General features: G+C 40.6%; 2 protein-coding genes and 1 non-coding gene across 5 annotated transcripts; 2 read left to right on the top strand and 1 right to left on the bottom strand.

Annotated features, from left to right (window-relative positions):
* Window positions 1-14,067: 14,067 nt before the first annotated feature.
* On the top strand, window positions 14,068-30,925 carry FCRL1 (Fc receptor like 1). Of its 3 annotated transcripts, XM_069545018.1 has the most exons (11): window positions 14,068-14,218; window positions 18,548-18,568; window positions 21,242-21,511; window positions 23,809-24,096; window positions 24,240-24,518; window positions 24,858-24,974; window positions 26,465-26,492; window positions 27,734-27,816; window positions 28,024-28,095; window positions 28,840-28,871; window positions 29,836-30,925. In XM_069545018.1, exons 1-11 carry the CDS (start codon window positions 14,125-14,127, stop codon window positions 29,905-29,907), a joined length of 1,356 nt encoding a protein of 451 aa, XP_069401119.1. In that variant the 5' UTR covers window positions 14,068-14,124; the 3' UTR covers window positions 29,908-30,925. The 3 variants fall into 3 exon arrangements, with proteins under 3 accessions (XP_069401119.1, XP_069401125.1, XP_069401108.1); XM_069545024.1 differs by lacking the exon at window positions 18,548-18,568; XM_069545007.1 differs by lacking the exon at window positions 14,068-14,218 and having other exon boundaries at window positions 18,295-18,568.
* A 14,035-nt stretch (window positions 30,926-44,960) lies between these two features.
* Window positions 44,961-45,032, bottom strand: TRNAC-ACA (transfer RNA cysteine (anticodon ACA)). The gene has a single exon. It is a non-coding gene; the product is annotated as a tRNA-Cys (tRNA).
* A 10,393-nt stretch (window positions 45,033-55,425) lies between these two features.
* LOC138416192 (Fc receptor-like protein 3) lies at window positions 55,426-105,836 on the top strand. Its single transcript, XM_069544997.1, is given in 16 exon segments — window positions 55,426-55,545; window positions 56,925-57,058; window positions 67,542-67,562; window positions 68,622-68,864; window positions 69,329-69,571; window positions 69,810-70,094; window positions 70,926-71,130; window positions 71,132-71,211; window positions 71,744-72,019; window positions 85,344-85,622; window positions 85,993-86,112; window positions 97,782-97,809; window positions 99,993-100,090; window positions 100,302-100,370; window positions 105,176-105,207; window positions 105,297-105,836. Coding segments are annotated over 15 exon segments (2,220 nt in total). The 5' UTR covers window positions 55,426-55,545; window positions 56,925-56,961; the 3' UTR covers window positions 105,441-105,836.
* The last annotated feature ends 8,192 nt before the right edge of the window (window positions 105,837-114,028 follow it).

Here is a 114,028-nt window from a genome sequence, read left to right as displayed (position 1 = left end):
AGCTGTTGGAGGAGGCCAAGTGATCTAAAAAAGCCAGAAGACAAGGCATGACAGAAGCCTAAAAGGTAGTCTTAGAGGTCTAATAAGAATGTGTCATTAAAGAGGAAATTGAGAAGCTGAAGGACAAGGTTGACACTAGCCTGCTAGCACAGTGCAGAAGAAAAGTGTCCCCTGGCCCGAGAATATGGCTGTTTATCTTGATTTCCGAATGCACATGTGTAAAAATAGTGTATCAGAGCCTGAAGAAATTAGCATAGTGACAGCGACTGAGTGCTCACGAACATTCATGTGTGTTTCTTCTTCCTGGACATGCCGCAAGTCTATCCCAGGTTTGTCTTACTAGATGGTACCCCAGCCAGATTCCTGCCCTTGCCCTGGCAAGGCAGTGGAGTAAAGTGGAGCTCTGCATTCAATGAAAATGTTACCCCTTTAGTATTTTAGGAGTTGCCAGTTAGCATATGCGTTATTCCCAAAGAACCTGTCCTGTAACTGGCATCTCCTGACCCTTGCCCCGTTCCAGATTCTAGCAACTCCCAAACTGCTCAGCACGCACATGCTCACTACACATTCCTACAGGAGTCCTGGGCAGCTGTGGGCCTCCAGACCTGTGGAGCTGGAGCCAAACACCAAGGCACCTACATAATCTCCAGTAGGGAGGGAGACACTTTTCTCCTGGACTGGAAATTTACCCTGAGGCTGCAGCTGCAAATTGGCCCCACTCAGTCCCCATCAGGACTTGTTTCCTTGTGGTCCCAGGCTTCTCCAGCCACCAGGGATGCCTCCTTTTGTCTAGGTGGGGCAGACAATGGAATATTAGTACTAAAAAGAAATAAGCGATCAAGAAACATAAATAGATAGCACTAAGTGAAAAATCAATCTGAGAAGCATATATACTGTACAATTCCAATGACATAATTTTGTCCATTGTCTCACAGTGGAAAGGATGCCACTTCACATCAAGGCAGTTAACAACAGTATGCCTTCTCCATGCTGTTTCTCTTCCTAACTGACTTGTTAGCGAAGACCCCAAGGTTCTAGGGAAGGGCCTACTGAGAAGATTAAAAGGAGCCTGGATCTTTGAATGATCATGTGAATCTCTGAATAGTCATACTCTGCTGACTGTGTTATGAATAAAAAATAGACTTTATTTGTATTAAGTCAGTGAGATGTTGGGGTGGTTTTTACAACAGTTTAGTCTGAATAATAAAGACATAAACAGTATTTAAAAATATCTGTTGCATTCCTTTAAAGTTCACCAGAAAAAATTTTTTTTCTTAATATCATGCATTTTATTTTAATTAATTTTTAGTCGAGTATAGTTGCTTTATAATGTTGTTAGTCTCTGCTGTACCGCAAAGTGAATCAGCTATATGTATACATATATCCCATTTTTTGGATTTCCTTCCCATTTGGGTCACCACAGTGCACTGAGTAGAGTTCCCTGTGCTTACAGTAGTTTCTCATTAGCCATCTGTTTTATACATAGTACTGTATATATGTCAATTTCAATCTCTCAATTCATCCCATCCCCTTGTTCTTCCCTTGGTGTCTATATGTTTGTTCTTTACACCTGTGTCTCTATTTCTGCTTTTCAAATAACTTTATCTGTACCATTTTTCTCGATTCCACATGTAAGCAACTATTATATGATATTTGTTTTTCTCTTTCTGACTTGCTTCACTCTGTGTGACAGTCTCTAGGCCCTTCAATGTCTCTGTAATGGCAAAATTTCATTCTCCCCTACCCCAAATTTCTAATGGTCATTTGGTTTCCTCAAAGCCTCTAGATATCTAGTATCCCATGCTAATTAGGAAACATGAAATTTGGCCCACTCATTTTATTTTTACTATAAATTAACTATAATTAATTAATGTATTTTTATTTTGGTGGTCTTCTGAGTCCCCCTTTTTTCTAGAAACTATGCAAGGTGCTCATGGAGAATTCTTTGCCAACATTTTAAAGTATATATCTTAAGACTTTATTTTTTTTTTTAAGAACAATTTTGGGATCACAACAAAACAGAATGGGAGGTACAAAGATTTCCCATACACCTGTTGCCCTCACACATGAATAACTTATCCCATTCTCTGCATTCCCAATAGAGTAGTATATTTGTTAAAAACAGTGAAGCTACAGTGAAATATCATTATCACCGAAATTCCATCCTTTGCATTAAGATTCACTTTTGATGTTGTTCTATGGGTTTTGGTACATTTATAAACATGTATTTCCCAATATAGTATCATACTGAACAGTTTCAATACCTAAAAATCCTCATTTATCCCTCACTCTCTTCCCACCCCTAGCAAACACTGATCCTTTTACTGAAAAGCTTTAACTTTTCAAGAAAGTAATATCATTGGAATTGTACAGTATATATGCTTCTCAGGTTGATTTTTCACTTAGTGCTATCTATTTATGTTTCTTGATCGCTTATTTCTTTTTAGTACTAATATTCCATTGTCTGCATGTGCCACAGTTTTGTATCCATTTATCTACTGAATCCCATGTTGGTGCTTCCAAGTTTTGACAGTTGTGAATATAGCTGCTATAAACATCTATGTGCAGATTTTTGTGTGGCCATAACTTAAGCGCAGGCGGCGGTGAGCCGGTGCACTTAAGTGCGGCGGAGAGGAGCTACCCCACGTCTGAGGTCAGGGGTGGCCGGGAGGAGCCACCCCACGTCCGAGGTCAGGGGCTGTCGGGAGAAGCCGCCTCGCACCCGAGGCCAGGGGCGGTGACCCTGAGGAGCCACCCCGAGCCTGAGGTCAGGGGCGGCAGCTGGGAAGAGGCACCCACGCCCAAGGCCAGGGCCAGTGGCTGGGAGGAGCAACCCAAGGAGCGGTGGCTTTGCAGGCACAGGAGGGCCTAGAGGAGCTATCCTACGTTGAAGGTCAGGAACGGTAGCAGTAAGGAGATACCCCTCGTCCAAGGTAGGAGCAGTGGCTGTGCCTTGCTGGAGTAGCCGTGAAGAGATACCCCATGCCCCAGGTAAGAGACCCCTGGTAAGATGGTAGGTGTTGCAAGAGGGCATCAGAGGGCAGACATACTGAAACCATACTCACAGAAAACTAGTCATCTAATCACACTAGGACCACAGCCTTGTCTAACTCAATGAAACCAAGCCATGCCTGTGGGTCATGGTGGAGAGGTCTGACAGAATGTGGTCCACTGGAGAAGGGAAAGGCAAACCACTTCAGTATTCTTGCCTTGAGAACACCATGAACAGTATGAAAAGGCAAAATGATAGGATACCAAAAGAGGAACTCCCCAAGTCATTAGATGCCCAATATGCTACTGGAGATCAGTGGAGAAATACCTCCAGAAATAACGAAGGGATGGAGCCAAAGCAAAAACAATACCCAGTTGTGGATGTGACTGGTGATAGAAGCAAGATCCGATGCTGTAAAGAGCAATATTGCATAGGAACCTGGAATGTCAGTTCAGTGAATCAAAGCAAATTGGAAGTGGTCAAACAAGAGATGGCAAGAGTGAACGTCGACACTCTAGAAATCAGCGAACTAAAATGGACTGGAATGGGTGAATTTAACTCAGATGACCATTATATCTACTACTGTGGGCAGGAATCCCTCAGAAGAAATGGAGTAGCCATCATGGTTAACAAAAGAGTCCGAAATGCAGTACTTGGATGCAGTCTCAAAAACAACAAAATGATCTCTGTTTGTCCCCAAGGCAAACCATTCAATATCACAGTTATCCAAGTCTATGTCCCAACCAGTAACGCTGAAGAAGCTGAAGTTGAACGGTTTTATGAAGACCTACAAGACCTATTAGCACTAACACCCAAAAAGATGTCCTTTCCATTATAGGGGACTGGAATGCAAAAGTAGGAAGTCAAGAAACACCTGGAGTAACAGGTAAATTTGGCCTTGAAATGTGGAATGAAGCAAGGCAAAGACTAATAGAGTTTTGTCAAGAAAATGCACTGGGCATAGCAAACACCCTCTTCCAACAACACAAGAGAAGACTCTACACATGGACATCACCAGATGGTCAACACTGAAATCAGATTGATTATATTCTTTGCAGCCAAAGATGGAGAAGCTCTATACAGTCAATGAAACAAGACCAGGAGCTGACTGTGGCTCAGATCATGAACTCCTTATTACCAAGTTCAGACTCAAAATGAAGAAAGTAGGAAAAACCACTAGACCATTCAGGTATGACTTAAATCAAATCCCTTATGATTATACAGTGGAAGTGAGAAATAGATTTAAGGGCCTAGATCTGATAGATAGAGTGCCTGATGAACTATGGACTGAGGTTCGTGACATTGTACAGGAGACAGGGATCAAGACCATCCCCATGGAAAAGAAATGCAAAAAAACAAAATGGCTGTCTGGGGAGGCCTTACAAATAGCTGTGAAAAGAAGAGAGGTGAAAAGCAAAGGAGAAAAGGAAAGATATAAACATCTGAATGCAGAGTTCCAAAGAATAGCAAGAAGCAATAAGAAAGCCTTTCTCAGAGATCAATGCAAAGAAATAGAGGAAAACAACAGAATGGGAAAGACTAGAGATCTCTTCAAGAAAATTAGAGATACCAAAGGAACATATCATGCAAAGATGGGCTCAATAAAGGACAGAAGTAGTCTGGACCTGAGAGAAGCAGAAGGTATTAAGAAGAGGTGGCAAGAATACACGGAAGAACTATACAAAAAAGATCTTCACGACCCAGAAAATCATGATGATGTGATCACTAATATAGAGCCAGACATCTTGGAATGTGAAGTCAAGTGGGCCTTAGAAAGCATCACTACGAACAAAGCTAGTGGAGGTGATGGCATTCCAGTTGAGCTGTTTCAAGTCCTGAAAGATGATGCTGTGAAAGTGCTGCACTCAGTATGCCAGCAAATTTGGAAAACTTGGCAGTGGCCACAGGACTGGAAAAGGTCAGTTTTCATTCCAATCCCAAAGAAAGGCAATGCCAAAGAAGGCTCAAACTACCGCACAATTGTACTCATTTCACATGCTAGTAAAGTAATGCTCAAAATTCTCCAAGCCAGGCTTCAGCAATACGTGAACCATGAACTTCCTGATGTTCAAGCGGGTTTTAGAAAGGGCTGAGAAACCAGGGATCAAATATCCAACATCTGCTGAATCATGGAAAAAGCAAGAGAGTTCCAGAAAAATATCTATTTCTACTTTATTGACTATGCCAAAGGCTTTACCTGTGTGGGTCACAAGAAACTGTGGAAAATTCTGAGAGAAATGGGAATACCAGACCACCTGACCTGCCTCTTGAGAAATCTGTATACAGGTCAGGACTGATGCTGGGAGGGATTGGGGGCAGGAAGAGAAGGGGATGACTGAGGATGAGATGGCTGGATGGCATCACGGACTCGATGGACGTGAGTCTGAGTGAACTCTGGGAGTTGGTGATGGACAGGGAGGCCTGGCGTGCTGCGATTCATGGGGTTGCAAAGAGTCGGACACGACTGAGTGAATGAACTGAACTGAACTAAAGTTTTAAACTCTTTCTGGTACATACTGTGAGCATTTTACAACAATATAAGCATGATCTCTGTTTGTTTCCAAGGCAAACCATTCAATGTCACAGTAATCCATGTCTATGCCTGCCGGGAGCCAGCATGGGAAACCCCACCCATGACAAAGGTCATGTGGAAGAGACCTGACAGGCAAGGTGAATCAGGAATTGAAGGACCCCCTGGACCTGCTCGAGCATCTACCCCAAAACCAGAGTCTGTCTGTCTTACTATTCTCTGTCTTTCACTAACTCCTCTGATACCAGTGGGGGGCTATCCCTAAGCACCTTTCTTTGAAGGAAATCAACTTAGAGCTCTAGTGAATAAGTCTCCTGGGCATAATGGGTGTGTTTCAATTCAAACCCCTCTAATGGCTCTCTAACTTACCTGACAGGTTTATCCAGAGTTTTACAACTACGCTTGTGATGATTTACAGCCTCCCAACTGCGAGAGGCATGGGAAGCTCAAATAAAGCCTTTTGAGGAGTTAAAATTATTAGAATGGTACTGGTGAAGGGTCTCATTGTTGAGCCAATGTTTGCTGCCGAATTTTCATATTGTGTGCATTAATTAACATAGTTGATACATAGAAATATAAATAGTGGCCTTGATATTAACAACACTAAACCTTGAGTTAATAAATTCTTTCCCTGTTATAGCCCACAGCACCTTTGCCTTATAGGAATGCAACTTTACCTAGTGTTTTTGGAGAATGGTGAATGACTTTAGAAAAAACACTTTTAGAAAAAATAAGCTTTCTGGTTTACTAAGCTTTATCAGAAGAAAGAGTCGTAAAATGTTAGCAGGCCTCCTGGCCAAAGGATGATGTAAATCACCTAAGGCCTGTGTATACAGATAGGTATACAGAAAGAACGCCTGGTTCTGATAAGGGTCAGGGCTGCTGACCCTGTATGACTCTGCATCTTCCATTATTCTCTATGTGCAACTTAAGGTATAAGAGGTCTCTGTGAAAATAAAGTTGCGGGCCTTGCTCACTGAAGCTTGGTCACCCCGTGTTGTTCTCTTTTCTCTCTCTTTCTCTTTCCTTTTCAGGTTGACTCCCTGGAGCGCAGGGTCCCTCTGAGTTCACTTTCCTGCCCGGGCTTCTAAGGCTCTCTCGAGAAGGTGCCCAAGGTGGGGTGCATTCACTGCACCGAGAAGGCACCTGTGGCCTATGTGAACAGAGCAAGTCCTGTGCAGGGGCTTTATTGGCTCTCTGCATAAACCAAGGAATATCAACCTCTTTCTCTCCTCTATTTTCTTAACAGCAACATTCATTCTTTCTTTCTCCCACTCCCTCACTGACGCCATCACCCTGAGGATATCCCTGGACCCGACTGGGGCTGGACCTCGGTATATGCCCTAACCAGTAATGGTGAAGAAGCTGAAATTGGATGGTTCTATGAAGACCTACACAAAGCTAGTGGAGGTGATGGAACTCCAGTTAAACTATTTAAACTGGTCCCATCACTTCATGAGAAATAGATGGGGAAACAGTGGAAACAGTGTCAGACTTTATTTTTTGGGGCTCCAAAATCACTGCAGATGGTGATTGCAGTCATGAAATTAAGACGCTTACTCCTTGGAAGAGAAGTTATGACCAACCTAGATAACATGTTGAAAAGCAGAGACACTACTTTGCTGACTAAGGTCCGTCTAGTCAAGGCTATGGTTTTCCCATTGGTCATGTATGGATGTGAGAGTTGGACTGTGAAGAAAGCTGAGAGCTGAAGAATTGATGCTTTTGAACTGTGGTGTTGGAGAAGACTCTTGAGAGTCCCTTGGACTGCAAGGACATCTAGCCAGTCCATTCTAAAGGAGATCAGTCCCGGGTGTTCATTGGAAGGACAGATGATAAAGCTAAAACTCTAATACTTTGGCCACCTTGTGCAAAGAGTCGACTCATTGGAAAAGAGTCTGATGCAGGGAGGGATTGGGGGCAGGAGGAAAAGGGGATGACAGAGGATGAGATGGCTGGATAGCATCACTGACTCAATGGAAATGAATTTAAGTGAACTCCGGAAGTTGGTGATGGACAAGGAGGCCTGGTGTGCTGCAATTCATGGGGTCGCAAAGAGTTGGACACGACTGAGTGACTGAACTGAACTGAACTGAAGCTTTCAATTCCAATATGTAATTTATACTCACAGTGGATCTCAGTTTGGACTAAGTATATTTCAAATGCTCAAAAGACATTCGTAGTTAGTTTCTGCTCTGTTTGATAGCAGGTGTAGACTCTCCGCTGTTTCCTCCATACCTGTGACTATTTCAGTCATCACTAGTCACACTTCACTGTGTTTTGTTTATATATCTCTCTTCTCTTATTATACTGTGGCTTCCTGACACTTATGAAACACGCCTTAAAAAAATTTTCTGTAAACCAGCATGCTGTATGGTTCATGGCACATGTTGCCATTTTCAGAGACCAATAAGTAACACCCCTTTTTTTACTCACTCGTTTGAAACAAACTGAGAGTAGCAGGAGTCATGTAGAGGGGAATCAAACTTCAGCTTTCTAAACAATAAAAATTATCTGGATGGAGTGGCTTCAATTATGTGACCTTAGTGGGTTCTCTGATAACTCACTACTGTACTAGGTAAGTTTACCTCCAAGCCACAGGCAGTCTGGACAGCCATGGGCCTCTGCAACAGGGACAGACTCCTTTTGTATGGATGGTTGCAGATTAGAGCATGATGAAGCCTTCTAACTCAAAGAGAAAGCCCAGGTGGCACCAGGGCAGGCATGCGCAATAGTTTCTCCTAAATTTGTCAATCAAATATTAATAAGTCACATCTCCTTGATACTATTCTTCTTGAAGTATGAAGAGAAAATCTCTCCTTTTTATGAAAACAGAGGAATAGAGGAGAGAGCAGAGATGGGATCTCTGTCCAGAGCAGCGATCCAATAAATAAATGAGTAATATTAATTTGAAGACATAGTCAAAGTAATAGTGCATATTTGTAGTACCTGGCCACAAATCTGTTGTGTGACTGTATTAGCTTTTACTATGCTAATAAACCATATCAGTATCTCACGACTTACAGTGTAAACTTTTATTTCTTGCCCTGACTGAGGGTTTCCCTTATAGTTCAGTTGGTAAAGAATCTGCCTGCAATGCAGGAGACCCCAGTTTGATTCCTGGGTTGGGAAGATCCCCTGGAGAAGGGAAAGGCTACCCACCCACTCCAGTATTCTGGCCTGGAAAATTCCATGGGCTGTATAGTCCATGGGGTTGCAAAGAGATGGACATGACTGAGTGGCTTGCACTTTCAGACTAACTGAAGGTTGCAGGCAGTTGTGTTTTGCTGTGTTCCTCTGCCCTCAGCATGGTTTGTTTTGGTTATGGGCTGGATTCAGGTTTCCTCTGTCATCTCATTTTAGGAAATAGGTTGAAGGAGCAGTCAAGCCAAACCATGAAACTGCAATTAAGTATCTGGATGCAGCAAATACCTTGTACATTTAAGTCCTTTTGGCCAATGCATGTCCCATAGCCAAGCCCAAAGCCAGTGAATTAAGGACATCCATTTCTCCCAAAGGATACTTGAGCAAATCACCTGACAATAAGAAAGCATATACAATTCTCTTATGGGTAGGGAGCCAATGGTGGCAGTACTCCAGTCTACTACAGTGACTTGTAACAAGTTCCTTCTCCTCTATAGGCCACATTTTCTTCATCCATAATATATAGGAATGAAATTTCCTTTTTTTGACTGCATATCTGGGCCCCATAGCTCAGCCAAATTGGTTAAAATTAACCAACACAGCTTCCTCTGCAGAAACTGGTGTTTGTTAGATATGACTCATGAGAACTGCAGACATCTACTCTGCATGGTGGTGTGGTACTTCACTCTCTAAATTCTTGCATTTGAGTTCACATCACCTCTGTGCCCTCATGACTGCTCCATGCAGCAAAAGTGCTGATTTTCCAATAGAAGCATCCTTTTGCGTAAATTCTTATTCTGCTGTTGGAGACCCAGTGACAGCATTCATTTTCATATTCCTCTCCTTTCTTAGTGGTGCACCCAGTGCCTCCTTAATCTGCTCATATCCCCATTGACCTCATTAGAATCTTTGTGGGTGGGCTCATGGTTTTTCATTTCGTATAGTATTACATAACTTAAATGTGTGTTCCACTTCTTAGTAGATATGTATGGGTTAATGTTATAAAAATAAACATGTTAGAACTTAATAAATAATGCCATTTTTAAACTCATGGAGAAGAAAGGGACAGATATTTTCATCTGAAGAAAATGTAAAGGCACACATATGAGCACAGGAAAGAGGTGTGAAACAACACAGAGTATGCAGAAACATAGCCTTATGCTCTGAGTTCAAAGGGCTTCACATTGCTCATTGATCTTTATGCCTTGTCCTGAAACTTTAAACTAGGCGAATTCATCCCTACACAGGCTTTCCTAAATCAATAAACAAAGCTGTGGCACACTTGTTTTGTTTGTGGCAATTTCCTGGGGATCTTTAGTCTAGTCCCAACATTGCTCCCTCTTCCTTCCAGATTTGCACATCATTGACCATTTGTTTCTTTCCTTTTCTGTCAGGAACTTCTGTCCATGGGATTCTCCAGGCAAGAATACTGGAGTGAGTTGCCATGCCCTTCTCAAGGGGACCTTCCCAACCCAGGGATTTAACCTAGTCTCCTGCATTGCAGGCAGATTCTTTACCATCTGAGCCACCAGGGAAGCCCAAATATATGCCTACTCTTTTACAAATTCATTTCTTATTTAGGTTATTATTAGACCATTTGTTTCTTTTCTTAATCTTCCTCTTTGCACTAGATACCTGGACTTGGATGTCATTACTGAAAAGCATCTTCCCATATCCCCTAACACCTTAGCTTCCACACATTCTTACTCCTACATACTCAAAGACTCAAGAAATGTTGAAAATTATCAAGACCATTCCCATGGAAAAGAAATGCAAAAAAGCCAAATGGCTGTCTAGGGAGGCCTTACAAATAGCTGTGAAAAGAAGAGAAGTGAAAAGCAAAAGAGAAAAGGAAAGATATAAGCATCTGAATGCAGAATTCCAAAGAATAGCAAGAAGAGATAAGAAAGCCTTCTTCAGCGATCAATGCAAAGAAATAGAGGAAAACAACAGAATGGGGAAGACTAGAGGTCTCTTCAAGAAAATTAGAGATACCAAGGGAACATTTCATGCAAAGATGGGCTCAATAAAGGACAACAATGGTATGGACCTAACAGAAGAAGAAGATATTAAGAAGAGGTGGCAAGAATACACAGAGGAACTGTACAAAAAAGATCTTCATGACCCGGATAATCACGATGGTATGGTCACTCACCTAGAGCCAGACATCCTGGAATGTGAAGTCAAGTGGGCCTTAGAAAGCATCACTACGAACAAAGCTACTGGAAGTGATGGGATCCCAGTTGAGCTATTTCAAATCCTGAAAGATAATGCTGTCAAAGTGCTGCACTCAGTGTGCCAGCAAATTTGGAAAACTTGGCAGTGGCCACAGGACTGGAAAAGGTCAGTTTTCATTCCAATCCCAAAGAAAGGCAATGCCAAAGAAGGCTCAAACTACTGCACAGTTGCACTCATCTCACATGCTAGTAAAGTAATGCTCAAAATTCTCCAAGCCAGGCTTCAGCAATACGTGAACCGTGAACTCCCTGTTGTTCAAGCTGGTTTCAGAAAAGACAGAGGAACCAGAGATCAAATTGCCAACATCTGCTGGATCATGGAAAAAGCAAGAGAGTTCCAGAAAAACATTTATTTCTGCTTTATTGACTATGCCAAAGGCTTTACCTGTGTGGATCACAAGAAACTGTGGAAAATTCTGAAAGAGATGGGAACAACAGACCACCTGACTTGCCTTTTGAGAAATCTGTATGCAGGTCAGGAAGCAACCATTAGAACTGGACATGGAACAACAGACTGACTCCAAATAACAAAAGGAGTACCTCAAGGCTGTATATTGTCACCCTGCTTATTTAATTTATATGCAGAGTACATCATGAGAAACACTGGACTGGAAGAAACACAAGCTGGAATCAAGATTGCTGGGAGAAATATCAATAACTTCAGATATGCAGATGACACCGCCCTTACGGCAGAAAGTGAAGAGGAACTCAAAAGCCTCTTGATGAAAGTGAAAGAGGAGAGTGAAAAAGTTGGCTTAAAGCTCAACATTCAGCAAATGAAGATCATGGCATCTGGTCCCATCACTTCATGGGAAATAGATGGGGAAACAGTGGAAGCAGTGTCAGACTTTATTTTGGGGGACTCCAAAATCACTGAAGATGGTAACTGCAGCCATGAAATTAAAGGATGCTTACTCCTTGGAAGAAAAGTTATGACTAACCTAGATAGCATATTCAAAATCAGAGACATTACTTTTCTGACTGAAGTCCACCTAGTCAAAGCTATGGTTTTTCCAGTGGTCATGTATGGATGTGAGAGTTGGACTGTGAAGAAGGCTGAGCGCCGAAGAATTGATGAGTTTGAACTGTGGTGTTGGAGAAGACTCTTGGAGAGTCCCTTGGATTGCAAGGGGATTCAACCAGTTCATTCTGAAGGAGATCAGCCCTGGGATTTCTTTGGAAGGAATGATGCTAAAGCTGAAACTCCAGTACTTTGGCCATGTCATGCGAAGAGTTGACTCATTGGAAAAGACTCTGATGCACGGAGGGATTTGGGGCAGGAGGAGAAGGGGACGACAGAGGGTGAGATGGCTGGATGGCATCACTAACCCGATGGAGGTGAGTCTGAGTGAACTCCAGGAGTTGGTGATGGACAGAGAGGCCTGGCGTGCTGCGATTCATGGGGTCACAAAGAGTCGGACACGACTGAATGACTGAACTGAACTGAACTGATTCCCTTCTAATGCACAGTCTGAGTTACATACAGGCTTCACGTGTGGAGAACTGGTAGCCCCAAGGTGTGAAAGGAAGAAATGGGAGAGATTACAAATATCCTAATTTTAGGTGAGGGGAGGAACAGTGTTACAAATGCCAGGGTTAGTGATAATGGTGAACTTACCTCAAATGCCCAAAAGATAATTTGCATATGCATATTTCCTGTATTTCACTTATAAATGTTTCCTAGTTTGTAATTTCCCATGATTTTATTTTTCAGTTGTTTCATGCCTGCTTATTGGTACACTGTAAAAGTTTAAATACAGAAGCTAGTATCTTATAAACTGTTGTTGTTGTTCAGTTGCTCAGTCATGTCTGACTCTTTACGACTCCATGGACTGCAGCACACAAGGCTTCCCTGACCTTCATCTCCCAGAGTCTGTTCAAACTCATATCCTTTGAGTCAGTGGTGCCATCCAACCATCTCATCCTCTGTCATCCCCTTCTCTTCTTGCCTTCAATCTTTCCCAGCATCAGGGTCTTTCCAATGAGCCATCTCTTCACATCAGGTGGTCACAGCTTTGGAGCTTCAGCTTCAGCATCAGTCCTTGTGGTGAATACTCAGGGTTGATTCCCTTTAGGGTTGACTGGTTTGATCTCCTTGCCCTCCAAGGGACTCTCAAGAGTCTTCCAGCACCATAGTTTGAAGGCATCGATTCTTTAGGGCCCAGCCTTTCTATTGTCCAGCTCTTACATCCATACATGACTACTGACATTTGACAACTGTACATGCTAAGCTGCTTCAGTCATGTCCAACTCTGTGCAACCCCATGGACTATAGCCTACCTGGATCCTATCTCCATAGGGTTCTCCATGTAAGAACACTGGAGTGGGTTGCCATACCCTTTTCCTGACCCAGGGATTGAACCCATGTCTCTTACATCTCTTGAATTGTCAGGCAGGTTCTTTACCACTAGCACCACCAGGGAAACCAGAGCTTTGACTATATGGACTTTTGTAGGCAAAGTGATTTATAAGCTATCTTATATATATAGGTTGACCCTACAAACCACTGGTCTTCCCAGGTGGCTCAGTGGTAAAGAGCTCGCCTGTAATGCAAGAGAAGCTGGTTTGATCCCTGGGTCAGGAAGATTCCCCTGGAGGAGGGCATGGAAGCCCACTTCAGTATTCTTGCCTGAAAAATTCCAAGGACAGAGGAGCCTGGCAGGCTATAGTCCATAGAATCACAAAGTGCTGGACACAACTGATGAGACTGAGCTGCGTGCACAAATCATCACGTGCAACGACTGTCACACATTACCCACAACCTGGGTGACAGCCCATTCGTCCCTGCCTTAGTGATACTTGTGTGTGTAGGGTGACTATAGTTGAGGCTGCTGCAAGGCAAAAGGATGTGCTGATTAGATATGGTTGAGAAGACACACTTACCAAAGATGATAAACATGCCATTTGAATTTCATCAGGACTACTGCCTGAGGAGATGCCCATCAAAGTCAGAATCTGCCTTTGGGAAATTTACTTTGAGTTACCTGAGTTCTTAAAGAAGGCGCTGATGTATTAATATGCACTGTCTTCAAAATTTGGAAATAGAACCAAACTATAAACAGGAGTGTATTTAATCTTCTTGACCTCCAGAGCAGAGGAAATACAGTGGCTCTCAGGAGACGCTTGTTCCTTCTATTTCTGTACACATACGCTTCCGATCATGTGACTTCTGATCCTGACTTCCTCAAACTTGTGACAAGCCACAGCCTCTTGACTCTAAGATGAATTCTTTTTTTGATGAGAGAGTCCCTTCAGTTCCATGTCCACTCCCCAACCTGGTCCTCATGTTGCTGAGGCTCCTGCTGTTGATCTGTGGTGAGTAGGACAACTCAGAGAAGGGTATGGGATTCTGTCCCCTATCACCCTGCCTTCTGAAGCTTTGGGGTTTCTCAGGACTGAGTTTCTGCCCAGTGGTGGTCAGGTGTGCTCAGATCTTTACTCCCCACTGAGGGCTTGGAGCTGGGCAGAAAATCATAGATACTGGAGAGCCAGATTTTAGAAGAAAACTGCCATTTTATTTTTTATCTCATAGCAAGTGTTCACTTTCTGTCTTTCTTTCCTCTATTGATTCTGACTTTGTTCTTGGTGGTTTTGATAGCCACAAAGATAATTCATACAACAAATTGGCCTCTTAGTCCCTTTCCCTTCTTATCATCAAAATGATTTCCCTATTTTCTTCCTTGTGTTGTGTGTTAGTCGCTCAGTTGTCTCTGACTCTTTGAAATCCCGTGGACTGTAGCCTGCTAGGCTCCTCTGTCCATGGAATTCTTTCTCTGGGCAAGAATACTGGAGTGGGTAATTACTCCCTTCTCCAGGGGATCTTCCTGATCCAGGGATCACCTGGGTCTCCCACGTTGCAGGGAGATTCTTTACTGTCTGAGCCACCAGGGAAGCCCCCATCCTTCCTTGGCTTCCCCTATTTCTACCATCAAACCCCAGAACTTGTGATTACCAACAACTGTCCCACTTCCAAAGTCTTTGATTTCAGCATCCACCTTCCCATCCAATTACAGCATATTTCCAGCTCACTTTGTCTAATGCTCCATATTCAACATGCCTTCCACTCCCCAGTCTTACTTTTTCATTGTCAATTACTACACTCTGTGTCCTCACTTCTCAGATTTCATCACAATACTCTCAGGTACATCATCACCTCTCTTCCCCATAGCGCTCTTCTGACTAATATTCTTTTCTGCATGGTTTACACCTGTGCCTGAGCAACTGAATGTGACCCAAAACAAAAGGCACAATCCTGCTGCCTTTCTTTCTTTCTAAACGTAGTACACCAATCTCAGGTGGCTATCAGAGCTGCCACACAATCCTCCTATTCTTTTGGAGTCAATGCTCTTCCGTTCTTGATGACCACTTCCTCATAGTCCCTCCTTTCTCCTCAAACTTTTCTCTTGTTGTTCTTAATTTAGAACACTGAGGAAAATAAAAGCAATCAAAAGAAAATTTCTTCATCTTTCCACTGCTGTATCTCTGCCCACCTCTGTATTTACATACTGTGCCTTTTCTCCCCCTATTATGGATACATTTTTCCCTCATCTTATTGAAGGCAGGACTCTCCACTTGTGCATTGGGCCCAGAATCCCTGGCTCCATCATCAAAATGTTTCTCCATCCTGGGCTCTTCCTATAAATATACAAATATGCTATAATACCTTCTATTTTAAAATCATAGAAATGTGACCTCCTTTTGCTTCACCATTCAATGTATCCCTTTATAGTTTTCAGTGAGTTGCTATCTTTACCTGGCATCCTCCCATCCTTTCTTTTTAAAATTGTTAATTTTCTTTGTAGTAAGATTCACTTTTTGATGCATTTTGATTTTTGACAAAGGTCTGGAGTCATGTGACTACCACCACAATCAAAATACAGAACATTTCTATCACATAAAAAATTCCCTCAAGTCCTCAATCCCTTTAGAGTCAACTCTTCCTAACCCTTGGATATTGTTAAACAGTTTTAGGTCCTTATAGTTCTTCCTTATCCTTTCTTGATTCCACTTCAATCAATCTTTGCCTTTACCACTCCACTAAAACTGCTCTGATTAATATCATCAACCACCTCTATGTTACTTCACTCAGGATTCAATTTTTACTTCTCATTTGATTCAACATCTCAGATCATAGTTGACCATTCCAACTTCTGGAAATATTTTCCCACTCGGCTTCTTAATATTATATTCTGTTGGTTTTCTTTCTAACTTAATACCGGATGCTTTACTGGTCTCAAAATGTTTGACTTTCCCAAGATTGGCATATAGACTTTTCTCTATCCATACTCATTTCCCCAAGTTATATACTTTAGTCATTTTATGCGCCATTTTAAAGACCTTTAAATCAAGTTACTTGTTCAACTTGATCTCACTTTTGAACACCTTGCATATATTCAACTACTATCCAACTGTCTAATATGTATCTTAATCTCAACATGTCCAAACAGATCCTTTGATTTACATGAACCATCACCACCACCACCATGGAACTTAATCTATTTCTCCCTACCATTCCTCCATTTTTGTAAACATCACCACCATTCTTCCTAGTATACTCCTAGATACACTTCAGTTCAGTTCAGTTCAGTCGCTCAGTCTTGTCCGACTCTTTGTGACCCCATGAATCGCAGCACGCCAGGCCTCCCTGTTCATCACTATCTCCCGGAGTTCACTCAGACTCACGTCCATCGTGTTCGTGATGCCATCCAGCCATCTCATCCTCGGTCATCCCCTTCTCCTCCTGCACCCAATCCCTCCCAGCATTAGAGTCTTTTCCAATGAGTCAACTCTTCGCATGAGGTGGCCAAAGTACTGGAGTTTCAGCTTTAGCAGATACACTTAATTCCTCTCTTTCCTCTATACTTTATATTCAATCCACAAGTAATTCCTATTGATTCTACCTCCAAACTTATACTGAAATTTGTCCCCATCACAGCACCAGTACTGCCTAACCCGAGCCATCATCCTCACTCTTCCAGACTAAATTCCCACTGATTTTCTCCCTGCTTTTCTTGCAAATCTGTAGTTCTTTCCACAGTGGAACAGTGATTTTACAAGTGTATGTCAAGTCAGAACTGTCCATGGTCCCCAATTACATAATGAATGAAATCAAAGCTAGACCAAGTCCACCAAGCCTTCTGTGACTGGCCCCTTCTTACTTCTCACACAAAAATATCAACCACTCTCCCCCTCAGCTAGATAGTTCGAGGTGCACCTGCCTTCTCATTCTGTCTTGGACAAGCGCATTTCCTCTCGAGGTCTTTGTGTTTACTGTTTCTCTGCCAGGAATTTTTTTTCCCAAATATTCAGAAGGCTTGGTCTCTAATTTCATTCATGTTTTTACTCAACTGACATCTATCTAAATAGTCAAAACCATCCCAAGATACTCTGAAACTTATTTTTCTGTTTTATTTTTCATATAGCACTGACCATTCTCTGAGATCATGTTGCATATTTATTTACTTTTTTATCGAAGGATAATTGCTTTATGGAATTTTGTTGTTTCTGTCAAACTTCAACATTAATCAGCCCATACTTATTTTATAATTGAATCTCTTCCACTATAATATAAATTCCTTTATGGAAAAGATTGTCATTCAAGGTCACTCCTGCAACCTAAGTGCAATGTACAAGGCCTGACACGCAGTAAGCACTCAAAATTATTTGTTGTATGGATGAGTAAATAAAATGTAATTTTTATGCCAGCCCTCATCGATTCCCTTCTTGTACCTGAGGAACTAATTATTCAAATAAACATTTAATCTAAAACTGTAGGCAACTCAGACTAAACTGGGCTAAAATCTATAATAATAGTGAGATAAAGTTTACTGAATGCTAGATGAATTCCAGTCATCCTTTTAAGCATTTTGTGGATATCAACTCATTTACCCTTCACAAAACTCTGTGAGATAGGTTTATTATTATCTCCATTTTACAGGAAACTAAAGCACAGAGAGGTAAAGTGTTTTTCCCAGAGTCACACAGCTCATAAGAGGAAGAGTCAGGATTCAAATCAACATCGTCTAGCTACAAAGCCTACATTTCCCCCAGAATTTTCCATTTTTAACCATATGCTATAATATTATGGTAAATTCTTGAGTGATAAAAGAATCTCTGGAGAAATCTGAATTCTTTCTCTGGTCCTAAGCCTCCTCTGTTCTGAAGTTGTCAAATAAAGGGGCATCATGTCTTGGGTATGACCCTGTCCACTCTCCTTACTGATGAGTCAGCAAGTCTTTAGATCTGGGTCATCAGACTTTTGAGAGACGAGGTGAGGATGATGTACTTGAGGATGGAAGTCACTAAGTAGTTACAGAACAAAGACACCATCTCATAATCACAGATGAGAGAAATACTGGAAATTTTTATCACAAAACAGAACTGTGTGTCATTTTGTAGGCAGGTGATTGAAGTGGAATAAGGGAAAAGGAATAGAGAGAAAGGAGAAAGGAAGCAGGGCAGGGAAGGGATAGAAAAATAAAGTGATAATGAGGGAAACAGAGAAGGACAGAGAGAAAAAGGAGAGAGGAAGGGCACAAGGAAAGGAAGGTGAGCTGTTGGGCAAATCCTTGCGGGAGTTAAACTTTAGGTATGTTTGGGATTTGCCACCTCGTACTGACGGATCTCTGCTGAATTCTCTCCCAGCTCCACTCTGCGAATCAACTGGTGAGTCTCACTTCCTTTTTCTTTTCCATGATCTGTGGGTTACTTGAACTAGTGCAAAACGTCTGTGGATGGTTGTCTTGTACCTGGTATACAGATGACAGCAGCTCCCTTGGGCCCAGATCGTTTGTGTTTGCACAAGTCTCCGCATGTGACATGCACGTACTCAGCTGATAGAGCAGGTCTTCTTTAGACAGTCTTTTTTACTGGGACATCTCAGTTTAGGGAGGGTGATGCTGTTTGCACAAGGAAGTCAGGGAGTGCTGAAGACTGACATCACAAGAATCTCTGCTCTCTACTGAAAGAGCTCCAAAGCCTCTGTGTATTCCCTAGTAGGGTGCACCACTAGAGGACTGAAGAAAATGCCAAAGTCATACCACCACAGAGAACGACATTATAGCCAATGCTCAAGGCACATACAAATTGTAGACTGCTGCCTTCTTCCTATTTCCAGTCGTCCTCTGCAGCCATAACTGTTATCTCAGTGCAATTTCTCTCTCAGACTCTGGTTTATGCAAGCTTATTTCATTACTTTGCTCCCAATTCAGTCTTACTTTTACCAGGCAAGGAGGGAAGGAAATTTCCCCGCAGAAGAAATCTTCCACTAAAGTATGAAGCTGAAGTTCCAATCCTTTGACCACCTGATGTGAATAGCTGATTCATTGGAAAAGACCCTGATGCTGGGAAAGATTGAAGGCAGAAGGAGAAGAGGGTGACAGAGGATGAGATGGTTGGATGGCATCACCGATTCAATGGATGTGAACTTGGGCAAATTCCAGCAGATGGTGAGGGACAGGGAAGCCTGGCATGCTGCAGCCCAGGGGATACAAAGAGGTGGACTTGAGTTGGCGACTGAACAACAACAACAACAGGTTTAAAATAAGTTATCCTGCTACTCCAACACAGGCTTCATGTGCAACTAGGAAACACAGGACTTCCTATGCCCAGAAATACTCAGTTACTCACCTGATGTTTGTCCAAGACTAACTCACACCTTGTGTTAATGCCATGATGCCTTGCGCCTGGCTCTACTTTTACTCCACAAGTGTGTGTGACTCATTGTAGCCTCAGAGGAAATTTAAAGCCACATCCAGGATAAAGAATCAATGCTTTGGCCACCAGGAATTTGCCAGGTAGTCTCTGTGACTGAGAATTTTCTGAAACAAACTGAACTGCAAGACTGACCTTTGGACCTGTGCAAACTGCCCTGTCAGTGTTCTACTCCATCTTTACCCCAGACACATTCAAAAGAGTGGGTTACAGTTGCCTTTTTTTTTTTTAATTTTTATTTTTACTTTATTTTACTTTACAATACAGTTGCCTTTTAAAATTCCCTTTCCTGCCCGTTCCTCTTCCCAAGACTGTGTTGCTCCTCAGTCCTCTGGGGACTACAATTTTCCAAGGAGAGAAAATGATTAAATGCACAGGGTATTCCATGCCTCAGCACAGGCAAACATTTTGGTACCATGAAAATGAAAGTGAAAGTTGCTCAGTCATGACTGACCCTTTGTGACCCCATGGACTATCTAGTCCATGGAATTCTCCAGGTCCGAATACTGGAGAGGGTAGCCTATCCCTTCTTCAGCGGATCTTCCCAACCCAAGAATTGAACTGGGGTCTCCTGCATTGCAGGCGAATTCTTTACCAACAGAGCTATCATGGTACCATGGTTGAATTGAACTGTTAAAAGTCCAAGGGTAAAGCATTCTGATAGGAAGGCTTGGAGATTATAGACACTGGACCAGGAATCACCCCTCAGTGATCTAGAACACTTAGCATTTTTACCTGATAAGGAGACAAAGAGGCTTTTCTTAGGAATATTCTTAAAACTTCTTAAAGAACAGAGTCTCTGAAGGTTGGATAAACAAATGCCTATGAGCAAATGCTATCAGGGCTTTTGATATTTCATGAATTGTTGCAAAGTGCATAGATAAGGATGTAAGATGAAAGCAGAATACAACTTTATCCATCTTTAGTTCATCCAGAAAAGAGCCCCTATGGCCAAAAAAAGGATACATGGCTTCTGTAGGGGTTTGTATAGAGGTCCCAGAGCAAGGGGTCTGGGCCACAAGGACGTGTGGGTGCAGACTCTTTCTTGGCAAGCGCATGCTTGTTCCTTCCATTAGGAATAGCAATAAAAGGGGCAGGAAAGACTAGTAAAGAAATCAAGTTCATCTGAGTATTTCCCAAACTGACTGATCTTCCATGTGTCATATTCTACCTCTGAAAGCGATAATGTGGGTCTGAGACATCAGGGAAAGGGGAACAGAAGAAAATGACAAGTACGGCTTATCACAAGGATAAATGAAATATATTTCCCTAAAACTTCAAGCTTCGCCTTCTCCAATGCCAACTCTAGTGACAGTCATCAGTATCCCTGCATTGTCTCCAAGAGTGTTTTCAGTTCATGGATAGAAACTTCAAAGAATAAGACCCAGGTCAAAGGGAAGGGTTTGCCTTGTGGAAGGAAGTGACACTGTGTAGGGGCAGGATGTGAACAGCTGTGTGTGAGCAGTTGAAAGCCCATGGCCCATGTCCAGGTGGGGTGGTAATGTGAGAAGTGATCTGTGTGTCCAATGAGCTGGTTCTTTGAGTCTTGCTGAGAACACAAAGTGCCTCTGATCAGGATCTCTGAGCTCCATTGCCCTAGAATATGTTTTTATTTCTTCCCTCTAGAACTGTTTCTGATAGTCAGCCCCTCTCGGCCCATAGAGGGGAACACAATGACCCTGACTTGTAAGACCCGGCCCCCTCCACAGAATTTGGATGCCAAGCTCCAGTTCCTCTTCTACAAAGATGGTCGGGTCCTAGGGCTGGCCCGGGATAGCCTCCCTGAATTCCGGATTCCTGCCGTGCGGAAGGAAGACTCGGGGTCCTACTGGTGTCAAGCAAAGATAACATCTATCAAAGTCAAATTTAGCCACAGAGTCCAGATAGAAGTTCACAGTGAGTGCCAGTGGGGACCTCTGCTGGGGTGGGCTGAGACGGGCAGAGACATGAGTCTGGTCTTCCCTGACTATTGTGCTCTGCTTCTGCATGCATGGATGCTGTTTGAGGCACATACCTAAACTTCTCTTTATCAGAGTCATTAAAAAAATTTTTTTAAGTTGATAATTTCTTAAACTATTGGCTACATCCCATAGCATGTAGTACCTTAGCTCCCTAACAAAGGATTGAACTCATACCCTCTGCACTGAAAGGCAGAGTCTTAACCACTGGATCCCCAGGGACGTCTCTTTAACTTTTTTAAATAACAGTTTTATTGAGATATAATTCACATAGTGCAAAATCCACCCATTTGAAGTGCACAATTAGTTTTTAGGACATTCACAGTTAGGCAGCCTTCATCGTGATCAGCTTTAGACCATTTCCATCATCCCCAAAACAAATCCCTTATTCATTATCAGTCAGTCTCCACTTCCCCCTCCTTTCTCCCTAGCTCTATGCAGCCACCTATGTACTTTCTATCTCCATGGATTTTCCTATTCTGAACATGTCATATAAATGGAATCATATAACATGTTGTCCTTTGTCACTGGCTATTTTCACGTAGGCAATATTTTCAAAGATTCCTTGATGTTTAGATATATCAATATTTCATTCCCTTTTATAGCTGAATAACATTTCATCGTATGAATATACTGCATTTCATTTATCAGTTTATCAGTTGATGGACATTTGGGCTATTTCCACTTTTGACTATTATGGATAATCTGCTGTGAACACTCATGCACAAAGTTTTGTATAGGTATATGCTTTCAGTTCTCTTAGGTGTAGAACTAGGAGTGGAAGTGCTGAGTTATATGGTAACCAAACTGCCAGACTGACTTCCAAAGTGGCTGAATCATTCACTCCACCAGAACTATATGAGAATCTTAATTTTTCCACATCATAAGGGATATTTTAATAGATGGCACCATAAATGTCAAAGTGAGACATGTGAAGTTACAGTTATCTCTTAATTTACTGGCAATAAACTCAAATAACTTTCAACTTTTAAGACTTGATTGATTCAACCTAAAAGAATAGTATTTAAAATAGATGTTTAGAAAACATCTTAATATTTATTTTATCAGAGTTCTTTTTTTCCGCCAATTTCTTTATTTTTAAATAGAGTTTATTTTTTAGAGTGGTTTTAGGTCCACAGTAAAATTAAGTGGAAAGTACACAGATTTTCTATAAACCTCCCACCCCTACATATGCACAACCTTCAGTCTTCCCTTATTCCTGCTATTCCTGTTTAAGCAAACAAAAGAATGTTTAGAAAGACCTTACTGTATTTCATCATTGTGTTGGAGGGTGTGGAGGAGAAAGCTGCATAATACATAGTTCCTGACTGTGAGAAGCTGACACTCGGCTGGCGTCCGAAACAATTAGGTGGTCATGCTGTACAGGTTGACTATTGATAGAGACTGTAGAGAAGGGATAAATCTGACTGAGGTGGTTAGGGGAGGCTTTGAGAAAAAGGATAAGGGGGAAGGGCTTATGGAAGAGAAGTTGAGGTCTGATTTTGAAAGATAAAAGGGAATCGAAGGTGTTTTGTGATTCTGAACCATGTTATCCCATATCAGGGTTGACATTTCTGACATCCTCTCCCACTCTCAAACAAAGAGGTATCCTAGCTACCATAAGCAAATGTTAATACCTCCCGAAAGCTGAGCTTTCCCAAACTTGCTCAAAACTGAACACTGTGGACCTGGATCTCTACAGAAGCCACTGGATAGTTCATATGCCACAGGCCCTGTTCTGGTGCTTCCCACATGTTGTTTAATTAAACCCTGCAACTGTAGGAGGTAGCTACCACTATCTTCTCCATTTTACAGGTAGAAAATTGAGTCTCAGAGAACTTAAGTAATTCAAACAAGCAAGCACACACAAGAAGAGTTGGAACCAACATTCCAACCCAGGCAGTTTGCTTTGTAACCTAGACTTTTAACCATTATACTTCTGTGCCTTGAAAAATGGGAGTTTGCAAGATCAGGGTTCTGGTAATCACACCATTCTAGGCAGGGAGAAGACACTGCATCCTCCATAGGAATATTATGGTGTCTTTCTTACCTTGCCATCATCAACCCAACCAGTGCCAATTCCAAATAGGCAGGACTCCTTACCTGTCCCTCATCACACCTTTGCATAAATTTTTGACTTGACCAGAGGCCTTTGCTTCCAGGATTGTCACAAGTACCCTGTCCCTGAAACCTTCCCTACTCAGGGCCTTCCTGTGTCATCTTGTATTCATGTAGGAGTCCCCGTCGGTAACGTGAGCTTGGAGATACAACCTCCAGGTGGACACCTGATGGAGGGAGAGAAGCTGGTTCTTGTGTGTTTGGTCACTGGGGGCACAGGAGATATCATCTTCTTCTGGTTCAGAGGAGCTCGGGGTTTAAGTCTGAAAACGAAGACCCAGCATTCACTGATGGCAACGTTTGAGATCCCTGCAGTGAGAGAGAGTGACTCTGACCAGTATTACTGTGCAGCTGACAATGGCTATGGCCCCAGCCTCAGTGAGCTGGTGAGCATCACTGTCAGAAGTAAGTTCCACTGCCCTTCAGCTAGGCCAGCATGTTCCTCTGGGGCACCCTGAGAAAGTTCACTGGGGTTGAGCCTCTGGGGGCAGGGCTTGGGAGTGTGTCATCATCAGAGGCCCCCTGTGACAGTCTACTGTCTCTCTCAGTTCCAGTGTCTCACCCTGTCCTCACCCTCAGGGCTCCTGAGGCCCAGCTGGTGGTGGGGCACATAGTGGAACTTCACTGTGAAGCCGAGAGAGGCTCTCCCCCGATCCTGTACCAGTTTTATCATGAAGATGTTGCCCTGGGAAACAGCTCAGCTCCCTTTGGAGGAGGAGTATCCTTCAACCTCTCTCTGACTGCAGAAGATTCTGGAAACTACTACTGTGAGGCCAACAATGGCCAGGTGGCCCAGCGCAGTGAGGTGGTACCACTCAACATCACAGGTATAGCTTGAGTTGTGGAGCTGTCTTGGTCAATGTTTCTTCTCAACATCCTGGAAGAGTTTTGCTGACCCTACAATGTCTCTGGTGGGTATGCTACCAAAGATGAGGCTTTGCAGGTAGTCCTGTCCTGGGAGATGTATCCAAGGGGCCATGAGGACATCAAGGCTGGTTCCTCTCTTCTCCTCTCATCAATGTGACAAGCTGCAAGTCCCTAGGTGCATAAATAAATCCCACCTGCCCCAGGAAGAGCAGGAATGGCCTCAATCCATGCTCAAAATATCTTCATCCCAAACCCAAGCCCTTCTCCTTGGCAGCTCATGTACAGGTCTCTTCCTTTAGTGCCTATGGAACACAGAAATGAAGTTCTTACTTCAAGAGTCATTGAGTTGCTGCTTGGCATCCTTGCTCCCACCACTTTGGCCCTATTATTTTGCTGCTGGCTCAAGAGAAAAATAGGTTAGTATTTATAGAGTTTGGTATTTTGTTACTGTGATCTTTGTTTTCACTGAAGTAAGGCTAGATTTGTGACATCTATACTATTAAGGATGAATATATTCCATTAGATACCTTGTCTACAGATCTGCTCACAGGCTCTCCCCTCAACTTTCCAGCACACAGGTCAGTATCTATTAAAGTAGTGAAAGTTTTTAGTAAAACCCTTCAACCCCACATGTTATCAGTTGAGGTTAAGCTGATACCTTGAACTTCAGTGGTTTAATGTTTATACAAAAATGTAACTATTTAAAATAACCAGCCACTGGAAGAGAAATACAATGAACAGTTCCAGTTATGTTATCTCCCAGTTGAAGTCAATGCACTGATTCTTATTTGCTGTAGAATACTGTCACATGTTTTTTTTTTCTTCCCTGACATGCTCACCCACGCATTCACACAGTCTGTTCATTGCTGTCTTTGTCACTTTTCAGTTTAAATCTCATTTTCTCCAAGAGGCTTCATCTGGCCACACAGCCTACAATTCTCTTCTAGGTGGCTCAGCTGGTAAAGAATCTGCTTACAATTCAGGAGACCTGGATTCAATCTCTGGGTTGGGAAGATCCTCGGGAGGAGGGCATGGCAACCCACTCCAGTATTCTTGCCTGGAGAATCCCCATCGACAGAAGAGCCTGAAAGGCCACAGTCCATGAGGTCACAAAGAGTCGTACACAACTGAGTAGTAAATCATAGCACACGTTCTTAATCAGAGTACCAATAGCTTCACATTTCATTTCAACTGACAATTACATATTTATTTGTATGTTTAATCTCAGCTTTCCTGTTATTCATAGAGCCAGCTGGAGATGGGGCAAGAGAGGATGTGAGATTCTCACTTAAATCCCAAGATTTTCAGGCATATTTGGAGACCTCACCCCAACTATAATGTGTCTATGGTAGTGCATTTTGTTATGATAGGACTAGGTTGAAAAGTGAGTGTTAGTTGCTCAGTTGTATCCAACTCTTTGCAACCTCATGGACTATAGCCCACCAGACTCCTCTGTCCCTATAGAATTCTCCAGGCAAGAATACTGGAGTGGGTAGTCATTCTCTTCTTCAGGAGATCTTCCCAATACAGGGATTGAACTTGGGTCTCTTGCATTGCAGACAGATTCTTTACTGTCTGAGCCACCAGGGGAGCACTTTCAGGATTAGATTGTATGGTTGTAAAGCCAAAACCAAAAAGTGTTATAGGTGTGGGTACAGAGCCTTGGGCTCAAGTCCAAAGTCGATATTAACTGCCTTTGGGCAACTCATTTGACGATTCTGGACCTAAAGCTCTTCAACTGCAGTATGAAGGATCTGCCCAAATAATTGCCAGGATGTACTCTGGGCACAAAAGAGCACCTTGCAATGGGCATGCTAGAATAAGACACAGTCCCTGCACAAGGCCTGTATGAAAACACTGAGAGAGTTTCTCCACTGACATGCATGTTCATTTGTTTGACTTGCAGGAAGACGTACAGCCAAAGATGTAGTCAGGTGAGACCTCTGTTTGCTCTGTGTGCACTGATAAAATATAGATAAATCTATTAAAAAGTTTTTGAATTGTTCTCTCTTGTGAGCTTATCTCCATGTTTTATCATACCTAAAACTGCCACTCCACAGCTCTTCCACTGGTAACTTCATTTGCTATTCCTCTTCTTTTATATGTTAACTAATTAATATAAATCCTTTCATCATTCATCCTAACTTATCTCTTTCACTAAATCTGCAGAATAAGAAAACTACTATATTGACCAGTTTCATACATTTATTCGATCAATTAACCGATATCTGAGAGTATGTAAATCATTTTTTTGAGTTCTAGAAATCATGAACACATGGAAAGATTTTGAGAGCTTTGAAGTATTTTAGAGTAGTTAAGATATACACACATCTCCAGAATACAGGCCAGAGAATAATAAACATACTGTAAAACGATTGATGACATTTCTTAGAAGATTAAAGGAGGAAGATATTTTTTAAAATTTACTTTTGATTTTATTCTATTGAAGTATAGTTGATTTGTGTCACTTTCAGGTGTATAGCACAATTATTCAGCTCTGTTAATATATTCTTTTTCAGATTCTTTCCCTTTATACACTATTATAAAACACTGAATATATTTCCCTGTGCTATACAGTAGGCCCTTGTTGATATAGAGATTTTTAAAATACTTTCATTGGGAAATATCAGTATTTAGTAGGTACATTTTTATAGCATGTTATTATTTTTGCCAGTAAAAACTAGATTTTTTTCCCACATCAAAATAGCTGAAATTACTAATTTCATCTATTTGTAATTCTAATTACAAATCAGATTAACTGAAAATTTTCAGTAATACATGCATATGCAAGACCATTATCTTTTCCTTCCTCAAGCTGCTTGTTCTATGTAGCAACTGGTTTCCATCTGGAGTAAATAACTATTCTTTCATTCAATATTTACTGAGAACCTATGATGCAAATAGCACTATTCTGGGTGTGGGCGATACCACAGAGAGCTGTTAGATAAGGACCTTACACTCCTGGAATATGTACTCTAGGGATGCTCTGCAATTCTCTGCTCACTGCAAGCATAGAGCTGTGGCTTGTACCAGACAGCTGTGCTGATGGCTGATTTCACATAAATTAGCATTCTCTCAGGACATTTCCTCCTTCAGGCTTCTCTCCTTCACTGTTTATGTCTGGAACATCTGGGATTCTATCCCAGACAGATAACATATGTTTCTGTGTTTGTAGGAGCATTCCCAGCCCTGTACCCCAAGAATCCACCTACTTCAACTCACAAGCCCCAGAGCAACCACATCTTGACTATGAAAATGGTGAGGCTTCCCAAATGACCTGGGCCAAAGTAGGCAGAGGGGGTTGGTGATGTCTATGAACCGAACCTGACTCTGCTGTGTCCCTGCCACCTCTACAAATCAGTGACTCCTCTGTCCTCATGGCTGTGATAGGTGGTAGGTACAGAGTGAATTAAATGTCAAAAAGGGACTGTGTCATATAATGATGCTTCCTTCTTTCTCTTTCAGTGAATATTGTAAGTGGGGATGAGGTTTATTCTTTGGTGTACTGTGTGCAACAGGAACAGCCATCAGCAGCAGGTGAGACATGAGAGAGTGAATTTGTCTCTGATTTTGCCTTTCCTGGAGCCAGAAGGATAATCAATGACTGTGTATGGCAACATGGCAGCTGGCACTGCTGCTTCTATCCTTGGAGTTGAATATGAGCATTGTTACGTCTATCTGAAGATTGGCCTGTGGACTGGAAGCTGCCTTGAGTAGGTCCCAGTAATGATGCCAACTTGTATATCTCACTCCCTGTCTGATGGCAGCCTTGGAAATGGCACCAACTCTTTATTCTCTATAGCACCCCAAAACTGTTGCCTAGTTGTGGCTGTAGTCCCATCCTGTGCTTGATACACACAGAAATACTAAGAGGTATTGATGCCAGGAGGGCTTCCCTGGTGCTCAGTGGTAAAGAATCCACCTGCCAATGCAGGAGCTGCAGGTTCAACCCCTGGGTCAGGAAGATCCCCTGGAAGAGAAAATGACCATCCACTCCAGTGTTCTTGCCTGGAAAATCCCATGCACAGAGGAGCCTGATGGGCTACAGTCCATAGGGTTACAAAAGAATCAGACACAACTTAGCAATTAAACAGCAACAACAAATGCTAGGAGGGACCATCTGGCCCTCACACTCACATTTGCCAATTTTCCTAGCCATATTTGTGATGGCAAAAAAGTAAGACAGAAAATGTTAATGGATACAAGTTACAGGAAACAGGAGAGGAAGAAGTCTTTATTAACATTAATTTAAGGAAGGACTCTTAAATTTTCTCTTCACAGAAGAACCCCTGGGGACACATCCTGGGGATAAGGTGAGTTAGAATCCTTGTTCTTTCTTCCTTGTTCTTTCACTCCTTCTCCTGGGGACTGGGTCTCAAACTTCTAAAACTATGGCCACTTGGGAAAAACAAAAGATCTCATCATCTATCTCCTATTTTATCTCCCCACACAATGGGGATAAAAACATCCAATTATAACAGTAAAGTGTCTTTTAACAAGATAATTCTAGAGGCTCTCATATGCATATTTTAAGCAATGGATGTATGAAGGTTTGTAGCTAAACTGTAGTGCATGCTTAGTCTAAAAGTTCTATTGGTTTGAAAATCTTTATTCTGAAATACTGTTGAACCATGCATACATCACTTTGTGCTGTAAGGCTAGACAAACAACACGTCAAAAACTAAACTGATATTGGATAAGATGAAACTAAGAGTGATTTTTGTCATTGAAAAATTGGTAATTTCTAAACTTTGATCAATTCAAGACTTCACTAATAATACAAAATTGTTTTCAGAAAATTGTAGAAACTCCAACTTTGCATGTGTGCAAATAGAGGAGGTGCTTTGTAATTTTGTCTAGTGTGGTATGGCAGCCAGTTGTCTCAGAACAGAATTCAAGTCCTTGATAAACTCTAGTGACAGGCTAAATTTAGTTTATGAATACAAAATTCTGATGCCCTTAAAAAATTATAACCTATGGAATGACCTAATAAAGGCCCATAAAAATGAAGGAAGGTTTTGCATAGGTAGTTCAGTTTACAGCTCATCAGGACCATATCTGTAGCCTAACAATGGGACGCAAGCCCTTTGAAAATGCCTAGGGCCACAGTCCCAGAAAGCTCTGTGTTCTGTCTTGAGTGGTGCACCATGGTAGGGTGTATCCAGGCTGATCAGAAAGAGAACCTGAAGAAGATATGTTCTATTTGTTTTCCCTGCTCAAGTTCTATCCATGTTCTATTCATGTTCTATCCTGCTCAAGTTCTACCTTTGCTTCTAGGACTCCTCAGCCATATATTCCAGGCTGAAGAAGGCAGATCTTACAGATATAGACTACGACGATGTTATGTAGAGTTACAGAAGATTTAGCTCTTGGATAACCATCCATGACTTCAAACCTCAGAACTGTTATGTCCTTCAGAGATCCTGGGAGAATTAGCATTCCAGTACACCTCATCTGGGTGCTTTCCTCCATAAAACTATTTCTGCATCAACTGTGAAGTGTAGTTTGCTCAAGCTTTGAAGAGATCATCTAGAAGAACCCACCTGAACTCAGGAGTGGGAAAAACTTTGTTATTAGAATTTGATTCCTATTAGTTCTTTCAGGTACAGGTCAAACTCTGCTCTAAATTCTTTTTATAAGTGGAAACATGATGGGAATAAAAGAACTTGAGATCTTGGAGGTAGTGAGACAGTGAAGCCTAGAGCGCATGAACCCAGGGTTAGTGATTTTGTGGGACTGCTCCATACAGAGAGCTGCATCCATGTATTTTTTTGGCAAGTGCTTTCTCTGAGCAGACAGTACAGAGCTCTAGCCATGTTTCTTACATTGATCATCCTGTTCCTCCATAAAATATGTGACTCAATGAATTTTGGAGTCACTATTACCAAACTAGAATTAAATCAAAGTTACATAAAATTCTGTTGTGGTTGCATTCAGTTTTAATGACATATTTTATATGCACAAACTAATCTATATGCTGCTGTATTTATAATGAGATATAATGTTTGCAAGTTTCACTACATCCATGGTTCTGTATTTGTTGCAGCTTCTAGAAGTTTTAGGAATATGTTTTCTTCCTTAATTCACACATTTTGTGAAAATGTGATAATATGGTTTGAAGTCCATATTTTAATTTTAAAACAAGCATAAGCTAACACATAAACTAAAACATTTAAAAATTATACAATGTGAAAGTTAAAGTCTTCCCTATAAGCTAACACCACAGTGGTACCCATTGTTAAAAGCTTACATTGTTAAGATCTTAACTCTGCAGATATTTTTCTATGTTTTGTAGAAACACTTCTACATACATGTGAATATATTTAGAAGTACATATATTTAATAAAATGTCATGAAATATTTTAAAGTCTGTACTATTTTAAAAGGCTGTGTAGTATCCTATGATATGATAAATCATATTTTTCTTTTTTATTTTAGTAAAATATAAATAACATGAAATTTACCATTTTAATCATTTTTGAGCTACCATTATTTTGAGCTACCATTTATTTTCCATTTGTCAAATCCTTTATTTTTTCTCCTTTGTGTTTCTTCTATTTTTCTTTTTTTATTGAGATAACGTTGGTTTATAATATTGTATACATTTTATATGTATATTTATAATTTGACTTACATTTATACTACAGTGTGCTGACCATCAAGAGTTTAGTTTCAATCTATTACCATATAACTAGTTCCCTTACCCACTTTGCTATCTTCACCCCCCCCCCTTCACCTTTGGTAACTGCTAATTTGTTCTTTGTATCTATGTGATTTTTTTTTGTTTTGTTTTGCAAACAGTGTAAAATAGGAGTCCAGTTTCATTATTTTGAATATGAATATCCAGCTTTCCCAACATCATTTATTGAAGAAACTGTCCCTTCTTCACTGAGTATTCTTCATTCTGCTGTAAACTATTAGTTGACCATACATGCACGTGTATTTATGGGCTCTCAATTCTGTTTCGTTTGTCCATGTATCTGTTTTTATGTCAATACCCTACTGTTTTTATTACAATAGCTTTGCAATATAGTTTAAAACCTGGATATGTGATGTCTTCAGCTTTGTTCTTCTTTCTCAATATTGCTTTGGTTATTTGATGACTCTTGTAGCGCCATATACATTTTAGAATTCTTTGTTATATTTCTGTGAAATGAGTGTCATTAGGATATTGATAGGGATTACATTAAATTCAGAGATGGCTTTGGGTAGTTAACAATATTAATGCTTTCAATCTATGAACAAAGGATATATTCACATTTATTTGTGTCTTCTGTGTCTTACATCAAGGTTGTACAGTTTTAAATATATAGATCTTTCATCACTTTGGTTAAATTTATTCTTAAATATTTCACTGTTTTTAATGCTATTCTTTTCAGATAATTTGTAATTAATACATAGAAATGCAACTGAATTTTGTCTTTATTTTTTATTTTGAAACTTAACTGTATTTTATTATTTCTAGCAATTTTTTTGGTGGAGTTTCAGGGTTTTCTATATATAAATCAAGTTATCTGCAAACAAAAATTTACTTATTTTCTGATTTGGATGCCTTTTATTTATTTTTTGTTTTCTAATTGCTTTGGCTAGGACTTCTAATATTAAGCAGAATAGGAGTGATAGGAGTGGGCACTCTTGCTTGTTCCTGGTGTTAGAGGAAAAGTTTCAACCTTTCACATTTAAGTATGATATTAGCTGTGAATTTGTCATTTATGGCCTTTATTATATGGAAGTACATTCCTTCTATATATAATTTTGAAAGTTGTTATGAAGCATTTTGTCAAATGCCTTTTCTGTGTCTATTGAGATAATTTTATAGTTTTAATTTTTCATCTATTGTTGACATCCTTTAATGGACCGGAACCTGGTGGTTCAGAGTCAATGATAAGACAGTAAAAGAGAGAGAGAAAGAGGCTGATATTCTTTGGTTTATGCAGAAAGCCAATAAATCCTTTGACACAAGGCTTGCACTGCTCCATGTAGGCACCAGGCGCCCTCTCAAGGGGGTGAAGGCACAGTGCTCCTTCACCAGAGGGTCTTAGAAGCCCGGGCAAGAAAGTGAGCTCAGTGAGCCTCTGTGCTCCAGAGAATTAGCGAGAGAGAGAGAGAGAGAGAGAGAGAGAGAGAGAGAGAGAGAGAGAGAGAGAGAGAGAGAGGGAAGGAGGGAGGGAGGGAGGGAGGGAGGGAGGGAGAGGGAGAGAGAGAGACACGGGGACCCAAGCTCTGATGGAGCAAAGGTATTTTATTCAACATTGTGTGGGTATTTATACTATCTTACAAGGTAGCTATTTTCAGCAGAGATAAAAATCAAAAGTCCAGATTTACAAATCATCATAAGGCAATACATATCAAAGGGAGAGAGGGTTGTAAATAATCACTTTTACCATATAGTTCATAAAAACAAAGAGGGTTGTAAATAGTTACTTATCACCGTTTGGAAAAACTAATGAAGGAAATGCATTCATTCCTAAACCCCTGGGAGTAGTTTGCTACTCCACTTAATTCATGAATATTCAGGAATTAATAAGGGACAGAGGATTCATGACAGATCCAAAATAGCACACAGGAAGCCTCCTGTTAAATGCTTCCTGACAATCTATTAAATTAATATGTTGCTGCACCACACCAGGCTTCCCTGTCCTCCACTATCTAGCAGAATTTGTTCATGTCCATTGAGTCAGAAATGCTGTCTAACCATCTCATCCTCTGCCACCCCCTTCTCCTTCTGCCTTCAATCTTTCCCAGCATCAGAGTCTTTTCCAATGAATCCACTCTTCACATCAGGTGGCCAAAATATTGGAGCTTCAGCTTTAGTATCAGTCCTTCCAATGAATATTCAGGGTTGATTTCCTTTAAGATTGATTGGTTTGATCTCCTTGCAGTCCAAGGAGCTCTCAAGAGTCTTCTCTAGCACCACGATTTGAAAGTATTCATTCAAATGCATGTTTCTAGGAATCTATTAATTATTTTCTTATGTTGTCCAATTTGTTGTAATATAATTTGTTTATAGTAGTTTCCTACGATCCCTTGTATTTCTGTGGTAATGTCTCTTTTTTTCACTTACAATTTTATTTACTTGAATCCTCTTTTTCTTGTTTAATAGATTTGTCAATTTTGTTTACCTGTTCAAAGAACCTGGTTTCTTATCGTCTTCTACTGTTTTCCTATTCTCTATTTTATTTATTTTTGCATGATCTTTATTATTTCCTTACTTCCACTAACTTTGAACTTAATTTGTTCTTGTTTTTCTAGTTCTTTGAGGTATAATGTTAGGATGTTCAATAAGGTCTTTCTTTCCTTTCTTTCTTTTTTTTTTAAATTTAGGCATTTATAGCCATAACCTTTCCTCATTAAACTGTTTTTTGTTGCATTCCCAAGTAATGATGTGTTATGTTTTTATTTTATTTTGCCTAAAGATTTTTTTTTTACTTCCATTTTGTTTTCTTCTTTGCTCCATTGGTTGTTCATAAGTGTGTTGTTTAATTTTCATGTATTTGTAAAATTTCAGCTTTCCCCCTGTGATTGATTTCTAGTTTCCTATCATTACAGCAGGCAAGAAAGAACTTGATATAATTTATTTCTCTTAAAATTTGTTGAGAACTTGTATTGTGGCCTAACATATTATCTAGCTTAGAAAATGTTCCATGTGTACTTGAAAATGGTGGGTATTCTTTTGCTGTTGGATGGAATATTCTATATATGTCTGTGAGGTCTATTAAGTCTATAATCTTGTTCCAGTTTGCTCTTTCCTTATTGATTCTCTGCATGGTCTATTCATTGTAGACCCTGGGTAGTTAAGTCCCCAAATATTATTGCATTGGTGTTTATTTCTCCTTTAGTTCTGTTTATATTTGGTTTATGTATTTATGCTGGGTACATAAATATTTATAATTGTTATATCTTCTTGGTAAATTGATGCAGAAGGCAATGGCACCCCAGTCTAGTACTCTCGCCTGGAAAATCCCATGGACAGAGGAGCCTAGTAGGCTACAGTCCATGGGGTTGAGAAGAGTCAGACACGACTGAGCGACTTCACTTTCACTTTTCACTTTCATGCATTGGAGAAGGAAATGGCAACCCACTCCAGTGTTCTTGCTTGGAGGATCCCAGGGATGGGGGAGCCTGGTGGGCTGCCGTCTATGGGGTTGCACAGAGTTGGACACGAATGAAGTGACTTAGCAGTAGCAGCAGCAGATTATACAATGACCCTCTTTGTCTCTCAGTTCATCCCACCCTTTCCGTCCCCCACTGTGTCCAAAAGTTATAGCTTTTGACTTAAAGTCTATTTTGTCTGCTATAAATATAGCTTCTTTCTTTTGGTTTCATTTACTCAGAATTTGTTTTTTCACCCCTTCATTTTGTTCTGTGTGATATCTTTATAGTTAGTGTGTCTCTCTTCTGAGCAGCGTATAGTTAAGCCTTGTTTTATTATCCATTCAGCCACTTGATTGAAGAATTGAATTTAAATTTAAATAATTACAGATGTGTAAGAACTTACAAATGCCATCCCCTGTGGCTCATGGACAGACATCCTGATGGATTCTGTGATGCAGTTAGTGACATTTATCTCCCTTTGGTCCCCTCTGAGAGTCCTTTCTGACACTTTCTGAGTTGCTCCCTACCACTGTCATACCACACATTTAAATATTCCCCTTCAGTCTGTCCAACATTGGAGTTTTTGCTCCAGTAGTGTGTTGAAAACTCTCTGCTGGACTCCTGGATTTCCACAAGGCTCTCTTGTTCTTTGGTGATTGTCTAAGTTGGTTGTATTAAAGGAAATACAGAAGAAAATTCTTATTCTGCTATGATGATAATATCACTCTGGTCCAGTTTCTTTCTGCATGAATTTTTACTTTCTAGTTCTTTTTGCTACAGTCTGTGAGTTCATTTGTCCAAAAGGTACAAATGCAGAACTGTGAGGTGAATGAACTGAGAGCCTGTGATAGATAGTGAAGAAAGTCAGAAAGAGAAAAACAAATAGCTTATATTAACACATACATATAATCTAGAAAAATGGTATTGATGAACTTATATGCAGGTAGGAATGGAGACACAGATGTAAAGAACAAGGTTTTGTCTCCTAATTCAATATGGACTTTAAGCCCATAAAAATTATTTAGTGTAATATTTTCTCCCCCACTCCTTCCCAGGGGAACAGTAATGTAATTTACATGTTTAACACTCTGTTTTCACTTCCTTTTAAAAATCTATAATACGGGAATTTCCCTTCTTACCTGTTTGGCTATGCATTTTAAAAATTAGGTAAAATTTTTCCATCCCTGAGTGAATGTACGAATGCTTTTTCTGACTGGGGGTTATACCTATGTGAACTGGGAAACAGTTGCTAGGAGAGCATGTTAGAAGAGTGAGCAAAAACCTCTAAAGGGAAATCGAGACTGAAAGCCAGGATATAATTTAGATCTTAGTGCTTATTTATTTTTCTGTCACAAACTGATGTTTAGCTGCCAGGAAGATACCCAAAGAAAGCTGCTGTAGGTGATGCTATTAAGGGATGGGATAGTCAATGACCCATGGTCCACAGTTCTCAGTAATTGTCCTTCCCACATGGAAAGTCATAACCCATTCATCTCCTGGAAAATCCATGAACATACAATTAAAATAGAAAGCAGAAAGCTTCAGATTGAATTGTCTGATTCTTGGGGGCCCCTCTGCACCTGCCATCCCCAGGGAGTCTAGGCCACTTACCAGATGGTGTTTTTACACATGGAGGAAGGGCAGCTCCCTGTTGTAGATGCTACTCAGATATCTGTCAAGAGCCTCAGTAAGTCATCCTGTGCCTCTGTCTCCCCTCAGACTCCAAGATTAGGCTTACCTCTACTCCCCACCACAAAAATGGCAATGCCTTCTGTAGAAGGGGTTTATAGCAACTTTTACCAATACTGAGGAAACTGGTACTCTTTGTGAAGACGAAAAATTTGAGCTCTGTAAAACTTCAGTCTCTTAAAACAATCATTATCTGAAGCCAAAACTTACTTCTGCCCTTCTCTAATTGAGCAAATATGGGGATAACTCTTTTAGAAGCTGGATCTCTGGAGCATCCTTTTTTTTTTCTTTTAAGTATTTGGTTGTGCTAAGTCTTAGTTGTGGTACACAGGATCTTTATTTGCAGCATGTAGGGTCTAGTTCCCTGACCAGGGATTTGAATCCAGGCCCTCTACATTGGGAGTGCTGAGTCTTACCCACCAGACCATCAGTGGGAAAATCCCTGGAGTATCTCCATCTTTACATCTGCCAAGGAGGTAAGGGAGAACAACTTCGAGGCATTCTTAGTCTGAAATCTGTGTCATGCTAATTAGCCTATATAGGACGCCAGTAGATCTCTTGAAATTAATTAATTGAATTGTAGAGAATCTGCTGGGCAGAGGGGTCTGTTTCTGCCTAAATAACATCTGTCTGTATAGACAACATCCCTATTTCCACTAGCCAATTCTTTTCCAGAAATTCTCCAACAAACATTACCTCTGTGCATGCATGCGAAGTAGCTTCAGTCATGTCCGACTCTTTGCGATCTTATGGACTATAGCCTGCCAGGCTCGTCTGTCCATGGGATTCTCCAGGTAAGAATACTGGAGTGGGTTGTCATTTCCTTACCATTTCCATACCTATCAAGAGAGACTTATCATGTTGTTCAAAATAATTATCACTTAGTTCAGTTCAGTCGCTCAGTCGTGTCCAACTCTTTGTGACCCCATGAATTGCAGCACACCAGGCCTCCCTGTCCATCACCAACCCCCAGAGTTCACTCAGATTCACATCCATCGAGTCAGTGATGCCATCCAGCCATCTCATCCTCTGTCGTCCCCTTCTTCTCCTGCCCCCAATCCCTCCCAGCATCAAAATCTTTTCCAATGAGTCAACACTTCACATGTGGTGGCCAAAGTACTGAAGTTTCAGCTTCAGCATCATTCCCTCCAAAGAAATCCCAGGGCTGATCTCTTTCAGAATGGACTGGTTGGATCTCCTTGCAGTCCAAAGGACTCTCAGGAGTCTTCTCCAAAACCACAGTTCAGAAGCATCAATTCTTCGGGACTCAGCCTTCTTCACAGTCCAAATCTCACATCCATACATGACTACTGGAAAAACCATAGCCTTGACTAGATGGACCTTAGTCGGCAAAGTAGTGTCTCTGCTTTTAAATATGCTGTCTAGGTTGGTCATAAATTTTCTTCCAAGGAGTAAACGTCTTTTAATCTCATGGCTGCAGTCACCATCTGCAGTGATTTTGGAGCCCCCCAAAATAAAGTCTGACACTGTTTCCACTGTTTCCCCATCTATTTCCTGTGAAGTGATGGGACCGGATGCCATGATCTTCATTTTCTGAATGTTGAGCTTTAAGCCAACTTTTTCACTCTCCTCTTTCACTTTCATCAAGAGGCTTTCGAGTTCCTCTTCAATTTCTCCCATAAGGGTGGTGTCATCTGCATATCTGAGGTTATTGATATTTCTCCTGGCAAGCTTGATTCCAGCTTCTGCTTCCTCTAGCCCAGCGCTTCTCATGATGCACTCTGCATATAAGTTAAATAAGCAGGGTGACAATATACAGCCTTGATGTACTCCTTTTCCTATTTGGAACCAGTCTGTTGTTCCATGTCCAGTTCTAACTGTTGCTTCCTGGCCTGTATACAGATTTCTCAAGAGGCAGGTCAGGTGGTCTGGTATTCTCATCTTTTTCAGAATTTTCCACAGTTTCTTGTGATCCACACAGTCAAAGACTTTGGCATAGTCAATAAAGCAGAAATAGATGTTTTTCTGGATCTCTCTTGCTTTTTCTATGATCCAGTGGATGTTGGCAATTTGATCTCTGGTTCCTCTGCCTTTTCTAAAACCAGCTTGAAATAATTATAGTAACTATTAAAATTACTACCACAACTACTACCACACAATGATGATGACCTTCCCAATGACTACTTCTATACCTATGTGTACTGCATATATATAATATATATATAATGACATTTAATCTGTCAGAGTGACCTTGGAACCCCACATTCAACCAGATACATCCAGAGATCGCTGAAGTTTACCAGCCTAGAGAAGTTTACCTTTTCTATCCTAACTATCCTAGTAGTCAACTTCCTCAAATAGGAGATGCTATGTTTTTCCCTTCTTAGTTGTATTTCATGACAGCACTCTTGGTTTCAATTCTGACATACTGGTTTGGCACTGTACTTTGTGTCCTATTCAAGATATTGAAGAGAATTTGCAGAGATTACTTTTGCTCTGCATCTTAGAAAATATCTTTCTGTACATTACCACCTGCGGAATCTCCAAGTCAAGCATCTACGTGGTTGCACCAAGAAACTTTTCTATCTATGCATAAATCTGCTTTCCTCTGCTACCTGTGACTCCATCTTGCTTGTGGCTAATTATCTCTGCACAAGGGATTTTTAAAAATCTCTCACTTTGGTTCGGAGAAGGCAATGGCAACCCACTCCAGTACTCTTGCTTGTAGAATCCCAGGGACGGGGGAGCCTGGTGGGCTGCAGTCTGTGGGGTCACACAGAGTCAGACATGACTGAAGTGACTTAGCAGCAGCAGCAGCAGCAGCAGCAGCAGCAGCAGCAGCTCACTTTGGTTAACCTTCCCCCTCTCCCCCCCACACAATTTCACTTTTGCTGTTACAGTCTTAAACATTAAGTTACCCTTTCTTCCACTGTACTAGTAGCTTCCTAATCTGGCTGCAGTCCCTAGTGTGCTTCCAATTTTCGGTGTGCTTTCAGTCTGCGTCTTTCCACAGGCAAATGCCTGCCATCTGTCAGACACAAAACAGCATCCAGGAACTTCCTTGATGGCCCAGTGACTAAGTCTCCACACTCCCTATGCAGGGGGCCTAGGTTTGGTCCTTAGTTGGGGAATTAAATCCCACATGCTGCAACTAAGAGTTCACAAGCCACAACTAAAATATTCTGCATGCTGCAACTAAGATCTGATGCAGCCACATAAATAAATACTTATTTTAAAAAATCAGCACCCAGATGGAGCATGTCAATCATCTCAGAGGACTTGTTGCCACTATTGTGGTCCATCCACCTCACTATGACAATGATTGTCTCTAACAACTCAGTATTTCTCCTTTCCACCTACAGTACTCACCTTCATACAAACCGTGAAATTTATCCCACACCATTTATGGTAGTACCTTAGGAAATATTAATTTCCAACCAAACAGGCTACATTTCTGTATAGGACATATTGGAATTAATGAAAGATTATGAATATTTTGAAAAACTTCCTCAAATGTTGATGAAAACATACCTACCACTAACTCCTCCACCATCTTTTACTTTCTCCTCTCTCTACTCTCTTCTCTAATTTGCTTCCACCCATCAAAATTCTATGACTTTCTTGCTGACCAAGAAGAGGAGGAATTATAGGCCAACTAGGAATACTTCTAGCAGGTAAGGACTTGATGATCGGTTCTGGTCTCAGGGAAAGAAAACTTACCCTGTTCGAAACACTTAAACCATTTATGCAGATAGTTAAAGTAGCATTGGATGGCTTCTCTGATAGCTCACTTGGTAAAGAATCCACCTGCAATGCAGGAGACTCAGATTTGATCCCTGGGTTGGGAAGATCCCCTGGAGAAGGGAAAGGTTACCCACTCCAGTATTCTGGCCTAAAGAATTCCATGGACTCTGTGGTCCATGGGGTCGCAAAGAGTCGGATATGACTGAGCAACTTTCACTTTCCCCTTAGCAATATATCACAAACATCTTTTATTCCTATAAAATATTCTTCTGAAGAGTCATTTTAATGGCAGCTTGGTAGTCTGTGTATAATTTATTTTCAAACTGCCTTTGTTGGGTGTTTTTAGCATTTTCTTTTAACATGATTATAATGGTTCATAACATCACCTATATACATCAGCATTTCCCAAAATAAAACTACATTTATAGCGAATGATATTAAGTGTTCACCTGAACAGATAACATTGAGTCTATGATTATTATCTAACTATCAGTCAGTCTCCAGGTTACAAACATCTATGATTTTGTGATTTAAAGTTTCATGTTGCATAAGGTCCAAAAACACGACTTGCATCTGCCTGGACACCCTAGCAGTCTGTTCTATATAACATTTATGAGGACTACATATTATCAGGATGAGAATGACAGTAGGCTTTAATATGATGCATGCTTTGTAGGGTATAGCCATATTAAGACCAGTCTGTGGTACAAAAAGCAGTATGGTTTAGAAATAGGGGAGGGGACAATGTTTGCAATGATATAGAGCAAGTGCTTTGAATCTTGGTGAAAATCTCATTCTACAAACTTAGAAAAATCTCACCTAAGACTTAGGAAAATCTCACCTAAGAAACCTGAGCCATTTTAACAATGGCCCTTCTATCTTAAGGGAAGATTAGAGACAATACTTCATAGTAACACATCAAAGTGTTTAAAAGGCAGGCTATGGAACTGAACTGCCTGGGTTTGACTCCAAGTTGTTACTACTAGAAATTGACCATGTTGATCTTGATGGCTTTTTTTTCTGGTTTGCCTCAGTTACTTCAATTGCATGAAAGGTAGAGCTCGGATTTTACAAGTTTACTGAGTATTAAAAATAACTTTGTGAACATAAAGCTCTTTGAATGTATTCAGCTTATTAATAACCATATATAAGCATAAGCTATCATCAGCGTTAAGATGTGGAATTTCTCTGCCATTGAGAGGATCATCTTTAATTTTCTTGGCATCTACAGAAAAGAAGATAGTGGTGAGACATTGAAGAGCTCTTCTACTTCCTTTTTTGCTAATTGTGCAAAACTTACTTTGAAAAGTAGTTTCATTTCCTGATCATGGAATTCAGCAGGTGGTTGTGAGAACATCTCAGCTAGCTGAACCAGGCCTTCACACTGTTATGGTCATTGCTGATAATCTTGGGGAGCTAACATGAATTTAGAACTGATGTGGAAGCAGGATGAGATCTCCAGCTCCTGAAAGAGCTAAGGATTTCTCAGAGCCCAGGGACCAATAGAAATGCTTGGGTCGCTGCTTCCAGCTTAGATTTCAAAGGCAGATGCAAAACAGTGGCCCTGGGAAAATCTTGTTGCAATACATCCTAATTCTAAATGTTCAGGGCAGGCCCCTTTACCATTTATTGACCATGAATGCAGTGAATGAATGAATCTGTTTTATCTTAGATCTCAGAGAGTAATATGTTCTCATAAATAAAAATTTCATAATTTCAAAATTTCATAATGCTTAATACCTCTCCTTGAAAAGTATTTAGATAGTTATCAACAAGATTTTGGCTTAAAAGATGTATTGGGACCTGTAGCTAATGTTCCTTTGCTTAATCATGGGCAATGAGGGAGAAGAGGGCTGCTGCTGAGAAGCAAGATTCCTTTTTTCTACATTCAGTAGGCACTAAATTCGGTAAGTCCCTTACATATGAACCTTCAAGCTGTAAACTTTCAAAGGTGTGAATGTGTTAGGGGAAGCACACTGATTGAAACCGCCCACCCTGGCCAGGCACCAGAGTAACCATTTGCATGAGCTGTTTTATGACAAGAGATCCTAATAAGGAATATGGAACAAATAAGCCACCACCAACCGGAAGAGTTCGGGCAAGGTTGAAAGGAGACACCACGTGTCCATCCACTTCCCAGAATCCCTCTCGCTAGCGTACATCTTGGCTGAGCGATGCGTGTGCCACCAGGAAAGACTGAATTAGAATGATTGGCCAATGACTACCCGGAAACTAATCCCATCACCATAAAACCCGAGACTGTGAGCCACGCGGCAGAGCAATTCTCCTGGGTTCCCTTACCCTACTGCTCTCCAACCGGCTGCCCTTCCCAATAAAATCTCTTGCTTTGTAAGCATGTGTCTCCTCGGACAATTCTTTTCCGAGTGTTAGACAGGAGCTCAGTGTTGGGCCCTGGAAGGGGTCCCCTTTCCTGCAAAAATGTGCTTGCCCTCCATCTCCTATTGCTGATAATTCTTCAGAATGACCATGTGTCTATCATTGCTTCTTTTACTCTCTATCAGGAGTCAGCAAACTTTCTCTGTAAAAGACCAGAGAGTAAATAGTTTAGGCTTTTCAGGTCTCTGTTGTAACTTAGTAAACTCTGTCATAGCAGAAAAGCCACTATGGACCATCTGTAAATGAACAGGCACAACTTTGTCTCAATTACACTTGATTTACCAGAACACGCAGCTGATCAGCTCACAAGGCACTGTCTGCTAGTTTTGACTCTAGGCCATTATGCAATTCTGAATTTCTTCATATGTGTGATTCTTTTCTAACATTGCATGAATAAAGATAATTTCATCTTACAGCTTGATTTAGAACTGTGCTAAACAAAAGAGGTAAATGAAGACAATGTTTTATTCTATACACAGAAAATCCACACGAGCCAAGACTAAATCTGAGGAGCTGGAGAATTGTTCCCTTGCTTATCCAATGATAACCACCAAGTGGGAGGGTCTTTGTGGGCTCTAAGGAATTGTACTTGGATAAACAGATCCCTGTCTCACCTTTAACTGTGAGACATTAGGGGAACAGGAATGTATAGGGACACTTACAGGAGTTTTAGCTTTCAGCTTCCTCAGGAGCAAGACTCATCTCTTGCATTCACTCTATCCTTTGAATAATTCTTAGTGACCGACTCAAAGTTTCAGTTAGTCAACTATACCCCAAGCCTGTGAAGTTGCTCATTATGAGCCCTTTCAATAGCATTTCAAACCATGACTTAGAATATTTCTTTCCTATCTTGGAAAGCATTATCCCTGGGAATTTTTTCCAGATTCTAGGTGAAGACTCTAGTAATGGTTTAAAGATTGGCTTCATTGTAAGTCTCAGGGCCAAGTCCCCATGGGATCTAGTCTCCATCTATAAAGGAGAGCAAAATTCTTGAATTAACCTATTGTTACTGCAATGCACCTTTTCTGCTCTTCTAATTTTATTGAACAACAGATTGTCCCTCAATATTCAACAAGTAAGTCTAGTTTTCCACCTGTATTAGTCAGTAACAAACCTCACGTTTTTCTCAAAAATTAAAATTCTAGATTCCATAAGTTTCTTGTGGCATTTGGCTCTGGATTTACAGTGATACTTCAGGAAGTATGACATCTCTTTTATGACTGACCTTTCCTTCCTTACACTATACATCCAAATTCTGGTAATCATGGTGTAATTGGACAGTGGTAGGGAGAATATTTTCATTTGAGATATAGCTTAGTTCCTCACCTTGGGATCAAAATCCTCAACTATAATCCTAAAATATAATGCAGATGTGACAAACACAAAACGTAGTTTGGTACCATAAATAAGTGAAGACATAAGGTGGAAATTAGATAATCCATGACCAATCTAAAAAGAGCAGCCCTCGGGGAGGATGTTTGTATTTGGTAATGAAATTTTTTTTCACAATTATCAGTCACGTAAGAACTAAACCTTGGATTTAAACTCATATCTTCCTCATTATAGATTCAATGAATGGACAAAAACATTTTGGAAGCATTTAAGAAGAAAGTTCTGAGAACTGAAATTACTGGATCTTATTCTAGTAACCAGCTTATTCTGCAGTTATCCAGGCCACTTTGTGGTTTCACCTAGCTAGTTAAGAAGAAGGAACAGAATATGAATTTATTATATGGCATAGAGCCTTAAAAGATGGGAAGAAAGCATGAGCTATGGGAAAGCAAATGCCCACTAAGGACAATGGTCCCCTGTGTGATGTCACCAATGGAGAAAGCTAAGAAGTAGGAGCTTTAGCAGAATACTTTTTATCCATATAAAAAGTTATTCCCTGCAATGGACTGACTGTTTTAGTCAGTTACCCATTCATGTGTTAAAACCATCTTCCCAAAATGATAGTATTTGGAGGTAGGATTTTTGTGAGGTAAGGATAGAGTCTTCATGAATGGGATTAGTGCCCTTATAAGAAGAGGTCAAAACTGGTTAGTTTTCTTCCTGCTGTGTGAGAAAACAAGTCAGCAGTCTGCAACTTGGAAAAGGGGCCTCGGCAGAACTAGACCATGCTGGCAGCAAGATAGGGCTTTCAGGCTCTAAAACTGTGAGAAATATTTGTGTTACTGATAGGCACCCCCCCCCCCCCGGGTTTATGATGGGGGTTTCCCTGATCTGAAGTTAAGGCTATTTAATATGGCAACTTGGTGGCTCAGAAAGTAAAGAATCCGCCTGCAATGCAGGAGACCTGGGTTCGAACCATGGGTTGGGAAGATTCCCTGGAGAAGGGAATGGCAAACCACTCCAGTATTGTGGTTTATGATGTTTTGTTAAGTTCTAAGTGAAGTCGCTCAGGTGTGTCTGACTCTTTGCGACCCCATGGACTGTAGCCTACCAGTATCCTCTGTCTATGCAATTTTCCAGGCAAGAATACTGGAGCGGGTTGCCATTTCCTTCTCCAGGAGATATTCCCAACCCAGGGATTGAACCCGGGTCTCCTGCATTGTAGGCAGATGCTTTACCATCTGAGCCACCAGGGAAGTCAGACCAATTGACTAAGATATTCCCTCTGGAAAAATAAGATGCACGTCTGTCTGCCTAATGGGTTGCAACTACCATTTTGTCTAAAGGTGAAGAGATTCTCCCCAGTACCATCTCAATGCCTAAGAGTAAGGGAGCAGGTTAGACATTAGATTCTCTGCAGAAATGAGAAGTCCAGTTCCCACCTCTCCCCTCTCTTTCAGACTGTCTCACCTTCTTGGCTCCTTCTTCTTTGAATGAAACAGTGTGATTCTGGTACTCCAGAGAGAAAAGGCCTGGAAAACAAAGACTGCAACTTATGACAAAACTGGAAAAGAGTTTTGATTTCCACAAACTAAAGAAAAGAGGTATTTTGTGAATAACTCACAAGAGTTATCTTGTGAAAGGAGTTATTTTTCACAAATGAAGTCTTAAACTTTCCTGTCCAAAATTGGCAGTTGTGAGTGACAGTGGCAAATATTACTGTACTGTTACTGGGAGAAAATTATAAAGAAATAAATAGTAAAAAAATAGTAAGGGGACTTCCCTGGCAGTCCAGTGGTTAAGAGTATGAGTTCCCAATTCAGGGGGTCCAGGTTTGATTCCTGATCAGGGTACTAGATGCCACAAACCTCAACTAAGAGTTCACATGCTGTAACAAAGGTTGAAGATCTCGTTGCATGCCACAACTCAGACCTGGCACAACCAAAATAATAATAATAATAATAACAAAGATTACTGTCTTTGGAAAAATCATCACTCCTGTGGAAGCTGGGCTGGACAGGAGACAGTGGTAGCAGAGCAGGTGAGAGCCTCCTAGTGGAAACCTAACCATACATCAAATACAAATTGAAGTCCTTGTGGTGTGACCATACAAGGGAGACATGGTAGATGATATATGTCTTGTTATGAATGTCCTCTTTGCTGGGTTTGCTTTTCACTAGGTCCTTTCCAGCAGGAACTGTAAGTCACGCTGTTTTGAAAACCATTGTGATCCCTCTTTTCAGAGCTGTTTCCATGTCTTAGGCTGACATTTAGCTCCTCTGGGCCCACTGACAGGTGCCCAGTGACCCTGACCTCTCTTGAGAGACCTAGTCCTTTTTGAAGAGCCCAGATGCCCAACTCTAATTTGCTTCTTAAGAGCCAGCAGGACCCTGGGGTCAGACTAGAGCAGCTCCTCAGAGCTCCAGATATACAACAGAATGAAGACTCAGGATCTTACTGGTGGCAGGGAGAGACAGTGATTCACAGTGTCAGAAATCGAAGCCTCCAATCCTAAATTCATGAGCAGAATAAGTATTAGTGGAGCTGAGCATGGGGGATAATGTGAACACTGTAGCTTCAGCATAGATTGCTAGTCTTCTGTTTCTTTGTGCAATTCCTGTCCTTGTGGAAAGTAGGAGTTGGACTAGAGACATTCTGCAAATTTCTGTTGGCATTTCATAAGAATAACGAATGCACTAAGCTCCTTATAATCTTTCTCTTTTTCATGAAAGTAATATCGTCAATCAAATCTTCATTGATCACTCATTGTGTGCTCTGGCATTTAGCAGTGGGCTGGGGACTTTAATTGTGATTCACACAGTCAGGTCAGGAAGCAACAGTTTGAACTGGATGTGGAACAACAGACTGGTTCCAAATAGGAAAAGGAGTACATCAAGGCTGTATACTGTCACCCTGTTTATTTAACTTATATGCAGAGTACATCATGAGAAACGCTGGGCTAGATGAAGCACAAGCTGGAATCAAGATTGCCAGGAGAAATATCAATAACCTCAGATATGCAGATGACACCACCCTTATGGCAGAAAGTGAAGAGGAACTCAAAAGCCTCTTGATGAAAGTGAAAGAGGAGAGTGGAAAAGTTGGCTTAAAGCTCACATTCAGAAAACGAAGATCATGGCATCCCTTCCCATCACTTCATGGGAACTAGATGGAAACACTGTCAGACTTTATTTTTTTGGCTCCAAAATCACTGCAGATGGTGATTGCAGCCGTGAAATTAAAAGACGCTTACTCCTTGGTAGAAAAGTTATGACCAAACTAGATAGCATACTCAAAAGCAGAGACATTACTTTGCCGACTAAGGTCTATCTAGTCAAGGCTATGGTTTTTCCAGTGGTCATGTATGGATGTGAGAGTTGGACTGTGAAGAAGGCTGAGCACCGAAGAATTGATGCTTTTGAACTGTGGTGTTGGAGAAGACTCTTGAGAGTCCCTTGGACTGTAAGGAGATCCAACCAGTCCATTCTGAAGGAGATCAGCCCTGGGATTTCTTTGAAGGAATGATGCTAAAGCTGAAACTCCAATACTTTGGCCACCTCATGTGAAGAGTTGACTCATTGGAAAAGACTGATGCTGGGAGGGGTTGGGGGCAGGAGGAGAAGAGGACGACAAAGGATGAGATGGCTGGATGGCATCACTGACTCGACAGACATGAGTTTGGGTGAACCCCGGGAGTTGGTGATGGACAGGGAGGCCTGGCATGCTGCAATTCATGGGGTCGAAAAGAGTCAGACAGGACTGAGTGACTGAACTGAACTGAACTGGGGACTTTAAAAGGCAAGGCTCCTACTCTCCAAATGGCTCCATGTGCTGAACTGCAACACATATTTAGCTAAATGAAGTATTAGAGAAAGGAGAAATCAAAGTGAACAGGAGTGGTCAGAGGAGGGGTGACGATTTGTGTTGTCCCTTAGAACTGGGAATAATAGAGGAAGTGTTATTATTATTAGGAACAGTGTCTTTTTCAAAGTAGAATTGAGGCTACCAGTGACCCTCTTCATTCTATGTGAAAAGTGTGTCTGCACAGTGACTCATCTAAAAAAATGTTTCTTCTCTCATGGAGTGGATTCATCACAGTTATTTAATAATTGCACCCCAAGAAATTAGCTAAGTCTCGGTCAGGTCATGCAAGCATCAGTATCCACATACTTCAAGGATAATTACCATGGATTCCATACCATTGTGTACTTATTATATGTTACATAGACAATACCCATATTATGTCTTCTTGCATTAGAGAGTGAAATAAGTCAACCTTCTGGTCGCAGAGTTTTTCATAGTCAAGGTTCTCACATGTCATCTTCTATTCAGATAAAAGTCCCAATCTGTGACGTAAGCTAAGATACTCAGGTCCCTAAAGGACAAGAGATTAGAGGAGATCTCATTCTGTTCTGCTCAGGGGCTGAAGGTATAGGAAACATCACATTTTCCTAGCACTGAGGGGCCACTGGAACCCATTCTCCATCAGCAGACCTGGAGATCCCAGCTGTGAAGGGCCACCATGCTGGCCAGTACGACTCTGGAGCTGACAATGGCCACAGTCCCATCCAGAGCAAGGTGATGAATATCCCTGTAAGAAGGAAGTTTCACACTCATTCATCTCAGACAGAAATCCCCAAACCAACAGCCAGAAATCATGAGGAAATCCCAGGAGATCCCAGCAATCAGTGCTGTGGAGAACCAACAACAATTTGAGGATGGATTTCCTTTACAAGTTAAACTGCTGACATCTTTCTTTCTTTTCTTTTTTTTTTTTTCATGGAAGAAAACACAAAGGGGGCTGACTTGGCATTAGAAACAAATAAGATGAGAAGGACAAATGATCATGTCTCTAGAAAATACACAGAATTATATTTCCCCAAATTTATAAAGATACTATTGAGGAAACAACCTCTGATAACGTTAGTGGGGATGAGGGAATGGAAGGAATACACAATGACCAAGAGCCAGGCTCTTTGCTGAGATCCTGGTATGGGAATTTGTGAGTCTAATGGGCATCACCAGTCCTCTCTGATAGCCCCACTTTGAGTCTATTAATCCAGTGTCTTGTCCTGTCCTCACCCTCAGGTTTCCCAGGACCCAGACTGTCCTGGGGGATGTGGTGGAACTTTGCTGTAAGGTTTGAAGCTGCTCCCACATCCTTCCAGTCCTGTACTGGCTTTATCATGAGGGCATCAATCTGGGGAACAACTTAGCACCCTCTGGATGAGGAGCATTTCTCAACCTCTCCCTGACCACCAAACATTCTGGAAACTACTATAAGGCCGACGGAAGCCTGGGGGTCCAGCTCAGTGACCTGGTGCCACTCTTTGTCTCAGGTGGGTTGACGGTCCCTGGATACAGAAAACGAAAGTGAAAGTCGCTCAGTTGTGTCTGACTCTTTGCGACCCCACGGACTATACAGTCAATGGAATTCTCCAGGCCAGAATTCTGGAGTGGGTAGCCTTTCCTTTCTCCAGGGGACCTTCCCAACCCAGGGATGGAACCCAGGTCTCCCACATTGCAGGCAGATTCTTTATCAGCTGAGCCACAAGGGAAGCCCAAGAATACTGGAGTGGATAGCCTACTCTTCTCCAGTGGATCCTCCCAACCCAGGAATCGAACCAGGGTCTCCTGCATTGCAAGTGGATTCTTTACCAACTGAGCTATCAGGGAATCCCCAGATACAGGGATAGTATTATAATCAATGACTTTTTATTGGTAACACATGGGGAATTTAAGAAAAGCGGTGGAAGTATCTAGGTGATGTTGGCCAAGTGGGAGGAGTAGGAGAAAATGAGCTCATTCCAAGTTTGACTGCTTTTGTTCTCTCTGCACTAACCTGAAAAGTACACACAATATTTAGATAAAATTACATGAATTTATATTTACCATTCCTGCATAGTATCGGTAAGGATTCCAGGGCCCATTACTGATATAGATTGGATTTGGAAAAAAAAGAGAGAAAAGAAAAAAGAAAACCTTCAAAAATTTGCTCAATTATTTTTATGGTTTACAATTTTCTAAGGTTCCATGCAGTGGGCAATGTTTCCCTATTACTAATCTTGCAATATGTCATTTTCCCCTGCATGTAGTCACTTGAGACTAAAATCATTAACACATTCTTCCATGCTTGACTTTTAAATAAAAAGTCCAATTATTAAATGTAATTTAACAATTTCAATAGACAAAATTAGTTTATACTCAATGGAGTAGGATATAATAATGTTATATTTAAATAAATTAAAACAACTTAGTATAATATTTTCTCTTTTACTTATCCATTTCTTTTCAGTTACCCTTCTCATTACAAAAACAGAGACTCCTTTATGAATTCATGAATTTATTTTACAGATCATAAGTGGCCATCTACACCTACATGTCTGGTGGTTGATACTGGGTATGGGTTGGGACCTCAACCAGAACAGTCAATTAGAGAGTGAATGTAAATGTGATCTGGATTCTCGGGAAGTGTGGTGGCCTCAGGGTAGGCCTCAGGGTAGGCCTTTTTACATATTGGCTTCAGTTCAGTTCAGTTCAGTTCAGTCGCTTAGTCGTGTCAGACTCTTTGCGACCCCATGAATTGCAGCACACCAGGCCTCCCTGTCCATCACCAACTCCTGGAGTTCACTCAGACTCACGTCCATCAAGTCAGAGATGCCATCCAGCCATCTCATCCTCTGTCATCCCCTTCTCCTCCTGCCCCCAATCCCTCCCAGCATCAAAGTCTTTTCCAATGAGTCAACTCTTCACATGAGGTGGCCAAAGTACTGGAGTTTCAGCTTTAGCACCATTCCTTCCAAAGAAATCCCAGGGCTGATCTCCTTCAGAATGGACTGGTTGGATCTCCTTACAGTCCAAGGGACTCTCAAGAGTCTTCTCCAACACCACAGTTCAAAAGCATCAATTCTTCGGTGCTCAGCCTTCTTCACAGTCCAACTCTCACATCCATACATGGCCACAGGAAAAACCATAGCCGGCAAAGTAATGTCTCTGCTTTTGAATATGCGATCTAGGTTGGTGATAACTTTTCTACCAAGGAGTAAGTGTCTTTGAATTTCATGGCTGCAGTCACCATCTGCAGTGATTTTGGAGCCCCCCAAAATAAAGTCTGACACTGATTCCACTATTTCCCCATCTATTTCCCACAAAGTGATGGGACCAGATGCCATGATCTTAGTTTTCTGAATGTAGAGCTTTAAGCCAACTTTTTCACTCTCCTCTTTCACTTTCATCAACAGGCTTTCGAGTTCCTCTTCACTTTCTCCCATAAGGGTGGTGTCATCTGCATATCTGAGGTTATTGATATTTCTTCCGGCAATCTTGATTCCAGCTTGTGTTTATTCCAGTCTAACGTTTCTCATGATGTACTCTGCATATAAGTTAAATAAGCAGGGTGACAATATACAGCCTTGACATACTCCTTTTTCTATTTGGAACTAGTCTGTTGTTCCATGTCCAGTTCTAACTGTTGCTTCCTGACCTGCATACAGATTTTTCAAGAGGCAGGTCAGGTGGTTTGGTATCCCCATCTCTCTCAGAATTTTCCACAATTTCTTGTGATCCACACAGTCAAAGGCTTTGGCATAGTCAATAAAGCAGAAATAGATGTTTTTCTGGAACTCTCTTGCTTTTTTTGATGATCCAGCAGATGTTGGTAATTTGATCTCTGGCTCCTCTGCCTTTTCTAAAACCAGCTTGAACATCACAGAGTTCATGATTCACATTTTGCTGAAGCCTGGCTTGGAGAATTTTGAGCATTACTTTACTAGCATGTGAGATGAGTGCAACTGTGTGGTAGTTTGAGCATTCTTTGGCATTGCCTTTCTTTGGGATTGGAATGAAAACTGACCTTTTCCAGTCCTGTGGCCACTGCTGAGTTTTCCAAATTTGCTGGCATATTGAGTGCAGCAATTTGACAGCATCATTTTTCAGGATTTGAAATAGCTCAACTGGAATTCCATCACCTCCACTAGCTTTGTTCGTAGTGATGCTTTCTAAGGCATCCATGTTGGCTTAGGTTTCCAAGAAAAAAAAAAAAAGTGTGATAGTGAATCTACAACATCTCATCAACTAATTTAAAAATTACCAGTATCACTTCCACCACAATTTCACTGGAAATACAGGAGATACCAATTTGATCTCTGGGTGGGGAGGATGCCCTGGAGGAGGACATGGCAACCCACAACAGTCTTCTTGCCTGGAAAATACTATGGACAGAGAAGCCTGGTGGGCTACAGTCCATGGGGTTGAAAGAATTGGACACAACTTACTGATTAAGCAATAACAACAACAGTGTCCAACAAACTTGTCTGGATGCAAAGAGAGGGAGTATAGACTCTACTTCTAAATAAAGGAACTGTCAAAAATTTTACAAACATATGTATTTTTTTAATTGAAGTATAGTTGGCTTACAATATTGCATTAATTTCAGGTGTACAACACAGTGATTTGTTTTTGTTTTGTAGGTTATATTCCATTATAAATTATTGTCAGATATTGAATATAATTTCTGTACTATACAGTAAATTCTTATTGTTTAACTATTTCATGTATAATAGTTTGTATATGTTAATCCCATACTCCTAATTTACCCCTCCCTCCCTCTCTTTCTTGTTTGGTATAGATCACTTTGTATTGTTTTTTCAACTAGATGTATAAGTGATATAAATTGTCTTGATCAGACATTTCACTAAGTGTAGTATTCTCCAGATCCAACCATGTCACTGCAAATGGCAGTGTTTTATTCCTTTTTATATTACATCCATATTTTAAACATCTCCACACACTCACCAACATGAATTCCAATCCATGCCTCCCAACTTCACAGCTGAGTCACGCAGTTGTGTCTGACTCTTTGTGACCCCAAGGACTGCAGCACACCAGCCTTCCCTATCCATCACCAACTCCTGGAGCTTGCTCAAACTCATGTCCATCAAGTCGGTAATGCCATCCAATCATCTCATTCTGTGTCATTCCCTACTCCTCCTGCCTTCAATCTTTCCCAGCATCAGGGTCTTTTCTAATGAGTCAGTTCTCTGCATCAGGTGGCCAAAGTATTTGAGTTTCAGCTTCAGCATCAGTCTTTCCAATGAATATTCAGGACTGATTTCCTTTAGAATGGACTGGTTTGATTTCCTTGCAGTCCAAGGGACTCTCAAGAATCTTCTGCAACATCACATTTCAAAAGCATCAATTCTTCAGCACTCAGCTTTCTTTGTGATCCAACTTTCACATCCATACATGACTACTGGAAAAACCATAGCTTTGACTAGATGGACCTTTGTTGGCAAAGTAATGTCTTTGCTTTTTCACATGCTGCCTAGGTTGGTCATAGCTTTTCTCCCAAGGATCAAGCATCTTTTAATTTCATGGCTGCAGTCACCATCTGCAGTGATTTTGGAGCCCAAGAAAAAAAAGTTTGTCACTGTTTCCATTGTTTCCCCATCTATTTGCCATGAAGTGATGGGGCCAGATGACATGATCTTCATTTTTTGAATGTTGAGTTTTAAGCCAGCTTTTTTACTCTTCTCTTTCACACTTATCAAGAGGCTCTTTAGTTCCTCTTTGCTTTCTACCATAAGGGTGGTATCATCTGCATATCTGAGGTTAATGATATTTCTCTCAGCAATCTTGATTCCAGCTTGTGATTCACCAAGCCCAGCATTTCAACGATGTACTCAACATATAAGTTAAATAAGCAGGATGACAATATACAGCCTTGACATACTCCTTTCCTTGTTTGGAACCAGTCCAGTGTTCCAGGTTGTAACTGTTGCTTCTTGACCTGCTTACTAGAAGTATAAAAACACGCACCTTTCATTAACCAACACTTTTATAAAGGTGTTGTGTTTTTAGCATTTTCAGCATAACTATATCTCTTTGTAGTGTATTAGTTGTAAGTCTAAGAATCTAAAGAATTTCTCCAAATGATATATCATACTGATCCTCACTCATACTCTACTAGCCAAAAATTATTGCCAGTGACCAAGTTCTAGAGCCCTGCTGCATAACTGTTGCATCCATTGTCAAAACCAATGTGTCATATAATCAAAAATTCATTAAGAAGATAGACACCATGTAAAGTGTTCCTTCTATAACAGAAAAAGAAAGGAAGGGAGGAAGAAAGGAAGGAGGAAAGAAGAGAAGGCAAGAAGAAAATAAAGAAAGCATGATGGAGAACACACCAGACTCTTTTCAGCTCCTGTGATACTCTAGTTTAAGGAGAGAAAGGAACATCATACATGTTGAGTCCTGCCCCAGGCCACAGGCGAGATGCCTTGCAAGACCACAGAAGCAGAGCCCAGGGTCATTTCTGAAGCTGACTGAGACCCACTGTAACCATTGTCAAAAGCTCTTGATTATCAGTAGTAAGGTTCCTGACTCCTAGTTAGGCAAAGATGTCCATTCCAGGAAACACCCTATAGTTTCCCAATCAATCACCTAATGCTAACCTTCCAGCAGGAATTTTCTTTGTCTTGAGGCCATAAGAATTAGCTATTAACCCACAAAAACTGTCTATTCTCCCTGGTCTGTCAGGAGGTCAGCCACTGTGCTCACAGTGCCCACTTTATCTCTGCTCTTTATTCGTAATAAACTTACTCCTTTCTGCAGTACTTTGTGCCTGGAAATTCTTTTCCAACCTGTGCTTGGACTGCCTCAACAATGCAATCACATAAATACATACAGAAAAACAAAATTTCATAAGTGTCATGGGGGGAAAGAATAGAAAGACATTTGTCTAAAGAGGACTTCTTTCTTTTGTAGCCTCAGGATGGCCTCCTCAAAGAAGGGAAACTTCATCAGAGATTTCTCTGTTTCTAATATAAAAATGTCTTTGAATGGTCATAACTTTCTATCCTACTGAGAATGGTCTGTCTCTATGTGTAGAGTATGCTTTCCCAGCAGAGGTGATATCAACCTCAAAGCAGCAAAAATTGGTCCTTGTAGAGGTGGAAAAAATTTTATTTTTTATGTATAAAGCATATATAATAAATACATAAAGATATATAGCATATCTGTGCTATTGCTTCATACAGTAGGGAGGTGGTTAAAAAAAAAAAATCTAAACAGGCCCTTTGGGATGTACTAATGAAATAAATGTCAATAAATCCTGGTCTAGAGTTTTTCATAGTTTCTTTAAAAAATAATTATTAAATGCCTCCCTGCAAGAGAGAATTGGTAGAGGCACAGGGGATAAGCACGGGCCCTTAAATGTTAGCTGAGGAAAAGACATAAAAGCAAGCAAGAAAACAGAGGAAATAATTACAAATTATGATAAATGCTGTGGAAAAAGGGTACAGAGGCCTGAGATAGAAAATAAGCAGCTGAGACCTCTTTGATTGAAAGGTTAGGGCTCTGGCTTTAAAAACAGAAGTTCTGCAGAATGAGGCCTAACACTGGTCTTTCCTTTGTAAGGCAAAAGCCTAACTTATGCTTTGTTTGCTGAGGCATCCACTTCAAAGAACTACTTTGAATAAATATGTTTCCAGCCAGTGGATAAGAAAGCAGCATGAAAGCCCATCCCCCAATCCCAGACTTCTTAGTTTTAGAGACATTGGTTGATTTTCATTACTGACAATCTGGGCTTTTTTTTTTTTCCCCTCTCACTTCTTGTGCTTTAAATTCTGGCTTTTGGGTGTTAAATTCACCAATAAAGGCTGAGCCCTCAGAAACACTAGGCTCTCCCCTCCCCGTCAATAAAAGCAGAACCCCAGGCCTTTGACCTCATAGTGTAGCCTCAGGCGAGCCATTTGCTTTCCCGGATCTGTGAGTAATAAACTTTTCTTTTTCAAACTTTCTACCTGCTTATTGCTGAGGGTTGTCAACTGCAAACTTGCACTTGCCATCTACCTCTATGAGGATCAAATCGTGTACTGCTGTGGCTGCCAATTTTCAACACCCTCTAAAAGGAGTTCAGGGTGGAGATCAGAAATGAGGCACTCTGTGCTCAATGGGGGTGGGACCGGCTGGACAGGTCTTCAGATAGATATTTTTAGGAGCCAATTTTGTGAGCCTAATTCTCGTATCTGCTCATATCTAGAAAAGCACATGATGATAACTATTCCTTACGACTAGCAGAAAGATTCACGTGACTAGTAGAACCCTTCTGTGAAAATATATGCTTGATTGCAGATATCCCCCCTTCACCAAAATCACATATTTACTGACCTTTCCCCACTGCCTCTTTGGAGAAGTTTCTCAGAGCTCTCTGACATACTGACTCCTGGGCTGCAGTCCTTATTTTGCCCCCCAGTAGAGCTTAACTCACAATTTTCACACTGTGCTTTTCTCTTTTTTAAGTCGACAGGGTGTCTTGAGATCATGATCAGAACCACAAGGTTCTGCGCAACCACACCACTGGTTATATAGGCTGCGTGTGCGAGTGCTAAGTCCCTTCAGTTGTGTCTGACCCTTTGAGACCCTATGGACTGCAGCCATCAGGCTCCTCTGTCCATGGGATTCTCCACTCCATGGAGTGGGTTGTCATGCCCTCCTCCAGGAGATCTTCCTGACAGAGGGACTGAACTGGTGTCTCTTATGTCTCCTGCATTGGCAGGCGTGTTTTTTACAACCAGCTCCAATTGGGAAGCCCAGTTATAGGCTGAGGTGGGCACAAAACCATTTCTTATTTAATGCTTATTCATTTACCTCTTAATTTGCCCAAATCTGGGAGGAATTTAGGGACAGACCCTTTAGCTAGTCTGTGAATTTTTAAAAAAGTCCTCTTCAAAAACTTCATGCCAATGTGTATTAGGACAAAAGGTTTTCATGTCTGCTTTGACACTTTGATTCCTTGTGACTCACACTACAAATCATAGTGAGACACCACAGTCTATATTAGGAGCCTCATGCAGAACCAAAAGTTATATGAATTCAAGGTAATGAAGGGTTTTCCATTTTAAAAAATGGAAAAAAAAAAGTGATTTAAATACTAGCAAATCCATAGCATGACCAAAGGACCCAGCACAACGTTGGAGACAATTCTCCTAAGAGAGCTGAGCTGTTGAAAGATGACTGTCAACATCTGAAAATGCACAACTGCAGAGGTTGAAATACAAACAACATTTTAAAAGGTAGCTATGTTACTGTTTCAGAACCCAAGGTGAAATATGATTCTTTCACTTCCCCTTTTCTGATTCTTGCAGATCTCCTCTGAGTACCTCCCTTCTGTCTTCTTTGTGGATGGGAAATAAGCCCAGCTTTGGTGAGACAAATTTGCCCTGCCCTCAGCCACGCCAGTTCCCCATGCTTCTGTGGCTGCTGCTGCTGCTGATCCTGGGTGAGTAGATGGGTTGGACTGGACAGTGGCCTCTGTTCCTAATACCAGCCAGGGAAAAACCAAGGAGCTTCTGCCTCTGCTTCCACTCAGGGTTCAGAGACATATAGCTAGTGTCAATCAAAAGAAAAATGTACAATGTAAATGTGAATTAAGGTTTATTCGGGAACCTAACTGAGGACCATCAACCAGGAGACAGCCTCTCAGCTAGATCTGAGGAACTGCTCTGAAGAAGTAAGGCAGAAGCCAGGATATATATCAACTTTTTTACTGGGAAAAACATGTAGTCAAACATCAAAAGATCACTGCTAATCACAAAGAATGGGAATCTCAAGTTAGCAATTTAAATGCTTTTCGATGTATGGGAAGATGAAAAAGCTGAGTCATTTGAATTTTTTTTTCTTAGTATGCATCTTAACTATCTAAGGATGAGTAAATCCAAAGCACAGAATGTTTTCTGTTTGTTTTTGTTTTTGCTTTTTCATCCTGAATTGTCCTTGGAGCCTACTGCCAGTGGGCAACCGCAGCAGCTAATGGCTTGATCCTTGTAGAACTGGAATAGCAAGCAACAGTTTTTTCCTTACAGTACCCTTTAGAAGGCGTTTCATGATAGATTTATCCCATGGTGCTAAGAACACTTATTCCTATCTAAGGCAAAGATCTCCATGTTAGGCCATTCATGTACTATACCTGGACTAGGCTCTGTTAGAAACTTTAAGTTCTCTGGATCATCTATTTTACTAATCTATTATGATCCAGGAAATGTTATTCCCTTGTTACTTTTTCCCATGTCTAGAGTTGCATGATTATAATTATTCTGTATAGAGTTATATGTGTAATCACTGGACTTTTAGCCATCATTAATTTTGTTGGAGGCTTCATTACACACATTAGGTAATTCAAGAGACAACAATTTTACAAAATAGACAGAATATAAGTAATAGAGCTAGGAACATTAATAGGGTCAGACTAGAGCAGAAAGAGATACAAAGCATAGTTTGAAAACAACAAAGAGAGAACAGATTAAAACGATTCCTATAACTGGGTAGAACCTGGATCACAATAAGCCATAAAGTCCAGAGAGGGGCCAGCTGGAAAAGCCAAATTCTGGAGGATCAGTAGAGAGAAAAAGATAAATGTTTCATATTTGTTTACAAAAGTGTACATTACCAATTGGTTGTAAGTCATAGTGTTAAAGGAAAGGTTTTCTGGAAAACTAAGGATTAAAAGTCAGCAATACTTCAGAAAAAATATAAATTATAGGGACTTCCCTGGCAGTCCAGTGGTTAGAAGTTCACACTTCCAGTGCAAGGTGTGCAGGTTCGATCCTTGGTTAGGGAACTAAGATCCCACATGGCACATGACAGTCGAATTAAAAAAAAATATATATATATATATACACACACACACATATATATATATATATATATATATATATATATATATATATATTCAAAAGCAGAGACATTACTTTGCTGACTAAGGTCCGTCTAGTCAAGGCTATGGTTTTCCCAGTGGTTATGTATGGATGTGAGAGTTGGACTGTGAAGAAGGCTGAGCGCCGAAGAATTGATACTTTTGAACTGTGATGTTGGAGAAGACTCTTGAGAGTCCCTTGGACTGCAAGGAGATCCAACCAGTCCATTCTGAAGGAGATCAGCCCTGAGATTTCTTTGGAAGGAATGATGCTAAAGCTGAAGCTCCAGTACTTAGGCCACCTCATGCGAAGAGTTGATTCATTGGAAAAGACCCTGATGCTGGGAGGGACTGGGGGCAGGAGGAGAAGGGGACGACAGAGGATGAGATGGCTGGATGGCATCACGGACTCGATGGACATGAGTCTGAGTGAACTCTGGGAGATGGTGATGGACAGGGAGGCCTGGCGTGCTGCGATTCATGGGGTCACAAAGAGTCGGACACGACTGAGGGACTGAACTGAACTAAACTACATATATATATATATGCTGCTGCTGCTAAGTCGCTTCAGTCGTGTCCGACTCTGTGCGACCCCATAGACGGCAGCCCACCAGGCTCCGCCATCCCTGGGATTCTCCAGGCAAGAACACTGGAGTGGGTTGCCATTTCCTTCTCCAATGCATGAAAGTGAAAACTGAAAGTGAAGTCGTTTGGTCATGTCAGACTCTTCGCAATCCCATGGACTGCAGCCTACCAAGCTCACCGTCCATGAGATTTTCCAGGCAAGAGTACTGGAGTGGGTTGCCTTTGCCTTCTCCATATATATATATATATATATATATATATATATATATATATATACATACATATATATATTAGCTATTTCAGTTCCATAAATTGATTCTTATTGATCTGGATGAAATTATCATCTTTTTGTGTTTGTTTTGTAATTTCTTACCCAGTTCAGTGGTATGATCTAAAAGTCATCAGAAAACTTATTTGTTAAAAAGTCCATTTTGTGAATCTTCTTAAAGATCTTCATTTTGTAAAACCATCAGAGTAAAACAATGACTGTCTATAAAAGACAACAGATTTTGAATGGCATGGTTAAATATCTGATTGCAATGTAACTGACAAAGGATATACAATATTTTGCAACATACAACATTTTGAGATAATAGTTAGAATGATGACTAATAACATTATACCAGGATATATCAAATTTTTAGAAATTTCATAGAATTTTTGGAATCTCTATGTTAATGACAGATATCCATATAATAAAACCTAAGAAGTTTTATCACCACTTATTTGGAAAAGACTCTGATGCTGGGAGGGATTGAGGACAGGAGGAGAAGGGGATGACAGAGGATGAGATGGCTGGATGGCATGACTGACTCGATGGACATGAGTTTAAGTAAACTCTGGGAGTTGGTGATGGACAGGGAGGCCTGGCGCTGTGATTCATGGGGTCGCAAAGAGTCGGACATGACTGAGCAACTGAACTGAACTGAACTGAACTGATTTGACAATATTTCCCATGTATTAATAATTTAACATACCCAACAAACCTAATTAGTTTAATATCTCTCTTTACTTTGAAACATCTCAAAGTTAGCTAGAAGTCTAAAGAACTTCATTTGGAATTTGACTTTGAAAGTTCATCAAAGATATTAAAACGTTTTTAAAATATTTGGTTAAGTAGGACCATAGGTCACAAATTCTTATTCACCCAACTAAAGTGATAATAAAAGATTTTAAAGGCAAATACAGACAGAAAGTTACAACAAATTACTTAAAAGGTAAAGAAACTTTACAATCCATTAACAAAAGCAGATCAATATTTAAAAAAAAACCTCTGTTCTCTGAACATAAAAAAAAAAAATTCTAGCTTTGTACCAGCTTACTTTTAATATTTAAATTTATTTACTCAAATTTTATTTTAATCTTAGCCAGTCCTGACCATGCACAAAACTCTTTTGAAGCTCGTTTCCCACAAACCTTCTATAACTTTCTTTTTTGCTTTCAGATCTTGCCCAGGGATTTTTCTTTCTTTCTTTCTCTCTGGAATAAAATGACTATTTTTTCCCATAACAAAATGAATGTCCATTCTTTATGTCCTTTTCCTTTTACACAAAGATATTGCCTTTAATAATTTTAGTACTTTAGATTATATGTAAATTAGAATTCTTAACTTTTAACCATCAGAGTAAAACAATGACTGTCTATAAAAGACAACAGATTTTAAATGGCATGGTTAAATATCTGATTGCAATGTAACTGACAAAGGATATACAATATTTTGCAATTTACCTTAATTTCTAGTAGACACTAAGAAGTAAGAAATGATGAACTGTCTTTTACATTAGCATTCTGTAGATTGGAAAACATAAATATTATTTATGATTCCTAAAAATTTGTGCTTTTTATAAGATATTTTTTAGTGTGGCACCAAAATTTTTATTAATAGTTCCAAGTATCTTTAGTTTCTCTGTAAAATGAAGCCTATATTTTATAATTAATATTTTGTTATTTTATTTGCAAATGATCTGATATTTAATAAATTTTCCTCATTTGAATTCATTTAGAAAAATTCTAAATTTTAAGACATCAAAAATCTGGAAAAAATATTTTGAAGTAGATGTACCATAAAACACAATTATTTCTTAAGTGTTCACCTCAATTCTTACCCCATTTGTATCTATTAAATTAATTTGTTTTCAGCAGTTCTGTTTAGCTTACCCATGAAAACTTTATGAGACATGAGACCAAGTCAGCCATCATCCCAAGCTATTTTTCTTGCTTATAAATTTTATAACAGAGATAATATGATCTTATTTGAATTTTAGTAAACCTAACTGTAATAAAAGTAAGATATATCTGTATTAATTAAACCAACAAACTTGAATATAATACCAAATATTAATTTAATATTGACTATTTCCCAGATTGTGTGAACTTGGGTAAGTTTCTAAAACATTTAATTTGTAAATATCTACTTTTAAGTCAATTAGATAGAGATCTGTTATAAATTTAATTTTGATAATATTATCTGAAGGTAAAGATATATCATCTGTATAACATACTTAGTTTAGTCACTCAGTTGTGTCTGACTCTTTGCGACTCCATGAATAGCAGCACGCCAGGTTCCCCTGACCATCACCAACTCCCGGAGCTTTCTCAAACTCATGTCCATCAAGTCGGTGATGCCATCCAGTTGTCTCATCCTCTGTTGTCCTCTTCTCCTCCAGCCTTCAATCTTTTGCAGCATCAGGGTCTTTTCCAAGGAGTCAGTTCTTCATATCAGGTGGCCAAGTATTGGAGCTTCAGCTTTCAACATCAGTCCTTCCAATGAATATTCAGGACTGATTTCCTTTAGGATGGACTGGTTGGATCTCCTTGCAGTCCGAGGGACTCTCAAGAATCTTCTCCAACACTATAGTTCAAAAGCATCCGTTCTTCCGTACTCAGCTTTCTTTATAGTCCAACTCTCACACCCAAACACAACTACTGGAAAAACCGTAACTTTGACTAGAGTGCCCTTTGTTGGTAAAGAAATGTCTCTGCTTTCTAATACACTGTCTAGGTTGACCATAGCTTTACTTCCAGGGAGCAAGTGTCTTTTAATTTCATGGCTGCAGTTACCATCTACAATGATTTTGGAGCCCCCCAAAATAAAGTCTCTCACTGTTTCCATTGTTTCCCATCTATTTGCCATGAAATGATGGGATCAGATGCCATGATCTTAGTTTTCTGAATGTTGAGTTTTAAGCCAACTTTTTCACTCTTCGCTTTCACTTTCCTCAAGAGGCTCTTTTGTTCTTCATTTTCTGCCGTAAGGGTGGTGTCATCTGCATATCTGAGGTTATTGATATTTCTCCCAGCAATCTTGATTCCATCCTGTGCTTCATCCAGCCTGGCATTTCACATGATGCGTTCTGCATACAAGTTAGATAAGCAGGGTGACAATATACAGCCTTGATACACACCCTATTTGGAACCATGTTGTTGTTCCATGTCCAGTTCTAACCGGACATGCTCACAGATGTGTAATAGACATAACTGAGATTGCATAGCTTCATTTTAAAACTTTGTCATGAGGTATTACAATATAAATGTACCAATTTATAAATAACAATTGTTGTAAAAATTATTTGCTCAGATGATGAAGGCTTTTTACTATTTGTGGAAAAGCCTTTGAGATTTGTATCTGTCCTTGATAAATACTTAAGTAGGCCATTAATAAGATTTTGGGTGAGAGAAACTTTCCAGCAGCTTGAGTTATTTTGTTTGCTTTTGTTTTAGACAGGTAAAAAGTGGATTTATTTAGAGAAACACACATTCCACAAACAGAACACAGTCCATCTGAAAAGGCAAGGAAGGCAGTCCTAAAAGAAAGACACTCTACAGAGTGTGGGCCATTTCAGGAGGCAAGAGTGCCAGCAGTTTGAGTTTTAAAAGGTCTCTATTTTCCTTTTTTTCCCTCTTCAGCTTCAGATTTAACCTGATTGATTTAATTAGGCTCAGTCTCAGGTCACTGTGAGTTGTATTTTCTGGTTTGTAGCCATCTGAGGGACAAAGACAGTTGCTTTTAATTCCCCAAAGAACTGGTCTGCTGCCTAAATGATTTTAAAAAGTTGATTTTCCCAGCTATATCCAGCTATATTTTCTTTAATTTACTTTTTAAATACATCAACAAGATGATATTCAGCTAAACTGGAAGTCAAGAGTTCTATATTCTAGAACTTTAAGATTCAATTTATTGTGTCTTCAAAAGTGTATACAAGATATTCAATAAGGACACTCTGTGAGTTGACAAGTTAAACATAGCAATCTATCCTAGAGAAAAAAAAATATATTGCTTTTATTAGTCCCTGAATATTAGCCCCAGTTTTCACTTTATACTGTGTGGGCTCAGGTAACTCTATTGGTTCCTTTTAGTATGTTTAACTAATACTGCCCAAGGGGCAGATGTATATGCTCCATCTTATAATACAAGGCAAGGGAAGCATTGCTCAGAGATATAATGTCTATCCCACAGTACAATTAGGTGAAAGAGATGTAACCATCTTATTGAAAGCTCATTCAAATACTCCAGTTTTTTTAAGATTTCATCTCAGTTTTATAACTCCTATACCTGTAACTTTAGCCTCCCTCCGTCAGGACCCCATCAACAAGTCTTGGTCTTAAAAGGAGTCCTGAAACTTTCCTTTTTATCACCTTGGCCATTTAATCCATTTGTGTGAAAAAGGTTTTTGGCCTCCCAGTGAGGGCTCAAGCCCAGGGACACAGGCCCTTTTGTCAGTCTTAACTTGATTAATTGATCTCACTGTTGTCCCAAGTAAATGCTAGTCAGGTATCTGAGCATAATTTTCTTCCAGCCTTTAAATTTTGTTTTAAAACAGAAATAAGTAGAGTGAACTACACTGTTGCAGGGACCAACTGGGGGGTCCCTTTGGTCTATCCAACCTCAGGTAGTGTTAACTTAAAACCTTTGTTTTAATCCCATCAACATCTATTTTATTTATCTCATTTCCTGATAACCATCTAAAGATTTCCATCCTGTTGATATAAGCCCTTTTAAAATTTCCACCTTGTTAGAAAGAAGTCTCTTGACTTTCCCCTTAGTTTCTTATTTCTCTATTAATCTACCTAACTTACATTAATTAAGCTAATTTTTTATTAACATCTTTAAGGCTCTTTGAAGGGAAGCTGAGGCCACAAATAAAGCTTCCCCAAACAGTTTTTGTTTGTTCCTTTAAACTAAGGGAGTTTTTAAGATTAGTTGTTACCTATGCATAGTATTTTTCATAGGCAACAATAGAACAGCTCTTTAATTTCAGAGCTCTCTAAAAATTTACCAGTTTAGAAGTTTCTCCTATTTAAAGAATCCATTGTCTGGCCATTGATGAAGAGTATCTCCTGAGCATGCTAAGTTGCTTCAGTTGTGTCCGACTCTTTGTGACTCTCTGGACTGTAGCCCACCAGGCTCCTCTGTCCATGGGATTTTTCAGGCAAGAATACTGGAGTGGGTTGCCATGCCCTCCTCCAGAGGGATCTTCCCAACCTCGGGATTAAATCCTCATCGCTTATATCTCCTGCATTGGTAGGTTGGTTCTTTACCGCTAGAGCCACCAGGGAAGCCCTGAATAGTATCTAAATACTGACTCAAACCAATAAGACACAAGAGGCATTCTAAGAAGAGAACACAAAGGATGCAGCCTTCATGAGATACAGAAGGTTTATTCCCCCAAACAGTCTAAGACATTAGTGCCTTTGTTGTACAGGTAGACACAGCAAAGATTGAAATGACAAAGGCCCTTTATGGGCTAGGATTCTTTTTTTTTTTTTCTTTCTTTCTATTGAAAGCTAATTACTTTACAATGTTGTGGTGGTTTTTGCCATACATTCACATGAATCAGCCATGGGTGTACATGTGTTCCCCATCCTGACCCTCCCTCCCCATTCTATCCCTCAGGGTCATCCCAGTGCACCAGCCCTGAGCACCCTGTCTCATGCATCGAACCTGGACTGGCGAGCTATTTCACATATGATAATATATATGTTTCAATGCTATTCTCTCAAATCACCCTACCCTCGCCTTCTCCCACAGAGTCCAAAAGTCTGTTCTTTGCATCTGTGTCTCTTTTGCTGTCTTGCATATGAGGTAATTATTACCATCTTTCTAAATTCCATATATATGCGTTAATATACTGTATTGGTGTTTTTCTTTCTGACTTACTTTGCTCTGTATAATAGGCTCCAGTTTCATCCATCTCATTAGAACTGATTCAAATGCATTCTTTTAAATAGCTGAGTAATATTTCATCATGTAAATGTACCACAGCTTTCTTATCCATTCATCTGCTGATGGACATCTAGGTTGTTTCCATGTCCTGGCTATTATAAACAGTGCTGCGACAAACATTGGGGTACATGTGTCTCTTTCAATTCTGGTTCCCTTGGTGTGTATGCCTAGCAGTGGGATTGCTGGGTTGTATGGCGGTTCTATTTCCAGTTTTTAAAGGAATCTCCACACTGTTCTCCATAGTGGCTGTACTAGTTTGCATTCCCACCAACAGTGTAAGAGGGTTCCCTTTTCTCCACACCCTCTCCAGCATTTATTGCTTGTAGACTTTTGGATCGCACCCATTCTGACTGGTGTGAGATGGTACCTCATTGTGGTTTTGATTTGCATTTCTCTGCTAATGAGTGATGTTGAGCATCTTTTCATGTGGGCTAGGATTCTTTATAACAAATTTGCCCAAGAGCTGGCATAACCAGACAAAATGACCCCTTGAAATACCAGTTGATTCCATTGCCTGCCAAATGTACACCATATGTGTACCTTCCCATGGCAGAGACTTAGCTCTCAAAACACAGAATAAAATTCCTAAGAAGCCCATTATATAGAAGTCCTATAGAAGTCCAGATATAACATTTACATCTCAAAGGCACAAGGAGAGAAATGCAAGTTCCTCCTGGAAGGGCTTTGTTACAACCTTTAAGGTCAGAATTTTGAAGATGTTTTATCAGGCTGACTTTCTTCTAATCATTCTTGAAATGTCGAAAGAAGCCTATCTCGACCACTTTAGGACAAGATTTCCAATTAAGCAAGTACCTATAAGAATAAATTCCATAGGGACATAAACAGGCTGGAGTATTAGTTGGAGGCTGACTTTCTGAGGCCCCTCATTTCACCCAGTCTAGAAGGCTCAGTGTCTTTTAACCAGGCTCCCCCAGTACCTTTAAACTGGGGTTGGGGGAGGCGGAGGCTAGATCCCTGTCATATACCATAGAATAAAACTCAGGACCATCAACTAATAATTGGGGAATCTGAGAGCCAGGAGGGACTCATCCAAGTTTGTCTAAGTTCACAGAGGAGAAGAATGGGCGCAAGAGTCCTTGCTGGTATCAGGGCTCCGGATATTTGTAGAGTTCAGGCAAAGGAATGACGCCTGCTCTGGGTCCCTTTGTGATCACCAATACCATTGAATGGAAGAGAAGCTCATAATGTAAAATTCGAGTCAAGTTCTATTGGCAGCCTTACTGAGCGCTATAGTCTGAAAGACAGCCTCTCAGATAGCTCTGAGGAACTGGTCTGAAGAAGTTAAGGCAGGAGCCAGGACGTACACATGAACTTTTTTGGTGGGAAAAACATATAGTCAAGCATCAAAAGGTTACTGCTAATCACATGAAAGAGAAATCTCAATGATTTTTAATGCTTTTCTCTGTATGGGAAGACTTAAGAATCTGGAGTCATTTGAAAATTTCCCTTAGATATGCATCTTAACTATCTAAGGAGCCAATATACCCAAAGCACAGAATGTCTCCTGTCTTTCTTTATCCTGAATTTCCTGCAGAGTACACTGTCTGTGGGCAACTGTGGTGGCTAATAGCTTGATCCTGGTACAAACTGGAATGGCAGGCAACATTTTTTTCTTTACACAAGAGATGGAAAATGAGCAGAGTTGGGTCGCAGGAGATCTAAAAGACTCTGCATACAACCAGCGTGGCAAATCAATTATATTACCCTTGGTTCCTCAACCAATTTTTTTTTCATTTTGTAGGAAGTTTGGGTGTTTCTTTCTGTCAAACCCTCTCTATATCTCTCACATAAATAATTATTTTCAAAATTTAGGTGAGTAAGGGAAGATCTACTAAGAAATATGGCTCCCTTCTTGAGACTTGGTGCCATAATTTAACCAGAGATCGAAAAAGGAGGAGGAACAATGTCCAAGTAATGAGGGGAGAATAAACCATTTCTACAAGCCCTTCTCTACATTGCTGAGTTCAGGCTAGAGAAGAGAGGGAAGGAATGGACTATGAAGCTGCTAAAGATGAGCCAGGGTTGTGGATACAAGTGATTCATATTTATAAAGCAAATTACAGGCTATTCTTTTTTTGTTTGTTTGAGGACTACGGGAATCATAGAAGGGAGCAAAGAAATGGGAAGGAAAAACTAAGAGTGGTGGTGGCTGTGTTAATGGAATATTTCTCAGATTGTCTAAGTGAAAAGGTTTGAAAAATTGTGCTCTGTGCTAATCTTTAAATCTTGGCTCCCTCACAGCTCCTGGAAGAGATCAATCAGGTCAGTGTTTCCTTTTCTCTGCTCCTCCCGGTCTCTGGGCATTGGTCCTCCCAGACAGCACTACCTGTCCCCATAAATGAGGCCTGTGGTAATGCACCAACATCAGTGGTGTTGCTACTCTGAGGTCACACCTGTTGCCGTAGTGGGTGAGCAAACCCTCCTCTGATCTCTCCTGTCTTCAGTTCTTTCCCTATTACTGAATGCCATAGCATAGAAGGGAAGAAAATGTTTGCAGAAAGAACGACAGAGGCAGGAAACTGATGTTTAAAGATCCTTGGATCTAATCTCCTCTATTCCCTAAGGCCCCGCCCTCTGTATGTCCAAGCCCGTGCCACTATCAAAGAATACAGAAATAGCTCCTATTCACAGAGGGAAATGCTATGGCCAAATCTTTATATATCTCCAAAAGAAACTCCTGTCATTGAACTGTTTCAATTTCTGGTCCCATTGGTCATTTGCAATTATATACACAAATATGATTATGCAAGCAGTCCATGCCCCTTTGTTAAATCTTTTTGTGTGTGTTGTGTATCAATTGCTGATTATGTTCACCTTAGGTGGAGAGTTGAAAAACGTTGCCTTCCCCATAGAATCTAAAATTAAGCAAGGTTTAAAAGAATTGTAAGTGAAAAAGATCTTGCTCATTAAATATTAACAACCAAGGAGGAACTGGTTTTTCAATCTAGAAAATACTTCTGAGGTATATACATCCCAGGTTCACTTTTATTTTGACAAGAATGTGTAGGACAAGAGCTTTCAGAATCAACCTACTTACAGGCTCAGTCTTCACCCATCTGTAAATCATATCTCCTGAACTTTTCTGAGCCCATTCCAGGAATCTACACCCCCACTACCATTAGGAAAAAAAAAAAAGATGAACAGATTCTGAGGTATTTCTCCAAGTTAATACCTCCATTTGGAGGTAATACTCCATTTCCAATCCTGTCCCTAATAGGAATTAGTCCAGAAAAACTCCTAGTTGCAGCTGGGCCTTTCCCTATGTTCCACCCACCTCCCATTCACCTTCACCTGCCTTCATCTTCCCTATTTCCTCTTTAGGAGTAACTCCAAAAGCTTTCCTTCTCCTCAACCCTCCATGGTCCACAAACTTCCACAAAGACAAAGTGACTCTCACATGCAGCGATTCCCTTTCTCCAGCTCAAGGAGACATATATTGGTATTATAATGAGAATTTGTTGAATAAAAAATCTGAAGAGATCCAAATAGACAAGACTGGATATTACAAATGCAAGACCCAAAGATCTTCTCTCAGTGACCCCATACATGTGGATTTTTCATCTGGTGAGAAAGGAAAGGGGGTGGTCTCTGAAACTAAACCCCTGGGGGCTGGGGAACTGCAGGGAGCTGAGATAAGATTGTAAATAGGCATAAGAATATTTGATGTACTGACCCCAGTGGGGGATATAAGGAGATAAGGCAGCAGCAGAATGCTGTCCTGTCCATCTTTTCCATCCAGAGAAGTATAAGTCAGAAATCACCAGGTAAAAGGGATTCAAGTCTGAAGAAAGATGAGGTATACAATTTCTCTTTTAACAATATGCATGGGGATTGCTTAAAGACATTTTCTGGAAATGAGTCCATTTTCCTAGGATAAGGGAGAACTGGGTTTGAGGACCATGTAGAAATGTTAATGGAGGGTATTTTCAGGTGTACAGGATCATAGCTCTTTCTTCATGCACAGAAATGAGAGTTTAAAGAAAGAAGCATCAGGGAATAAACTGAGTGTATTCCTCTACTCTTTGCAGACAAGCTGATCCTTCAGGCTCCACACCCTGTCTTTGAAGGAGATGATGTTGTTCTCAGATGCCAGGCGAGAGAAAAAGCAAAAGAAATAAGTCTTTACAGAAATAAAACACTAATTCAATCAGACTTCACTCTAAAGTCAGTCTCCAGGAACAATGACACATATCATTGTACTGCTCTCATTCAAGGCTTTCTCTGGACATGGAGGAAAGAAATTTCAAAACATCTAACGATTCAAGTTCAAGGTAATGGCTGCCCTCTTGTGGGTAACAGGACACAGCAGGGAACCTGTGTGTAACGATTTAGGGAGTGGCTCATCAATGGGGATTTCATGAAACGCCTCCTGTCCTAGGAGGGAGATGGGAGGTGATTCCACCTGCTTGGGTACTTGTGTTCTACTGGCTGATGCTGAGTGCTCATATGCATCTTTCCAGGATCCCTGAGCTGTGCTACCCTGAGAACTGTGTTTGTTCTTCTCTCTAGAGCTGTTTCCCCCTCCTATGCTGATAGCCAGCCCCTCCTCACCCATAGAAGGGAGCCCAGTGACCCTGAAATGTGAGACGTGGCTCCCTCCACAGAGGTCACACATTCAGCTTCAATTCTGCTTCTTCAGAGAAGACAAGGCTTTGCAGAAATGCTGGAGCAGCTCTCCAGAGCTCACATTACCCACTGTGTGGAGTGAAGATGCAGAGTCTTACTGGTGCCAGGCAGAGTCAGTGACTCCATCTATCAGAAAAAGAAGTTTGAGATCCCAGTTATATGTGCAGAGTGAGTATTTATGGAGTTGCTCTTCCAGAGTCAGAGCTGGGGAGGTGAGAGCAGAGCAATGACATTTCCTGCTGCCTGGGACAGTGAACATAACCAAGAGGAGCTTTCTGCTATCCTGATACCCTCCTCACTTCAGGTTCAACACTGGCCTAATGTCCCTAAAACATTCTCTTCCACCTAACTCAGTTAATAGCAATTGTTGATCAATTGCTGGGTCCCCAGCTCTTTGGGGGTGACAGAGCCATACAGCATACATTCTCTCAAGAGTCACAGATAATTAGAAGCACAGATGACCACATGCAGTCTTTGGAGGTCCCTATGCTTCTCCCATTTGTTGACCTAACCATATTCTAAAATAAAAGAGGAAATTAAACATGAACTGGTGTAATCAGAAAAAAACATGGGAAGATGGGGGTGAGACTGGAGAAGAGTCTTAAAGGATAGGATAGGGGTTTGAATTTCAGGATAGAAGTCATATTCTATGGGTTCTGTTTCTTTTGAACAGAAGTAAGACCACTCTTATTTTGTGGTCATTGGTGCACCAAAGATTCCTTAAGTATAGACGTCCATAAAATGTGACTGCTATCAATATTAGGTTTAAGATCAAGAATCCGTCACCACATCCTCCAAGGATGGGAACTGTTGTGTGTGCTGGAACTGTTGTGTTTGCTACCTTTATAATAACACACACAATTAATTCCCTGTTGCTCACTTTGGCCCCCTGCATATTGTGTCTGCTGCTATTGACTTATTCATGGCAGAACCAGCCTTCTCCTTGATCCTGAAGTTTCTGCCATGAGAATCTTCATGTGTCATCTTGTGTCCTCCCAGGAATCCCAGTGTCTGATGTAACTCTAGAGATCCAGCCCCCTGAAGGGCAGCTTATTGAAGGAGAAAATCTTATCCTTATCTGCTCAGTAGCCAAGGGTACAGGGACTGTCACATTCTCCTGGCACAGAGAGGGCACAGTAAGAAGTTTGGGAACAAAGACCCAGCGTTCCTTGTCGGCGGTGCTGCAGATACTCACTGTAAAGGAGCGATGCTGGGAGATACTACTGTGCAGCTGACAACATTCACGGTCCCATCCTCAGTAAACTGATCAGAGTCACACTGAGAAGTAAGTTCTCAATTCCTTCTATTCAGCCTCAGTTCACAAACCAGGGTTTAGCTTGCCAATTAGCCATGAAGGTCTTTGGAAGGAGGCAAAGGAATAGAGGTGTAAAGACTTAGAGGCTAACTAATGAATGGCAAAGATGACAAAAGTTGAAGACATCTTATGTCTTATAGAGCAAACTGAAAACAGTAGTAGTGATGAAAGCAAAATCATCTAAGATTACTCTTCATGGTTCAAGTGATATATCTATATTTAGGCTTCCCTGGTAGCTCAGTTGGTAAAGAATCTGCCTGCAATGCAGGAGACCAGGGTTTGATCCCTGGGTTGGGAAGATCCCCTGGAAAAGGAACTGACAATGCTCTCCAGTATTATTGCCCCAAAAATCCCATGGGTAAAGAAGCCTGGCAGGTTACAGTCCATGGGGCCGTAAGAGTTAGACACAACTTAGCAACTAAACCACCACCAGGCTTCTTGGGTGTGGTTTTGAGTCTGGCACAGCATCAGAGTCCTCTGATGACTCTTTTGTATCTTTCAGTTCCAGTATCTCGCCCCGTCTTCACCCTCACGTCTCCTAGGATGCAGGCTATGGTGGGGGATGTGGTGGAGCTTCACTGTGAGTCCCAAAGGGGCTCTCCCCCTATCTTGTACCGATTTTATCATGAGAATGTCACCCTTGGAAGCAGCTCAGTTCCCTCTGGAAGAGCAGTCTTCAAATTTTCTCTGACTGCAGAACATTCTGGAAACTACTCCTGTGAGGCTGACAATAGCCTGGGGGTCCAGCGCAGTGACAGGGTGATTCTCAGTGTCACAGGTGAGTAGGATATGCCTACAGCAGTTACAGACAAGAACAGAGTATGTCCTCTCGTTTAGGCTACTTGCTGGTGCAACATTCCATCAGACTCCTTGTTTGTCTGCCTCTACCTGAGAGTCCTGGGATTCTTTCTTCTGACTATACATTCAGGAATTTAGGCCATTCCTAATGTTTTTCCCACATTTATTGAGATGATTATATGATTTGTATTCTTCACTTTATTAATATGGCATACCATGTTGACTGATTTGCAAATGTTGAACCATCCTTGCATACATGGAGTAAGTCCCACTTGATCATAGTGTACGATCCTTTTAAAGTATTGTTGTGTTTGGTTTACTAATAGTTTGTTGATTTTTTGTGTCTATGTTATCTGAGATAATGGTCTATAATTTTCTTTATCTGGTTTTGGTATCAGAATGCTGGCTTTGTAAAATGTCAGGAAGTATTCTTTTCTCTTCAGTTTTTAAAAAAATATTGTTGAGAACAGGATTTAAATCACCTTTGACTATTTGCTAGAATTTGACCTGTGAAGTCATCTGATCCTGTGCTTTTTTATTCTTGGGAGTTTTTGATGATTGTTTTTCTCTTTACTAGTGATTGGTCATTCAAATTTCACTTTTTACGATTCAGTCTTAGAAGGTTGTATGATTCTAAGAATTTGTCCATTTATTCTAGGTGGCCCAACTTGTTGGCGCATAACTGTTCATAATATTCTTATATAATCCTCTGTAGTTTTGGACATTCATTGTTATACCTCCTCTTTTGCTTCTGATTTTATTTATCAAAGCTTTGTCTCACCTTTCTTAGTGAATGTAGCAAAAGGTTTGTCAATTTTTATCTATCTTTTAAAAGAAGTAGGTCTTAGTTTTGGTCACTCTTTTGTATTTTGCTTTCAGTGTATATTTAATTTCTCTTCTAATCTTTATCATTTCTTTCCTCATGCTGACTCTGGGCTTCCTTTGTTCTTTTTCTAGTTCCTTTATGTGCAAAGTTGGATTTCTTTATGTCATATTTTCCTTGTCACTTGTCTTCATTTTTTCATTTCTCCTTTGCTGTCTTGTTTGACCCAATAGTTGTTCCTCAGCATGCTGTTTAGTCTTCACATATTTGTGATTTTCCAGATTTCTTTTTGTGGTTGATCTCCAATTTCATACCATTGTAATCAAGAAAGATGGTTAATATGATTTCAATCTTAAAGTCATTGAGACTTGTTTTGTGTTCCAATACATGGTCAATCCTTGAGAAAGTTCCATGAGCAGCTAAGTATGTGTATTGTACTGCATTTGAATGGAAGGTTCTATATAAATTTATCAAGACTGCCTGGTCTAATGTTTCTTTTAAGGCTGCTATTTCCTTGTTGACTTTTTGTCGGTATGATCTATTCATTAATGTAGGTGAAGTGTTGTAGTTCCCTACTATTATTGTGTTGCTCTCCATTTCTCCCTTTAGGTCTGTTAATAATTGCTTTGTATATTTGGGTGCTGCTGTGTTAGCTACATATGTGTTTATCACTGTTTTATCTTCTTGGTGAATTGTCCCTTTTACCATTACATAATACCCATTTTTGTCCTTTGTTAAAGTTTCCTGGTTTGAGGCTTATTTCACTAATATGAGTGTGGCTGCACCACTTTATTTTGGTTGCCATATGCATGGAGTATCATCTTCTATTACTCTGTCTAGCCACTCTGTGTCTTTTGATTGGTGAATTCAATCCATTTACATTTAAGGTGATTATTGATAAAGGAAAACTTCAGTGCTGTCCACTTTATTTTTTAGTGCTCCCCTTTTTATTTTCTGGTTGCTCTATACCTCCTTTTTTTTTTCCTCTTAAGTTTTGCATGTCATCTCGGTTTTGTGGCTTTCTATGATATTTTTCTCAATTTCCTCTTTTTTTTTTTTTGGTATCTGCTTTAGATTTATGTTATGTGGTTACCTTGGGGGTTGCATAAAAGCTCTCACAGATAAAGTAGTTCATTTTCTGTATTCTGGCCTGGAGAATCCCATGGACAGAGGAGCCTTGGTGGGCTACAGTCCACAGGGTCACAAAGAGCGGGACACAACTGAAGCACACTGCTGACAGCATTTTATTTTCATTTACCTATGTGAGCTCCATTCTTTCCCTCTTCTCCTCTTATGCTTTTGCTGTCTCAAATTATCTCTTTTTATGTTGTGAGATTGCTACCAAATTGGAGTAGCAATGATTTTTTTTTCCTTCCTCCTTTTACCTTTATGTTATAATAAATTATTTAAAGCTTATTCTGAGTTGCAATTTTCTGATTCTACATATAACTTTCCTCAAAGTATTGTGTATTTTTGCCTTTTTGTTTTTAGCAGAGAGCTTCTTTAAACATTTATTGTAAGCAGACCAGTGTTGATGAATTTCCTCAGCTTTCATTTGTTTGGGAAGATCTTTGTTTTTCCTTCACATCTGAATAATAACTTTTCTAGAAAAAATAGTCTCGAGTGATACTTTTTATTTTTTAGTATTTTGAGAATGTCACTCGATTTCCTCTTGTCCTGTAGAGTTTCTGTTAAGAAACCTGATCATAGGCTCATGGGGATTCTCATGTAGGTACAATCCTTTTTTCCTCCTGGCTGCCTTAAAAATCCTTTCTTTGTCAATGACTTTTGACAGTTTTAATATAATATGTCCTGTGCAAGGTCTTTTGCATTGAGGTAATTAGGTGTTAGCTTTATGAATTTGTATATCCAATTTCTTTCCCAGATTTGGGAAGTTCTCAGCTATTATTTGTTTAAATATAACTGAGACTTCCCCTCTCCCTGTCTTCTCCTGGGATACCCTTTACTCTAATGTTGCCTTTCCTAAAAGAGTCATATAGCTTCTGGAGAATTCCCTCATTTTTAAATTATCTTACTTCTCTCTCCTCATATACTTGTAGCATTTCTAAATTTCTATCATCAAGCCTGCTAATTCTCTCTTTCATACAGTCTAATCTATTTCCAAAGCCTTCCAAGACATTATTTTTAACATTTACTGAGTTCTTCAATTCCAAAGTTTCTGTTTGGCTCCTTTTTTAGAGTTTTAATGTCTCTGGTATTTTTTCTGTTTACTAGTTTTATTCCTGAGCTCGTTAGTCTGGCTTTCTGATTTTTCTTGCAGCTTTCTGAGTTTCTTCATGACAGCCATTTTGAATTCTTTCTCAGTTAGATTATAATATTTTATGACAGTAAGTTTGGTTTCTGGAGAATTGCCATTTTCTTTTTGTGGTACAGTGTTTCTGTGATTCTTCATGGTACTTGAGTTTTTCCTCCCCTGGTCCGTTTGATGTAGCTAGAAATTAGAGGCCTTTCTTTTGTCTTCCAGTAGGCGGTGCTATGGCATACGTTTCTGTTTTCTCACACCTAGGCTTACTCTGGTTATATTTGGGAGTAGTCACTTTCCACCCTTCCCCGTCTCTGCAAAAGGTGAGGCTCTATTATCGCTTCTCGTGTCTCCGGGGTTACTGCTGCTTTGCCCCCGAAGTGATGCTGTTATCGTCACCTGGTGCCCCAGGATGGTGGGCTCTTCCCTCATGTCTGGGATCCCCTGAGTCATAGTTTCACCAACGCAGGGAGAAAGAAAGGGCAGGATGGGAGCCAGGGTGAGACTGGCACCTCAGCCCTGTCTCTTGCTGGAAAGTTTGTGGACTCTGCTGCTGCAGGTTAAGGGGTAGGGGCCAGAACTGGGGTCATGCAGAATCCATTAAAAAAAGAGTAAATAGACTTGAATAGGCATCTCTCCGAAGAAGATATATAAATAGCTATTAAGTACACATACACACAGCTCAACATTACTCATTATTAGGGAAATTCAAATCAAAGAAAGCTACTATGAAATACCACCTCATACTCATTAGGATGGATACTATAAAAAATAACAGAAAATAACAAGTATTGGCCAGGATGTGGAGAAATTGGAATCCTTGTGTAATCGTTGTCAGTGATCACACCGTTATGGTTATTTGGGTCATGAAGATCTTTTTCGTATGGTTCTTCTATGTATTCTTGTCACCTCTTCTTAATATCTTCTGTTTCTGTTAGATCCATGCTGCTTCTGTCCTTTATTGTGCCCATCTTTGCTTGAAATGTTACCTTGGTATCTCTAATTTTCTTGAAGAGATCTCTAATCTTTCCCATTCTATTGTTTTCCTCTATTTCTTTGCATTGATCACTAAAAAAGGCTTTCTTATCTCTCTTTGCTATTCTTTGGAAGTCTACATTTAGATGGGTATATTTTTCCTTTTCTCCTTTGCCTTTTATTTTTCTTCTTTTCTCAGCTATTTGTAAGGCCTCCTTGGACAACCATTTTGCCTTTTTGCATGTCTCTTTCTTGGGGATGGTTTTGATCACTGCCTCCTGTACAGTGTCACAAACCTCCATCCATAGTTCTTCAGGCATCCTGTCTATCAGATCTAATCCCCTGAACCTATTTCTCACTTCCACTGTATAACTGTAAGGGATTTGATTTAGGTCATACCTGAATGATGTAGTGGTTTTCCCTACTTTCTTCACTTTATGTCTGAATTTGGAGATAAGGAGTTCATGAACTGAGCCACAGTCAGTTCCCAGTCTTGCTTTTGCTGACTGTGTAGAGCTTCTCCATCTTCAGCTGCAAAGAATATAATCAATCTGATTTTGGTGTCGACCATCTGGTGATGTCCATGAGAGAGTTGTCTCTTGTGTTGTTGGAAGAGGATGTTTGCTATGACCAGTTTGTTCTCATGGCAAAACTCAGCCTTTGCCCTGCTTCATTTTTACTCCAAGGTCAAACTTGCCTGTTACTCCAGGTGTTTCTTGACTTCCTACTTTTGCATTCCAGTCCCCTATAATGAAAAGGACATCTTTTTTGGCTGTTAGTTCTAGAATGTCTTGTAGGTCTTCATAGAACCACTCAACTTCAGCTTCTTCACATTAGTGGTTGGGGCATAGACTTGGATTTCTGTGATATTGAATGGTTGGGCTTCCCTGGTAGCTCAGTTGGTGAAGAATCTACCTGCAATGCAGGAGACCCCAGTTCAATTCCTGGGTTGGGAAGAGCTGCTGGAGAAGGGAAAGTCTACCCGTGCCAGTATTCTTGGGCTTCTCTTGTGGCTCAGCTGGTAAAGAATCTGCCTGTAATATAGAAGACCTGGGTTTGATCCCTGGGTTGGGAAGATCCCCTGGAGAAGGGAAAGGCTTACCCACTTGAGTATTCTGGCCTGGACAATTCCTCGGACTGTATAGTCTGTGGGGTTGCAAAGAGTCGGACATGACTGAGTGACTTTAACTTGCCTTGGAAATGAACAGAGATCATTCTGTCATTTTTGAGATTGCACCCAAGTACTGCATTTTAGACTCTTTTGTTGACTATGAGGGCTACTCCATTTCATCTAAGGAATTCAGGCCAAAGTAGTAGATATAATGGTTATCTGAATTAAATTCAACCATGCTGGTCCATTTTAGTTCACTGATTCCTAAAATGTCAATGTTCACTCATGGTGGAGAGGTCTGACAGAATGTGGCCCACTGGAGAAGGGAATGGCAAACCACTTCAGTATTCTTGCCTTGAGAACCCCATGAACAGTAGGAAAAGGCAAAATGATAGGATACTGAAAGAGAAACTCCCCAGGTCAGTAGGTGCCCAATATGCTACTTGAGATCAGTGGAGAAATAACTGCAAAAAGAATGAAGGGATGGAGCCAAAGCAAAAACAATACCCAGCTGTGGATGTGACTGATGATAAAAGCAAGGTCCGATGCTGTAAAAAGCAATATTGCATAGGAACCTGGAATGTCAGGTCAGTGAATCAAGGCAAATTGGAAGGGGTCAAACAAGAGATGGCAAGAGTGAACGTCGACATTCTAGGAATCAGCGAACTAAAATGGACTGGAATGGGTGAATTTAACTCAGATGACCATTATATCTCCTACTGTGGGCAGGAATCCCTCAGAAGAAATGGAGTAGGCATCATGGTTAACAAAAGAGTCCGAAATGCAGTACTTGGATGCAATCTCAAAAGCAACAGAATGATCTCTGTTCGTCCCCAAGGCAAACCATTCAGTATCACAGTTATCCAAGTCTATGCCCCAACTAGTAACACTGAAGAAGCTGAAGTTGAACGGTTCTATGAAGACCTACAAGACCTTTTAGAACTAACACCCAAAAAAGATGTCCTTTTCATTATACAGGACTGGAATGCAAAAGTAGGAAGTCAAGAAACACCTGGAGTAACAGGCAAATTTGGCCTTGGAATACGGAATGAAGCAGGGCAAAGACTAATAGGGTTTTGCCAAGAAAATGCACTGGTCATAGCAAACACCCTCATCCACCAACACAAGAGAAGACTCTACACATGGACATCACCAGATGGTCAACACCGAAACGAGATTGATTATATTCTTTGCAGCCAAAGATGGAGAAGCTCTATACAGTCCACAAAAACAAGACCAGGAGCTGACTGTGGCTCAGATCATGAACTCATTATTACCAAATTCAGACTTAAATTGAAGAAAGTAGGGAAAACCGCTAGACCATTCAGGTATGATCTCAATCAAATCCCTTATGATTATACAGTGGAAGTGAGAAATAGATTTAAGGGCCTAGATCTGATAGAGTGCCTGATGAACTATGGAATGATGTTTGTGACATTGTACAGGAGACCGGGATCAAGACCATCCCCATGGAAGAGAAATGCAAAAAAGCAAAATGGCTGTCTGGGGTGGCCTTACAAATAACTGTGAAAAGAAGAGAAGTGAAAAGCAAAGGAGAAAAGGAAAGATATAAGCATCTAAATGCAGAGTTCCAAAGAATAGCAAGAAGAGATAAGAAAGCCTTCTTCAGGGATCATGTAAAGACATAGAGGAAAAGAACAGAATGGGAAAGACTAGAGATCTCTTCAAGAAAATTAGAGATACCAAGGGAACATTTCATGCAAAGATGGGCTCGATAAAGGACAGAAATTGTCTGGACCCAACAGAAGCAGAAGATATTAAGAAGTGGCAAGAATACACAGAAGGCCTGTACAAAAAAGATCTTCACTACCCAGATAATCACGATGGTGTGATCACTCATCTAGAGCCAGACATCCTGGAATGTGAAGTCAAGTGGGCCTTAGAAAGCATCACTATGAACAAAGGCAGTGGAGGTGATGGAGTTCCAGTTGAGATATTTCAAATCCTGAAAGATGATGCTGTAAAAGTGCTGCACTCAGTATGCCAGCAAGTTTGGAAAACTCAGCAGTGGCCACAGGACTGGAAAAGGTCAGTTTTCATTCCAATCCCAAAGAAAGGCAATGCCAAAGAAGGCTCAAACTGGCACACAGTTGTACTCATCTCACATGCTAGTAAAGTAATGCTCAAAATTCTCCAAGCCAGGCTTCAGCAATACGTGAACCGTGAACTTCCTGATGTACGAGCTGGTTTTCGAAAAGGCAGAGGAACCAGAGATCAAATTGCCAACATCCGCTGGATCATGGAAAAAGCAAGAGAGTTCCAGAAAAACATCTATTTCTGCTTTATTGACTATGCCAAAGCCTTTGACTGTGTGGATCACAATCAACTGTGGAAAATTCTGAGAGAAATGGAAATACCAGACCACCTGACCTGCCTCTTGAGAAACCTGTATGCAGGTCAGGAAGCAACAGTTAGAACTGGACATGGAATAGCAGACTGGTTCCAAGTAGGAAAAGGAGTACGTCAAGGCTGTATATTGTCACCCTGCTTATTTAACTTCTATGAAGAGTACATCATGGGAAACGCTGGACTGGAAGAAACACAAGCTGGAATCAAGATTGCTGGGAGAAATATCAATAATCTCAGATATGCAGATGACACCACCCTTATGGCAGAAAGTGAAGAAGAACTCAAAAGCCTCTTGATGAAAGTGAAAGAGGAGAGTGAAAAAGTTGGCTTAAAGCTCAACATTCAGAAAACGAAGATCATGGCATCTGGTCCCATCACTTCATGGGAAATAGATGGGGGAACAGTGGAAACAGTATCAGACTTTATTGTTTTGGGCTCCAAAATCACTGCAGATGGTGATTGCAGCCATGAAATTCAAAGACGCTTACTCCTTGGAAGAAAAGTTATGACCAACCTAGATAGCATATTCAAAAGCAGAGACATTACTTTGCAGACTAAGATCCGTCTAGTCAAGGCTATGGTTTTTCCAGTAGTCATGTATGGATATGAGAGTTGGACTGTGAAGAAGGCTGAGTGCCAAAGAATTGATGCTTTTGAACTGTGGTGTTGGAGAAGACTCTTGAGAGTCCCTTGGACTGCAAGGAGATCCAACCATTCTTCAGTCCATTCTGAAGGACATCAGACCTGGGATTTCTTTGGAAGGAATGTTGCTAAAGCTGAGGCTCCAGTACTTTGGCCACCTCATGGGAAGAGTTGACTCATTGGAAAAGACTCTGATGCTGGGAGGGATTGGGGGCAGGAGAAGAAGGGGACAGCAGAGGATGAGATGGCTGGATGGCATCACGGACTCGATGGACGTGAGTCTGAGTTAACTCTGGAAGTTGGTGATGGACAGGGAGGCCTGGCTTGCTGTGATTCGTGGGGTAGCAAACAGTCAGACACAACTGAGTGACTGAACTGAACTGATGCTCAGTAAATCTTTAATCCTACTTTCTGTTGATGGCAGGGCTGTGTTTCCTCCCTGTTGTTTGGCCTGAGGCCAAACTCTCCACCCACACCTCCACTACAGAGTCCTGGAAACTCACAGGCAAGTCTGGTTCAGTCTCTTGTGGTGTTACTGCTCCTTTCTCCTGGCTCCTGGTGTGCACAAGGTTTTTTTTGTGCACTCCAAGAGCCTGTTTCTCCAGTCTTGTGGAAGTTTTGTAATCAATCCCACTGGCCTCAAAAGTCAAATTCCCTGGGGGTTGTCAATCCCTTTGTAGGATCCCCAGGTTGAGAAATCTGTTGTAGGTCCTAGAACTTTCTTAACAGTGCAAGCATTTCTTTTGTATAATTGTTCTGCAGTTTGTGGGTCATCTGCTCAGTGGCTCTACGGTGGGCTAATGGCGACCTCCTTCAAGAGGGTCATGCAACAGCCTGCATGACCCAGATCTGCTGCAGCAAGCTAGAGTCCCTGTCCCTGCAGCAGGTGACTGCTGACCTCTGCCTTCACAGGAGATACTCAAACACTCAAAGGCACTCTGGTCTCTGTGGGGTTTCTGGGTCCTGGTGCACACAAGGTTTTGTTTGAGCCCTTTGAGCATCTCTGGTGGGTATGGAGTTTGATTCTAAATGTTACATAATTTTGGTGGGAATGTAAAATGATAAAATCATTATTGAGACCACTATAGAAGTTCCTAAGAAAATTAAAAATAGAGCTACCATATGACACATAAATTCCACTTGTGAGTTGTTGTTATTCAGTCTCTAAGTTATCCCTGACACTTTGTGACCCCATAGACTGCATCACATCAGCCTTCTCTGGCCTTCACTATCTCCCTGAGTTTGCTCAAACCCATGTCCATTGTGGCAGTGATGCCATCCAACCATCTCATCCTCTGTCACCCCCTTCTCCTCTTGCCTTTAGTCTTCCCCAGCATCAGGGTCTTTTCCAGTGAGTCAGCTCTTTGAATCAGGTGGCCAAAGAATTGGAGCTTCAGCTTCAGCATCAGTCCTTCCAATGAATATTCAGGGCTGATTTCCTTTAGGATTAACTGGTTTGATCTTCCTTTCCAAAAGTCTTCTCCAGCACCACAGTTTGAAAGAATCAGTTCTTAGGCACTCAGCCTTCTTCATGGTCCAAATTTCACATCTGTACATGACTACTGGAAAAACCATAACTTTGACTATATGGACCTTTGTTGGCAAAATGATGTCTCTGCTTTTTAATACATTGTCTAGGCTTGTTGTTGCTATTCTTCCAAGGAGAAAGCATCTTTTAATTTCGTAGATGCCATCACTGTCTGAAGTGATTTCAGAGCCCAAGAAAATGAAATCTGACACTGTTTCCTCATTTCCCCCATCTATTTGCCATAAAGTGATGGCACTGCATGCCATGATCTTAGTTTTTTGAATGTTGAGTTTTAAGCCAACTTTTTCACTCTCCTCTTTTACCGTCATCAAAGAGGCTCTTTAGTTCTTCTTCACTTTCTGCCATTAAAGTGGCATCATTTGCATATCTGAAGTTGTTGATCTTTCTTCCAGCAATCTTGATTGCAGCCTGAGATTCATCTACTCCAGCACTTCACATGATGTCCTCTGCATATGAGTGAAATAAACAGTGTGATAATATACAGCCTCAATGTACTCCTTTCCCAATTTTGAACCAGTCCATTATTCCATGTCCAGTTCTAACTGCTGCTTCTTGTCTTGCATACAGGTTTCTCAGGAGGCAGGTAATATGGACTGGTATTTCATCTCATTAAGAATATTTCACAATTTGCTGTGATCCACACAGTCAAAGGCTTTAGCATAGTCAATGAAGCAGAGGAGATTTTTTTTAAAATTCCCTTTCTTTTTCTATGATCCAGTGTATGCTGGGAGTTTGATCTCTGGTTCCTCTGCCTTTTCTAAACCCAGCTTGTACATCTGGAGGTTCTTGGTTCACATACTGCTGAAGCCCAGCTTGAAGGATTTTGAGCAAAATCTCGCTAACATGTGAAATGAGTGCAATTGTACACTAATTTGAGCATTCTTTGGCCTTGCCTTACTTTGGGATTGGAATGAAAACTGACCTTTTCCAGTCCTGTGGCCACTGCTGAGTTTTCCAAATTTGTTGGCATAATGAGTGCAGTGTTTTAACAGCATCATCTTTTAAGATTTGAAATAGCTCAGCTGAAATTCTATTACCTCCACTAACTTTGTTTGTAGGATGCTTCCTAATACACTTGACTTCACACTTCAGGACGTCTGGCTCTATGTGAGTGATCACACCATCATGGTTATCTGGGTCATTAAGACCTTTTTTGTATAGCTCTTTTGTGTATTCTTGCTACATTTTCTTAATCTATTCTGCTTTCGTTAAGTCCTTGCCATTTTATTGTGCCTGTCTTTGTATGAAATATTCCCTTAGTAGCTCCAGTTTTCTTAAAGAGATCTCTAGTCTTCTCCATTCCATTGTTCTTCTGGATAGTACCCCCCCCCCCCAAAAAAAAGAGAAAAATTTGAAAATATATTCTCACAAAGACATTTGTATACCCATGTACAGAACATTATTCATTATAGCTAAAACATGGAAACAACCCAAGTGTCCATTAAAAGATAAATGGGTAATCAAAGTGTCATATACATATGACATGGAATTTGTTCAGACTTATAAGGAAAGAAAATTCAGATTCATGCAACAACATGGATGAATCTTGAGGTCATTACGGTAAGTGAAATAAACCAGTCAAAAGTAGACAAATAATATATGATCCCACTTATATAATATATTCAGAGTAATCAAAATCATAGGAACAGAACGTAGGCTGATGTTTGTCAGGGGCTGAGGAGAAGGAGCATAGGGACTTATTGTTTAATGGGTATGTAATTTCAGTTTTACAAGAAAAAGGTTATGGAAATTGATGGTGTTGGTTTCACAGTGTTATGAAAGTATTTATACCGCTTCACTATACACTTCAAAGGTTTATGGTGGAATATTTTAAGGTATGTATGTATATTTTACAGCAATACAAATTGAATAAAAATATATGAAGTGGTGACACGGGTGAAAAGGCACACTGAGATGCACAAGCATATAAAGACTTACCCCTGAGACACTTGGCATTTGGCCCAAGTCACTGTATATTGTAAAGGGTGTACAGAAGGGCAAAACCCAAGCCATCTGTTTGAATTTTACAAAAGCACGACTTGGCTTTTCTACCCAGATGAGACCACTGGTGCCATCTGCCTTACAGCCAGCAGATGGTGCATTTTTGAGTTGAATTATCCCCATTTAACTGATTGCCTCCATTACCCCTCTCCTTTACCCAATCTCAGATGCAAAGCTAAGCTCTAGATCCTTGCCAAACTTCTCTTGCCAATAAAGCCCACAGTTTATATCTAAAGCACTTGCACACAGACTGGTTTACCTGGGTTTCCTCACAACTTAACAGAATCAGCAGTCTTACAGTTCACATGTCACATTAATTGATTATTGATGAATAATTCCATATATTAATTTAAAACATAATGATTTTCTGTTTTTCCTGGCTTCCCTATTTCTATAATTACAAATTAAAATGGAAATCTTTCTTGCTATTGCTGTATCTGGATATTTTGGTGCCAAATATAGATTAATTTACTTATCCACTTATTCACCAATTATCGATAAACTATTACATGCCAAGGCAAAATTCTGCTGCTGCTGCTAAGTCACTTCAGTCGTGTCCGACTCTGTGTGACACCATAGACGGCAGCCCACCAGGCTCCCCCATCCCTGAGATTCTCCAGGCAAGAACACTGGAGTGGGTTGCCATTTCCTTCTCCAATGCATGAAAGTGAAAAGTGAAAGTGAAGTCGCTCAGTCATGTCTGACTCTTTGCGACCCCGTGGACTGCAGCCTACCAGACTCCTCCGTCCACGGGATTTTCCAGGAAAGAGTACTGGAGTGGGGTGCCATTGCATTCTAGCAGTTGGAAATACAAAAATGAACAAAGAGTTAAGTCCTTGTTCTTATGAAACTTACATTCTGTTGGGGGAATCGGATATATAACAATGATAAATAGATAGATACATAAATAACAGATTGATAGATGTTAGTGCTAGTGCTAAGTAGAAAAATAAAGCAAGGTAACTGAATAGAGGATACTTCAAATAGGTGTGGATGTCTAGATTTAAAGCTGTCTCAGGAATTAGTAATATGGAGCAACAAACCTTGCTGTTAGTAATTATTCCTCTCAGCAACAGTAGCTAGCATTTACTGAGGGCTTTACATACATGATTCTTACTATTACCTTCACTTTACAAAGGAATCAACTGAGACTTGGAGAAAGCAAAATGTTTTAAAATACCAAGATCATAGGGCTAATAAAGTGCAGTGAAAGTGTTATTCACTCAGCTGTGTCTGACCCTTTGTGACCCCATGGACTATAGCCTGCCAGGTTCCTCTGTCCATGGAATTCTCCAGGTAAGAATACCAGAGTAGGTAACCATTTCCTTCTCCAGACCCAGGGATTGAACTTGGGTCTCCTGCACTGCTGGCAGATTCTTTACCATGAGAGCTGCCAAGGAACTTGAGTTTAAATCCTGTCTCTGCCATCAATAAAGAGCAGAGATGGGATTTAAATTCAGGTTTTCCTGAATTCCAAGCCCATGCTTCTACTACTGAACTATGATGGATATTTCCTTTATTTTGTACATACTTAACCAAGTCGGCTCATAAGCTATGTTGCCTCTTTCAGTTCCTGTGTCTCATCCTGTCTTCACCTTCAGCCCTGCTGGGCCCCGGGCTGTGGCAGGAGATGTGTTAGAGCTTCACTGTGAGGCCCAAAAGGGCTCTCCCCCAATCCTGTACTGGTTTTATTACAAGAATGTCACACTGGGAAGCAGAGAGGCCCCCTTTGGAGGAGGAGCATCCTTCAACCTCACTCTGATGGCAGAGCATTCTGGAAACTTCTCTTGTGGGGCTGACAATGGCCTGGGGGTACAGCACAGTGAGATGGTAATACTCAGCATCATAGGTAGGTTGGTGGTACCTGGGCTACAGGTTACATTTATAGTCAATAAAATATTTCTCCAATAGACTGTACAAATCCTCCCAATGTCAAAGAGTTATTAACATGAAACCAAGGCTTGGGGCTTCTGGGGATTGGTACTGATTTCATGGGGACAGAAAAGGGAAAAGAAATAAATTTTAATGTTAGATTCTGGCAATCACTTTCCCTGTGCTATTATTCTGAAAATTACAAATTATACTGGAAATGATTCCAATTGAGAAATCAGAACCTGGCAAAAACCTGTCCTAATATATAGCTAGTCCCACGCTTACACAGTTTTTGTCTGGATGAAATATATTTGGCACTGAACTCAAGTATAGGTCTCTTCACTTAGGACCACCCAGTAGCAAAACGACACTTATCACTGAGGGAGTCACCGCAGGGCTACTGAGCATCCTTGGCCTTGCTGCTACTGCTGCTCTGGTGCATTACTTCAGGACCCAAAGGAATTCAGGTACGTGGCTATATCTCACTCTTTGATGTTGTGACTTTTGCCATTGCTATTATTATTTCGACTTGTGTAGTGCATCCTACAAAGGTTGATTATTCTTTTCCAAGTACTGATCACACAGATTGGCAGAGATAAAAAGGCAGAACAAATTTCTTAATGAAGTTGTTATTCCATGTGTTTCATGTGAGTTTTAAATCAAAGAGTAGAGTTTTGTTTCCATTTAAAAATTAGAAGTTAAGTATTTACTGTTCCAACCTCAGTCCAAAGCTTAGTGAAAATAAAAAGAATGAAAGAGAAAGTCTTTCATCTGTAACAACAACAGAAATGAACAATAGCCATAGGAACAATCCATAAACTCATATATATTTAAATACCATTTAAATATAGTGATATTTAGATAAAATTAAGATATTCTGAGAATGAAATTAAATTTTCAGTTTCTGATTGTTTGTTGCTATTATGTGTGTGTTAGTCACTCAGCCATGTCCAACTCTTTGTGACCCTATGGACTTTAGCCCGCTGGGCTCTTTTGTCCATGGGATTCTCCAGGCAAGAATACAGGAATGGATTACCAGTTCCTTCTCCAGGGAACTGGTTGAACCCGGGGGTTGAACGTGTCTCCCACATTGCAAGCAGATTCTTTAACATCTGAGCCATCAAGGAAGCCCCTTGTTACTAGTATATAGAAATTCAATTGGTTTTTCTATGTTGGTCTCATATCCTACAACTTTGCTAAACACACTTATTAGTTTTGTCAATTTCATCAGATTTTCTACACAGATGATCAAGTCATCTATGAATAAAGACAATTTTATACCTTCTTTTCCAATCTCGATTCCTTTTATTTCTTTTTCCTTAGTGTACTGGCTAGAACCTCCTGTACAATGTTGAACACAAGTGTTAAGAGAACAGACGTCTTAGTTTTGTTCTTGAGCTTAGGGAGGGGAAAGTATTTGAACTTCCACCGTTTACATATGATAATCTTAGCTGTGGATTTCTTGTAGCTACTGTTTGTTAGGCTGAAGAAGCCCCTACTAATTGTAATTTACTGACAGTTTTTATAGAACAAATGCTTTTTCTACATTGAGAAAATCATATGATTTTATCTTCTAGTCTACTGATACAGATTTTGGATTTTGAATGTTGGATGTTGAAACAGCTTTGCATTTCTGGGGTTAACCTCACTTGATTGTAATTTTTGAATTTGATTTGCTAAAATTTTGCTAAGAATGTTTGCACCTATGTTCATAATGGATATTGGTTTCGTAGCTTTATTTCTTATCATTTCTTTTTCTGGCTGGATGTCAAGGTAATATCCATTTAGTTAAGACCTCCAGAATCCTTCATTCCTCTTTGTACATATATACATCCACATGGTATCATTTTATCTCTGCTTAAAGGATTTCTTGTTAACATTTCTTGTAGTATGAATTTGTTGGTGAGTTTGATTGACAGTGTTGAAGTCTTCCATATCTGTACTGTTTTTTTTATTTTATTTTATTATTTTTTTAATTTTTAGTTTTTTATTTTTTAAATTTTAAAATCTTTAATTCTTACATGCATTCCCAAACATGAACCCCCCCTCCCACCTCCCTCCCCAGAACATCTTTCTTGGTCATCCCCATGCACCAGCCCCAAGCATGCTGCATCCTGCGTCAGACATAGACTGGCGATTCAATTCACATGATAGTATACGTGTTAGAATGTCATTCTCCCAAATCATCCCACCCTCTCCCTCTCCCTCTGAGTCCAAAAGTCCGTTATACACATCTGTGTCTCTTTCCCTGTCTTGCATACAGGGTCGTCATTGCCATCTTCCTAAATTCCATATATATGTGTTAGTATACTGTATTGGTGTTTTTCTTTCTGGCTTACTTCACTCTGTATAATCGGCTCCAGTTTCATCCATCTCATCAGAACTGATTCAAATGAATTCTTTTTAACGGCTGAGTAATACTCCATTGTGTATATGTACCACAGCTTTCTTATCCATTCATCTGCTGATGGACATCTAGGTTGTTTCCATGTCCTGGCTATTATAAACAGTGCTGCGATGAACATTGGGGTACATGTGTCTCTTTCAATTCTGGTTTCCTCGGTGTGTATGCCCAGAAGTGGGATTGCTGGGTCATAAGGTAGTTCTATTTGCAATTTTTTAAGGAATCTCCACACTGTTCTCCATAGTGGCTGTACTAGTTTGCATTCCCACCAAGAGTGTAGGAGGGTTCCCTTTTCTCCACACCCTCTCCAGCATTTATTGCTTGCAGATTTTTGGATCGCAGCCATTCTGACTGGTGTGAAGTGGTACCTCATTGTGGTTTTGATTTGCATTTCTCTAATAATGAGTGATGTTGAGCATCTTTTCATGTGTTTGTTAGCCATCCGTATGTCTTCTTTGGAGAAATGTCTATTTAGTTCTTTGGCCCATTTTTTGATTGGGTCGTTTATTTTTCTGGAGTTGAGCTGCATAAGTTGCTTGTATATTTTTGAGATTAGTTGTTTGTCAGTTGCTTCATTTGCTATTATTTTCTCCCATTCAGAAGGCTGTCTTTTCACCTTGCTTATATTTTCCTTTGTTGTGCAGAAGCTTTTAATTTTAATTAGATCCCATTTGTTTATTTTTGCTTTTATTTCCAGCATTCTGGGAGGTGGATCATAGAAATTTTATTGATGAAATACTACATTCACACATTTCATAAAATCAGAGCTAGAAGGGTCTTAGAAAATCATCACACTTGCATGAAATGCTGACAATAATTTACATATCATTTCTATACAGCATTCTGTTCACATCATGTATAATCTTGACATTACCAATTATAATTATAGATACACATATGTTGAACTTACAATTAATTTTAATACTTAAAAATCATTGTTCCTGTTCATCACTGATGAATGGATAAACAAAATGTGGTACAAATTCATACAATGGAATAATATTCACTTATAAAAAGAAATGAAGCTCTTATACATGCTACAACATGGATGAATCTTGAAAACATGATGCTAAGTAGAAGAAGCCAGACACAAAAGGCCACATATAGAATGATTTCATTTTTATGAAATGTCCAAAATAGGCAAATCCAAAAAGAAAATACTTTAGTTACTTCCAAGGGGAGGGGAAAGAGAGAACTGGGAGTGACTCTAACAGGTATGGGGTCTCTTTTGGGGATGATGCAGATGTTCTGGAATTAATGGTGATAGTTACAACACAGTGATATATTAAAAACCACGTTGGCAAATTTTATTTTATGTGAATTTAACTCATTTTTTTAACTGCCAAAAAAGTCCATGTCACAATAAAGAGTATCATGGTATCAGTATAAGAAATGGGTTCTCAATCATGCTGCTGCTGCTGCTAAGTCGCTTCAGTCGTGTCCGACTCTGTGCGACCCCACAGACGGCAGCCCACCAGGCTCCCCCATCCCTGGGATTCTCTAGGCAAGAACACTGGAGTGGGTTGCCATTTTCTTCTCCAATGCATGAAAGTGAAGTCTCTCAGTCGTGTCCGACTCTTAGCGACCCCATGGACTGGAGCCCACCAGGCTCCGTCCATGGGGTTTTCCAGGCAAGAGTATTGGAGTAGGTTGCCACTGCCTTCTCCAATATCTGTACTGTTTTTTCTCCTACTTTATTGATTATTGAGAGAAGGATATGAAAATCTTTAACAGTAATTGTGGGTTTTTTCATTTCTTCTTGCAATCCTATCAGATTTGCTTCATATATCTTGAAACTCTATTATTAGGTGCACAAATATTTATCACTGTTATGTGTTTTTGATGAAATGACCACGTTATCCTTTATGACTTTATGACCTTTTTATTCCTGGTGGTATCATTTAACCCTGAAACACTATTTGATATTAATAAAAATTAATTAATGTTGTATTAACTATAGGGCTTCCCTGGTGGCTCAGGTAGTAAAGAATATACCTGTAATGCAGGAGACCCAGGTTTGATTCCTGGGTTGGAAAGATCCCCTGGAGGAAGGAATGGCTACCCACTCCAGTATTCTGGCCTAGAGAATCCCATGGAAAGAGGAGCCTATATTAATATATTGATATCAAATAATATTTCAAGGTAAATTATACTACCAGGAATAAAAAGCTATATAATTAATGTTGGGTTTCCCAGGTGGCTCAGTGGTAAAGAATCTGCCTGCCAAAGCAGGAGACACAAGAGACGTGGGTTTGATCCCTGGGTTGGAAAGGTCCCCTGGAGGAGGAAATGGCAACTTGCTCCAGTATTGTTGCCTGGAGAAGCCCATGAACAGAGGAGCCTGGAGGGCTACAGTCCATGAGGTTACAAAGAGCTGGACACAACTGAGCATGTATGCATATAATTAATATGCTTGGTATTTCTTTTTTCCACTCTTTAAAATTTTAACCTATTTGTTTTTCTATATTTAAAGCATATTTTTATAGATAGCATATGGTTAATTCTGTTTTTTATCTAATATGGCAGTCTGTTTCTACTTTCTAACTTTAAAAACTTTGACCATTTACATTAATATGATTGTGGATACAATTAGGTTCCTATGTCTATTATTTTCCTATTTGCTCTCTGCTTGTCTCATTTGTTCTTTGTTTTCCATTTCCTTTTTTTGTCTACCCTCTTGGGTATTTTTGTGATTGAATTTTATTTCCTTTGTTGGTTTATTAGCTATATAACTCTTTGTTTTGTTATTTTAGTGGTTATTTTAAGGTATGTATTTATGGTATACATATCTATCTTATCAGTCTACTTACAAGTGGCATTGTATCACTGCATGTATAGCATAAGAATATTATCATTGTGGACTCCATTTTTCCCTTCCCTGGTACATTGTTATTACTTTTGTAAACAATCAGTTATTTTAAAAAGAAGCTTACATATAGTTTAAAAATATTATACATTTACTCATACAGCTAACACTTCAATGTTCTTCATTCCTTTATGTGTATCCATATTTTCATCTGATATCATTTTTTTTTTCTGCTTAAAAGATTTTTGTAGGATGGGTCTGCTAGCGATTAATCATCTCAGCTTCTGTATGACTGTAAAAGTCTTTGTTTTGCATTCATTTGTGAGAAATATTTGTACTGGCATAGACTCCTAAGTTGAAAAAATTTTTTTTCTTTCAATATTTAAAAGATGTTGCTGTGCTGTCTTCCTGTGTGCATGGCTTCTGAGGGGAAATCTGCCATCATCCTTGACTTTGTTCTTATGTGACTGCTTTAACTTTTCTCTCTGAACGCTTTTTTGTTGATCAGAAATCTTGGGATGCATGGACTGTTTTATTCAGTGCTTTGGGTGCTTATAAGCTTTCAAGACTTTATATTTGGACTATCAGGCCAAATGATTCTGTTTTCCTTTTTCTTTCTTTTTTATTTGGCTCATACTGAAAATCAAGCAAATAAATAATTGGATCTCAGTTTAATGAAAACCATCTTAATGATGGTGGTTAAGCATGTCTTCTTACTTCTACTTTCAGGTCAGTCAATGGTCCTTTATCCTTCTGCTTCTTTGTATGAAAAATGGCATCATTTCACATCATTTTGTGAATGATATTTACAGCTACCTAATATTTTTTCAAATGATATTATGTATACAATTTTTATGTAGCACTAACCCTGATCAGTTCAGTTCTGTTCAGTCGCTCAGTCATGTCCGAATCTGTGATCCCATGGACTGCAGCATGCCAAGCTTCCCTGCCCATCACCAACTTTAAGCTTACTCAAACTCACGTCCGTTGAGTCAGTGATGCCATCCAACCATCTCCTCCTCTGTCATCCCCTTCTCCTCCTGCCTTCAATCTTTCCCAGCATCAGAGTCTTTTCAAATGAATCAGTTCGCCACATCAGTTGGCCAAAGTACTGGAGTTTCAGCTTCAGCATCAGTCCTTCCAGTGAATATTCAGGACTGATTTCCTTTAGGATGGACTGGTTGGATCTCCTTGAAGTTCAAAGGGCCTCTCAAGAGTCTTATCCAACACCACAATTCAAAAGCATCAATTCTTCGATGTTCAGATTTCTTTACAGTCCATCTCTCACATCCATACATGACTACTGGAAAAACTATAGCTTTGACTAGATGGACCTTTGCCAGCAACATAATGTCTGCTTTTTAATATGATGTCTACATCATAGTTTTTGTTCCAAGGAGTAAGCATCTTTTAATTTCATGGCTGCAGTCACCATCTACAGTGATTTTGGAGCCCAAAAGATAAAGCCTCTCACTGTTTCCACTGTTTCCCCATCTATTTCCCATAAATGATGGGACCAGATGCCATGATCTTCGTTTTCTGAATGTTGAGCTTTAAGCCAATTTTTTCACTCTCCTCTTTCACTTTCATCAAGAGGCTTTTTAGTTCTTCTTCACTTTCTGCCATAAGGGTGGTGTTATCTGCATATCTGAGGTTATTGATATTCCTCCTGGCAATCTTGATTCCAGCTTGTGCTTCATCCAGCTTGGCATTTCACATGATATACTTTGCATATAGGTTAAACAAGCAGGGTGACAATATACAGCCTAGATGTACTCCTTTCCCAATTTGGAACCAATCTGTTGTCTCATGTCTAGTTCTAATTGTTGCTTCTTGACCTGCATACAGATTTCTCAGGAGACCGGTAAGGTGGTCTGGTATTCCCATCTCTTTAAGAACTTTCCACAGTTTGTTGTGATCCACTCAGTCAAAGGCTTTGGCATAGTCAATAAAGCAGAAATAGATGTTTTCTGGAACTCTCTTGCTTTTTTGATGATCCAACAGATGTTGGCAATTTGATCTTTGGTTCCCCTGGCTTTTCTAAATCCAGCTTAAATATCTGGAAGTTCACAGTTCACATACTGTTAAAGCCTGGCTTGGAGAATTTTGAGCATTACTTTACTAGCATGTGAGATGAGTGCAATTGTGTGGTAGTTTGAGCATTCTTTGGCATTGCCTTTCTTTGGGATTGGAATGAAAACTGACCTTTTCCAGTCCTGTGGCCACTGCTGAGTTTTCCAAATTTGCTGGCACATTGAATGCAGCATTTTTACAGCATCATCTTTTAGGATTTGAAATATCTCAACTGGAACTCCATCACCTCCACTAACTTCGTTCGTAGTGATGCTTCCTAAGGCCCACTTGACTTCACATTCCAGGATGTCTGGATCCAGTCCAGTGATCACAACATCACGGTTATCTGGGTCATCAAAATCATTTTTGTGTATAGTTCTTCTGTGTTCTTGCCAGCTCTTCTTAATATCTTCTGCTTCTGTTCATTTCAGTTCAGTTCAGTTCAATCGCTCAGTCATGTCCAACTCTGCGACCCCATGAATCGCAGCATGCCAGGCCTTCCTGTCCATCATCCACTCCCGGAGTTCACTCAGATTCATGTCCATCGAGTCAGTGATGCCATCCAGCCATCTCATCCTCTGTCGTCCCCTTCTTCTCCTGCCCCCAATCCCTCCCATCATCAAAGACTTTTCCAATGAGTCAACTCTTTGAGTGCTTCTGTTAGGTCCATACAATTCCTGTCCTTTATTGTGCCCATCTTTGCATGAAATGTTCCCTTGTTATCTCTACTTTTCTTGAAGAGATCTCTAGTCTTTCCCATTCTATTGTTTTCCTCTATTTCTTTGCACTGATCGCTGAGGAAGTCTTTCTTATCTCTCCTTGCTATTCTTTGGAACTCTGCATTCAAGTGGGTATATCTTTCCTTTCCTCCTTTGCCTTTTGCTTTTCTTCTTTCTTCAGCTATTTGTAAGGCCTCCTCAGACAACCATTTTGCCTTTTTGCATGTCTTTTTCTTGGGGATGGTCTTGATCACTGCCTCCTGTACCATATCACAAACCTCTGTGTCCATAGTTCTTCAGGCACCCTGTCTATCAGATCTAATCCCTTGAATCTATTTGTCATTTCCACTGTATAATTGTAAGGGATTTGTTTTAGGTCATACCTGAATGGTCTAGTGGTTTCCCCTACTTTCTTCAATTTACGTCTGAATTTTGTAATAAGGAGTTGTTTATCTGAGCCACTGTCAACTCCCAGTCTCGTTTTTGCTGACTGTATAGAGCTTCTCCATCTTCAGTTGCAAAGAACATAATCAATCTGATTTTGGTATTGGACATTTGGTGATGTTCATGGGTTAGTTGATCTTCTCTGGGTTGTTGGAAGAGAGCATTTACTATGACTAATGCAAAGAGTCTAACCCTGATAGTACTCATCATAAAATCTACCATTCATTTCAAATCTATTATATGTGATTTTTTAATATGTCCAGTTTTGTGTCCATTTGACTTCAATTCAACCACTATTGCTATAACTATATTGAAGATGAAGAAATGAAGAATTCAGGAAGCTAGCAACCTTTCCAGATTCATGTATACCTAGTAAGAGTCAGAGTTAGGGCATAACTGGGGTCTCTCTAGCCCTTAAGTCCGTATTCTCTCCATTACATTTTTTTTTTAAGTCACTCAGTCGTGTCTGACTCTTTGAGACCCCATGGTCCATGGAATTCTCCAGGCCAGAATACTGGAGTGGGTAGCCTTTCCCTTCTCCAGGGGATCTTCCCAACCCAGGGATTGAACCCTGGTCTCCTGCATTGCAAGCAGATTCTTTACCAGCTGAGCTACAAGGGAAGCCCAAGAATACTGGAGTGGGTAGCCTATCCCTTCTCCACGGGATCTTTCCAACCCAGGAATCGAACTGGGATCTCCTGCATTGCAGGTGGATTCTTTACCAACTGAGCTGTGAGGGAAGTCCCCATTACGTCTTGGTGACTTTTAAAATGCTGGTTGCACCTCCTACCTTAAAAAGTTACTTTTCTATATCATTGCCTGTCTGGATTTCATTTATCAATTGGTAATATACTACACATGCAGACACAGGAACTTCAGTATTGCAGCTGATAATACTAAAAAACAAAAACAGATTGCTGTCAGTACAACACCAAATAACGCAAGAGAAGGAAAGATTACCAATCATTGTTTTATATGGTCCATGAGGGCAGAGGCGCAGGAGGTTCTGTCCTCCAGATTTAGGGGAAATTGTTGTTTTAAATGTCAAACATGACTAAGAAATTCTGACAGGCTACCAATCAGAGGGCCTTTGCCTATCACAACTCAAAATCTTGCCTACTGTACTTCCCTCCAAGCAAAGCCTTCCTTCTCATTATTGACCAGTCTTCTCAGGGAAGAACTCAGGCCTTTCAAATTCTTCCAAAAATGAAGAATTCTGCTCCTTAAGCCTGATTGTTTCCTCCAAGTTATCTAAAGGAGTGGTGTATTTATTAGCTCTATAACTTCTTGGATTAGCATTCTGGTAATGTAACACCCTCCAAACCCCAGTCTCCTTAGCTCTGTGATGGTCATGATAATAGTATCTACATTATAGGCACTATGAGACAATCTATGCAAACTGCTGAGCACAGTGCCTGGCCAAAATATCTTCAGTGAATATTAGCTTATATTATAAATAGCCACGTTTTGGGTCTGTTTTCCTTCAGGCAAATGAAGAGATAGTCTGACTCTTAGATACACCCTAAATGTAGTTAACCTGTCTACAAGTAAGAATATTGGTTGTTGACTGATGAGGTTACAATTCCAGAGGAGAGAGATACAGGCTAGGATTATGCTTACATGCCTTTAGTTTAACTCAGGACACCTGGTTCCCGAAGTCAGGGTCTGAAGGCATTAATCAGTCATTTTTTGTGGTATGTAAAGGTGGCTCAGTGGTAAAGAATCCACCTGCCAATGCAGGAGACACAGGAAACATGGGTTTGGTCCCTGGGTTGGGAAGATCCCCTGGAGAAGGAAATGGCAACCCACTCCAGTATTCTTGCCTGGGAAATCCCATGGACAGAGGAGCCTGGTGGGCTACAGTCCACGGAGTCTCAAAGAATTGGATATGACTGAGTGACTGACCACACACACAAGCCTGCATACATCGACTTTGGGCAATAACCTGTGTTCTCTAAGCCTGGTGAGACAGATACATGTGCATGCATGCTTAATTGCCCAGTCGTGTCTAACTCTACGGCCGTTATGGATTGACTATGTGACTGCTACGGAGCATCACGGACAGGTTCCTTTGTACATCGGATTTTTTAGGCAAGAATACTGGAGTGAGTTGCCATCTCCTCCTCCAGAGGATCTTTCTGATTCAGGAATCAAACCCAAGTTTACTGCCTTGCAGGGAGATTCTTTTTTTTTTTTTCTTTTTATTTATCTTTGTTAGGGAGATTCTTTACCCACTGATCCAACAGGGAAGCCCAAGACAGATATAGCTGCCACTGCTGCTAAGTTGCTTCAGTCATGTTCGACTCTGTGTGACCCCATAGATGGCAGCCCACCAGGCTCCCCCGTCCCTGGGATTCTCTAGGCAAGAATACTGGAGTGGGTTGCCATTTCCTTCTCCAATGCATGAAAGTGAAAACTGAAAGTGAACTCACTCAGTCATGTCCGACTCTTCGCGACCCCATGGACTGCAGCCTACCAGGCTTCTCCATCCATGGGATTTTCTAGACAAGAGTACTGGAGTGGGTTGCCATTGCCTTCTCCAGACAGATATAGAGTCATAGGTAAAAGGCAAAGGGCAGACATGGGAAGCTTAGGAGGGGGGCTGTATTGGACAGGCCAGAAAGACTTCAGTATTTCAGTGTTGATGGAAATATTATATATTTTTAAGGCTGATGGAGCAGGCTTCCAGATTAGGTTTACATTTAATCATCAATTAGGTAATTGTCTTCCCTGGTGGCTCAGATGGTAAAGCGTCTGCCTACAGTACAGGAGACCTGGGTTCAATCTCCATGGACGGAGGAGCCTGGCAGGCTACAGCCTAAGGGGTCGCAAAGAGTTGGACACAACTGAGCGACTTCACTTTACTTCACTTCAGGTAATTGTCAACTTGTTTTTTAGTCCTTGTAGTAAATAGCTTAATTTGTTCAGTTGTTTAACAAATCTTTATTAAATATTTTCAAACTTCTAAGCACAGGAAATACAAAAACAATTAAGACGAGTTTTGTACCTTCAAGTAACACACCCTTTCATGAAGCAGTGTTTGAGGCAAACACAGAAATTGATAACTACAATGCAATATGGTAATTTTAGTATAGCAGGGTTCTATGTGCTTCACGGGAAGCTCTGGAGGAGGAAGGATACCTTGGAATTAGGTGAAAGGGAAGGAAAGAAGGGCTATGGAGAAAGCAATATGCACCAAATGCTGTTGAAATGGACTTGCAAGGTCATAGATAAAGGAAGGTCTGACTACAAGAGTCTTGTAGTCCCATTGAATCATACTTGTGTAACAATTCGGTATTAACTTTAACCCCTCTCTAGGCCATAGTCGGCTTGTCTCCACCTCACGGGGCTGCAGTCAGAATAGAGAAGTGGGAGTAGGGGAAGCACTTGGCCTAGAGCTAAACGTTACGTGTAACTTAATGTTTCTGCTTCCGCTGTCTCAGTTACAGACTACGTAGAGTTCATTCTACCGATTGAATGACTGAGAATAATTGTGATTCTGCGCAAACATCTCTTCAGATCCCACCTTCCTTCTCTATAACATGACCTATGGGGTAGAGCCAGATGTTCTCAAAGATTTGCCATAGCTGAAATCTAGGATGGATTTGATTTCTGGGAAAGGACATTCTAACATATAGCACACTGTCCACACAGATCACTTATCATCAATGTTCCTTTGTTGTTTTTCAGAAAGACTTTCCACCACCAGAACACCTAGGTAAGGTTTCTGCTTCTGGTGCTGTGAGCCTTTTCATTTTATTTATGTTTCCAAGATAAAACATGAAACTATGTGCATTTAAAAGTATTTTACTTGATTTCTTATTTAAATTTTCAAATGCTTGGTGGGGAGGGATAAATTAGAACAAGATTGATTCACACACATTACAATGTAAATCAATAAGATAGATAACTAATAAGGACTTACTGTATAGCACATGGAACTCTACTCAATATTCTGTAATGGCCTACATGGAAAAAGAAGCTAAAAAAGGGTGTGTGTGTATATATATATGTGTGTGTGTATATATATACACATACATACATATATATATATATAATAACAGATTCACTTTGCTGTACACCTGAAACTAACACAACATTGCAGATTATACCCCAATAAATTTATTTATTTATTTTTTTTAGTTTCAAATTCTTATGACATAAATGTGGTACTGCAGATGGTGACTGCAGCCATGAAATTAAAAGGTGCTTACTCCTTGGAAAGAAAGTTATGGCCAACCTAGATAGCATATTAAAAAGTAGAGACATTACTTTGCCAACAAATGTCCGTCTAGTAAAGGCTATGGTTTTTCCAGTAGTCATGTATGGATGTGACAGTTGGACTATAAAGAAAGCTGAGCACCAAAGAATTGATGCTTTTGAACTGTGGTGTTGGAGAAGACTCTTGAGAGTCCCTTGGACTGCAAGGAGATCCAACCAGTCCATCTTAAACAAGATCAGTCCTCAGTGTTCATTGGTAGGACTGATGTTGAAGCTGAAATTCCAATACTTTGGCCACCTGATGCGAAGAGCTGACTCATTTGAAACGACCCTGATGCTGGGAAAGACTGAGGGCAGGAGGCGAAGGGGACGACAGAGGATGAGATGGTTGGATGGCATCACTGACTCAATGGACATGAGTTTGGGTAAACTCTAGGAGTTGGTGATGGACAGGGAAGCCTGGTGTGCTGCAGTGTATGAGGTTGAAAGGAGTCAGACATGACTGAGCAACTGAACTGAACTGAACTGAAATGTGGTTAGGAAGGCTACTTTCAAACATAGTTATGAATGAGCATACTTATACTTGGACTATAAAGAAGACTAAGTGCCAAAGAATTGATGCTTTTGAACTGTGGTATTGGAGAAGACTCTTGAGAGTCCCTTGGACTACAAGGAGATCAAACCAGCCAATCCTAAAGGAAATCAACCCTAAGTATCCATTGGGAGGACTGGTGCTGAAGCTGAAGCTCCAATACGTTGGCTACCTGATGTGAAGAGCTGACTCATTAGGAAAGACCTGATGCTAGGAAAGACTGAAGGCAGGAGACAAAGGGGACGACAGAGGATGAGATGGTTGGATGGCATCACAGACTCAATGGACATGAGTTTGAGCAAATTCCGGTAGATGGTGAAGTGCGGGGAAGCCTGGCAGGCTGCAGTCCATGGGGTTGCAAAGAGTCAGACGTGACTGAGCGACTGAACAACAAAATACTTACTTATACATGGAATTAATGTTGTTTACTATCCATCCATCTTAATTTATCTTCTTCCATAAGTGTGCTCCAGCAGAGAACTGACCACTTAATGACATCGTCTTTCTTAAGGCTTTATTTATTTATTCTCTTATTGTTCATTTTCCCACTCATACACTTATTCAGGAGACTATGATTGAATGCTGGCAGTGTTCAACTCACAGTGTTAACTGTGGAACGAAATGAAATTGGAAAAAAATACTTTTCCTGAAGAGCTTTCATAGTATTTTACAGGAAATGTACATCATTATAATATGAGGTAGAAAACTGAAAGGGACCTTGAAAAAAGACAAAGGCCAATTTCTGAGGGAATGTAGAAGCTTCTGTTAATTCATGCTGAAGCATTTCAACTTTTGAAAATAATTTAAAAAATAGGTAAATACAAGTGTTTATTCTATCAAAGGGATCTTGAACTGTGTAGTCTTTGCCCTCTGACCTTGCCTCAGCTGGTCTTTTCTGTAATGTTGCCCAGGCTATATCTTGCATCATACTTCTGACATTTTCTCAAAAGAGCCATGCAGACTCTTAGAGTAAGCAGCCATGATATTTTACATAACCATGCTGGGCTCTTCCTGCATATTGATTTTCCTGAAATGCTATATAATCCACAAATACATTTCTCTTTTTCTCTCTCATCCCCACATCATAGTTACAGTCCCAGGGAGTTTAAGGAACCTTCCAGAACCTCCAACACAAATCCTCAAGAGCCACCAGACCCAGTGGAACCGCAGCCAGTATACAACAATGGTGAGGACTTCCTAAGGGACAGAGAGTTCCAGGAATGAATCAGGAGGGAAGAGAGATTGAGCAATAGTCCATGGTTCAGTCGTATTCAATTTTTAAATGATATTTCTGGCCCTATGTCAGGGATAGTAGGTGGTTATAAACTTGGTGCCTGGAGGAAGAGTCTGTAGTGTGAGTTCTTGACTACAGCCAACTGTAATCTATTCCTTCACAGTGAATCCTGGAGATAGTGACCTGGTTTATTCCCAGATCTGGAGCATCCAACATACAAAAGAAAATTCAGGTAAGACAAACTTGAAATAAATAGAGGCAAGATGGCAGTGTTTTATCAGATCCAGCAAGGGAGTTTTGATCAAAGAGTCATCCCAAACATGAATCCAACATGAAAGGCATTGACTCTTCTTCTTATAATACAAATCCTATAATCATATCTATTCCTTCTTACTTGTGTACACTGCCGTCATTACCCCATAAATTCATTAAGGACAGATACTGTATTTCTTTGCTAATATGTCAATAGCATCTAGTGTTCATGCTTAGAAAACTATAGTCCCCCTAAAATAGTTTTATTTTTAGTAAATGAATGCACATAATTACTAAATTAAGCCTTTTATTATCTAATAAGCAAAGAATTATAATTCTTTTAACTGTTCTTTTTATTTCCAATATTGTTCTCCTTCCAACCTTGGGTTTGATCCCTGGGTTCCTGGATTGGGAAGATCCCCTGGAGAAGGGAAAGGCTACCCACTACAGTATTCTGGCCTGGAGAATTTCATGCAATGTATAGTCCATGGGGTTGCAAAGAGTTGGACACGACTGAGTAACTTTAACTTTCCAACCTTCTAACAATCAGTTTCCAGCATGATCCCTCTGAGATGCACAATTGATCACATCATTGTCAAGATTAACTGTCCTCAACAATTCTTCATTTTAAAGCACGGCCTTTGCCTCCCTCTATGCTTTTGTCCTTCTTCTAAGTTCTGCCTTACGCCCTCGCTTTAGCCGTGTTAAACTCTCAGCATTTCCTTGATCAAACTGAGCTATTTTGTGCTTCTTATCTGTCTTGTGAAGAAAGCTGAGCACCGAAGAATTGATGCTCTTAAACTGTGGTATTGGAGAAGACTCTTGAGAGTCCCTTGGACTGCAAGGAGATCCAACCAGTACATTCTGAAGGAGATCAGCTCTGGGATTTCTTTGGAAGGAATGATGCTAAAGCTGAAACTGCAGTACTTTGGCCACCTCATGCAAACTGTTGACTCATTGGAAAAGACTGATGCTGGGAGGGATTGGGAGCAGGAGGAGAACGGGATGACAGAGGATGAGATGGCTGGATGACATCACTAACTCGATGGACGTGAATCTGAGTGAACTCTGGGAGTTGGTGATGGACAGGGAGGCCTGGCGTGCTGCGATTCATGGGGTCACATGACTGAGCAACTGAACTGAACTGAACTGGATGTTCTTGCCTCTAGTTGGCCTATAACCCTTAGTCACATTTCTAGGCATAATATTCAATTATCACTACAAAACTCACAATGATTCCCACCAGCCCTCCCTATCTCCAAACCTGAGAGGAACTGATTACTCTTTGGTGCAACAGCATAGTTTAATATGCATTTTTATCTTGGTCCTTATAATACTTGTTGAATTTGTTTTCATCTCTATTTTTCTCCATAATGGTAAGATTCCTGATCATATGCACAGCGTTTGTGTCATTTTTGCTTCCTTATAAATTACTAATGCTTAATAGGAGGTCATTATTCACTGAATACTTGCTGGGTGGTTAAGTAAATAAAAGAAATCCAAATAGTCTCTTGGAAGGATTGAAGAAATACACACACTGAATTTTCTCAGTGTTAACATTGCAAATCTTTGGCTTACTGGGAATTTTCTTTGTGATCTTAGAATCCCAAGCTGCTATTGGAGAAGCCTCCTCCAACTTCTCCCTGCAAAGTGAAATGAATCATATTTACGTCCTTCTCCCAAATGACCAATATAAATATTGTTGTTGCTTAATTGCTAAGTTGTGTACAACTCTTTGTGACCCCGTGGACTGAGGCAGACGAGATTTCCCTGCCCTTCACTATCTCCCTGAGTTTGCTCAAACTCATGTCCACTGATTTGGTGATGCCATCCAACCATCTCATCCTCAGTTGCCCCCTTCTCCTCTTGTCCTCAGCATTGGGGTCTTTTCCAATGAGTCAGCTCTTCTCATCAGGTGGCCAAAGTTTTGCAGCTTCATCTTCAGCATCAGTCCTTCCAATGAATATTCAGATCTTATTTCCTTTAGGATTGACTGATTTGATCTCCTTGCTGTCCAAGGACTCTCAAGAGTCTTCTCCAGTACCACCATTTTAAAGCATCAATTCTTCAGTGTCCATAGAAGAATTGCTTTATGGTCCAACTCTCACATCTATAAATGACTACTGAAAAAAACCATAGCTTTGACTAAATGGACCTTTGTTGGCAAAGTGATATCTTTGCTTTTTAATACACTTATCTAGGTTCATCACAGATTTTCTTCCAGGGAGCAAGCATCTTTTAATTTCATAGCGGCAGTCACCATCCCCAGTGATTTTGGAGCCCAAGAAAATGAAATCTGTCCCTGCTTCCACTTTCCCTCTTTCTATTTGCCATGAAGTGATAGGACCAGATGCCATGATCTTCAGTTTTTGAATGTTGAGTTTTAAGCCAGCTTTTGAGGCTTTTAGTTCCTCTAGAGGTTGTTGATATTTCTCCCAGCAATCTTGATTCCAGCTTGTGAGTCATCCAGCCCAGCATTTTGTATGATGTATTCTGCATGTAAATTAAATAAGCAGACTGACAATATACAAACTTCATGTATTCCTTTTCCAATTTTGAACCAGTCCACTGTTCCATGTACAGTTCTAACTGTTGCTTCTTGTCCTGCATACAGGTCTCTCAGGAGGCAGGTAATGTTGTCTGGTACTCCCATCTCTTTAAGAATATTCCACAATTTGTTGTGATCCACACAGTCAAAGGCTTTAGCATAGTCTATGAAACAGAAGTAGATGTTCTGTTGGAATTCCATTGCTTTTTCTATGACCCAGCATATGTTGGCAATTTGATCTCTGGTTCCTCTGCCTTTTCTAAATCCAGCTTGTACATCTGGAAGTTCTTGGTTCACTTACTGCTGAAGCCTAGCTTAAAGGATTTTGAGCAAAATCTTGCTAGTATGTGAAATGAGTGCTGCTGCTGCTGCTAAGTCACTTCAGTCGTGTCCGACTCTGTGCGACCCCATAGATGGCAGCCCACCAGGCTCCTCCGTCCCTGGGATTCTCCAGGCAAGAACACGGGAGTGGGTTGCCATTTCCTTCTCCAATGCAGGAAAGTGAAAAGTGAGAGTGAAGTTGCTCAGTCGTGTCTGACTCTCAGCGACCCCATGGACTACAGCCCACCAGGCTCCTCTTTCCATAGGATTTTCCAGGCAAGAGTACTGGAGTGGGGTGCCATTAAATTGTATAGTAATTTGAACATTCTTTGGCATTGCTTTTCTTTGACATTGGAATGAAAACTCACCTTTTCCAGTCCTGTGGCCACTATTAAGTTTTCCAAATTTGCTGGTATATTGAGTGCAGTGCTTTAACAGCATCATCTTTTAGGATTTGAAATCGCTCAACTGGAATTCCATCACCTGCACTAGCTTTGTTTGTAGCAATCTTTCCTAAGGCTCACTTGACTTTGCACTCCAGAATGTCTGGCTCTAGGTGAGTGACCATACCATCTTGGTTATCTGGGGGCATTAAGAGCTTTTTCGCACAGTTCTGTGTATTCTGTGTAGTGCTTCCTCTTCTTAATCTCTTCTGCTTCTGTTAAGTCCTTGCCATTTTTGTCCTTTATTGTGCCTGTCTTGGCATGAAATGTTCCCTTGGTATCTCCAATTTTCTTAAAGAGATTGCTAGTCTTCCCCATTCTCTTATTTCCCTCTATTTCTTTACATTGTTCACTTTAGAAGGCCTTCTTATCTCTCCTTGCTATTCTCTGAAACTCTGTATTCAGTTGAGTATATCTGTCCCTTTCTCCTTTGCTTTCATTTCTCTTTTTTTCTTAGCTATTTGTAAGGCCTCCCCAGACAACCACTTTGCCTCTTGCATTTCTTTTTCTTGGGTATGGTTTTGGTTACTGTCTCCTGTACAGTGTTACAAACCTCCATCCATAGTTTTTCAGGCACTCTGTCTACCAGATCTAGTTCCTTGAATCTATTGATGACCTTCACTGTGTAATCACAGGGATTTGATTTAGGTCATACACGAATGGCCTAGTGGTTTTCCTTGCTGCTGCTGCTAAGTCACTTTAGTCGTGTCCGACTCTGTGCGACCCCATAGACAGCAGCCCACCAGGCTCCCCCGTCCCCGGGATTCTCCAGGCAAGAACACTGGAGTGGGTTGCCATTTCCTTCTCCAATGCATGAAAGTGAAAAGTGAAAGTGAAGTCGCTCAGTTGTGTCCGACCCTCAGTGACCCCATGGACTGCAGCCTTCCTGGCTCCTCCGTTCATGGGATTTTCCAGGCAAGAGTATTGGCCTGGGGTGCCATTGCCTTCTCTGAGTGGTTTTCCCTACTTCCTTCAATTTGAGCCTGAATTTTGCAATAAGCAGCTGTTGCTATGAGCCACAGTTAGCTCCAGGTCTTCTTTTTGAAGACTGTATAATGTGTTTCCATCTTCAGCTGCAAAGAATATAATCAATCTGATTTCCATAATAACCATCTGGTGATGCCCATGTGTAGAGTCATCTCTTGTGTTGTTGGAAGCCATAGAAGTGCTGAATAGAGGTGGGGAGGTGGAAATAGCAGGGCTTCTCTGCTGTAGTTGTGATGAACAGTGGAAAAAGAAAGATATTTTCAGGAAAGTCGTTCTGGACATTTTAAGGGCAGAGGAAAGGCTCTATTGTGTGTGTGTGAGGATAGGATACTTGGTCTGTGAGGGCTTGAAAGAATTCACCAGAAGAGACAGTTAGGAAATGAGTCAGCAGAGGAAAAATTGGTTTAGAATGCATTGTGAGTATGTTGTAAGTTACAATATATTACCCACAGTTTAATAGTTTTCTTTCCTCTTCCAATTCAATAGCAAATTCACCAAGGAAACATTGGGAAGATAAGGTGAGTCACATTTCCTGGCTTTCTTTCCCCTCTGCTCTTCCTTACTTAATTTTGGTGCTAACTGTTTGTGCTTTTTCCCTTCCCACTAGGAACCCACAGTCATCTATTCAGATTTGAAGAAGACATATCCAGATGACTCCACTGGGCAAGCCAGCATTGGAGACAGTGACCTTGAAGATGCTGTAGAAAACTATGAGAATGTTCCGTGCATATTATCAGCCTTAGACCGCTAGCTCTGTACCCACAGTTGCTCATAGAGACCCTGTGAAGCAGCATGTCACTCTCTTGGTTATCTCCAACCACACTTCTTCTTTCCCTGCAGTGCTGAGCATCCCAAAAGACTGGACAATAGGGGGATGTGACTGTGTGAAAGTTCTGCCAACTTCCTCTGTGCCCAAGTCTGTGTATTCTCTAGGAACGTAGTGAACAGCATTTGAGTAAATTCTGCAATCTTTTCACAGTAGGGACACTTGTGAAGGCAAGGCAGGTAGGCCTTCAGCTCCTGGGCCTGTTAAAGAGGAGGGAAAAGCAGTCTAGCCAGGATCACAAGGATGCAATCATTGAAAGTTGATCTGAGAAGGGTTAAAAGCTTCTAGGGTACTGTTGCTACATAAACAGTTTGTTCTAAACATCTTGCTTCCCTTTCCATTTTTGTTGATAGTGTCATTGATGATGTTCTGATGCACATGCTTTGTTCCAGCTACCCACTGCAAATGACCAAAAAGCTTTATTCTGTCCACTGATATACTGTTTCTTCATGAAATATACACAGTGTTAAGATTTTTGAAAACAACTCATTCTGTTTAATTGGCTGCTGCTGCTGCTGCTAAGTCACTTCAGTGCTGTCCAACTCTGTGCGACCCCATAGACAGCAGCCCACCAGGCTGCTCTGTCCCTGGGATTCTCCAGGCAAGAATACTGGAGTGGGTTGCCATTTCCTTCTCCAGTTTAATGGGCAAGAACTTCCAAACTGTTAGACTAAATAGTATTGTGGACCAATTGTATTCTCTCAAAGTTCAGTGTGACCATTCTTGGAGATCAGACCTTTTAGGAGGTAATTACAGTTAAATGAGATTTTAAGGGTGGCCCTTAACTGAAGTGGACAGGTGTCTTTGCAAGAGAAGAGGAGACAACAGAGCCTGATCTGTCTTTCTTCATGCACACAGAGGAAAGGCCATGTGTCGACAAACAAGAAGACGGGCACCCATAAAGCCAGAGGTGGCAGGAAGACAGATCTCAGCAGAAGCCAAGTTTGCTAGCACCTTGATCTTGGGCTCCCAGAACTAAGATAAAATAGAGTTTTGATGTTTAAGCCAACAAGTCTGTGATATTTTGTTGTGACAGCCAGAGCAGACGAGCACAGATTTATACATAGATAGATGATAAATGATTGAGGATGATAATCATGATAGATAGATAGATAATAGCTCGTTAGATACATAGATAAGATAGTTGCTGGTGTGTGACAGTGTTTGTACATCCCAGCCCACACAGAATTTGTAGTCTTCAAGATACTTCCTCTCTCATAAGACCATATATTCCTCCTACCAGTAGCAGCTCAATTTTACTGTTTAATTATTCAACATCCACTATTTGATGTCTGCAGAAGCATCAACACCAGTCTTGGAAAGTCATTAGAGGCAGTGATTCACATGACTCAGATGAAAAAGCTTAGTGTCAATCAGGAGCCCTCTTGAGCTGAGCTGGCAGTGTATGTAGACATGGAAGGTAATTAGCAGGCTCAAAGGAGGACAGCCTTTGCATTGCTCACTGACTCCTAATCAACTCCTCAATTGACTGACAGGCTTTCAGTGTCTACCAATGAAGGATAAAACATCTTTTTAAGTATGTCAGAAAAAAATGGCAGAAGCACTTTTATTCATGAGTCCTGCTGAGGCAGAAAAGGAATAAATCAAATTGCTAGCCTCTATTACCTAGTGTTATACTGAAATATTTTTTATCTCTGGAAACAAAAAATCAGAACTTAAGAAAAGAAGCTAGAAGGTCATTGAGGACTGATGCACCTCAACTGATACAATTTATGGGCATTGTTGATTTTACACCAGGCATTGTTGATAACTGTGAATAAATAACGCAACTACACTTTGTAAACTTGAAAACAACTCAAGCATAAAAGTATTGTGTGTTTCAAGTTTTATACTTACCACTCACCGCCCCCCCCTCCCTGCCCCGCCACCACTGGTGTCAGAAGCTTAGACATCAGAAAGTATAAGATATATCAAAATACAATCTGACTTGAGGCTTTTATCCTCAACTAATTAATTCAACTAGAAGGATCATTGGGCTTCCCTTGTGACTTAGCTGGTAAAGAATCCACCTGCAATTCAGGAGACCTGGGTTCGATCCCTGGGTTAGGAAGAGCCCCTGGAGAAGGGGATCTTCATATTCATCCTGGAATGCAAAGTCAAGCAGGCCTAGGAAGTATCACTATGAACAAAGCTAGTGCAGGTGATGGAATTCCAGTTGAGCGATTTCAAATCCTAAAAGATGATGCTGTTAAAGCACTGCACTCAATACACCAGCAAATTTGGAAAACTCAGCAGTGGCCACAGGACTGGAAAAAGATCACTTTTCATTCCAGTCCCAAAGAAAGGCAATGCCAAAGAATTATCAAACTACCACACAATAGCACTCATCTCACACACTAGTAAAGTAAAGCTCAAAATTCTCCAAGCCAGGTTTCAACAGTACATGAACCGTGAACTTCCAGATGTTCAAGCTGGATTTAGACAAGGCAGAGGAGCCAGAGATCAAATTGCCAGCATCCATTGGATCACTGAAAAAGCAAGAGAGTTCCAGAAAATATCTATTTCTGCTTTATTGACTATGCCAAAGCCTTTGACTGTGTGGATCACAATAAACTGTGGAAAATTCTGAAAGAGATAGGAATACCAGACCACCTGACCTGCCTCCTGAGAAACCTGTATGCAGGTCAAGAAGCAACAATTAGAACTGGATATGGAACAACAGACTGGTTCCAAACTGGGAAAGGTGTATGTCAAGGCTGTATATTGTCACCCTGCTTATTTAACATATGCAGAGTATATCATGTGAAATGCCAGGCTGGATGAAGCACAACCTGGAATCAAGATTGCTGGGAGAGATATCAATAACCTCAGATAGGCAGATGACTCCACCCTTATGGCAGAAAGTGAAGAAGAATTCAAAAGCCTCTTGATGAAAGTGAAAGAGTAGAGTAAAAACCTGGCTTAAAGCTCAACATTCAGAAAACTAAGATTGTAGCACCCAGTTCTATCACTTAAGGGCAAATAGATGGGGGAACAATGGAAACAGTGAGAGACTTCATTTTGGGGGGCTCCAAAATCACTGTAGATGCTGACTGCAGCCATGAAATTAAAAGACACTTGGAAGAAAAGCTATGACCAGCTAGACAGCATGTTAAAAAGCAGAGACATTACTTTGCCAACAAAGGTCTGTCTAATCGAAGCTATGATTTTTCCAGTAGTCATGTATGAATGTGACAGTTGGACTATAAGGAAAGCTGAGCACTGAAGAATTGATGCTTTTGAATTGTGGTGTTGGAGAAGACTCTTGAGAGTCCCTTGGACTGCAAGGAGATCCAACCAGGTCATCCTAAAGGAAATGAGTTCTGAATACTCATTGGAAGGACTGATGCTGAAGCTTAAACTCCAATACTTGGGCCACCTGCTGTGAAGTACTGACTCATTTGAAAAGACCCTGATGCTGGGGAAGATTGAGAGTAAGAGAAGGGGATGACAGAGGATGAGACGGTTGGATGGCATCATTGACTTGATGGACATGAGTCTGAGTAAGCTCCAGGAGTAGGTGATGGGCAGGGAAGCCTGGCATGCTGTAGTCCATGGGGTCTCAAAGAGTCAGACACAGCTGAGCAGCTAAACTGACTGACACTAAGGTCATTTGCCGAGGGAAAAAATGATTACCTTAAAGAGGAAATAAATATTTTTATTATGAAAAAGGGACTTAACATGTCTTATTCTATGTTAATAGGTACAATATGCAATCCATAATAATGTATGCCTGGCCTTTAGCGAGAGCAGGGAATCCAGGTCTGCTTCTGAGCCTAAATTTTGCTCCAAGTGTCTCCCCACTCTGAGTTCCAGAATGAATAAAAATATACAGGGAAAAGGGAACATGTCACTAGATCCAGCTGTGGAAGCCCATCTAAGAGTGGTTGCCGGGAGCCAGCACGGGAGATCCCACCCATGACAAAGGTCATGAGGAAGAGGCCTGACAGGCAAAGGCGAGTCAGGACTCAAGGGACCCCCTGGCCCTACTTGAGCATCTACCCCCAAACCAGAATCTGCCTGTCCTCCTATTTTTCACCAACTCCTCTTTTACCAACGGGGGGCTGTCCCTGACCACCTTTCTCGGAAGAAAATTAACTTAGAGCTCTAGTTTATAAGTCTCCTGGGCATGTAATTGGAGTGTTTCAATTCAGACCCCTCTGATAGCTTTCTAACTTCCCTGACAGGTTTATCCAGACTTTTTCAACTACACATGTGATTGTTTACAGCCTCCCAACCACAAGAGGCACAGGAAGCTTAAAACATTCTAGGAATGTAGAGCATTTCGAGGAGTTAAAAATCATTAGAATAGAACTGGTTAAGGGTTTCATTGTTGAGCCAATACTTACTGCCAAGTTTTCATATCTTTTATTTGTTGATATAGTTGGTATATAGAAAAAACAGGTAGTAGCCTTGGCATCAGCAACATTAGATCTTTGAGTTAAGTACTTTTTTTTGTTATAACCCACTGCATCTTTGTTCTATAGGAATGTAACTTTATTTAGTACTTTGGGGGTGATGCAGATTAAGAAAAAACACTTCAAAGGAAAATGAGTTTTCTGGTTGATTAACATTTATCAAGGAAAAGAGCCATAAAATGTTAACAGGCCTCTTGGCCAGAAGATAATGTAAATCACCTGAGACCGTTTGTATACAGAAAAGTATGCAGAAAGAAAGCCTGGTATTGATAAGGGTCAGGACTGCTGCCCATGCATGACTCTGCATCTTCCATTATGTAAAACTTAGGGTACATAAGCTCCTTTTGAAAATAAAGTTACGGGTCTTGCACAAGCTTGGCCTTCCCATGTCATACTTTCTTTCTCTCTTTATCTCTCTTTCAGGCTAATTCCCTGGAATGCAGGGTCTCTCTGAGTTCACTTTATTGCCTGGGCTTCTAAGACCCACTTGAGAAGGTGCCCAAGGTGGGGCACCTTCCACTATTTGAGAGGGCACCTGAGGCCTATGTGAACAGAGCAAGTCTCTTGTCTGAGGCTTTATTGGCTTTCTGCGTAAACCAAGGAATATCAGCCTTTTTTCTCTCCTCTATTCTCTTAACTCCAAATTCTTTCCTTATCTCTCTCTATATATATCTCCCTCGCCTCACCGTCCACACTTTGGATACCCTGGATCCAACCAGGGCTGGACCCTGGTAAGTGGTGACAAAAGCCAGGTTTTCTCTATTGACTTAATAGAGAAAAAAAATTCCTGAGGGTGAAAGACAGGGTTGAAGTAGCTTCCCATGGATAGTAAAGAGTCATTCTCAAGAAGTGCAAGCCAGAAGCATAAGTAGCACCAAGGACAGCAATATCTAAGATGAAGAGAATCAGGAAATGCCAACGAGAAAGAGGGACATCAGAGGGGATCTAAGCCCATAGAATAGTTTCAAGTGTATGGAAGACCTTCTTCCCCTTATACAAGTTTTCAAATGGAAGGCAGATAGAGTATCTGTAAGTAGTCAGGGAGAGTCTAAGGAATATTTGGGAGAAGATTCATGAGGAAATTTTGTTTCCAACTAGTTGGTAAAGAATCTGACTGCAATGCAGGAGACCCAACTTCAATCCTTGGGTTGGGAAGGTCTTCTGGAGAAAGGAATGGCTATCCACTCCAGTATTCTTGCCCAGAGAATCCCTTGGACAGAGGGTCTTGGTGGGCTACAGTCTATGGGGTTACAAAGAGTAGGACACCACTGAGTAACTAACAATTTCACTTTTGGTCAAAAGGTAACAGTTGAGGCATTAGGATTAAAGATGTTATTATAATATCTTTCTTTACATTTATTTTATTTGCTTATAAATAATTGAATAATTTATGTACAGTAAGTTGCACCTATTTAAAGTGTACAATTTGATGAATTTTGATAAAATACACATTGGTGAAACCACTACCACAATCAAGATCCCAAATATCTCCATCACCTCCAGAGTTTCCTTATCTCCTAAGTAATAGTTATTTCCCTCCACCTTTATCTTATATAATCACTGATATGCTTTCTGTCACTGTAAAAACTCTAAGGTTTTTACAGATAGAATCATAGAGTACACACTCTTTTGTGCCTGGCTTCCTTTGCCAAGCAGAAAGATTTTGATATTCATTCACATTGTTTCATGTATTCATAGTGTATATATTTTATTGCTGAATAAAGATTCCATTATCCAGATATACCGCTTTTGATTATCCATTTACCTCTTAATGGACATTTGAATTGTTTCCTTTGCTATGAAAATTCATGTACAGTTCTTTGTATGGACATATGTTTTCATTGCTTCTTTGTAAAAACTTTAGAGTGTAATTGCTGGGTCACATAGTAGATTGATGCTTAACATTTTAGGAGGGTGCAACACTCTTTTCCAAAATGACTGTACCATTTTACACCCCATAAAGCAGTGCTTGATAGTTAAAATGCTTGACATCCTTGCCAACACTTGGCATTTTCCGTCTTTAATTTTGGTTGCTCTAAGGACCCCACAGAGACTGAGATAGAACTGTGTTTGAGCATCTCATGTGGAGGTACAGGTCAGCAGTGGACTGCCACAGGGACAGGGGCTCTTGGCACAGCAGACCTGGGTATAGCATAAGCCCTCTTGGAGGAGGTCACCATTAATCCCACCATAGAGCTGCCAGAACTTACACAGTTCAGTTCAGTTCAGTTCAGTTGCTCAGTTGTGTCTGACTCTTTGCGACCCCATGAATTGCAGCATGATAGGCCTCCCTGTCCATCACCAACTCCCGGAGTTCACTCAGACTCACGTCCATCGAGTCAGTGATGCCATCCAGTCATCTCATCCTCTGTCATCCCCTTCTCCTACTGCCCCCAATCCCTCCCAGCATCAGAGTCTTTTCCAATGAGTCAGCTCTTCACATGAGGTGGCCAAAGTACTGGAGTTTCAGCTTTAGCTTCATAACTTCTAAAGAAATCCCAGGGCTGATCTCCTTCAGAATAGACTGGTTGGATCTCCTTGCAGTCCAAGGGACTCTCAAGAGTCTTCTCAGTTCAAAAGCATCAATTCTTTGATGCTCAGCCTTCTTCACATTCCAACTCTCACATCCATACATGACTACTGGAAAAACCATAGACTTGACTAGATGGATCTTAGTCAGCAAAGTAATATCTCTGATTTTGAATATGCTATCTAGGTTGGTCATAACTTTTCTTCCAAGGAGTAAGTGTCTTTTAATTTCATGGCTGCAGTCACCATCTGCAGTGATTTTGGAGCCCCCCAAAATTGTCTGACACTGTTTCCACTGTTTCCCCATCTATTTCCCATGAAGTGATGGGACCGGATGCCATGATCTTTGTTTTCTGAATGTTGAGCTTTAAGCCAACTTTTTCACTCTCCTCTGTCACTTTCATCAAGAGGCTTTTGAGTTCCTCTTCACTTTCTGCCATAAGTGTGGTGTCATCTGCATATCTGAGGTTATTGATATTTCTCCTGGCAATCTTGATTCCAGCTTGTGTTTCTTCCAGTCCAGTGTTTCTCATGATGTACTCTGCATATAAGTTAAATAAGCAGGGTGACAATATACAGCCTTGACGTACTCCTTTTCTTACTTGGAACCAGTCTGTTGTTCCATGTCCAGTTCTAACTGTTGCTTCCTGACCTGCATACAGATTTCTCATGAGGCAGGTCAGGTGGTCTGATATTCCTATCTCTTTCAGAATTTTCCACAGTTTCTTGTGATCCGCACAGTCAAAGGCTTTAGCATAGTAAATAAAGCAGAAGTAGATGTTTTTTCTAGAACTCTCTTGCTTTTTCCATGATCCAGTGGATGTTGACAATTTGATCTCTGGTTCCTCTGCCTTTTCTAAAACCAGCTTGAACATCAGGAACTTCATGGTTCACGTATTGCTGAAGCCTGGCTTGCAGAATTTTGAGCATTACTTTACTAGCATGTGAGATGAGTGCAACTGTGTGGTAGTTTGAGCATTCTTTGGCATTGCCTTTCTTTGGGATTGGAATGAAAACTGACCTTTTCCAGTCCTGTGGCCACTGCTGAGTTTTCCAAATTTGTTGGCATATTGAGTGCAGAACTTACACAGGACTGGGAAATAGACTCTTGGAGAGCACAAACAAAACCTTGCGTGCACCAGGACCCAGGAGAAAGGAGCAGTGACCTCACAAGAGACTGGCCCTGACTTGCCTGTGAGTGTCCAGGAGTCTCCAGTGGAAGCGTGAGTGAGTGGTGGCCTGCTGCAGGACTGGGGACATTGAGTGTAGAAGTACATGCATGAAATCTTTTGAAGGAGGTCACCATCATCTTCTTCACCTCCAGCATAGCTTGGCCCCAGGTAAATACAGGGAGGGAACACAGCTCCACCCATAAATAGAAAATTGAATTAAAGATTTTTTTTTTTTTTTGGGTTTCCAGAGTTTGGCTTTATTTGCAGTACAGAAATCATTTGGAGACATCACTGGAGCAGAGGTTCTGTCAAATCAATACTGTGCTGCAGCTTGGTTCGTTGAAGAAGCCACATCTGGGATACAGAAGAAGCTCCTACGTTTACCTGCTTTATG

This window comes from Ovis canadensis, chromosome 1 (assembly GCF_042477335.2).
Source record: "Ovis canadensis isolate MfBH-ARS-UI-01 breed Bighorn chromosome 1, ARS-UI_OviCan_v2, whole genome shotgun sequence".
In the NCBI taxonomy this organism is placed as follows: Eukaryota; Metazoa; Chordata; class Mammalia; order Artiodactyla; family Bovidae; genus Ovis; species Ovis canadensis.
Note: the sequence above shows the minus strand (reverse complement) of the source record. Positions and strands in the feature narration are given on the sequence as shown.

Excerpts from the sequence above, each read along its gene's own strand:
- FCRL1 (XM_069545007.1), top strand. The coding sequence starts at position 18,391 with ATGAGGGAAACAGAGAAGGACAGAGAGAAAAAGGAGAGAGGAAGGGCA. Across the intron at positions 24,975-26,464 it reads CTGGCTCAAGAGAAAAATAG|GAAGACGTACAGCCAAAGAT; the intron begins GTTAGTATTTAT and ends TTTGACTTGCAG. Across the intron at positions 28,872-29,835 it reads GGACACATCCTGGGGATAAG|GACTCCTCAGCCATATATTC; the intron begins GTGAGTTAGAAT and ends CTTTGCTTCTAG.